The sequence below is a fragment of the Sander vitreus genome, chromosome 22, assembly GCF_031162955.1.
Source record: "Sander vitreus isolate 19-12246 chromosome 22, sanVit1, whole genome shotgun sequence".
In the NCBI taxonomy this organism is placed as follows: Eukaryota; Metazoa; Chordata; class Actinopteri; order Perciformes; family Percidae; genus Sander; species Sander vitreus.
This window is the reverse complement of record NC_135876.1, coordinates 6,093,627-6,222,464: the sequence shown is the minus strand read 5'-3', so window position 1 is coordinate 6,222,464 and position 128,838 is coordinate 6,093,627. Positions and strand designations below refer to the sequence as shown.

Here is a 128,838-nt window from a genome sequence, read left to right as displayed (position 1 = left end):
AACCTTTTCTGTCCGTGCTCACAGCTGCGGAGGACTGTAGCTCCAGCGAGGTCTGCTGAAACTAGAGAAAAAGGATACTGTAGCGTGGAATCCAAACAATGTTGCACTGATAAATATATTTAAGAGGTTTATGTGTTTATAGCGTTCATTTGCAAAAGAACAACAGAAGGTCAAAAACACAAAAAACACGTGTCAATTTTTATATATATATACACACACATACATATATACACACACACACACACACACACACACATATATATATAGTTTCAGATTATGTGATATAATTCTGAAATGTAAAAATATTGAGATGTTTTCATTATTGAAAAAGGCATAAAAGATTTTTCCAACAGTAATGTCCCTCTCCCCTCCATTTACATGGCTTATTAACGCTTCGTTTTGTACTGTCATTCGAATTTTGTGCAGATTTTGTTTTGTTTTTTACAAAAACAAGAAAAGGAGACTTTTATTTTCAATACTGCTTCTGTAATTTGCTGTTGTAGGAAAAAAAAAAAAATGAATAAACAGCAAGGCCTTAAAAAGAACAAGGAATACTTGTGTTGTGATCTGTCGGATGTACAGCACATCACAGCCGTGCCGTAAAGGACTAACCAGCAGCCTCACAAGCAGCTCTTTGAAGCAACATCTGTTTTTTGCATCAAAGTAATGTGAAAGCACTATTACATCAAGACAGTGATGCAAAGAAGTCATGTCTAGTCTTTGTCTCACAGCCGCCGATTTCCAAAGATACAAAATAAAAAGGCATCTTCACGGGAAGGATGTTGATTATTTATTTGCTTATTTATCAATTACAGTGCAATTATGCAGTGAAAATGCAACCGATTATCTAATTTACTCCGACACCAAGTAATAAATGGTGAATATTTATCCCCAGATCCCCGAGCAGATGGAAAAAGCTCAAATGAAGTGTCTAATGTGAAGACATCATGGCATAAAGCGAAGGGCGGGTACTGACCACTAATGAGAAGCTGATGTAAGCTACACTCAGTCGCTCATCTGCTTTTCTTGTTAGTCTATCATTAGCAGAAATTAGGCTAAGTCTGATATGTTTTTCATCTAAGGAGGTAAGGCCACATCCTAAAGTCCCCTAAAATATTGGTGTGTTATTTTGGCAGAACATTAACAGGAAATGACTTCGCATATAGGAGAATATGAATGGGAATTAGTTTTATAGTGTTTAGTTAGTTTTATAGCGTTTCATATTATAGTTTAAGTGCTCATATTATGCTTTTTAGCTTTTTCCCTTTCCTTTATTATGTTATATATCTTTTTTTGTGCACGTTATAGGTTTACAAAGTGAAAAAGCCCAAAGTCCACCCCAAAGGGACTTACCATCTCCAACAGAAAACACTGTTCACAAACTGCTCCAAACAGCTCTGTTGTAGTCCAGCCTTTACTTCAGAGACAAACGTGGTCACTTTGTAACACGTTATAATGCTCGCCTAGCTGCTAGCATGGCTCTCCCTCATACTCTGCTTCTGACTGGCTAGTAGTCCTTACCTAGATACTGCACATGTGCGACTCCCAACAAAGCTGGTACAGAAGTGCGATGCCTCACTCTGTAGCTAAAACAGAGAGCTCAACACACAGGGTGAAAAGAGGAGCTGCAGCAATGTGCAGTACAACAAAAATATGATGTTTTTTGAAAATAAACCATGTAAACCTATTCTGATACAACCTCTAAATACAATTATGAACCTGAAAATGAGCATAATATGAGCACTTTAAATTCTAGTTCAGAATGCGGGACAAAAGTGTGAATATGTAATATGTAATTATTTGTGATGTTAATGTCTTTAAACATTAGCACATCTTAGATAAATAGCCGTAACTAAGTCACCATTATGATAAACAAGCAAATTAGACTCTATCAGTAACATCATTTGGCTGCATATTCTTCACACCCAATTAACTGTAAGAGATTTGTAACCCAGAAACTCCATTAGGTCCTTTTTATCGCCTCTAAAACTGCTTGACCTAATCTTTCAAAGAAATACTTCGTATCAATTAATTAATTAATTAGTCAAGCAAGCAAGAGGCAAAGCATTATCAATCATTCATTTGTGTCGCACACTTAATGGAAATGTTGAGCTTAAAGTGCTCCACAGAACAATCAAAGAATTTAAAAACATAAAATGATACATTTTTACAAAGTACAGTTTTAATAAACTGCTTAGTTATTATCAGCAGCGGTGGGAGAAGTATTCAGGTCCTTTACTTAAAGTGGACATATTATGCTTTTCCGTAATTTCTGTCATATCTACAATGTTATTATGTCGGCCAGTGTGCGAAATACCCATCAATATTCGGGGGGTACCAATCTAGATGTTCTCAATATGCAGTAGGCTATAACGTTACAATATTTCATGGATGCAAGCCAAGACAATCAGTCTATAGCCTACATGACAACACACACACTTAACAATTTACTATAGTATATGCTATAGTATTTGTAAAGCAACACTGACATAAGAGGTTGCATTGGCTAAAGTTGTTTGGAGCACGTTGTTTTATTACAATGCAGACATGACAATAATTGGCACCAATGTGGCACACTTACAAGAGCAATGAACTGAATCAGTGCCAGGTATAGCCTAGTGGAGACTGGCACGCAATCAGTGCACTTGCAAATGAGTGTAACATTATTTAACCATCCATCTACAGCAAATATGATCAGACAGATACATCATTGAACACACACACAAAGCACATTCACCTAACCGTGTAAACAGGCCATCTCTCAAATTGAAAAAAGCACCACGGCGGATGCTGGCAAACAGCCTACAACAAGCAACCCCCCCCCCCCTCTCTCTCTCTCTCCCTCTCTCTCTCAACCAACCACAAGGCCTACATAACCATTCAGTATGCCGAAGACGGAAAGGACACACGCACGCAGTCGCACACACTCATCTCATGCACAACAATCAGTTCTATCATCACAATTCAGCCACTGCAAAGATTGAAAAAAAAATAGCCTCTGACCTTAAATTAGAATAGACCAAAGATACCTTGGCTCGACTTCTTGTAGTTGCCGTCCTGGTTTCCAGGAACTGGGTCACATTTGTCCAGAGAAGGTCCGTTGAGGTCCACAAACAGGAGTGGAGACAGGCTGTCTTCGCGCAACAGGTTGTCCGTCTGGTTGTCCGTGTTATTAACTGTGGATATTACCAACTTCGGCTCCATTAAGCTCCTGCATTGTCATGAGTGGGTTCCTTTGCCACGGTTTTCTTGAGTAAATCGGACTGTATATCAATGAAAGTGTTCGGGAGGACTATTTCCACTGACCTTGTGTGGGCCTGGCTGTCTCTGTGTTTGTGTATCTTCTCTCGTAGCCTCTTTACTTCAGAGCTAGTAACATCACCGTTGACCCATTCTTCTGTGAGGTGTAAACCCGGTCCCTTTTCTACACACTAAACACCCCAATTTCCCTGCCTTAATAGACCTTTTTCACGGCAGACATGTTGACATGACATAGTAGAAGCACAGGTGTATTCAAAACCATTAATGATGGCTGCATTCCACTTAGACTCTTGATGGAATTGAGCCATCGTTAAGGTTATCAATTTCAGCTGCTGAAAATATACTTAAAGTATGTGAGTGAAAGTACTCAATGCTGAAACATCCTCACATTTTAAAAACTGGAAATCGGCTAATCGGCTAATCATTTCAGCTGTAGGCTACCTGTAGGCATATTGTTAGGCTAATTTATAATAGTATTTTATAAACTACATGTGTTTTGTGTGCAATTAACTAAAGCTGGCAGATGAAGGTAGTGGAGTAAAAAGTATAATATTTCTCTCTGAAATGTAGCGGAGTAGGCTTGAAGTAAAAAAAAAATATAGCATGAAAAGAAAAGATACAGGTAAAGTACAAGTACATGAAATTTGTACTTAAGTACAGTACTTGAGTAAATGTATGTAGTTACATTCCACCACTGATTATAAGTGGTGTATGACTGGATTCTCATATAACATATTTTCATTTAGCGGTACCACTTTCTAATGTCATACTTCATAAAGGCTTTATACAGGAACGTTACCAATGGATTATCAATGGTTAATCATTAATATAAGGATGCTATACGCCTTTAATAGAAGATCTTTGGGGTTGCCAAGTTGTTAAAAATCCCTTTGGTTTTAACTTTCTATTCAGGAATAATGCAGTCATAAAGACTAATAATCCATCAGGTCTGCAGTTAATGTAATTAAGTTGTTAATAAATGGATGGTGATGTGGCCGGGTTGGTTCAGTGGGTAGAGCAGGTGCACATATACTGGGAGGTTTATGCCTCGACGCAAAGGTCCAGGGTTTGAATCCGACCTGTGATGATTTGCTGCATGTCTTCCCCCCCTCTTTCTCCCCTTTCTCACCTAGCTGTCCTGTCAAATTAAAGGCGGAAAAGCCCCAAAAAATAATCTTTAAAATAAATGGATGGTGGTGCCAATGCCATGCAGCTCTTTTCCACAAGCTCAGAGGTCAAAAAAGCCATCCGAGCGGTCTGCATGAAGAACTAAGGAGCTTAAAAAAAAAGTGTCACATATTGATCTTTCACAGCCCGGCAACCCAAACGTTGTTCTTATCAGTGGCTGATCCATACAGCATTAATATACAATTTTTCAGATAGAACAATATAGTCAAAGTGGTCTTTTTACTGCAAAATTTGTACTTTACTTTACATTTTGCTGATAACGCTTTTTGATGTACCATTTTATTGGAGTATTTTTACATTGTTGACTTGATACTTTTACTTAAGTAAAAGATGCGGATACTTCTTCCACCACTGAATAACATCATCCAACAGCAGTACCAACAGCCCCTGACTGCAGTGTAAACCATATCTGTAGTTTTCCATTTTACCACTGGATGGCTCAGTGGAGTAAGATTAGTAGAAAGTACAAATGTGTCATGAATGGGTAGTTGAATTGGATTGATATGTGGTTCTACATAGCAAACTTTGCATCATATTTCCCGCATACAAGGTATATAGTTTGTATAATTAGTTTGACAGCATTTTAGCCATAGTGTAGTCTACCAGTGTGTGTGTGTGTGTGTGTGTGTGTGTGTGTGTGAAAGGTTAGTTCCATTCTTCTCCATCTTAAATCCTCTGTAAAAGTGATAGCATGTGTTTTGGGAGCATATATTAGGCGATAAATAATTACCAAAGGAAATGAATAAAGTATAGTCATTCGTACACAGTATACAAAACACAGTACATATCTGCATAGGCCTTTTTACAGAAAAACACAGTTGTAAATAATAGAATTAATGATGGTGGCTGAACTCCATTTCCATTTTAGGGTCCTGGTTCTGTGCAATCCTGCTCACTGTCACACTGTCATGATTTAATTCAATTCAATTCACTTTTATTTATAGTATCTCAAGACACTTTACAGATAGAGTACTTTACTGGGACACTTGAACACAACAGAGCCATCGGTAACGTCATTAGTAAAACATTAGTGCTTTTTCCTACTGACAAGTCTGCTTTAAAAAAAAAAGAGCCTATTATTATGTTTTCATGACAGTGACAGGTGTTTGTTCTGAATGTGATGTTAATGAGGGATTTTGGATGCTATGAAAGGAAAAGCAAGAAAATGTAAAAACAAACTATTATTGCATTTATTACACGTGTCCCTGTTTTCCTGCACTGACCAAAACAGACCACAGGGAGGCTCCAGTAGTCATAGAAGGGGCTAACATGTTCAGTAGTTCTCTGTGATGAACAAAGGCAACTGGACCCCTCATTTACAAAGTGGTGTCCCACAATAACCTGGACTTAAACACTTAAACACCACAAAAACTAAGGAGGTCATTGTGTCCTCTACATTCACAGGGAGAGAGGTAGAGGCAGAGCTGAACAATTTCAAATTTAGCTGTTGTCATGATTGTGATTTTCTGTTTTCTGTTCTGATGTTCTGTTTCCTGTTTTATTTTGTAGTCTTCTGTGTCTTGTCCTTGTCCACTTTACTTCCTGTCATGAGTTTCCCACCCTTGTGATTGTCTTATTTGTTTCACCTGTTGTATCACCTGTCCCTTGTTAGTCCTCGTTACCTCTTGTATTTAGTCTCTGTGTCTCCCTTGTCTTTTGTTGGATCATTTTATTCTCTTGCTGTGTTCTGTTTGTTTGTGTCTGGAGTCCACCCTTTGTCTCTGAGTTCCAGTTTTTGAGATCCTGTTCTGGAATTAGTTTTTGCCTGTTATTTTCTGGATTTTTTGGTATGTACTCTTTTTGTTAATAAATTACCTCTTAACTGCATTTGGGTCCAAGCCTTTCCTGACAAACCATGACAGCTGTACAACTAATTGTCTCAGAAATAATTGCGATAACAACAATTGTCTCTTTTGGTCAAATTTTAAAAATAATTATTTGTCTTTTAAATAAATTCAAACGAATCCCAGGATATGTCTTTTGGTTTTATAGCTGTCATGTGACCCATATAATGTAGTAACAAAAGTACAGTCTATGAAGTAAACCACGCCTCTTTATTAAACGTTTTCTTAACTATCATCTTTGTTGCTAGGAACGTGTATGGGGTCAAGTGCCAACAATTTAAATAATAATCCAAGTATTTAGTCTGACCAATAATCACTCATAATTACAATTTTGCATATCTAAACAAAATCCACAATTACCAGTCATACCCCTTAAGACCTTAATGTTAGCAATTTATTGCGGTTAAATAAGACGGTGATATGTAAAGAAAAGTGACCATTATTATTACAATTATGTCATAACTGTTACAGGCCGAGGGAGTGGAGAGTGTCAAGTTCTTCGGTGTGCACCTCTCAGCTGACCTCACCTGGACAACACACATCTCCCATCAGGTGGGGGAGGCCCAACGGAGGCTTTACTTCCTCAGAAAGCTGAGGCACGCTCACCTGCCTCCTGCCCTACTGCTGCACGGTGTGGTTCTCCAAAGAGGAGCTGCAGCAATGTGTAGTACAATAAAAAATTATATCTATCTATCATGGACATTGCTTGCTCTTGAGGGAATTATTGGAATTGTTGTCTTTGTAAATTATAGACTGTGGTCAAAACTATTATGATTTTGATACTATAAAGCTAATTGAATTGCTATTCTCAAGTGTGTCCCTTGCCCTTCAGATGCACGTTTTGTCATGGTTGTGGTTTTCCTGTTTTTAATTTGTCAGTTCATTCCTTGTGTGTTACTGTTTCCCTGTTATTTGTTTATGGTTATGTTTTACCCGTGTTCGTTTTGTGATTTGTTTTCCTAGTTCCATCCTTGTTATCATGCTTCGGTTTCCTGTTTTACTTTGTAGTGTTTCTCCTGTGTCATGTCTCGTTTTACTTCCTGCCTTGTATTTTCCCGCCTTGTCTCCCCTGCCCTGGTGTGTCTCACCTGTTCATCAGCCCTCATGTCACCTGTCCCCCCTCACTAGTCCATTACCTTGTGTATTTAGTTTCTGTGCTTCCTTTGTCTGTTGTCAGATCATTGATTGTTGTCCCCTAGGTCGTGCCCTTCCTTGGTGGTTTTTGGATTCCCTGGTCTTCAGTTCTGTGTTTTTGGAACTCGTTTTTCCTGCCTGCCTCAGGACTCCCTTTGTTGAAAGCCGTATATTTAATACCTCCTTGTCTCTGCAATTTTAGGTCCAAGCCTGCATCCCTACACGCAACAGGTTTACTGCGGAGTCCTGACCTGAGGGGCTGGCTCTTCTGTTAATTGTCATTTGTTTTTGTTTTTAAACCAAATGAGAACAAATTCTCATTTGCAACAATGACCTGGCACATTCATACCTGGAAGCTGCCCAGTGTGATCTGCTGGCCAGTGAGCAGCTCCACTGGAGCGTCTTCTGGGTTGAGGCACTTGCTCAAGGGCATCTCAGTGGTGGTGATAATGAGGGAGAGACAAGTGCTGCTCTTTCACTTCCCCACTCAGATTTATCCTGTCAGTCTGGGGTTTGAACTGACGACCTCCCGGCCACAAGCTCGCTTCTCTAACCTGTTGGGCCTTGCGATTGTGGCGCGATTGTTCTGTTTCCCCAATGTACAGGTCTGTGCATTCCTCACTGCATTGAACGGCGTACACTACATTGCTCTGTTTGTCTGGGTGTTTAAGTTTACCGACTCTCATATTTAGGAGATACAATGGTGGTATGTTGCAGGTGTATAAGCTTGTACAGGGAATATATGATGTAACAGTTGAGCCTATCTTTCAGTTTTGGAGCAATAGTTATGAGACATGAGGGAATTCTTTAAAACTTTACCCTAGAACATGCCTGACTGAAGAGAATCTTTTCACACTCCGTGTGGTAAAATATGGAACGAGCTTCCAGAAGTTGTGCGTTCTCCAATTATTTTAAGAACAAGTTGGATGTGTTTTGCCTGTTAAAAGGTGTAATTTTTAACTATGAAGCTTGTCAGTAATTTAAATCATGAAATGACTGTTTTATGAAAACATGTTAGAATGTGAATATACTGTATCTATTTGTTTTGTGTTGATTGAATCTGGAATAGAGGATTTTACATCCTGTACCAGAAATGTTTTCAATACATTTCAATAAATGTCCTTTGGGTGAACCAGCTTCTGCCTCAGGGTGTTACGAGACTAGAGTGAGGTTTGATGATTTTATTAGGCTCCCAATACTCTTCCTGGAGTCCACAAAACATGACAACACAGACGTTTTCAGACAAAACAACCACATGATATAAGAATAGTATAACATTCTTTCTTGCAAACATAGCTGTACATTTTCCTCTTCATATATGCTCATATATATATATTACACTAAATCCATAAGCACTGAATATACAAAAGTGAACTCTTACAGCATATAAATACTCCTATACATAAAAAGTATGTAAGAATGTATTACAAAATATGGTTGTTTATTAAAGATCCCACTTTTGCTGATATCCCTGCAGACTTCTGAAGGAGGAGGGGGATGCAGTGGATGTCTCCCCTTCAATATTTAGAAGAGGTAGATTCCCCCCCCTCAAAAATTATGAAAGACAACCCCAAAAGACTTAAAAAAACTGTTCAATACAACAGTGAACAATACAGGAGAATAATTAATATGAAGGATTACCTTTACATAAATGAATACATTTTCAGCATAAATTGATGCAGAAAGGTTACAAACTGTTACATAACAGTTTACCACAGCAGGAAATTGTTTGCTGCTCAACATTTTCTTGGGGGGGAGGACCACCAGACCCCACAGTTCAGATTCAGGTTACTTTATTGGTACCCGTAGGTAAACTAGGTTTACAGTCTAAGAGGCAGGACATCCTTAAAAATGTGTAGACCACCACATAACATGCAACACACAAAACATTAAAACATATAAAACAAACAGAACATGGATAAAAAACAGTACATGACCACATTGACTTGTGCAGAAATTCTACAGCTAATACATGACCAAAGCGATTGTGCGTTGGGTGCTAGTAATTCTACAGTTTGTTTAACAGAGCGATTGTGATAATGTGACCCCGCCCAATGTTTAAAACCTACACCCTTGACAACATGTACAGTACATCAACACTACGAATGACCCATTCATTGTTATGACATGTTATACACTTAATGGTTAAAAGGTTTAATATCTTAAAATCCTTACAACACAAGAAGAACAATGGATACATTAGGACTGTTTTCATCTGTCATAATCCGTTTTTACATTTGACCAACTTGAGCATTTCTTGTTAGAGGAGATGACATGGTGAAGCCAGAAGAGAGACATTTACTCACAGATGAAGTTCATTTCCACAAAGTCTACTATACATCTGGGTCACATTATGCTATGCTCCATACCTCTTCTAACTGAACTGCCTGTTGGACATGCTTCATCTTCATCACCTCCACTTTCTGTTACCGAGTCGCAACAAATCTCTTTTCCTTTGTGAACACTTTTGCTCACTCTGTGATGTGAATTGTGCACTTGCAACAATGTCATTGCTCTTTAATTATTGAGTAAAATGTACATCAGTGAAATCGCTTCATCTGGGTCTCATGAGTCATATGTTACAATTTATTCCAAACTGTTGTTCTTATATAAATAATAATAATAATACAAAACAAAAAACTATATGGGGAAGAGAATGAAAGAAATGGTAGAGTTTCTGTCCAGTCCAGCAGATTGAATGTACAGTATCCCCTGATTTAAGGGGCAGGGAGAGAGCTAAAGAGCTGCATTCCCTTGTAAACACTCCCTGGAGACTAAACAGAATCCAAGGGTCTTCCGGACATGATAGTTTGTTTTCTCTCACATTTTTGCACTAATTCCCCGTTGCCGAGACAGAAATAACTTCCCACTAAGTTTAAAACAAATATAACCAGCTGGGTTGATTATTTTCACTGAAACTGATCCAAAAAATGTGCAGTCTCTGTCAGATACCTTCTTTCTTTCTTTGTAATTAGACTATAGACAACCAAAACTATACCTCAGGAGACGTGTGAATGACGAGGAGAAGAAATTACTTTAAGAGACAGATACTATTAAAAGATTTGAAATACAAGGTTTTCATTCCACACTAATCACTTGTCACAAAGAAATGACAGTCCAGTTTGGGACAACATTTTCCACTGTTCCAAAAACCCAAATCACCAGCAGATCCACTTCAACATATGCCATAGGACATACTGGACTCCCCAGAAGAGTCATTCCAACTCCCTATTGCACGTTCTGTCAACTTGAACAAACTGGAACTTTTCTGCATATGGTCTGGGAGTGTGAACAGGTGCATGAGTTCTGGAATAAAACAACATCAATAACATCTGATGTGATAGGATGTCCAATCCCTACTGACCTGATTGTTTTGTTACTTAATGATGACTCTAATGGCGCTTTTCCATTACGTGGTACCTGCTCGACTCGCCTCGACTCTACTCGCCTTTATTGGTTTTCCATTACGAAATAAAGTACCTGGTACCTGCCAACAGGTACTTTTTTTAGTACCACCTCAGTCGAGGTTCCAAGCGAGCTGAGCCGATACCAAAAGGTGACGTGAAAGCGACAGGGGAGGTGTCCTGAACAAACCCGCCATTTTGAAATAGCTTAGCCAGCTGTGATTTATTTTTTGCTGCTTCCAGCTTCATTTGAAACTAAATGTGTCTTCTGACAACAACACACCTTCCACGTTCTGTGTGTGTCGTGTTAGGTCACGGCAGTTTACTGCGGCGTCGCTATGACGACCAGCCACGCTGAGGCGGTACTAAAATCTGCAATGGAAAACGGACGCACAAGTGAGGCGAGTAGAGTCGAGGCGAGTCGAGCAGCTACCATGTAATGGAAAAACGCAATAAATTACACCGGCTTGGGAGACAGAGGAAGATTTGGCTAGCCGGCTCAACTGCAACCAAGAAAATGATAGCTCAGCGCTGGCTCCCCTCCCCCACTCACTTTGTGAAGAAAAAAAAAATCAGTGGTTGGTGTATTTTCTGGACATAGTTATGCTTGAGCTCTCTACAGCAAGGATTAACAAAGCTAAATCATCAACTATCAACCTATGGAAAAGTGCAGCAGCACAAATATCAGACCTAATGACCTCAGCGCCACGAGAATTAGAGGAGAGTGACTAGGCAAGGTGTGTTTTCTGTTTTCTGAAAAAAAAAAAAAAGAAGAAACGACCTAAATTATTTGAAACGTTTCCATCTGTAGCAATTATGAGCAATGTCACTTTAAATGCAAGAAGGCTGTACTTAATTCATTCATTAAATTCCAGGTATGAGACCAACTTTACTAATGCAAGTAACAATTAGGTTGGTGATTAAACTTGTGGTTTAAATAACTACAGTCTGCACTAAAGTGTTTTACACAGACTGTTATTCTGAGGGTTGGGCTGGATTTTCTTCATGTTTTTGTGGTAAATACTAATGACACATCAAAGCATCATGGGGGCAAACAGAAAACAGTCAGAGGTGCTTAAACAATCTAACTTTAATATAACTTGTTTGTTTTATTGTTAAAGCTTTAGTGCGTAACCTTTTGATATTAATGAAGGACCGTTCCTTTCAATCCATTGCCAAATGAGTTAATCACACAACTCTCTCTGTATTTCTCAGTATCGCTATGTTCAGAAGACTGTGGCGTCCGGTGACTTTCCCGTGCAGAAGCTCAATTGAAGATAATTACCTCCTCTGAAGAGTCCTTCATGTTTTTTTAATCCTCCGTGTCCTCCTTGGCTACTAGCAACTGTGTGGAGGAGGGGTGGGGGCGGTGTGCGATCACGGAGGGCTTGTATCATGTGGATGCGCAGACAGTGTTGTTGTCATTACTTAGAATTCCTCATGGGGGAGACAGAAACTATGCACTGTAGCTTTAAGTTAGATGTCAGCACAGAAATGTGCATAAATGCTTACATTACAACACGACAGTCTTGTTCTTGCATTACCGTTGTTTCTGTATATATGTAATAAAATAATAAATAAAATAAAAGCAGTACTTGGATGATGAGGCCAATGACAGATATCCATTTTGATGGAGTTACAGATTGATCTAACATTGAATAGACATATTGCCAGCATAGATCTATATAAATAGGCAATTATGTGAGTGGGGGTGTCCTCTAGCAATGACGTAAGCAAGAGTCCAGACTTGAGCTGCATTAAGTCAGCAACATTAAGCCAAAATGAAACAGGAAAAGAATAGCTGACTTCAAAGTAAAAGTACTTGAAATGTCATCCATTTCTAAACATTTGACAGTAGCTAAATAATGAATATACAGTGTGTGTGTCTGTCTGCATAAATTATCAGAAGGTTCCAGTTATTTCTTTCTACGTTTAAGGTTGAAGGTTTTAAGCCTTTATTGTGTGTGCATTCTCTTATCTGTATACCCTCTCTGATGTGATTGTTTACCAAGCATCCTATACAGTATAATTTCAGTCTAAAGTGCTCAGCATGCACCCATGCTAAAGTTGACCAAAAAGCACACATCATCACATACCCTTCACCATACCTAGAGATTGGCATGGGGTACTTTCCATAAAATCATCTCTCAATGCAAATCAAACCAGCTATTAGGCTAACTGAAATAAAACCATGTCAATCTCTAGGTATGGTGAAGGGGATGTGATGATGTGGGGCTATTTTAATTCCAAAGGCCAAGGGAACTTTATCAGGATGCATAGTATGCTGGATCCATGAAATAACTGGCCTTTCAAAATAAAAATCTGCCTGTCTCTATGGGAATTTAATATAGGGGTGTCTATACTTATGTCCTCTGTATTTTAAGGAAGAACATTTATTTATTTATTTACGATACATTATTCATTCACAAAGAAAATTGGTGTCCTTAAAGGTTGGATTTTTTCTCATTTTTTTAATTAAGGCATTAAGATCAATTTCGAAAAGATGATTTTTTATTCCTCTTTTTAGTCAACTTTGGCATGGGTGTATTCACTTATGCTGAGCACTGTGTATATTTATTTTTAAAGTGCATATGTGTAACAGTAGCTGTATCATTGGAACATATTTTAGGGTGTTTGCTATGTAGAATTAAGGCTTATACGTCTGGGCACATATAAACCTCACATATTTATGGTTAAAAATTAATTCTAGTCAGATATTTAAAAAGTACGGTAGGCTTTCAAACACGACATCCAATGTTCTGTTTTATTTTGAAGGTTGTAACCGGAAACGGTCTCTGTTACACTGTGTAGTTTGGGCGTTATTTTTATACATCCATGGTTTGGGCAAGAGGAGCGGAGCTCTGCGGTTCTGCCTCTCCGCTTTCCCCTCATTAGACTGGGGAAGAGAGGTCCACTCAGACGCTGCTGGGATTTTGTTTCATTCTCCAGCTACCAAACTGTTCCCGCATTTGGTTTTAATATAAAATGTATACGTTTTCTCTGTAGAGGGAAGTTGAGGCTGGAATGAGTAGCAGGGGAAATCTACGGTGACTTTTTCGGAGGAGAAAGTGGCCCCCGGTGCCAACAGGACAGAGAGTTGCTGCCGCTGTCTGTGTAGCGGATCATCATCACTGGGTGCTGGGGAAGAGAAGCTAGCTTACTTCTTCTGTATGTTGTCGTGGAAATTCACCACAGCGCCAAGGTAAATAAATGTACTCATATTTGATTGTTTTTTTTGTTTTGGTTTTTTATCTCAGCCTAAAAAAAAATAGCACTTTATATAATAGGCCATCATATTTTTGTAGGGGTTTGTATTATGTTTGTAGTGCTCAATGGTAGCCCTACTTTGGGGCATTTTCTATCACTTTTTAATGTTGATAGTAATAATATGGCACTCAAAAATGGCTTTGAGTTTATGGGCTATGTTAGGTAGCCTATCACTATTAAAAGTTAAGGTGTGTGTGTGTGTGTGTGTGTGTGTGTGTGTGGTTTTTAGTGGAATCAATACACTTATCTGCTTTGGATATTGTGAACTAGGCTACACCCATTCATTTCTTCGGGATCAGATGCAACAGGCTTGCACATTTAATGTAGATGGTCAGATGAGAGGGCTTCAACAAGTGATCTCACATGATCCATTTGAATTAGGCAAGGATCACTTGACATGAAATACAGACAACTGTCAGCCCAGACGGAGAGAGACGATCAGGGATGGAGGGTGAAACTGTTGAGGCATGCCTCTCTGACGTCCAAAGAGACAGAATGAAGTAAATCCTAAAACCTTCTGTAGAAAACCAGAAGCAGAGGTATGAATGTGTTTAGTAGGACAAAGACATCAGAAACAGTAGCTTTCTGATAGACCATGAAAACCTTGATGCTTGTTATTGCCCATGCAGTGTGTGATTGATGGTCTAAACAGCATCCATTAATTGGATCAAGCAGAGGACCCCCTCATTTCATCTGAAAGAGAGCAGGAGGATGAGGGCCTCATGAATACAGCTATGACCGTGCTGACTCTACAGTAGCTGGAGAGCCTAGGCATCAGTTTTAATCAGGGAAATGGAGGCAGGAAGGGAGGGAAGGGCTGAGGGAAAGAGAGGATGTCTGAAGGCGATATGGAAGGCAAAGGGGGTGGAGGAAGAACAGTAAGGAGGGGGGGGGCTAATTGAGGAGGAGGGTAAATGTAGGACAGTGGGGGAGTTGGAAGACGGTATCGGAGCCAGTAGCTGAATGGATGTGACCTCAGGCCCCCGGGGAACAGCTGCTGCTGGCTCCCACCTGATTTACGAGGTCACTTAGTGCACCCAGAGAGCCACACCCAGGCCTTTCTCCTAGACATGTGACATTTCACGCGTGTGTTGTTGTTGTTTTTTGTCGGTGAGTGACGTGCACCTTATGGGCGAACTTGTCCCCTCCAGTCGTAAGTGATGAATATGCACTTTGTGATTTTCTGTGTGTGTGTGTGTGTGTGTGTGTGTGTGTGTGTGTGTGTGTTCCTATGGGACAGAAGTGATGAATGTGTATGATTCGCCTCCCCGCCACATGCTTTGTGCCAGAGGGGGAGATCTCAGGCTCCGAGGCGTAAGGTGGTACAAATAATCGCCTGTTACAGCCATTTACCTCCATCACATGAACACACATGCGCACACACTTATCCCTGCACGTCTGAAAGTAGGTCCACAACTGATGATCCCTGAAGAGCAGTAATCTGTGATTTGTTGGGCTCTGAACCGCATGCCCGACCAACAGCACAAACCTCTGCAGTCTTTCCTAGGTTTCTTAAACCATACGGTCATTTAAAGTCCAGGGGCTGTATTACAGAAACGTCCATCTTAAGTCTTAAGTTAAGAAAGGAAGAGTGTAAAATAGGATTATTAGAAGCAAATCCTAACTTAAGTTAGGATAGGAACATTGATTAATTGAGTAGGTAATTTAAAGGAACACGCCACCGTTTGTTGAAATATCAGTTCTTCCAGAAAAAGTTTTTTCGTGATTGTTGCGGGCAAAACTCCTTGATTATGCGTCACGTTTTCTTAAAAAATGCGATGGGATATGCGGGAACTTGCAAAAACTGCGGTTTCATCGTGGCTTCATCGCGGGGTCTGCAGCTTTTCGATGATGTTCACGTCGCGTAATTACGTCACTCCGTAACGTTCCCATGGCGACAGGGGAAAATGGCTGCTCTTGTGTGAAGCAAACGCAACATTTTTCAACTTTCTGCTAAGATATTTGTGACTTTTTTTGCAACGAAAATGCGGGGATTATGAAATCATGCAAGCCCCGCATATTTTGCGCGCAAGTCGGCAATTTATGCGGCGAAAGTGCGGCGTATTTGAAAAAACCGCGGCCCCCGCCCAAATATGCCGACTTCGGCTGATCATGCATTGAATTATGCGATCGCATAATCGTGTTTTCTGGAGGGACTGAAATAGGGTTATTCACCGTCTCCTCTATATTTATGTAGGTGGGAAAACGCATTTTTTGTCTCAGTGCATGCATTGTCTTAGTCCGGCAGCACCGCCGCTAGCTTAGTGTAGTGAATGGAATCCTATGTTGCCGGTTAGCATGTCGTGAGTAAAAGTGAGCCAACAACAACAAAAAAACAACCTAATTACTTCTTGTGACCTGCGTATTCACAACGAGTACAAATAGCAATGCAGATTAAGACTAGACGATTTCCTAGGCAGATATTGACTTGGGACTATATTGACTATTTTCTGTGCAACACAATCATGTCCTTTGCTGCTTTTGTTCTGTTATATTCTTCTGAAAATGTGTCTATTTTTGCAGCTAGATTGCGGGGTGGCCCTTGCTCTTGGTTTTGGTCTGTGACCTCCAGAGCTGCTTTTAGCCAACACTTTTGCCTTTGCTCTTCTCTATTCACTCTTTCTCTCCACACTGGGCTCAAATACACTTTTGGGCCTTTTGTGGGCGGCCTCTTGCTTCTAAAAACAGCCTGTGAGGAGTGGCATGGTTACAGCTGACCTCTGCTTGCCAAGGTCTGCTGAGAAAACGAGGCTAAACATGTTATGTTGGTAGTAAATAGTAGCAGGCAAGTTCTGCCATACTGTGTTCATTATTGTGACAGTGTGAAGGTGTAAATGTGAGGGCCTAACAGTCTGAAAAGAAACTTCTTTTATGTGCCTTTCATTCACAAAACAACTCACTTCAAGGATATAAAGAGTTTGTTTAGAGATGTGGCTTTATTCACTAACATGAACGCCGGCTTGTCTGACTTACGCCAACACTTCCAATAACATAGCTGTAATCAGATAATTGGTCATTATAATCCAATAGAAAATTGGGACTGGGTATCTAACCTTAATACTTTGTTGGTACAAATTAGACACAGTATGCACAGTATGGAATACGGGTTTTTTTTAATGCATTTTTTGACATTTCTGCCATTATTAGAAAGGAGACAGTAGAGAGTTGACAGTAAATGAAGAACGTGGGACAACATACAGCAAAAGTCCCCAGCTGGATTTATACCAGGATTAGACTACACAATTGTTTTGTCTTTCACGACAGTCACTATGTCACACTAGACGGACATAGTGCCATACATTCTTGCTGTGTCTTGGACGGAAGAGTGGCAACACTACAAGTATGACACCGACCAGCCTCCAGACCGATTATCGCGTGCAGTCGTCAAGATCACGCGCAAGTTCATAGGTCGCCGCTTTGGAGGAGCAGCAGCCTCTCAAAAACTCCCGAAAAAGTTTAAAACCGACCGTTTTCAGAAAAACATTTCGGTGAACTATTAATGGTAAAATAAGAAATCTTTTTTCCAAACGAGCCACCATAACGGTCTGGTTTTGAAATCTGGGCGTTCGTCCAATCAGGTGCAGCCATCTCGGTCGTAGGAGGGTGTGGACTGTTTTCTTTGCTTGTCAGTGGTCAGTGAAAAGAAACTGTCGACTGCTAGCGGCTAGCCCACTAGCGTGCAATGCTGGGAAGCGGGGCGTTAACAAAAAGAAGCCTATATACATCCATGATATGGGCAATGTGTGTATCTTTTCTCTGACTCATTGCTCCATCGGACAGCGCCAGCAGTAGCGTCTCTCCTTCTTTTCGCCATGTTTACATACGTGCGCCAGAGAGGGGGCAAGCACTCTCTCTTCCTATTGGTCAACGTCAAGGAACACGTCATAGCATATCTCACACTAGGCAGAAAAAGACAAAAGAATTCAGACATGCTAGACTTTCTGCGTCGTGCTCCCAGATGTAGATCGCTGATCTATGATTATGATTATATGACCCTAACCCATTTCAATTTCCCAGAGCCCAAGGTGACGTCTTCAAATGGCTTGTTATGTCTGTCCAACAGTTCAAAAACCCAAAGATATCAATTAATAGTTTTAGCTCTAATGTTTATATTACTCAAAATAAGTTACTATAGAAAGAATAATTGCGGTATTACTGAAACTCAAGTACCGTAACAGCAGTAGTATTGAAAGGAAAAAAAAAAAGAAACATTATCAACCCTAGTTTATTTAGTTTTTGATAAGTATAATGTATCATTTTAACATGTCATGTCAACATAAAACCTGAAATGTGAAGGACATCATTGACAGCATTGTTAGTCAGTTTATTTAGCTAATTCTTAAGTAGTATTACAGTATACAAATTGTACTATATCACATATATTACAGTATCTAAGCCTTATCTTGAAAATGTTCTTGTTTTAATATTTTGACATCACAATTTGTCTTTATATATCTTTATTTACTGAGCATATGATCAGTTCCCCATGTGCCGCCCCTCAGTGACCTATATGCATGAACACAAGGACCAATACAATGCAAACACTGTTCTCTGTCTCTGTGAACGTGGTCTGTTAGCCGCTGCCATCTCAGGGGTGTTAAGTGAGTCACCAGCAGTTCAGAGACAGAAACACATTATAGTACTGTGGCTTCATAGATGGGCTTCTTTAAAGCTACTCATTGCACTTGGAAATTCCTCTATTTATGTGCGATGCAGCTTGATAATGAGTTGATTGTTCTGACAGAACCAGGCCATTATTTAATTAAATTGAGGTGACATCATTCCCACCACAAACTGTTGAGCATGATACAGTAAGTTTGACTAGACACTCGTAGGTAAACCAAAATACAAACATCTTTTTAGTTTGATATAATACTTAAAAGGAACTAACTCTTCCCAACTGTTCCCAAGTGGGGATCGACCGATACAGTTTTTTTAAGGCCGATAGCGATACCAATTATTAGTAGTTAATGGAACCGATAACAGATATTTGGAACCGATATGCATATACAGTGAAAATGAAAATCTTTAAGTCAAAATTAAGATTTTGGAATGTTACAAAATCCAACACAAAACTTTGTTTCGATGAATTAAGCAATTATTTAATAAATGAGAAACTTTGAACGTAGTACCCAGTAACAGAGAGTCAGATAGTGTTGTGGGGGGGGGGCATTAAGTCAGTGGTGAGTGAAACCAAAGCAGAGGGACAGACACAGAGCTGTAGCCGAGCCAAAGTAGACCACTTTTTAATAATTAACTTTATCGGTTATTAGGCAAATATAACGCCGATACAGATAATCTGCAAAACACGACCCCTGACTGATACAAGGGACGTAGTTTAAGTTAGTTCTTACCCTTAATGGCTTTACATCACCTCCTGCTTTAAAATCTAAATCTAAGCTGCTTTACAATCTAAGTGAATTGGAGAGGAACTCCACAGAAACAAACACAAGTATCTGAAATTGAGGCAGACTGATGCGGCGTATCGCAAGCAGCATGTCAGGACCTCAATACCACATTTAAAACAAAATGTAGGAACAACGTGATCTCTAATTCACTCATTTCTATTCAACACCAGCTGTACAGGTCAGAGACATCAAGACTGACAGTTGTATAGCGGGGAACATTCACTAAAGTAAGTCTATTTAGTTTTCTTTATTACAGGATCCCCATTAGCTGTGCCCTTAAGCACAGCTAGTCTTCCTGGGGTCCACATTTATAAAAAAACAAACATACATTAACGATTAGAGTTCTGATTACGTGATACAGCAGAGCTCAAACACAGTTTAAGAACATGATGTTCAGTCAGTGGCCTCTAAGAAGGCCTTGAGAATTAAACATGACAGATATTCCTCTACTGTTCCCAAGAGGAAATGCATGCAACTGTGGAGTGCTTACTGTTTAAGCTCTGCAGTTTTCACTCTCCCATGGCAGCGGAAATGGAGGTCCTCTAGTTCAAGTGTTAGGTCTGAGGCCTAATGAAAGACATCTGAGTGTCATTAATGTGCCAGTTTTCGAGCATTAGGGCCTCCGCAGGAAGGCAGCAAAGGTGTCCACAGCTGGCCTACTGCTGGGTTCAAATCAAATTAAGACCAAACTTTGACATATCTGTCTGTGTAGCGAAAAACAGAACAGCCTAGGACTTAATGCAGCCGTTTCCACATAGTCTCTGTGACCTGTTAGCTTCTGTTGGACAGCTGGTATACTCTACAGTTTGCCCTTTGTGCTGCTGTTCTCACAAAAAAAATGACGTGGCTGGTTTTCGCCTGACGTTTCCACTCGCGTTACAATGAAGCTCACATTTGTGGTTTTGAGTGAAATGCCTCGACTGTTGGATGGGTTGTCATAGCATTTGGTAAACCCATTAATTTCCCCCTCAGGGTGAACTGTAATAACTTAGTGACGCCTTAACCTCTTATCTACAGGCATCATCAGGTGAAATACTTTGGTGTATGACCAAGTTACCTGCAGAACTAGCATGACATGATAATGCCATCAGCCTCAGCTGTACTTTGTGTGTAGTGCTAATTAGCCAATGTTAGCACGCTACCATGCAAAATTAAAATAGTGAGTAAAGTAAATGTTATACATGCTAAATATCAGCATGTTTAGCATTGTGCTTGTGAGCATGTTAGCATGCTGACATTAGCATTTAGTAGGGGTGGGAATCACCAGAGGCCTCACGATACGATATCATCACGATACTTATGTCACGATACGATACTATTGCGATTTTAAACATATTGCAATATTCTGCTATGTATTGCAATTTATGACCTTTTTTCCAACTTCAAATGTTTCCCAATTTCAGTTTATGTCCCCAAAAGGAAATTCTGTCAACATCTGTTTTATCTAAAAAGATAAATGTCTCTGTTTGTTCATCTCACTTCAATTTTATTTCTGCCTAATTAGATTGTCAAGCAGACAAACTGACCGACACATATATAATAATAGATTGATACTTGGCGTCTGTGTATTGATACAGTATCGCGATACTATGCTGTATCGATTTTATATATAGTCAATATATATATATTAGGGCTGTCAAACGATTACATTTTTTTAATCACGATTAATCGCTGAAGTTCTATAGTTAATCGCGATTAATCTCATATTTTATCACATGATTAAAATTCTATTATTTTGCATTTCAGAACAGTTTTTAAGTACATATTAACAGTGGAAAGCAATTCTTACCAGTGTATCTTGATTGGGAATCAAATGAATGCAAAGAAAGTGACTTTATGAACTTGACTTTAAGATTTGTAATTATTTATTTACTGTAAACAAAAGAAAAATGTGTGAATCTGTCATTATTGCACAATTCCTCCGAGTACCTAACTAAAAAACTAAAAATCCCTATCCTTACCAGAGTCAATCTAGTGTTCAGTAACTCCTGAATAATGTTGATTCCTCACTGACGTCCAGTGATCACCAGTTAATGAGACAGCGTTTGCAGCACCTTGCAGCAGTTCCAGTGTGGCTGCTTTCTCCGTGTCGTACAGGCTGTGTATCCGTGAAAACTGCTGTCCCCCTCGACGGCAACGAGACAGGTCAGAACATGCCAGCCGTAGTACGTCTTTAAGACCCGAGTCCTCTACGATGCTGACAGGTCTGCAGTTAGTTGCCACCCGTTTAGCCCGCTAGCGGGTAGCGTCACGTTAACTGTACTACTATGCTTAGCTCCGTAGGTGGTAGCTCAAGCTTGACGTGCTTCGGTGATATTTTAATTCGGCTTTACACAATGGAGTTTTGGAAAATAAAAAGCTCCATTCAGAGTTATTGCTGCTGTGTTTCTCCATCATGCCTGCAGCCTGCAGCAGCAGGATGTGTTAGGAGGAAGTGGCAGCTTGATGATAAGTAACGGTGCTGCAAAGGGTCAAAATAGTAGCCTGTTAGGCACGACGCAAAGCCGAGTGAAGTGTAAAATACATTAATAAATGCCGGCATGTGATTAAAAAAAAATTTAAAAAAAGAAAAAAAAAATCGCATCGCGTCGGGCCTTAATCGCATCGCGATTAACGCGTTAACGTTGACAGCCCTAAAATATATATATCTATATCTATATATATATATATATATATATCTATGGCATGCTCTGCAGACTGTCAAGGTGTGTTGAGACAGAAAGCTAAGGGAATTTTCTGGACTGTTTGGTTTTATTCACCATCAAACAGCCAATGTACTGTACTAACGGTACGTCTGGTAATTTATCTTTAGCAGATACAGGCTCTTGGGCCCATTAGCTCTGGTCTTTCTCCTTGTCTCCATCCCCACAGACTGTTGAATAATCACCTCACTGCTGTAAATATTTATCTGACACTGCACACTGCTGTCATGTATCTAAATTATTGCTTTCACTGTCTTAGCGATGCAGGTGCTGCGCTGATTTTTGTAGATCGGCCCAGAGAATGAACATCTGTGACAACAGCTGTTTATTGATATACAGGGAGGTCGTTTGGCTGTGCTACTAGCATTATGTTAAGCGGTTTTCAGGCTTGTTTAACTTTTCCCAGAGCTTAGATTACAGTGATGGCCCGACTGGTTTAGGTTTAGGAATCAGACACGCCTGATTCACAGAGACAATATGCTGCTGTTTTGGCAGCTCACAGCATTTTTGACTCTCTGTAACAAGGCAGTCTGGCCCTCTCTCTCCCTGTCTGTCGTTCTTTTCCTTTCTCAATTGAATGCCAACTATGTCATCTTTATGGCTTCAAGAGAAAAAATTGGCTGGTTTCCCAGGCACCACGATACAAGCTTCCTGTGTGATCCAGTTGAGCTTCCTTTGTTTCAGCAAAGGAAGGGCCGACTCAGCAAAAACAAGGAGGCTTACTGTACAGCAGATCCCAGCTTTGCAGACGGAGCCCTCGGCTCACAGTGTCACAGCCAGGCAACCCCACAAGATCCCTGAAAACCTACATAAATAGCCTACATATTAGCCTGGTGGTTGGTGGTAAAAATGCAATGTTCTCTGTCCATATCTAGGTCTGCTTTCAGAGGATCACCATAAACGGTCAAACAGATGGCTCCCCAAAAATGTCAGCTTTTACAGATGCCTGAGCAAAGCTGGTCTACTGTCAAGTTTACTTCTAAAATGCAACAGTATAACAGTATTGGAGCGATTTAATTGTGTGGAACACATTTCCAAGAATGGCACACTGAAATGTTGCCATTTATATTACCACAAGGTTAGTTGGAGGTTTTCCATGTCTCTATGGGGTTGAGGCAGATTTGTTTTTGTGTCTCCTGTGATTTAGTCCACCTTTTGGAGTGATTGCAGAGGCCAGGTGGGGAAGACGAGTCAGAAATAACTTGTTAGCACTGCACAGCTATTTTCAACACAGAGATGGAGCCCTGAATAGTGATATGGACTTGGCCCTCCCCCAAAGGTTGTGGTTTTTGCCTCAAATGTTTCTACTGAATTGCTGTGGGAGGACATGATGAGATGGGAACCCTATTCAATTGGAATGTATTGATACGATACGATAAGAAACCAGAACTGCTTAAATGTTATTGATTTTTCTGACTGGAAAAGTTAGAAAGTCCTTGCAAGGCAGTAGCCCCCCCTCCCCCCTTCCCCAGAGATATATCTTTAGCCTCCTTCATACAAGGGGAAAGTAGAGCATAATCTTCAAGAGCAGCAACAAGCTGTCTGTTAAGCTACTCATAAAGCTGGCATTTAGGCCATAGCTACTACCCCCATTATTCTGTTAAACTATTACAGAGTGAATGATTATGGGTCCCTAGCTGAACCATTTTGGTTTAAAATACCCGATTAACACTTTTCATACGGTATGTCCTGAATAAAAAAACAAAAAAAAACATTTAGACCACTTGTAACAACATTTCATTTCAGCTAAATATTTTAACACAATGACATTTCACCATTTTAAGCATTGAAGCAAGATAATGTAACTTTTAAAAGGAGATTACATAAGCAATAAACCACACTCTTGCTGAGTTCAGTACACCCGTGGGATTTGCCGCTGCAGGCTTAAAGGGAAATTGTGTTTTTTTTTTTCTTTATCTGGCATATTCCCATAATTTAATGTGGCTATTGTTGCTCCATAGCTTGGGCTTACTTTGCACTCGCTTTTGTAGAGATTCTGGGTAACAGGGACTCGTGCAAAACAACTTATATCTGGTGGCTAATGTTGGCAAACTTTAAACAGCTATTTCCTCTGTAACGGCATTACAGTTTGCTGCCTTAATTATCCCTCTACAGGGCTCAACACTAACTTTTTAAAGGTACCTTGGTTGCCGGCTTGGAAATTGACAATACGGTTGCCATGCCATTTAAACTGCCTATATTTGGAGCAACTCATTTCTTATGTAACTATACCACACATTTTAATTATGAAACAATGAGATAATAGCTTGCAATATATTTTCCCATCCCTCTCAAATAAGGGTGCAACGGATCACAAAACTCACGGTTCGCATCACGGAATTTTACAATAACTTTGAATGCACCACAAGGTTTACCAGTTTTAAATAAACGCAACATTTAGTCCCATCTGTGTTGTTTTTCTGACAACAGCAGTGACCATAGTGCTAGTTTGTGTCTATTAGCTCATAGCTTTAGCGGCAGACGGTTGTACCTTCCTACAGCAGGGATCTTCAACAGGGGGTCCGGGACCCCTAGGGGGTCCTCAGAGTTACTGCAGGTGGGCCGCCAAATTATCCTTAGTTTTTTAAGTTTAGAAAAAAGACTAAAATGTCATAACATGAATCTAACATATTATTAGCAAATACAAATCAGCCTATTTGTGGGAAAAATCCATTGATGATAGGCTTACTGGCCTACAGGTAAGATAATCACTAAGGTAGTCATCCACAGATGTATGTTTAACATTAAAACATGATTTATAAAATCATGGCAACAATTATTTGAATAGCTTAGTAATCTATGCATTGAAGAGGTATTTATAAAGGCTTTAGGTCGCCCTACACGTTATTGTAGGCCCAGTTTAATATTCTACTTCATTTTATACAATATATGTATAGGAGGTCCCTGCTCTGTCTCTCTTTCAGTTAAGGGGTCCTTGGCTTAACGAATGTTGAAAACCCCTGATCTACAGTGAAATACAGTCACACTTTAACCAGTTACTACTGTTGCTAATGGTAGGCTAACGTTACCTTATTAGTGTTTACTAGCGTGACACGCAGCGAGGTTTCTGTTGCCTCTAACGTCGGTTTCAGAGCATCAGAGAGCAGGGCAGACATTTAGGTGGCACCGAAATCTACGTTGCTATTCCGTCTGGTTGATACCGGGCACCGGTGCCATATTAGCACCGGATTTTAGCATGCGCCGTTAACGTGAACGCCTGTATGTTTTCACGGCAAGGCGGTCGCACGACAGCTGAAATGTTGTATTGCGCACGAACGTAGTGTTTAAACTTTATGGAGACAACCAAATAAAATATTGACTTCTTTTGAAATAAGATTTTCCACTTTTGTAAGTTTTGATTTGTTTTTATATTTAAAAAACAAAAAAAAAAACACATATTGAACAGGTGGTTGCCAAAGGGGGCAACCAGAGGCCACGAAATGGTTGCCAATTGACTCAATCTGGTTGCCAAGGGCAACCGGGCAACTGTTACTGTCGAGCCCTGCCTCTACTTGTGCTTCCGTAAAAATAAAAATTCCGTTTTTTTTAAACAGGTCACTGATAAACATTTAATGAATGAATTCCAAATCAAATGCGCTATTATCCTGTGATTGTTACTTCTGAACTTATTGGTTCAGCAAATGTTAAATATTGCTCATTGCAATGCCTCATCACACTCAGAGTGTTACTTTGCATGTCTTATCTGTGTTAGAAATTTTGTAAAATATGTTTAAGGTCCTCTCGGTGCTGACATTAGCACCTTCTATCTTGATAGCTATTTTTCACAACTGTGCAGAGTAGTTTTTATCATTCTAGTTCCCTAAATCTCGAAATGTGAAAACAGAAATAGAAGCCTAAGTCATTAACATCTGTGTATATTTCTTCAAGGCTAAAAATAAAGGATGGCCGACTGAATCAGACTTGATGGAAACTCTGTGGCATCGCTTCTCCTTGCTCGCAAGTTCCACTCCAACTCCTAGCTGTTCAATATCTATCACTTTTCCTTATATCTGACAACGGGTCTTCTATTGAAGAAACCGGAAAGCTCATGTAATGTGAAAACTATGATGACATTTTCTTCTCGGCATTTGTGTCTTCATTCCTTTCTCCTGGAGTATTTTTCTCTTCTTTTTTTTTTTTCTTTTTTTCTTTTGTGGAAAAATCACATTGGATTGTCGGCCCGTAGAAGAAGCACCAAACCATTAAAGACATCAACATTTGCCTCATTAGTATTACTTATCACACGGAGGCTCTTCTGGCAAAAAGGGAACGGTGAGTGGGAACATTTGAAGGATCAGAGCCTCTGTCATGGTCTCAGAGGGCAGTCTGATTCATTGCTTTTGTCTGCTATGAGAGGGTCCTCCGGATGGTGGGGGGGGGGGGGGGTTAGACAGAGACACAGACAGACACTGTTTGGCATTCTCCTGCGGTTCTGTCGGGCGGCTTGTACATCTCAGCTCAGACATGTTCCTCTCTGCGCTGTTTGAAGGTTATGCGAAGTCAAGGGGCCACTGGTTTGGCGTGGCTCACAGTGGAGGGAGTGAACTGAGCAATTGTGTGGGTGGTTTGACGGAGCAGGGAGACAGAGAAGGAGAGTGGGAGAGGAAACAAGGGGGAGAAAGAAGGAGGATGGGAGGAAAGGATGCCAGAGATACTTCACAGACAACAGTGGAGGGACTGAATGCCTCTTGGAATGATTTAATTAAATATGAACTGAACTCTAGATCCTTCAAAGTCTATAAGTCTAAAATAGTTTAGCCGTGCGGACCTGTTCATTTTCACTTAGTTGCCTTTACTAAATTAGCTCATTAATATTGTATTTACATTGAAAAGGCCTAAACAACCAGACTAATACTGTAGAAATGGGGGAGGCACGTTTAGGAATGACTAAATGGCTAACTCAGCAGAGGCGAGGAGAGTCTGTTAGTTCCAATCCCTTGGACTTCAAGCATACCCTTTCCCCTCCCGAGTTGTGCACCGCCCTTTCCTGTTTTTCCTTCTTTTCCATTCCTTCTTTTCACGGCCAGAGAATAACAGTCATTCTTAGCGAGGGAAGTCCAGACCTTCTCCTACAAAGAGCGCTGTGACTCTGAGCCGCCAGCTTCTTTACTGCTTTACTGTGTCTAGCTCCCTGACTCTGCCGGTCATTATTCATGGCAGTGCTTACTTAGTACTTGCAAAAAAGTATTGCAATGCAAACGCGGCTCAGTATAAGGGAAAGTATATCCCCTTCACATCTAAGGTTTGTTTCGCTCTATTAAAGCTTTAGTGCGTAACTTTTTGACATTAATGAACGTCCGTTACATTCAAGCCGTTAGCAATTATTATTTAGATGCTATTATAAAGTTGCAAGTAGGCTAATGCTTATAATAATTAGTTAATTAATACGTGGTGGTTAATTAATACATGGTTTTTTTGGTGATCCATAAAAGAGATGATTATTTAAATATTTGTACACTGACAATAGTCTAATCTAAATAAAGGAAGCTTTATTTGTACAGCACATTTCAGCAACAGGGCAATTCAAAGTGCTTTACATAAAACATTAAAGAGCAGTTAAAAACGATAAAAATAAATAAATTAAAAATAAATTTAAAAAAAACAACAAAAAACAACAAAAAAAAAACCAGGCAGGACCATATTTCTTTACCATCTCTTCCACCACGTCCCCCGCAGGAACATGTGGCTTTGTACTCCTGTTACCCATAACAATAGTGGAAGTACTTCTCTTTACCTACAATATAGCCGTCGCTATAAGGCTTAGTTTAATCAGGCAAACTTTGCAAAATCCTTTTTTCCTTTAGATTTTATCATAAAATCCTCTGTCACACCCATGTTGGAGAAATTCTCAGAAATATGTCGTATCTGTTCAAAAATACCACTAGATAAAAGACGAGAGTACAATTGACAGTGCAGTATAAGAAGTTAACAGTTCCTCTTTTGCTCCAAAAACAACCGTATCATTTTTTTCTTATTAAAATGGTAATAATACTAATAATCAGTTGCAACTTTATAATTCCCATCCAAATATTATAGAAATATTGTTTTCAACTGATTTCTTAAAGGTTTACAGATCATTTGGTAATCATCATCTATGGTTATAAGAGGTGAAGCCGTGGGCGTTCATGGAACATTGTGTGTGGGTTCTGTTCGGTTCAGTCTGTTTCTACCAGTTGGTAGCTAACACTAGCTAGCCAGCTGTCTGCAGATATCAGGCTGATGTCCAGAAACACAAACAGCAGGAGCAGACGAGTTAGTGTTAGGGACTTTTCAGCAAAACCAGCCATTAAAGTGGATGTCCGTGCTCTACTTAGTTGAAGCATCTAAACAAGAAGAAAATTAAGTCTTAAAGTGCTCATATTATGCTTTTTGGCTTTTCCCCTTTCCTTTATTATGTTATATATCTTTTTTTGTGCACATTATAGGTTTACAAAGTGAAAAAGCACAAAGTCCACCCGAGAGGGACTTACCATCTCCAACAGAAAACACTGTTCACAAACTGCTCCAAACAGCTCTGTTGTAGTCCAGCCTTTACTTCAGAGACAAACGTGGTCACTTTGTAACACGTTATAATGCTCGCCTAGCTGCTAGCATGGCTCTCCCTCATACTCTGCTTCTGACTGGCTAGTAGTCCTTACCTAGGTACTGCGCATGTGCGACTCCCAACAAAGATGGAACAGAAGTGTGATGTCTCACTCTGTAGCTGAAACAGAGAGCTCAACACACAGGGTGAAAAGAGGAGCTGCAGCAATGTGCAGCACAACAAAAATATGGAAACCTATTCTGGTACAACCTCTAAATACAATTATGAACATGAAAATGAGCATAATATGAGCACTTTAAATTTAGCAGGAAAACAAACTTACACAGTAAGGAAATGTATAAAGTTTTGATTCAGTTGACTAATCAGTTAAAAGAAACTGGGGAAAGGGGGTTGTGGGAATCAGCGTGTTACAAATACAGCATCGCTCAGGGGCGATTCTAGGATCAGAGCTTTAGGGGTGCCGGCACCCTTTTAACGTAACCTTCTTAAACATTATTCTACGGTATTAACTGCATTTTAACATCATTTTTGGACCATCATGGTAGGGCAAACACTGAATTGTGTAACTAGAAAGACACCAATAATCTGGAGAAAACTTACTTTAATGCTCAGTCACAGGGCTAGGCCTGCACGATTAATCGTTATAAAATCGCGATCTTGATTCACTCCCAATTTCTTTTTTTTTTTTTTTATGACTTTGATTGTCATTTAATTTTTACGAGCCGACTGCATCACAAACCTTCTGTGAGTTTTAAACATAGACTGTATAAAAAAGGTTTTCAAGCGCTGCAGTGCTCTCCCTTCTCTTCACTGAAGCCTCTGTGTTTACAGGCTCGTGGTGATGCGCAATGTGCTATAGGTGCCAAAAAAAAATCCATGTTTGGTACTGCCATTTTGTTTTGTTTTTGTCATGGTTCATGTGTGCAATAAACACTACACTTGGTATTCATATTTTTCCTACACAGGGCCATTGCTACAAAGGGGAGGTGGTATTACAAATGAAATTGGATATCTGTGGAAAAGCAGATATTTCCAGTATGCAGCATCAATAACTTCTGAAAATTAGAGATTAATGTGATTTTGACTAATGGCTGACAAGTACTATTTTCTGAAAATGGCTCAGAATTTCGGAATGATCTTAGGCATCTAGATTCTGGGTTTAGTTTCACGATGCTGTGGTATTCCTAAAGGCAGAACTCCTTAGCTCACAATAGATTAACACAGACCTTTTGTTTTTTTATAGCAGTTCTTTTTTAGGGGTGATGGGATCAAGTTAAGAGGTGCTCCAGCACCCCTTAAAAAAAGGGATAAAATTGCCCCCTGGCATCGCTTCACCATGGGTCACACAGCTCCCATTTCCCCAAAGAGCCGGTTGCAGGTTACTATCCTGGTCAGGCAGCGTTCAGTCCCTCAGGAATGCCTGAGTAGCTCAGCCTGTTTTAGTCACGCACCACAATGTCTGCCATGCATCACCTTCTCCTGCCAGTTGATAGAGCTTTGAAAAGCCCATAAAACATTGGGATGCCATTGGTCACAGCTCAGGTGTGTGTGACAAGTGGGCAGGCGTTGAGGAGTGAAATCTGTGTACACATGCTGGTGTCTGCCTGAGAGGCAGGGAGAGCGTGGGAGCTACGTAAACTGTAAGAGAATAACCAGGGCTGCTATGTCTTGCTGTAGTCAGGAAAAACTGTCTGGAATGTGTTTTTATTTTTATACTTAACCATGGACAAATACATCTGAGCATTGTTGTTGTTATGCAAACCTCTCTTAACAGTCCTCATCCCTCTCCTCTGCACATGAGCAATTCATATCTGTGCCACAACCAAACTATTCAAGCTGTTTATGAAAGTGTACTTTTCGCAGTGTGCACTTTTCACACCTCGTGATTCAGACTGTATCATTCATAGTGATGTCACTCAGTGCGTGTACGGTTTCTGAGCATCAGGCTCCTGAAACTCAGCTTTCCCACAGATTGTTGCAAATTGGGTTCTTTCCAACTAAGCTTGTACGAAAAACATACTTAATATAGCTAGGAAAGTCAGAATTAGTTTGAAGTGTAGTCAGGAATTCTTGTAGGTGCTATTGTTTCAGTGGTGTTTTACTGCATTGAGTTTTAAGCCCTTGTTGCACATGTTTGTTTTAGGCTATATCGACGAAGACTCATTTAGGGGATTGCTCCGGTGCCGCCGGAAGATCCTCCAGATGTCCCTCAGATGTCCCCCGCCCCCCGCCCCCCACACACACACTTCGGCTGCTGCTTCTCTCTAGGCTTAAACGTAGAAAAAGCCGAATAAATACCCGTTAAAAGAGCAGGAAGCTAACAGGATAGTCAGCCGTGTCTCTGCTTATCTACTAAAAAAAAAAAGCAGGTTGCAAACCATACTTTCTATGAAGTTGTGGCTATGCACAGCTGCTTCCTGTACAGATATAACAAAGAGACCCCATTTGCCAAAAAATGTCAGTTGTACCTGATAGAATGCATGTTTGACCCAAAAAAACTTTCTTTAAGCACTTTTAACCACACCTCACGGTCTTCATCATTAATGATAATGGCATAATGACATGGCAAATGGATAAATGTAATTTTCATGAAAGATTTGAGTTTTTCCATCTTTATTCTGCCTTTTTACGTCTTAAATAGATTTCTGAGGGCATCAGCAGAAGAAAAAAAAAATCCTCTTCAACTTGCTATACCCTCCACAATTTCTACTCGTGATACATTCATTTCATGTTAAAATGATGGACAGTGTGTGTCGGCCTCTAGCTCAGCTGGTAGAGCACATGACCCATGTTGCGGCCCGGGTTCAAATCTGACCCTAGGCCCTTTGCTGCATGTCGTCCCCCCCCAACCCCCCCCCCATTTCCTGTCTCTCTTCAGCTGTTCTAAATAAAAAGGAATAAGTCCTAAAAATATCTTTAAAACAACAAAGTGAAGAAAGAAATGTTGCCGCTCACAGACATTCAACATTGGAATCAACCAGACTAACGCATTCATAAAATGGTACACACAAACAATTTGTTATAGTGGCCATGTTAACCGAAAACCACCTTGAAATGCTGACAAATTGTATTTACGACGTCTTTGGATGTGCACTTTAAGGCAGCATAACCTCCCGCTCCTAGACCTTTCTTGGACTGCTCTCTGTCTACATTTTACTGTAGGTTTTTATTGAGCATTCCTGTGCAGCTGCTAAGCTTCACAGGATTGAAGACAACGTGGTTATTTTTCTTAACTTGACACCTGGCTGGCGTTTTTGTAGACGTTGTCTGCATTTGAATGATTCCTTGGAGCTGAAGTCGAAACCCCAGCGAGAGTGGAAAGAACATATCTAGTGTGTGGTTTTGTTGTGAGAGGAATGTGAACCTAAATTCCTTCATTTTAAGCTTGGTTTTTATTGAAATCACTTGTTCATTGTGCACGTACTTACCATACACCACAAACTGCACAAGGATCAAATACTGTGTGGCTCTTTTATTTGAGGTCATCACGTAAACATTTTGTGACACAGTTATCCTCTTGAAAGTCCACTAGCTGCAGTAGGGTTTGATGGTGTAACAGTGGAAGAAACACGTTAAATGTGGTATTTATCTCACATGGAAGCACAGCACGCACACACACACACACACACACACACACACACACACACACACACTGCCCATGTACAGCAGTGGAGATTCAAGCCAGTTGATCTAATCTGGGGGGGGCTGTAGACAGGCCGTCTGCCCTTCTGTGTCTATATAAACGGACACGTGCACACGCACACACACACACGCTCACACACACACACATACATACACACACACGCTCACACTCACACACGCTCACACTCAGGAATTCATCACTCAACACCGCACACACAGAACAGTCAGAGCTTCCTTTACCACAGTGTAAGGGAATGCAGTCTTTTAATGTAGCCTCTCTAAATAGCCGGCCACTGGTCTGAAAAACGAAAAAGAAAAGTTTTTGTCGCTTTATCACTGTCTGTCTAGCTGTAATTTGAACCTCATGCTTTAATACCCAGCGTGGTAGACATTAGCTACTGTGGAGATTCTCTTAGAAATGGCTCCCATGAGTTTGTGATTTATGGTCAAGCGGGATATTGTTTTTACATTCCACATGTTAATTAGATTCGGCCCGGGCCAGTGCACCATAATACAACATCAGACCATAGAATATCGTTGTTTCTCTGTAGGAGCCCTCTCAGCTGTCGCTTATTAGAACTGCCAATGAGAGCTGATGAGAATTCCAAAAGCATGTCAATGCTAACTAAGACTTTTGAGACAGCAGCAGTAATGTGGAATTTATAATGATAGTTAGGGGTCACTGAAAATTTGTTGTCCTTTACTTACAGTGCAGACTGTAAATATAACCTCAGCTCTGTTCTCATGATTATTTATAGTCAATAAAACTGTACCTTCAAACTCAAGGAAATCTTCTCAGGCAATTTGTAGCCATGCTAGCAGTCGGTCGGTTGGTCTTTGTTTGGACTGAAATATCTCCGTAACTATTGGATGGATTTTAATGAAATTATGTAAATGGTCCCCAGAGGGTCTATTATAATTAGGGGTCCAAGCCCGAGGGGGCTGGGAAACGCGGTTCACAGATCCAGCAGAGCTGTGGAACCTTATTGTTTTCCTAAGGATTATTCTTATTATTCCAACCTTCTTCCGCCACTGAAACAGTTTCTACAGCCTAAACCGTGCATTGTGGGGCGGTGCCATTCTTGAACTTCTCCAACTTCAGCAAAACTTGGTATTCCTATTGGCCTTGCCACCCTGAGGCTCTGTACAAAATATGGTGAAGATTGGCCATTAGGGGCGCTATAATCAACGTAGACGCGTTTTGGCCTATAACTCAATCAATGTAAATGTGAAACTTGTAATGGCAAACGTGTTTGGCCCTATAACTTTCAAACCGTACATTACACATTAAAAATACTTATATCCACGCGTTCCCTCAATTCAGATGAATCTCCTGATATAGACCGCCTAGACCTTTTATGCGCGAAAAATCACGATTTGTTGTAAAGCTACTTTTTCGAACTTGACCGTGCTACCGATCCGCACGAAACTTGGTACGTAGCATCTCCAGACCGACCTGACTAAAAGTTATCAAAAGAATTTTGCTAAGTTAAACTATGCGCACTTACCGACCAAACTAAATTTCGTAGCTAGCCACAAAATAGAAACTTTAGTAATATTGTTCGACGTCCTAGTCCGAGGCTCTGTACTAAATTTGGCGAAGATCGGCCATAAGGGGGCGCTATAATCAACGTAGACGTGTTTAGGCCTATAACTCAATCAGTGTAAATGGAAAATTTGCAAAGGCAATGTACTACAGACGTTGAAGCTCACACCTCACAATATTTCCTGACGTTTGCCTCCCCACCGTCGCGCCTTGGGTATCGCTTATGCGTGCTGGGCGGGTCGTCGGGGGAGACTCGCGTCTTGGGCTTTGTGAAACACTGATCGACATTTTCCACCATTTTGACTAATCGATGAATCTTTGGTGATCCCCTGACTTTTTCTGTAGCGCCACCATGAGTGGTTTTAACATGAATGTCCTGCAACATTATGACATTCCCGTCAGCCTCAGTTGCTATTTGTTTTTAGTGCTAATTAGCAACTGTTAGCATAACTAAGATGGTGAACATGGCAAATATCAGACCTGCTAAACCTCAGCATGTTATCAATGTCATTGTGAGCATGCTGGCAAGCTTTAGCTCAAAGCACCACTATGCTTAAGTACAATCTCACAGAGGCGCCCTGCCAACCCCCCCCATCATGGTTGTAGACTGCTCACAAATCAGCCGATTAGTGCAGAGAAATGTCCTTCAGCTTACTTATCCTAAGTAAATCAGAATCTCTGCACTAAGAGTAGGACAAGATGCATCAATATGGCTGACCAAATGGCCTGCTCACAGACAAGGGATCAATATACATACACAATAAGAGAGGGGTTGACTCTAGGGAACTGATGCTATTTAGAGTAAAAGGGATTATGGGAAAAAGGAGGCTGCAGTCCAACCCATGTGATAGTACCTGTACGTAAATGTGTGCATACACGCTTTGTTGTGAAAATGGTCTGAATTGAATTAGCTGCCTGTTACCCTTAGACCGACTAAGAATAGCCAGACCCCTGCCACTGGATAATTTATTATCTCCAGTTATTTCCAAGCCATTTACACATTCAATGTGTCATCTCTCTGAGACGCTCTCGCTCTTCTCGACCCTTTTGTTCAGGAAATGAGTGATTCAAGCATTCAGGCTACCAGGCACACCCGCTATTACTGTTTAACAAAGAGATAATCACAAATGGCATGTTGCTTTCCAAACAGTAGCTCTTTGATGAGACAACAACCCATTTAAAAGATGTTTTTTCTTGTGTGTGTTTTCAGATGGACCTGAAGCTGCTCTTGATATCCACATTGTTAGGAGTCTTTTGTTACAGTAATGCTCAGAAAGGTAAGATTGGCCTACATACTGTATTGCCGTAACATAATTTGTCGTTGATGTCAGCATGCATAGTAAACGTACGAGTCATAATGAAACCCCCAGAGAGGGACTCCCGGCTACTTTCTCTTAAAGATGTCATTGACCAGATATCCACCTCAGCATCACAGAGCGTAGAGGATAATGGAAAAGACAGAATATTCCGTCTCTGTCTCCAATTACCATCAAGCCACACAGTGTTCCAGATGAACTGATGTATAAACACGGGGGGCTTAACGGGCTGCTTACTTTGCAGGGCCTGTGCTGTGCCACTGCTCCCTCTGACTCTGCCTCCTCCTCTCTTCTCTCTTTGTTTTCCATACAGAGGGGAACGAGTGCATCAATGCCAATGCCAAATACTGCGGGGAGTGCATCCAAGCGGGAGCCAAATGTGGCTGGTGTAAAGACCCGGTATGTGAATTGAAGCTGTCAGCCATAATTGCTGCTGAGAAATGCAGTTTGATGCCATTGCGGTGCCTTTAGGCATAGCCCAAAGTGATTGTGAGCATGTAGTCTTGGATCGTACTTAATGTATGGCTGCAGCCAATGATTGTCTGTGATCATTTTTTTTAAGTAATCCATTACTTGTTTAGCCTGTGAAATATCAGAAAATAATGAAAAACACCCATCACAATTTCCCAGAGCCCAAGGTGATGTCTTTAAATTCCTAGTATTGTCACAACTTAAAGATTTTCAGTTTACTACAATAGAGCCGAAAAGGATATTTTTGTAGATTGAATATCTTTTGATTTTAGATTTTTCAGTTGGTCAGACAATACAAGCAATTAAAAGACATCACATATAGTATAGTGACGAGGGGCATTGAAGTATTTTCTGATGTGTTGTAAAAATGATCAGTTCATTCGTCAATAAAATAAAAAGTAGAAAATCGATAAGTTGTAGTCCTTATCCTCACGTTTGAGAAGTATTTTTGCACAAAAAATAACTAAAATGATTATCAAAATTGTTTTTGATTAATCTTTTCATAGCTAGACTAGTTTTTTGTATTACACTTTGATAAAGTTACAGGACTTGCGAAAGAATCAGAGCAGTAGAGACCAAAATGTCCTTACTTTTTGTCTTTAGCATAGTTTAAAGCTCCACTGGACAAACACTACATACTCCATAATGCAACTCTTTTGTTAGACCCTGTCTGCCTGGTAAATGCCCATGTCTCGCCTACAATGCCCCCAGTTTGTAACATAGGCTTTCTGTTTTAAACTTGCAGTCTCCAAGCCTCAGCCAAGATAAATCTAAAAAAATAAAAAATAAACTGATTAAAGCTCCTCCAGAGCCACAAAAGACATTATGCAACAGCTTTCACAGACTGAGTAGTGCGTCTCATGACAAACCGATTTCCTTTTGTGTAAAGAATGGATTGTCCCTTTAATTCTCCCTTCTGCTGCTGTTGCTTCTTGTAGGACTTCCTGAAACAGGGTGAGACTGTGTCGACCCGTTGTGACGAGCTGCAGTCTTTGATAAAAAGGGGCTGTAGTGATGCCATGATCGAGAACCCACACGGGGAGCAGAAGACCCTCAAGAACAAAACGGTGACGCATCGCAGAAAGGGGGTAGAGAAACTGAGGCATGAGGACATCACGCAGATCCAGCCCCAGAAACTCAGCCTCACCCTCCGATCTGGTGAGAATACATTTGAGCGAAGCTTTTTCTGAAGCTGTTCTTGCCTTCTTTCGGATTTGATTAGTCCACTTTGGCAGTTTGTTTTAACAACGGTAACTTTATGTAGGTGAGCCTCAAACTTTCAACTTAAAGTTCAAACGAGCGGAAGATTATCCCATCGACCTGTACTACTTGATGGATCTGTCCTACTCCATGAAGGACGATCTGGAGAACGTCAAGAACCTGGGAACAAGTCTAATGCTGGAGATGTCAAAGATCACCTCTGACTTCAGGATAGGTGAGGATTTTCATTATGGGGTGTGTGATCACATTTGACACTTTGTTTCTTTTTGGGGCAAAGAAATGAAAAGCTTGCACTGCCCCACTTTGGTTTTGGTTATTTAACCAAAAATGACTGTTGTTGGAATGACTACAAGAATACACATTTAGTAGCCAAAAAAACATACTCTTGAAACCATTTTGGTCATTTCCAGTCACCAGTTTAAGTTTTTTGTAGATCAGAGGTTTTCAAACGGTAATATTTGCAGCAGCTGTATTGCCTGTAACAGCTGATAGAATTATGTTTTCAATGTTGTCAGTTTAATCAGAACACACAGACACGATACATGTTTAGAATCAGTGTGACTTACACTCTTTTAAAGGATATCATCGACAATAAACTTCCATAAATCTGCTTAGAAATCACAGGCTCCTCCTAACTCCAGAACTTGCCTTGTAATCATCGTGGTTTCTGAGTTTTCTTCAGTATCAAAGTAATCCAGTGATAGTTGTCTGTACATCCATGGGTACATTGGTAACAGGAACTGCTAATAGGTATTAATGATGCCAATTTGCCAAAATGTAAACAAATATTGGCAAAATTCAAATTGTAGCCAGCAGCCAGCACAACTGGCTGTTTACACCCTCCAAAGCTCCCAAATTATGGGAACCGTTATTCCAAAACCTAAAGATCTCCCCCAAATAGAAGTAAGACAAATGAGAATATTAATTTGATAATAATACATTGACCTGTAGTATTCAGGGAAAAACACTTCAATTATGGCAGCAGTGTGGGGTGTACAGGGGATGTCTTGATTTAGTCTGAGGGGGTCTACAATATCAGACTTTGAAAGCCCCTGAACTAGATTGACTGTCCTTGTTTTTTCTGGTGTCCTGTTATCTTGTATTTAGTGACACCCAAGTTTGAATGCTCTTTTCGTGACCTGCCCAAACAAACCAAAGAATCCCCAGAGAGCTCATCAACATCCTCTGAATTCATTTGGTGTCAACTTACCCTTAAGCTTGATTTATGCTTCTGCGGATGCTCCACGCAGAGCTTTCGCCGTAGCCCACGTAAGTGGCCTGAAGTTAATACTTGTGCGTTGGTGTCTGCGTCGTTCTCTTTAAGAGAATAGCAGGGCCAGCGTGTGTGTGTGTGTGTGTGTGTGTGGTAGAGCGAGTGAGAGAGCGACGGTGGTTATCTTCGGAGCGAGTAGCGACTCTAGAGGCATAGTGGGAGAAACAAAGTGTCTCCCCTGCGCTTTCTGACCACGGTGGGAAACCTGTAGCAGGAAACGTTAACCCTCCCCTTGATTTCATGTTGTTTCTGGAGAAGGAGAACCCGGAAATGAGTCGGGGGGGGGAATGCAGCGCTACAAAGCCACGGCCGAGAGACGTGCGTTGCCGTGAAGTTATATTTTTCGATAGGTGCACGTCCGGCTACGGCATACGGTCAGTTTCTCCACGTCTTTATCAGTTATGGACTGGGAACAAAAAAACGGCCCTGGCATTTGCAAAACACCGGCCCTATTTTTGTCAATAACCTAGCTTGTAAATTAGGAGTGAATCTTTCCACGCACCTCGCCGCAGTACAATCTTGAATATTTGTGGCTGCATGCATAAAATAACTTATCAAAATCAACCAAAGACAAATTATCAGTAGTGGCCCATAGGGGGGGCGGCCCTTCTGGCATTTGTCCAAATTCCAGATGGCCAGTCCGTCACTGGTCTCTACCTATGTACGTAGCCACGGCGTCAATTCAACGTAGAATCCTAAATCACGCTTTAGATTAAAGCACCCAGTCCCAAACCAAGCACCTTGTTAAGACTTTACCCATAGCACTTGTTGACTTTGTTTTTGCTCAAGTTGTTTAAAATGATATTCTGAATCCAATTGTCTTTTCACAGGTTTTGGTTCCTTTGTGGAAAAGACAGTCATGCCATACATCAGCACCACCCCGGCCAAGCTGCTAAACCCATGCACAGGCGACCAGAACTGCACCAGCCCGTTCAGCTACAAGAACGTGCTGAAGCTGACCAGCGATGGCAAGAAGTTCAACAACCTGGTGGGCCAGCAGCACATCTCCGGAAACCTGGACTCTCCTGAAGGGGGGTTTGATGCCATCATGCAAGTGGCTGTGTGCGGGGTAAGCAACAACGACAACAACAACAACAAAAAAAGCAGAAAAAAAGCTGTTTCCCTTCAGTGATCCTGTGGGAAATAATCATTCTCAGGTTTCTCAATTCAAGGTAAATTTCCCACAATTACCACACTTGCTTGGAGGGATACAGCGCCCAATAAATGCGTTTATGGGGTGACGTGTGAAAAGGTTTGTTATTTTATAGGTCCTTGGTGTTTACAAGGAGAGTTTTGGATGCAGTAATAGTCAGAAGTTCATGTGTCAGATTATAAGCTGCTCATATTCTCCCTTAGCTTTTCTAGAGAGGATATATCGCTGTTGGCAGACAATTATTACTTGCAGTTTGAGTGCTTTGCTTCTCATTTCTCAGAATCATATTGGTTGGAGGAATGTGACTCGTCTGCTTGTGTTCTCCACTGACGCTGGCTTCCACTTTGCCGGCGATGGCAAACTGGGTGGCATCGTTCTGCCCAATGACGGAAAATGTCACTTGGAGAACAATGTGTATACCATGAGCCACTACTATGTAAGTTGCTCAGTATTGTTTGGCCTGTTCTACAGTGCTACTCGTGTTAACTGTGTGTTACAATGACTACGTTTACATGCACATAATATTGTTTTTTTTGCCCTTATTCCAAAAAAGACAATATTCCGACTAAGCTGTTTACATGGCTAATGAAAGTGAATATTCCAGTAATATTCCAGTTTACATGCAGCCGTGCAAAATAGGATTTTTTTTCTTTTTTTTTCTCTTTCATTCCTTCAACCGGCTTCTTGAAAAGGTCGGCGTAGCGATGTGCGCGCATATCCAAAAACCTATTGGTATCCAAGTCTTTGATAATGTTTAAAAGTAGCCGTGTTTCTCCTTCTTATCGGGTCTGCAGCCTTGCAAACTGTTGGCTGGTTGGTTTTGTGTACGGCAACCATAGCAACGCACAGAGCTGACCATAAGCCTGCGGTACAAACCCCGATTGAGAAGTATATTCTGAATGCGCTGTATACGTGTCCAAAGAATGCTTCTAAAATCCAAACAATACAGGAATATCCCACGTCTTAATCGGAAAACGCAATATTCGGGAAAAGGCCTCATTCGGAAAATATCCAACCGGAATATGCTGTTTACATGACCTGAAATTGTGAAAATGATCAAATTATATTCAAATCAGAATATTAGTGGATATTTGTTTGCATGTAAACGTACTCAGTGTAAATTTGACTTTTCTCCTCCATCCTGTTTTGAAGGACTATCCCTCCATTGCCCACCTGGTTCAGAAGCTGAGCGACAACAACATTCAGACTATCTTTGCAGTCACAGAGGAGTTCCAGCCCGTTTACCAAGTGAGTTCTCTCTCCGACTCTTTGGTTCTCTACGTGACACAATTTGACTTCACTTTCATCCCGTTCTTTTTGAGCATACTTCCTGCATTCCTCATTCCTTCTGCGTGTGTGATTGGAAGTAACCCAGTGCGTACCTCTGCTGCGAATTATGGTAGCATCCCCATTAAAGCTCTAATTATTTCCTTGTCATGCCGGTGCTTTTCAGGCCAGTTCAACCCAGTTCCACCTGTGTTTAATAAAAGTTCTTTCTTTTACGTAGCCTCACAGTAGCTTCAGTAGGCTCCAAAGCAATATAACAAGTCCATGATTTCAAGATTAAAATCAATGTTGTATTAATCTAAATCTGCAATTAAAGGTGCTCCAAGCGATGTTGGGTGACGGCACTTCTTGTTGACGTTTGAAGTATTGTCAAACAAAACGGAGGCTAGCTCGCCCCTCCCTCCTCCTCATCCCGTCTCCTCCCCCTCCCTTCCGCGCACTAACCCCCCCGACCCCCACCCCCAAGTCCTTCTTGTCGGTTATTGGCTGGAACACTGTTTGTTATGTTTGGTGGTGCAGGTTGGCGCAGTTTGTTTTTGTTGCCGTTTGTGGAGCCTGGGCGGTCTACAGAGACCGCGTTTTTTTTTTTTTTTTTTTACAGTGTGTCCAGGGGACAGGCAGCTAGCGGATAGCGAGGAGATGTTTGCTGTATGTGACAAAAATAGTTGTAGCCTAAAAAACGTGCGACATCGCTTAGAGCACCTTTTAAATGGCTAAACCAGTATACATGTAATTTCAGGCTGTAATGAAACAGTCTTTAAAAGTTAATAGAAAAATATTCTTGATCCTGTGTTGTTGCTAATAGAGATTCACGATATCTCAAGGTTAACCGAGCTTGGATTTAGCCTCATTCTAAACTTTTTTTTCTTCTCTTCTCAGGAGCTGAAAAATCTGATACCAAAGTCTGCAGTGGGCACTCTGTCTGCCAACTCCAGCAATGTAATCAACCTTATTATAGACGCTTACAATGTAAGTACACTGGCGAGAATGTTGATTTTTAAGCACCCTTGTAAAAAGAAAACTGTATCACTCACATGAACCACAAGTGAGTTGGACCAGTCAAAGGTTCTTCCGTTTTCCATTTAATACTCAGCTAATCCTTTGTGTATCGTACGCTGTCAAAATATAGCTACCAGATGACATTCCAACGTTCGTGTTGTTATTGCTTGTTTTTTGGCAGTCTCTCTCGTCCGAGGTGATTTTGGAGAACAGCAAGCTTCCAGAGGGAGTGACCCTAACTTACACGTCCCGCTGTAAGAACGGAGTGGTTAGTGAGGGCGAAAGTGGACGCAAGTGCTCCAACATCTCCATCGGAGATGAGGTGAGGATTAGAAAATTGCTATTTTTTTTTTGTTGGTTATTGTATTTCACCAGTAGATGATTAACCCTGTCAGTTGTCATTGAGACACTGAGAATGTCAAATGAAATGTAGTTAATGAAAAAGGTTTACATGCAATGACAATGAATGGTTTCTCAGTAACACACAGCGGAGATCATAGATCAACTTTACCCATATGCTTCACCCTTCCACCAGGTTTCATGACATCTGGCCAGTAGTCTTTCTGCAATCCTGATCCTCCAAATGTACTGCACATGTTACCCAGTGGTGGAATGTAATGTACAAATGTAATGTACTTTACGTAATGTAAAGTACAAATACTTCGTTACTGTACTTAAGTACATTTTTCACGTATCTGTACTTTACTTAAGTACAATCAATAGTGCATACTTTTGACTTTTACCTTGTTACATTTTGCAGCAATTATCTGTACTTTCTACTCCACTACATTTCTACAACGTTCCGTTACATTTTCGTTACATTTTCTGATCAGTTTTTTCCCCCCTGCCAAAACGTCTTCCTGACCGCCACACGTTTGCAGTCCGCAGGGAAGCCTTCAGCAGCGGCCGTCCAGCTCCCGGTGCCGCTCGCGATATTACGAATCCCACTATGGCCACGCCAAGACCCGCCCTTCAGTAGCATTTATTGGCCAGGCGCGTACCGCTCCCGGTACAACCGCTGCTCCTGTTACTGCTGCTGCTCCCGATACTCTGTTTGGTCATATGTGAAGCATCCGTTCACATACGGGTTAATATACAACCCGTATATCTATCTTAAAAACACTCCCGGTCCTCCTCAGCTGTGAAGTCACGTACTTGTTGTCCAAGCCCGTGTGTTCTCGCTAAATAAATGTGTGCAGCATTCACTGTCCCGTGGGGAATATATAATGCAAAGTCGAGCTTCATGCAGATCACCCTGATAGATGACCAGAATTGTATATCAGAATGTAAACTGGGCCACAGATGGTAAGCACAATTAAATGAACCTACAACTAACTTAATTAAAATGCCACAGCCCATACTATTGTTTTTAATGATTAGAATATAGACATTAAGAGAATAAATCGTTAATGATATTGACGATGATGATTTAATACTTAAAGTACATTCACTTTTACTTAAGTAGGGTTTTCATTGTTGTACTTTTACTTTTACTAAAGTAAATATATCTCTGGTTATTTGTACTTTTACTTAAGTACTGAGATTCAGTACTTCCTCCACCACTGATGTTACCATACATTTCTTGTGCTAAGTGAATAGGTTATCTACTTTATTTCTAAAAGAGATCATTTCAAAACAATAGCCAAGAAAGACATTTATTTCAGCTTTTATTAGCGCTACTAGCATACTAGCAACATGATGCATTTTCCTCCAAAGCCATCAGTCTCGCATTTCTATCAGACCTAAATTAGGGTCACCAAGCCAGTTTAAATCCATGGGACCACATCAAACTGATTAGGAAAGCATTGATCGTAGACCCTGACAAACTTTTGCACTCAATAAACCAGCGACAAACACACAGTAACAGAGTGAGTTGTCTTACCTTAAACCAGATATTTAGTTCTCTAGGTTCTAGGCAAAACCATCCATAACTTTACAGAAATCCAGAGCTCTGACCAGATCACCACAAGCTAATAGCTAATAATGAGCTCTGATCTGAAAGGGAGCTTTCTTTTTTTTGGGCTATTGAATATTTTTCTCCCATCACTTTTGTAATTCACACACTGTATTGCACAAAAAAAAAACTCCACCTTGTGTTGATCTACTGTACCTGTAGGCTCTCAGTCACTATGATTTGCTTTCTGCCCTGGGCCAATGTTAATTCATTGACACAAACTATTTTGTTTTGAGATTTTCACAGATGTGCGACAAACTCAGTATTTTGCTTTCCCCTTTTTTCCCCCCCCTTCATTCCTAGGTGATGTTTAGCATCAGTGTGACATCTAAGGGCTGTCCGAAACAAGGCAAGCCTGAGATCATCAAGATAAAGCCCCTGGGATTTACGGAGGAGGTGGAGATCACCCTCAACTTCATTTGTGAGTGTGAATGCAACAAGGACGGTATCAAGAACAGTCAACTCTGCCACTTTGGTAACGGGACCTATGAATGCGGAGCCTGCAAGTGAGTCTATGACCATTTCCACAATCTTTATTTTACCATACATCGATCTTACACGGATAAAATATCCAGAACCTTTAAGTCTCATATTCAAGCTTACTTGGATTTCTGTTTGAATGTGAAGAAGTGCTTCAGAATCACACCCTTTCCCCTTGTCTCAGGTGTAATGAAGGACGCGTGGGCAGACAGTGTGAATGCAGCAGCAACGATGTGGCCACCGAGGACATGGACCGGACCTGCCGCAAAGACAACGGCACCGACATCTGCAGCAACAACGGAGACTGTGTGTGCGGCACATGTGAGTGCAAGAAGAGGGACAACCCTGAGGAGAGGTACAGCGGCCAGTACTGCGAGTGTGACAACTTCAACTGTGACCGCTCTGGAAACAAACTGTGTGGAGGTGAGTGGGACAGCTCCACAGAGAAGAATTTAAGTAATAAAGTCATCTCAGCACGTAGGCTCCATAGCGCCTTCCATTTGTACTCGGAAGTTGGAATTTCCGAGTTCAAAGTCGGGAACTCGCCTCCCCACGAAGAGTTGGGAAAAGTCGGACAACCTCACAGTCCCCCCAAGCTGCTCCGTGCATCAACAGTAGTGAAAGCTGTAGTCGTATACAGTTTATCAGCACTTCAGTCTTATTTGTGTCTCACTAAATCAGTTGTACACACAGTCCTGTCCAATTTCTATCTGCAGACATGTTGTGACGCTGTTTGAAGGGGTGGGGGAAAAAATCAATACAGCATAGTATCGCGATATTTTCTGGGGCAATACTGTATCGATACACAGGCGCCAAGTATCAATCTGTTATTATATATGTGTAGGGTTGGGCATCGTTTTGATTCCAATTCCAATTCCTCCTTTCGATTCCGATTCTTTGAGGGGTGGAGTTGAAACGGGTCACATGCTTATTTTCACAAATAAGAGGAAAAGTTTTATTTTGAGTCAATGGAGGTTTGCAGTTTTACCGGGCTTTTTCAACGTAAAATAAAGCTCCAGTAGAGAGCTGCTTACTGTGCTCCAAGGCTTCAACACAACAAGCGTCTGGCCGCCTCGGAAACCAAAACTTGCACATGTTAAATTGGGAAGTGATGATAGGATTTGAAACCAAATCCTCTAAACGATTCCTAACGATTCCAATAAAGAAACGATTCCAAGTAGGAGTCGGTTCTCGATGCCCAGTCCTACAAAATGGGATCGTCAAGCAGACAGACTGACCGACACGGTCAGTCTGTCTGCTTGACGATCCCATTTTGCAGCAAAAAATTAAAGTGAGATGAACAAATGGAGACATTTATCTTTTCAGATAAAACAGATGTTGACAACGTTTCCTTTTGGGGACATAAATTGAAAATTGGGACAGATGTGAAGTTGGAAAATTGCAATATATCGCAGAATGTTTTTTTAAATCGCAATAATATGGTATCGTGACATAAGTATCGTGATGATATCGTATCGTGAGGCCTCTGGTGATTCCCAGCCCTAGCTGTTTGTATGCACAAAAAACTGGTTATCAACTGCTAATGCTAACAACGGCTAACCTGGCTAGGGCAAACCCCACTGTGCATTCCGACTTGTTAAATAGAACGTAGTCAACTCGGGTGTGGCGTCATTCCCAGCTTCGGCTTTCTTTTCAGACTGTTAAATGGACCTAAGATGATGTTTAGAAGGGGGAAACAAAAAAGACTCATTCAAGTTTTCATCCATTTTTTTGTATTCCCTGTCTACTTAGGGCATGGCCGCTGTGAGTGCAGAGTGTGTATCTGTGACCCCATGTGGACCGGAAGTGCCTGCGATTGCTCTCTGGACAACAGCACATGTATGGCCAGCAACAAGCAGATCTGTAACGGCCGAGGAACGTGTGAATGTGGCACTTGCAAGTGCACTGACCCCAAATTCCAGGGTCCCACCTGCGAAACTTGCCCTACCTGTCCAGGAGTCTGTACTGAACACAAGTAAGTCTGAAATCGAGATGTGTCAATATACGCATATCCCGCATATCTTATAGTACACTGCAGTCACTCTACAAAGGTGTTTGCTTATTGATAATGGAGAGGAGGAGTGGTTACAGCGATCCATAACTCTTTTAATACGCATGAGGCATTATAGTGCATTGACAAAAATCCCAAACTAACCTTTCACACCTTAAAGGTATAATATGTAACATTTATGTATTAAACTGTCTAAAAACGCATAGACCTATGTTATATATATATTTTGTTGAGTTGTGTACTTTTACACATTATCCCACGTGTTTCCAACAACGTACAAACCCAGAGAAATCTGGTCCGTTACATTTGGTTGCCTATCAGTGGCGTCATATAACCTTTACTCCCTCTAGTTGCTCTAACGTCTGGGGAAAACGCCAGATGATCCCAAACAGACTAATTGTAAATTATATACAATGTCAACAGAATGATACAGTAATACAGCATTTATGGAATGATACACATATTTTAAGATCTCCCTCCATCATGAATAAACGTCCCACTAACCTCTCTTTTCCGTCAGGCGCGTCTGCGCTGCGTTCCGGGCGCGTGGCGAGCAATCGCAGCCATTCAAGTCAGTGTAGTAGTCAAGTAGATAATTAACCAAAATGGAAACAAATAGGGTTAAAAAAATAAAAGCCAGCTAATGTAGCCCACAGCCCTCAATTTGTCTGAGGGGAGCACCACATACTTTGAAAATCCCTGGTCTAGAGTAACAATGACAATTTCTGGAAAGAGATGTTAATGTTGAATGTACAGTAAATCCATTTACCTGCATTGTTCTGGAGTGCAGGAAAAATGTAAGAGACGTATATCTCAAAACCTGTATAAGTAAAAACTAAAAACATTATTTACGCACAACAAGACATATGTGTGACCCTTTTTAATGGCAGCGCAAATCTCACTGCTCATTACTAACAACAACACCCCGTTGCCTCCAGAGAGTGCGTCCAGTGCCGGGCGTTTGGCACCGGTGAGAAGAAGGACACATGTGAGAGAGACTGCAGCTACTTCAACCTGATTAAAGTGAAGGACAGGGACAAGCTGCCCCAGCCCAACGACGCCTCTTACCCCGTGATGCACTGCAAGGAGAGGGACGCCAACGACTGCTGGTTCTACTACACCTACGCTGTCAACAACAACACGGAGAAGGAGGTCCATGTGGTGGACACGCTGGGTAAGCAGAAAGCTGGGCTAACATGAAGCCAGGGTGTGGAAGGTTTCTATTACAGAGAAAGCTAATTACAGGCCCTATGGTGGCTGGGGTTGCAAAAATAGGGCATTTGTTTATTCACGTACAGCCGAGTGATGGCGTGTTACTCCCATGGTCTTGTTATTTTTTTGCACTCTTATTTCAAGCTGCCTAAACACCGCTGCGCCCCGCTGTGTTTCAGACTGCCCCGCCGGTCCTGACATCATCCCCATTGTGGCAGGCGTGGTCGCCGGCATCGTCCTGATTGGCTTAGCCCTGCTGCTCATCTGGAAGCTGCTGATGATCATCCATGACAGAAGAGAATTCGCCAAGTTTGAGAAGGAGAAGATGAACGCCAAATGGGATACGGTGAGTGTTTGGAACCTTAAACGGCTCTTTGGAAGATGAGCAGGGTAAATAATATTTTTGTCAGAAGTTTGGTTGAGTCATTTAAACAGCGGAAAACACGTGTTGTTTGAACAACACTGCAAAGCCAGCCGCTGTCAGGGTATCGACTTGTGAAGATCATTTGTTGTTCTCAGCAGCAGATGAGATTTGCAGACTTCTTGATGTCATTACAAAGTGTCTCGCTCGCATTCTCTCCAGTCTCACAGCTGCAGAAATAGATTGAATGTGTTGCTTTTGAGTGCCGCTCAAAATAAAAAGGAAAAATGTCGGTGCCTGTGTGGACTTTTTTGGGAATGTTATGCACTCTGAGCATAGCTGGACTTTTTCCAGGGAGTGGCCACAGCTCTTCCCCTCCCTGCTTCCTCCCAGCTGTGGCATCATCAGCCAACATCAATATGACAGAACAATGGATTTCAGCACAAATTCACGTGCAGTAATATGCCTCCACCTAGTGGTGACATTGTGTTACACCCACAGAGTATATGTGTGATGATACAGATGTTCCTGCTCTGTATGTCTTACTTATTACCATGGGGCAGGGCAACCAATCACTTCACATTGCTTTCATTTTGGGAAATGAGAGACTGTTTGTGAAACTCTGACTAGCCTGGGTTTTCTAACAAGATAACAAGGCAAAGCAACCATAAGGAATGTCAAAGATACTGCACGAGCTCCTTCCTATGCTCTCTTATGGTTGCAACCACACCATTCTGATCCGTAGCCTCAACAGGGTACTTGGTTTTAGTCATTTGAAATAGATGTAATAATAGATTAAAAGAAGATGGATTGTAGTGGCACCTGGATCATGGCTGATAGATGGCTGCGGTTGCTGCTGTGTTCCTGCTCGTCGCCCACTGTTACTACCACTATCATTGTTATCAGTCGTCATAGTTCTACTATCGTAGAGTCTTTTACCAACTCCTACATTAGGCCAATGAGATGGGACCAGGGAAGAACTTGCTTGGACGCGTGTTCTGCCAATAATCAACGTCCACAATCTGTCTGCATTTCGGTGCTGTGACCCATTTCTTTTCTTTTGCACACTAATCTAACAATGACACAAACCTGACACGGTGAAAAGCTGCCCGCTTTAACCCCTAGCCACACACCTGTGTATCCCTGGCTGTTAATTACCTATATGCCTTCCCAAAGGCAATGATCCACCTAGTGCTCAAACATTAAACTGCAGATTAATTAGCATAACCAACGTGGCATATAAACAAAACAAAACAAAGTTGTGTAATGGCTCCAACAACTATCTTTATGGTTACTATCATTTTCAGTGTTCATCATGCCATTCCATTATACTATACTATACTATACTATAATTATTATGAGTCATATTTCTATATTTATTCATTTTTCACCCAAACCAGTCGAGGCAGGTGGCCACCCACCTAGAGCCAGGTTCTGTCCGAGGTTTCTGCCTGCCTTTTTTGCCGCTAACAAATTATAGAGTGTGGTCTAGATTGACTCTGTCTGTAAAGAGTCTGTATCTGAAAGGGAGAGTTCATCCAAGTGGGTAAGCCAGCCTCCACAAAGCGTAGCTCCTATGGAGCCATTTTGATGCCTTAAGCCATCACCCCCCCCCGTTAGCATCCCATTGACTGCCATTCATTTTGACGTCATTTTGACAGCGAATAACTTTACATCTGAAGCGTTTAAAGACTCTATTTGTCCGTTGTTTATTTCTAAAGAAACACGACAATGTATAAAAGGCTCCATTACCTTGTATCTCACGTTATGGCTCCATAGCAGATGTTTTTGTAAAAATAGGCTAACGATTGTGTCATAACCACGCGACTTAGTGTCACATAGTAGAGGAATTACCGTATAGTACAGGAGAAGCTCGCAGGCAGTTTCTACTTACATTAGCTGTTTAAGTTTAATTACTAATGTTAACTAGCATTTTAGTTAGCAGTAATTAGCCTGTGATCATGTTATCTCCTTACATATACCTACGCTCTCCATCTCTGCAAGATTGGGAATGATTGAGATTTCTCTTGGCACAGCTACCAGAAGACTTCCAACTTTCAGACAGGTTTGAATCCAACCTGCGGCCCTTTGCTGCGTGTCATCCCCTCTCTTTCTCTCCCCCTTTCCTGTCTATCCACTGTCACTATCAAATAAAGGGAAAAGCCCCCAGAAAATAGGCTGAACATCTCTTACAGTACCTTCTATTTCTCGCATTGTCCTCCTTTCATCACTCTCACTGGACTTTATTCCTACTTTTCTCCCTTTAACTGCCTTTTTTTATTATTCTTTTTCTGTGTTGTTGGTCTATTTGTTTCCTGCTGAACTCTATTCTGTCCTCATTCTCTATCTGTAGCAAGAAAACCCTATATACAAGAGTCCTATCAATCAGTTCCAGAATCCAAGCTATGGACGTAAAGCTGCTGTCCTTTAAGTTTGTATTTATTTTCCATTTCATTTCCATTTTCCTGCATGGGCTGTTTGTTTGTCTTGATTTCACTCAGTGTCTACTTTTTTTTTCTAATTCACCTGTCTTTTAAAGCTATGAAGTAAACATATAGACAAGTGGAACCTTTAGGAAGAGAAATATTACCTTCAGAGTTTGTAAAAATGAGTGCATGAGTGTGCTGCGACAATCAATAGAGCTGAAAAGAAGTGTTTGAGGATATTAAGTGTCTTCAGGGCACAAATACCAAAACCTTGTCCGGTGAGTGTGAAATGGGTTTAAATGTGAAATGCCTGATTTGTACATCCTGATATTTGGTGTGTTGTCACAAAAGCATGGCCGTGTGCTAAGTGTGATTTAAAGAAATGACATGTACAGGAAATGATGATGCTCTATTATTATGCCTAATGAGAACCCAGCTTTTTGTCTTTGTGATGTGGTGAATGTGTCAGAAAATCTAACACAAATGTTGCATATTGCTTGACTCAGTAATACCATGATTGTAACTGCAATTGTCTTGCTTTCCAGGGTGAAAATCCCATCTACAAAAGTGCTGTCACGACTGTGGTCAATCCCAAATATGAAGGAAAATGATGGCGTCATAGTTTATCAATGAACTCTACTATCAAGTATCTGACAACTGCAGTATTTACCACGGGTTTGGGGTCTGGGGGGGGGGGGACCTGTGGTGGAATTTACATCATTTCTTTTTGCTACTTTACCAGTATAATGTACCACGCCACCACTGCATCTGTATTTTTTACTAACACTTACGATTTATATGCATTTGTTGTATTTTGGATGTACAGTATACAGTATGTGTATATACTTTTAAGTTGCATATTTGCAAAAATGATGACATGAAGGTGTTTTTTTTTCCTACCACAGGACTGGTATGGGCAGAGGATGTAGCTTTTTTTTGTGGCTACTATGCATATACAATATATGTTACAATACATGAATTCCTCAGCTTCTGTCTCTTTCTCAGACACTTCTCTGTCTTGTCGTCTCTCTGTGCACTGACTTCCTGTGTGTCTCTGTGTGTTCCAGACAGGACCTGAGTTTAATATGTAAATTGTCAGCCATAGCAGCACATTATGTCAATGTGTCAATGTGTGTGTGTGTGTGTGTGTGTGTGTATATATATATATAGAAAACAAATGCAGTATGAAGTATTGAATAGTATTTCACAGTCAACTTAGATTGGATAGTTATGTTGAATCACAGTAGATCATGGCAGTGGTTGTAAATGTAGTTTTTAACTGCAGCTCAGAAACACATTGTATTGCACTCGTATTGAGTACTGTTCTACTATTCTAAAGATCTAAATACACAAGATGAAAAATAAATATCAACTATCATTATTTGAATTGTTGATATACTATCACAAAGGGACTGTATACCACTTGTTAAAATTATGAAATTGCGGCAATGTTGAACAATCGAAGCATTGTATAGTTAGGACACAAGTTGCAATGAACTAATGAAATATTGCTGTACTTGCCAACTGCATTAACTTTATTACTCATTCTCAGGTCCTCTCCTGTGTTCTTGTCAAGTACGCCAAAAATATGTTTTATGGGTAACGCTTTACTTGAAGGTATCTACATAAGAGTGACATGACACTGTCATAACACAGTCATGACACATGAACCCTAACCCTAACTCAAACCATAACGTGTCATGACAAAAACCGAATGACACTTAATGACAGAAGCGTTATGTCATAAACGTTTATGACTTGTTTATAATGTTTATGACACGTTCATGGCGGCGTCATGTCACTCTTATGTAGATACCTTCAAGTAAAGTGTAACCGTGTTATGTTAGCTTGTTCCATGAAGCAGTGAACTTATTTGTGAGTCAATTGTTAGATCTTTTGATTATAAGACTGAAATGAGTATTTTTTTCAGACGTCACATGAATCACCTCTGAAATGCTTTCACACCCAAATGCCTCTAATGTAACACACACAAGCCTTTTACAGTATTGTTTTAAAAGTGCCTTTTATTTCAATACCATGTTCTCTCTCAATGCTGTTTGAGTTATTTATTAAATAAAGTTCCAAAACAGTTTCTTTCTTTCTGTATGGCTCATCACTAAAAAAAAAAAAAACCCTTGCGTTAAAAAAATAAAAATAAAAGCATTTTTTCTTATTATTTTCAGGTGTGTATCTTTTTCGTTTCAATAGTGTACCAGAAACAGCAGTAATGACACATAACGCTGAAGGCTAGAGGAATTCTCCAATGATTTAAACATAATGTCTAAAGAAACTGAGGAGCAGTAAGATCAAATAACAATAATTTCATATATAATTAAAGTTCAAGATAACATCCGTTACATATGCTGCCATGGCTTGGCTCATGGATGGTGTTTTTCTTACTAAAAGTATGTATGTAGTATGTATTCATAGGGTTCGGTTATACAGAGGAGGACTGAGAATTGAATTGAAGACAAAATCCTGTTCAAAGAAATAGTCAAACCAGTGACAAAGCTGTAGACAAGCTGGATATACATCAGCCCATTATATTTTGGTTGACTTCATAAAGTAGAAATCAAACATACAATGTTGTATTTTACTGTGAGAGCCTGCATGCCAAGCACTGGTTATTTTAAATAAGTATTTCATGTATTTTGTTTTTTAAATATGATAAATAAAATGGTGCCGATGACCTTAACATGACATAATAATCAGTCATATTTCTGTTGTACTGTAGCAATAATTCAAAAACCATGAACCTTATGCACAGTATTTATGTAACAGTTTATAACAGCAATAACTAAAATGTATTGTAATGTGTGAAAACAATAATAAAATGCATATTTAAAGAAGCAATGACAATAAATAGACCTATTTCACTGAAGTTATGTAACACTGGTAGAAACCATAGACTGGTAGAAACATGATGGATTCCAATGTTGTTCCATTACATAATAAAATAACACATTTTATTTACTTGTATACTATGCTATATAAACCACTTTGCAGCAATCGTTTATTATCGATTTATTAATCGTTCCTGGAGGTACTGCTATGTTATGTAATCATAAAAATAACCTCATCATCGTGTACCAAGCGGAAGTGCCAAAAAGTCTTACCGGATATTGTTGGAGTGAGCCTTCTTACTGTCAAACTATCTTTTGCAAGCTGTAAACAAGAACGCAAGTTAGTTGGGAACGTCGTTTTAATCAGGCTGCTGTAGCTGTTTATTGAGAGTAACACGTCTCATTGTACAAGGGAAATGGAAGACGATACCCTAACGACGCTGAAAATATTGATAATAGGAGAAAGTGGTGTTGGGAAGTCCAGGTAAGTTGTAGTTATCTCCAAGAAAATTGATGTCGTGGCTCACAGCTAACGTTACATAGCTAGCGTTAGCTTAGCAGCCAACCAAATAGTGTGAGGTTCAAATATAATGCGGAATTTTAATATTACGTAGCTATACGACTTGGCTGCGGTTGCCCTCTTTAATAGTCACACTGTCAAGCTATTTAAAGCTAAAATAAGGTTAGTGGTGTGCTGGCTGCCCAGCTAACCTTAGGTAGCTGACAGTTAGCTGTAGTGACATCATCGTTGTTCACATCTGACACAGTTGGTTAAAGATGTTGCAATCGAGAGCATCGATGTCTTTGAAGGTTCTCAGTGACCCAGGTCTTAGTATCTAAGGCAGGTTTAATTCTTGAATTCCAGAACCTTAACCAAGTCCAGTTGCCTTTTGAATTTAACAGTCGAGACCACCTTCCATTCGTGTCTTTGTGGCTATAACGTTAACGTTACTGCCATAAGGGCGGACAGTTATTTACAGTCAATTACATGGATTTGCCTCCTTTTATATATTGCTGATCTCCTTACCCTACATCACTCCTCCTCCAGGAACCTAAGATCGTCTAATCAGTTCCTTTTAGCTATTCCACAGTCTGGGATGAAAACAAAGGGTGATCGTGCCTTCTCCGCTGTGCCCCCCCCCCCCCCACCACTCTGGAACAAACTTCCCATTCATATTAGGTCCTCCTCTACAGCCCAGATCTTTAAGTCTCGTCTTAAAACACATTTTTATTCTTTGGCGTATGATTTAGTTTAGGGACATTTGTATAGAAGTGTGTTGTTTGTATGATGTTCATTGTGTCTATGTTTTTATTGTCTTCCTTTTGTTTTTATAACATAATATAACTTTGTACAGCACTTTGTTCAGCCTAGGTTGGTTTTAAATGTGCTCTATAAATAAATTGACTTGACAACAGCACACAGGCTAACTACGTAGAGTAGCTCAATTTAACAGGTCGTGTTTGAGTAATCTTGGCCTCTCTAGACAGACTAAAAGGCTGTATAGCTTTTACCACCCAGTTGCTTTTGCCATTATGTGGTACTCTGAGGTCCTTGTTAGCAACCACAAATCAGCCTAATATTCAAAGCAGAGTATAATGTTTTTACCAACATTAGTCTGGCAATTTATGTTGTGTACGATGCCAACAGAGAACTGGTGTCCAAGAATGTGGTCCAGACTGCATGAAAGAATCCTGATAGACAGCCTGAGCCATCAACCATCACATTACAAACGATGGTATCGAGTACAGCATGCTTTCCGTAGTCATAGCACGGTGCATAGGTAATGAGCTGCCCAAAGCTTTATTGTAAGCCTTTTGACAAGTGGACTGTCTGGCCAAAAAAAAAAAAAAAAAATCATCTTTCACTGCAGACTGATGACCAAGCCTCAGGTTCTGATAATAACAGAGCATAACATGAACCGCAAAAGGGTGTAGGGATTTTGTATGTAGTAATCACAAGACTGGGATGATCAAAAGGGGATTGAATGTTAAAAGGGATTTGTGAATACCCTTAAATTTAGATCAGCCAAGTGTTAGCCCAGAAGGGTGTAAATAATCTCAAATGTGTGTACTAATTCATGCACTTTTCATCCTAGAATGTCCGCAGTAATAATGTCCACCGCGTTGGCAGCAATTGCCAGCTCTTTTTTGTTGGCATTATTCTTTTTAGATAATCGTTTGATTCTAACACACAACTGTAATTTTAATATTGGGTCTGTGCCTGTTTTAGTTGTACAGTCGAAACGTATTTTTTAACCTTTTTTTTTTGGAAGCGGTGTTGGTATATTGCGTATTGCGATGGCAGCTCTGTATTGACCGAGCACAGAAGATGGACTGAGTTAATGCCAACACCATAACCTACACCTAGTTTTGCTTATATTTCCAAGAAACAGAAGAGTTTCTGGCCAGCTATACTGTACGCTGACTGCTAGTGCATCACTGAGGCCAAGGGCTTCCAGAATGCAATTTTGTATTATTATTAACTGGGCTGTTGCTTAATACAATAAACAAATTCAGACTATGATTAGTTTCAAATGTCATGATTTGGACTATCCTGAGCCAATTGTGCTATTGTCAAGTCGGTACACTGACTGGACTGATTTTTAAATAGCATACAGATATTTCATTTGTTTCCCTGCAATCTGTAGAAGCCCTTAAATCACCAGGGAGATGTTTGCCTGGCAGGGAATACACAAGTTTCATTTAACCTGAACAAATGACCTACACAGAACACATTTCTAACTTGGCTATCTCCAAGTATAGCTCATCGGCTGTACGGACCTCAAACAATAAACACTCATTGCTCCAGCATCTCTCCTGATGGCCCATGAGGAAAAATAAGAGAATTATGCTTGGGTCAAGGGAAAGGAGTGAGCTTTATTCCCATCATCAGTGCTGTGATTAAGGCCTTTGCACTTGATTAGTCATAGTTAAGAAATGAACCCTGTCCTCCTGACTGCAATCTAACGGTGATAGCATCTGGAGCGTGTACGCATGATGCAAGTGAAGGATTAAGTAATCAATAGAAAGAGATAGAGATACAGAATTCGATAAGTCTGGTGCCGCAGGACAGGTTATGTGAACAAAGCCAACGGAAACCCGATCCCAGACCAAAAGCCCGCTCGACCTATGTGGAATAGAATAAAGCCATTCTGCCGTGTGTTTTTTTTCAGTGGTTCATGATGAGTCCTAATCTAATGATTTCCTCCTTCCTGTCAACAGCCTGCTCTTGAGATTCACAGATGACACATTTGACCCAGAGCAGGCAGCAACAATAGGTGAGTAACGCATGAGCTCGGTTAGTGGAATAGTGAAATAAAAGTACGGTTTTGTTCTGCGGTAACTGCAAGACCATCATTAGTAGAGTCAATATGAGCCACACACTTAATTGCACACGCAGACTAAAGGCCTGGACGCACAGAGCCGATAATCGTCCGTCGGACAGTCTGGCGAGGTCAGTGACTCGAGTCTGTTCGGTGCGTTCCATGCCGTCGTCCATCCGAGGGGCCGTCGGCCTTCATTTTGGCCAATTTGACATGTATAATCGGGAGGGCGGGCACTGCCGGTAGTCAGGCTCAAATGACCCATCTGATTGGTAGAGTGCTAACCCGGAAACAGGGAGCGGAATGAGCGTCTGACGAAAATCTTTTAAACCGACCTTTGTCGATCTGAAATGAAGACAGATTCAGCAACTGCACGGCCTATTTCTCTCTCTTCTGTTTTCAGAAACACGTTTCGGTGAACTATTTTAGTACAACATGAGATCGTATTCTGAACAAGCCGCCATGACAGTCTATCTTTGAATTTCCGGAAAAACCAGACCCACGTGACGTGTTTGTCCAATCAGCTGCCGGTTTTCATTTTTGGGCGACAATACAGATTAGCGCCGTCTGCTGTTATGGAGACGTATTACGTCTCGTCTCTTCGGTGTGTTCTGAGGCATTTTTTTTGACCAACTCGGGGAGACTGATCGGTCCAACTGCCTTTTCTGCCGAGGGTCGGCCGTCTGCTCGGTGTGTCTGCAGCTTTAGACCCAAGGCAGTTAAGTACAAACAATGATATTAAAAATAAATGATTACGGGGGGCTATTGTAAATGCATATAAATGAAATGCATATAAGCATACACCGCGTAGCCACCTTTTTAGGCACACCTGTAAGTTCTAATGCAACAGCCCAGCCATAGTTTATTATTGAGGTTATAGCTGGCAGTCGTGTTGGACTGGACTGAATGATATTGCGGTGTTTGTAACGTTTTGCCCAGCCCATTTACAAACGAGGGGGCGAAGATCACTAGAAAGACATTTCAATATAACACCATCACCACTCAGTAATAACACGTTATTAATCAACACCTCTCTGAAACAAAAACTGGTGATTAAGAAAAAGAATGAGGCTAGGAGAATCCGTAAAGATCCAAACCACCTGGATAACAGCCTGTTCAAAGCAAAGGGCTGCTGGTTGGAATCGTAACCAGGCCACTGTTCCCAAACCTAACCTAAGTAGTTTCGTTGCCTAAACAGGTTCGCTAATGTTGCTGGACATTCGTAGGATAGCGCACATAAAAGTGTGCATAACGTTTTGTAAGATATACGAACCATTGTATGAGGATGCATAGGTATGTCAGCTGGATTGTATAGGTGCACCTAATCAAGTGACATGGGAGTGTACGTTAATAAAACAATATATTTACTATATTATTGTCTAAATATTGTAGACAATGAGAGGCTTAGAATATCCCTGGAGCTCTGTTAATATTACCCTGGTCAGACAGCACACCAAATGCTAGTGCCATTAATTGGCAGAGAAGGCTCTTTAGGTCTGTCGGAATATCTGTGCTGTCCAGCGTTTTTTTTAGAACTATAAACGACTAGAGTAGACAATAATGGCTACCACATTCAGTAAAATAGACATACTGCTCTACATTCTGCCTCTTAAGTCTGTAGGCTGAGGCTGCTGGCAGATCCTGTACATTGTACTGAACAACAGTCCACTAATGACAGAACCCCGGTAATCTGCTCCAGGACAAGAGTTGGCCCAATCACCACCCTTGCTTCTTGTGTCAATAAAACACCCATTATATGTATTTCAAATAATTTAAATCAAAGATTTTCTTCTTCTTTTTTTCTTTTTTTTAATACTGGAATCAAAGTCAAGGTGAGGTCACCGTACAGATGTTTGGCCTGTTAGGAGATCTGCTATAAGAAGGTATCTGGAAGTAAAAGTTAGCACCATACCACACACTCTCACTGCCACAACGCTATTTGATTTATTTCAAACTTAATGAGGAGTTTGGGGAAAAGAATCCTGCAGCAGACCAGGCTATCCATCTCATCCGGTTATATTGTGCACTTAGTGGTACAAGTGTCGGTTTTTTTTCCCTCCAAATTCTGGTTGATCTGCAAATGATATCGGCTTCTTTTAACGGGATCAATCATCCGATGCACCAAGGACACGCCTGCTATACTTTGAGGTGGCCTTCAGGCTGTAACTACCTTAATGGGTTTATGTTCATTAAAGCATTCAACGCAAGATTTATAATCTGATTGATGAGTTTGGATGTAGGATTTATTTTCCACCCTGACTGATGTGATCTTTGTGAGGATCGCGTATAGCTCACAATGCTGTCTTTGTTGAAACGACCGAAAGCACATATTCCAGTAGAGGTTGAAACATTTAAAACACTTATTTTTTTTTATTTTTTTTTTTGAAGGCCAAGGCATGGCTCTCTGCAGTTTTACTTGGCCAGCTGGGAGTCTTTGCCAAACAGATGTCTTTATTGGAGTTAAGCCTCCCTCAAGTTTCCTCATTCAGACAGAAATCCCATTGAATCCAGCATCACTTGATCTCAATTAATGCATTTGCATCCTTGCCACCTAAAACTGTTCAACTGAGGAGTATCTCTCCATGTGACAATAGCTTTCTCAGTACATCGTCAAATTAGCATGCAGCGCGTTGACCTAAAGTTATTCAATAGGCAAGAATGAATCACTGCGACACCCAGTCACCTATCGGTCTTCACCGTCGTCATTCCGGGTCAAAATTGAAAAAAATTTTTTTAAACATTTTTGTCCCTCTTTTCAATGCTTTTTTTTTTCTTTTTTTTTTTTTTTTTTTTAATTCATGGTCAATAAACCTAATGAAATGACATTATAACTAATTTTTGAGTTTGAAAAAAAGCAGATATGAATTATTTTGACTTAGAATAGTTAAGATCAGAGGACGTTGAGTGAATCACAGACTGGTTCATGTCAAAGTTTGGTCAGGATGCTATTTTGAAACCATTGAAAAGAAAAACAGTTAAAATGGCATGAAATTAAATAAAACGACCAGATTTCAGTGGAAGTAATCATTACTCTTACCTGCGAAGAACATAGATGTATATGTTGTATGGGTTCCATACAACGTACATGCATGCATCCATGTTATTTTGGGGCAATTTGGTTGTTAAGAAAACCAATATTTCTGATATATAAAAAAACGTTGAAAACTGGGCCAAAGGACAACACAAAGAGTTAATGAGGTCACAGATGATGGGCAGACAGGTGAGCAGGCCTGCTGTCATGTGCTGTCCCACTCATTGATAAAAGTATCGCCTAGTTACTTCATGGTACAGTCATTACAAAAGGTAAAAAAAAACAAACAGACTGTACAGGGTAACGTTGACTCGCCACGTCGCCTGCTGACAGCAGGAGGGTGGCTGGCGTCTCCCTTAGAGATAGGGCGAGAAGCTCAGTCATCCGTGAGGAGCTCGGAGTAGAGCCGCTGCTCCTTCGCAATGTTTATTGCGCCAGTTAATATTGCGATGACGATGAGTTCCACTGCGGTGATGAGCCCAGCCTCGACTGCCTGCAGCAGTGGCATCTCGTTGTGTTGTGATATCACAAACTCTAGGGCCGGGACCACGTGCTTTTGTCCCGATTGGATTCTATCACAATACGTAGGGTGCCAATTCCATTATGTATTGCGATTTTTTATTTTTATTTTTTTCATTCATTGCAATTCTAGAAGCATTGCGCTTCGATAGTATTGAGTATTGCGATTTTTCTTTTCCTTCTTTACCAAAAACAAAAGGAATATTATACTTCTAAAGGCAATATATCACGAGACATTTTTTTTTCTTCGAAAAAAAAAACAAATGCATGTCAGTCTGACATTTACTTCATTTGTAAAGAAGTACATAGCATGTATTTTCTGCTGTCGGTCTGTTTTGCTGGAAACGAATGTAACGTAGTCGCCGTCGGCGGTACAGTATAAACAGAAAATATTTAGGTCAATCATCGGTTAAACAAATAAAATATAAATATCGATTCTAGGGGAAAGAATCGATTAAAAAAAACAACAAAAAAAACTTTGCGATACATATGTGAATCGAGTTTTTTTGATTCCCCACCCCTAACAAACGCGTACCGCGTTACTGCGTGTTCTCTGCTAGGCCTTTCTGAATTTGCACTGCATGAAAGCCAGAGAGACTGGTCCAGGTTCAGGGAAATGTTTACTGTCAACTCCTCTCCACATGCGTCTGGCCTCAGTATCTGAGCAACCCTGCTGGACTTGAGGAGGAGCTTGTTGTTGTGATTAAGTGCGGACAGACTGTAGTATTTGTATGTAAATCTGCGCGTGTTACACATACTCTATGTCTTATATCCTCGGCTTGTCTTCGTGTCTTTTTTTTTTCTTTCTCCTCCTCTGTTTTGGCTCCGAACTGAGCTCCCTTCCCTAGCCCCAGATGTAACAACAAGCCCAACACAAGTGTACATTTCCCTGGTAAATCTGTCAGTGGATGCTAAAACTCAGGCAGATATGTCATCCAGACAGTGCAGGCTCTGCGCGCTGAGACCCCGCACAAAGGCAATAGAGAAGATTTACTTGTTGAGGGGAAGGGGGGACAACATGTTATTTTCATGTAAATGTCTGTTCCTTTGGGACCTGGCAGGATTTTTAGGGGTGAATCATGGTTCTCTGAGCCATTTCACAGGTGGTGGACTTCTTTATTTTTATTTTTTTAATACAGACCTGTATAGGTTTCAGTTTAGGCCATTAAACCACACACCGTCCCTTTGTGGTGGATATGAATACACAGTCGCACCATAATTTACATACAAGACATGGGATGGGCGTAAAAAAGCTGGGGTTAGCAGAAGTTTAGAGACGTGTGGTATACGTATAATTTGACAATTCATCATCGATAATTATAGTCTGTCACAGTGGTGTCATATTCTTGGCAGTAATTGGCCAAACCTGTAAGAGTCACTATATTGGGTCTGAAACAGGATGAGGTAATCATGACAGCATGAGTGATTGACTGACTGGCTTTTCGTTGTCTAGGTGTGGACTTCAAAGTGAAGACCATTACTGTGGACGGTAACAAGGCAAAGCTGGCAATATGGGTAAGTGACAAACTCAGTTCGCTCCTCGTCAGCTCTGCTCCCCAAACCAAAACGTGTCTCTTGTCTGTCAGTCAAGAGCAGAGAGATTAACTACCCGAGTCCTCCATGACTCCAGTCGGTCTATTCTCTCAAGTTCCCAGAAGATGGCGCTTACGTAACACCATTTCTGCCTACATGCTCTGAGGGACACAGAAGAGTCAGTCTTGTTGTTTATGTCCATCTGCCCTGGTTTTCTGTGTGTGTGTGTGTGTGTGTGTGTGTGTGTGTCTGTGTGTGTGTGTGTCTGTGTGTGTGTGTGTGTGTGTGTGTGTGTGTGTGTGTGTGTGTGTGTGTGTGTCCGTCCTGCAGTGCTGAACTGGTTTTGTGTTGCAGGACACTGCAGGACAGGAGCGCTTCCGAACCCTGACGCCTAGCTACTACCGCGGCGCCCAGGGAGTCATCCTGGGTAAGCTACGCTGTTGACGCCATCACTCAAGCACCTGTGCGCGTGCGTGTCCTCTTCACTTCAGAGTCAGGCCCCTGGTTGTAAAGAAAGTGATGGCTTTTCATCCTGTGACCCACACACACGCACACACTCCTGCCTCTCTCTGGTAGTTAGTTTATGCCCTTAAGTCAGGCTGCTCATATGGACATGCATGTACAGCATGTACTGTATATGAACACACACACACACACACACACACACACACACACATACAGGAACTAAGATAAACCTCTTAAACAGACTTCCTCTGCAGCCTATGGTTTTTGACCACTCTAATGATATATAGAAAGACAAGGCGCCTTGCTATAGCACTGGGATTGTAAGAGCTCCCTATGTGATACTTTTAGAAGTTTTCATTCCCTTTGCTTTTAGTTGATAGCATTTTGTTTTGGTTATTTATTTTATCTGAATTTGTTGCACTACTACGGGTCGATTGCTTGGTTCCCAGTGTTATTATTTTTTGCACTGCGGAAGTGATTTTACGACGACGACGTCATCTGACAAAATCCCCAAACGCATAAGTTAAAGACAACGGCTGTGCCTGTGAGTTCAGCTGTGTGTACTTGTAAAATGATCAAGCAGAGAGAAAGTTAGAAGCGATAGAATGTCTTTCGTACTTTTCCTCCTGCACAGCGCACAGATCAACTCTGCAGTACAACACCACACGCCCACTACACGACGCGCCCCGTAGGCTCGCTGCTGCTCCTCAGTCAGAAGTGACAGAGAGAGGTTGACTACGGCGGCGCAAGACAGAAAGACCTTGCGCGTGCCTGGTCGGAACAGGCCGATCGCTCGGTTGTCAGTGTTGCCGTCTGCAGCGTTGTAGGGTGGCGTGACCGCTCGGAGCTCGAGAACCGGACAAAGCGCTTTTACAATTTGCGCCGTCGTTCACCCACTGACATACATCGAAGGGGGCGGAGCTGCCATGCAAGGCGCTGGCCTGCTCATCAGGAGCAACTTGGGGTTCAGCGGCGTGCTCAACCTCTACCGCTCTGCCTCCTGAGCCACGGCCGCAGTGACTTCTCACTCAACACTGCACTCACCTGCCGGGTGCTAAGTCGATTGGATGGAGCAACTCCATGCTGCGTGTGACGTGTTTTGCACATGAGGGATCGTTTGAAAGACACACACACATACACACAGTCCTCAATTTATAGTTAGATTATTCACTCCTTTTTTTCAAAATCTGTAATAACTCAGGATTAGGAATGTATCCTCTGCATTTAACTCATCCTAACCAGTTATGAGCAGTGGGCGCCCATAGTCCGCTGCCCGGGGACCAACTCCACTTTATGTTAGTACCTACGCCAAAAGGCGATGGCAGGAGTTACCCAGCATGCATGTCTTTATGGTGGGAGGAATCCGGGTCACCCGGAGGAAACCCAATGCGGACACGGGAAGAACACGTAAACTACTGCACCTAAATCACTCCTGAAAACATTCTTTAAAGTTAATAGCATACAGTCTTTCTATTAGGTCTTGTATGCAAATGTATTCAAACGTATTATTACTAATTATGAATGCAAGCCAGTACCATGATTATGTTGATGTGATTATTCCCATGCTGCCAAATTGTCCTGGTCTGCGAGGAGAAAAATCCAGAAACGATGCCTGGACCTAAAGTATAGTCATCTTATCTAGGAAATGTGCAGCGTGTGTTTGCGTTTGCCTTCATTCTGAGCATGTCTTCATTGGGTTTGGCACAGTGTATGATGTCACACGACGGGAAACCTTTGCCAAGCTTGACAACTGGCTCAACGAGCTGGAGACGTACTGTACAAGGAACGACCTCGTGAAAATGCTCGTGGGGAATAAAATCGATAAGGTGAGTGTGTCTGTTATGTCAGGGAATTATGTTATGTGTTATGTTAAGGAAATCCATCATTTTGAATGGACTTAATATTTTTGACCAATGTTCAAATAGTTTTTCTGTATCTACGTAGAGACGCAACAAAACAAAAAAAAACTGGACTAAACGATAACTTCATATACAAATGTGTATATATACCACATTTTAGGAAAGTAAAACTGCCAAAATAAGTATCTTTATGAAACAAAACAAAAAGTCATCTTACAGCCACTTGACAAATGACAGAACTAAATGACCGGGGCAGACCCACTTTCATATATTTGGCAGCTGGTCCTTTACCAGGATAGCAGAATCAGTCAGTGGGGATAAAAATGCCCACTAAGTAGAGCATTATGAAAGTATTGTGTCCTGTTCTTTGTCTGTGAAAATCACTTTTCCTCTCTGCCCTGTGACGACCACAGTAGCTGACAGCTCCGCCCGGCAGACCTCAAATAAGCCATTACCTCTCTTTTGTTTTAGGAAAACCACGAGCTAGACAGGGCCGAAGGGCTGAAGTTTGCACGAAAACATTCCATGCTTTTTATAGGTAAGTCAGGAGGGTTCCCTACTCTACAGTACAAAGACCTGCTGGGCATGAGTTACAGCAGACTATTACACAGGGGAAACAACTTTTTGAAATAACTATCATACTTGCTGAGGAATGCTTGCATAGTTCTATTAATAACACAGGCTTCATATACAGTATCATCTTCAATGGGCTCTTGTTTTCCCTGTACTCCCTGTCATTTTTAGTCCGGTTTGTCAGTAAAGGACTACTTGAAAAAAGTTTTTTTTATCTTTATCTGGTACTAAAAGATGTGATTTCAAAAACATTTGTTGAAATGAAAAGATTTCTGATATTTCCAAGTTCCCCAGTACATAGCCTAATATATTAATTCTGACTCGGCTTTTTAAATAAGATTGATTTCTTTATCCTTTGCTTGTTGTTATTGTAACGTTTCTGGATATCGTCATGTTGTGTAGCGGGTGCTGACGATACCCCCTAATAACCTCCTATGGTTCACTACTAGTGTCTAGGGTTGACAGTTATTGTTTAGACATTTTCCACCCCCCCCCCCACCCCCCGCCCCTCCGCTCTGGGAGCCCAGCAGATGATGACATCAAGGTGCAGACATTAACAGCTGTTGCATCTGTATCCCATCTTCTGTTCCTCCTCCTCTGTTTGTCCACTTCTTTTCATTTTTCTCTATTTCTTGGTTTTCCTCACTCCTTCTTGCCTCTCTCTCTCTCTCTCTCTCTCTCTCTCTCTCCTCTCCTCTGTATCTGCCCACCCCTTCACTCCCCATTTCTTTCTTCCTTTTATTTTTCCCTTCTACACTCTGTTCTTTCCAGAGGCGAGTGCGAAGACCAGAGACGGTGTTCAGTGTGCATTTGAGGAGTTGGTGGAGAAGATAATCCAGACGCCCGGCTTATGGCAGAGTGAGAGCCACGGCCGAGGAGTCCAGCTCAGCGACGAGGACGCCGGCGGTGGAGGCTGCGGGGGCTACTGCTCCCTGGTCTAGACAACACACAAACCCACACGCACAAAGGCATGTGTTCAAACATACGCGTGAATACCACACACAGTGCCACACAAGCATACACACAAACACACTTGAAAGAACAGCCCCCCCCCCTCCCCTTTTCATTCCCCCCACCCACTGGGGGTCCTGAGTTCTGCTGTGCTGAGCTTCCTCATCAGACATGAAGGCAGTGGAGGTCTGCCTGTCTCCCCCCCCCCCCCCGCTCAGCTGTAAGGCCGTCCGTCCACACAGACACTAATTTTTTGCACACTTTCTAATACCAACGCTGTGCTAAAATGCAAATGCAACTCAGCCTTCCTCTTAATGGAATGTGAGTGAGTTTTTCTCTCCTCTGTTTTGTTATGAGTTACAGTATTTTTTTATTTTTTTTGCAGTTCCGGGTCCTTGGTCAAAATATGAACCATTCTCACTTCGTACATATGATTTTAAATATAGCAGTGAAATGAGCCCAAAAGTACAAACCAAAATGTCTGAGATATCTGAATGTCTGAAATATGAGAGTGAGAATTGTGAGGAAAGTGTTTTGACCAAGGGTTCTCTTCTGTCTCCGGCATGCTTATTGTCCTCAGAGCACCTTGCCTCAGTAAGCACATCTGTATCAATGCAGGGCCCACTTTTCTCCAGTGTGTCTCTTTCCTCTGCTCTGTCCTCTGCTTGGTCCTGATCCTGCCCCCGGACTCTGTGGACATTACGCTGCTTATGGAGAAGCTTATCAAGCCAAGTCATCTTGTATTCCATCTCACCACTCCCATTCAAAGGCTTGGATCATGTGTCTCTGTTTACCACAAAACTGCCTCTTTTCTTCAAAATATAATAGAGTTACCAACTGTCTGGAATGACGTTTTACTACTTTTATTGACTTGGACTTCAAACTTTTGGTGTGTTTTGAAGAGTGCATAAATCAAAGAGATTGGCACCAGCAAGCTTTCCACTGGGTGCCGAAGAAGAGGGAACCTCTTAAAATTGCACGCCTTTGTTGTAACGAGTTGCTTTAATGGAGTGCGACCTACTGGCACTCCCTCACTCAGACAGATAATATCAGTAATAACACTAGCACTACCATGGGTTTTCATATAGATCCCTTTGACTGGACAGAGACAAAGGGAAAGTGTTCAATATTAGACAGGGCAGTGAGTCATAAGGGTGTTTCCACTGAATTTGGAAAATCAAAGTAAAAGCTGTGTGCTCCACAATGCTGATGGATTTAACAGTAGTCCTATCTCTGTATTTGTATCCGAGAAGCAGTTAAAAATGTACTGCACCCCTGACCTCTGACCATGTTTGTAGTGTTCAAGTGCAAGTGTGTGTTCTAAGAGATTCTGGGAAATGTAGTTCTGAGAGTTTGATCTCGTAAAAGGGATGGTGAAAACGACATGGATTCTTTTTTTTCTTTTTTTTTTTAATCTCTTTTTAATTGCATGGGAAACTCTGCGTGCCATTTATTTGTTTGTTTGTCCAGTGAATGGCCTTCAGAGGCTATTTACTATAAACACTAATTCATATTTAGCTGGAAAAAAACAAACATTGCATACCATTTGAATATAATGGTATAATTAAACAAAAAGGAAGTAGGCTTCGACTTCTTTAACTGGTAGAGCTGTCTTTTTCTGTCTTCAGAAATATGTTGAAACATGTATACCTTGTAAATTGTGCATTTTAGGAATTTGGTGGGAGAATTCCTGAATGAATTGTAAAGCTGAATGTATACATATTTCACAAACCGCCCTATGTATTAAACTAAATAAAACTCCTTTTTTTTTTAAGTGAAGTGAAGTCATGTTGATGTTTTATGCTATTCCAAGCTCTAACTCAAAGAGCCAGAATGTATAATGATGAAGATGAAGCCATCCAAGTCTTCAGCAGAGATGACCAATAGCTTTGCTGTCACGGTTGCCGTGTTGGAAATGTCACTGTTAGGTGATGGGTTTTTCACTTTGCGCCCTTCACATTCCTCTGTCCTCAGAATAAAGACTTGTGTTTAAACAGTGTCCGAAGAACCCTCAGAGCCCAGACGTGTGATCTATCTAAATCATCTTTTTGGCAGACTTCTCAGGAAACACCACCACAGCCATAACTCACTCTACCAGTGCTTTAACTGGGATGTGCATAATTCCTGGGTGATTATGAAAGGGTCGGGGCTGGCAACAAGAGAGAGTACTCTTCCCTTGTAGCATATCCTTCGTGCCCTGCCGCAGTCCAGGCAGCCGTCTGGAAATATGTCTCAGTCAAACAACAACGGAGGCATACAGCGTAATAATGCCTTCATGTGGTCCAACCATGTGCTGAGCTGTAGCGCTGCTGTTTCCCCATGACTACACTGGAAAAAAAACAGCTACTCAACGGGCTGATGGATTCTATGTTTTCTGAGAATAATCTACAAAGTTGGTCGATTCACATTTCTTTTACAGCCACGTCATGTGAAGTAGGGCAGCGTGTGGTAGAGCCTCCTAAAAGCCTCCACTGAACAATGCTTCTTTTTTGGTGCACTGGAAATGTCAAAAGTGTAATTTGTTGCAGAATTGACTCTTCAATTATAGGCTGCAACTAGGTCATTTTTTGTCTAAAAAAAAAAGTAGCAAAAAAGCCTCTTCAAATTGTTTGATTTCTGACAGTCCCAAACTTTTAATTTACAATCGAATAAAACATAAAGGAAGGAAATCATCACATTTGAGAAGCTGGGAATTTTTCCTCGATCAATTAAAATGATTTACCACTGTTGAAGATGCTGTACACTAAAGCTTTAAAGTGTTCATATTATGCTCATTTTCAGGTTCATAATTGTATTTAGAGAATAGGTTAACATGGTTTAATTTTCAAAAAACACCATATTTTTGCTGCAGCTCCTCTTTTCACCCTGTGTTCAGGTCTCTGTTTTAGCTACAGAGTGAGACATCCCTAATCTACAAAATAAATTGTATAGAACTACTTACATGTCCCTGTTCTGCAGGTATTCCACACAAAGTTGGAAGTGTGCCCTCGTTTAAAAGAAGTCTCCCGGCTAATCCTGCCTTGTACTGACCGAAGTTGGAGAAACAGCTAGCTGATGTGGTATTAGTTGAAGTGGTTAGCACACACCAAATGTTTCGGGCCGATGACGTAGATAGCCCTGCCGATTTGGAACAGCTCACCCGGAGACTGAAGGCAGGACACATTCAGAAACCGTATCTCACTCAAAACAGCATGCATGTTTTTTTTTCCAAGTTTGTATGCGTGTGGAAGCACCAGAGACACAAAATAACACCCCAAATCCCAGAAAAAGGGATTTTTTCATAATATGGGCACATAACGTTCTTTGTCTAAATGGGTGGGGGGTATTTTCTTGGCACACTTTGGACCCCTAAGTACCTATTGAGCATCGTTAAAATGCCACAGCCTACCTAAGTATTGTTGCTGACCCTGCCCATTCCTTTATGACCACCGTCTACCCATCTTTTAATTGCTACTTCTAGTATTACGACGCGCCATTTCACAAAGCTCAAATCATCTCAAACTGGTTTCTAAACTAACTAAACACTCTTTTGCACATCCAGACTTACATGTCAAACTCGTCCTGCCCCACCTCAGAAGCCTCTGAGCAGCTTTGCAGGGGCAGCGTGATGGACTGCGTTCTGTCTTGCTGTCTGTGTCTGAGCATTCAGCCAGGCGCTAAGCTAACAGAGCAGATCTGGCTCTCATTAACAGAGTCTTGTCTGCCTGCTCCTCCTCTGCCTGTCGCAGCGGTGGGCCGTATGGATTAACGCTCTGACGAGCCCCTCAGGAGAGCAGTCATGCTGTCATGTGTAAAAATGTTACGAGACGTCGGGCATCGTTTCATAAGGTGTTGGGTTCCCAGACGTCACTCACTTTGCTATGCACGTAGCCGGTTTGCTATCAGGTAATTGTTTTGCCATGCTGGCTTAGAAGGAGCAAATAAGAGAGTAAGAGAATGATTGGAAAGATCATCCTCTGCCACAACCACCTGAATTGTATATTGTCGTGAGGAACTGATATGTTCCCCATAAGGTCAGCTCTGTGATAATGAGAATGTGATAGTTGTGGGTGACACTGAGGTACAGCAGGCCTTCTCAGAGTTCACTTTAACAGAGTTCTTGGGCCCTCAGCTTATACGGTTGAACCTTTACAAACATCATCAAACCTCTCTTTCCTTTCTCTCCGGACGACCTTCCTTGTTCTGGGCAAAAGGACCGAGGCATCTGTAGGTCTGCAGCCTTTTACTGTTTACGTTCTGAGGTGAGGTAGAGGAAAAAGCCCCCTTTGCTCCTGCTCTTTCCTTCCTCTAAAGTCAGCCAAAGCCAACCTCTGGCCTCTCTTAGGTTACCCTCTGAGCACCACAAGACTGTGAAGTAATGACCCGCATGGCCAGAACTGATGGCTCTGTCGCTACAGGTGGAAACACTGATTATGTGAACCTTGTGTTTACAACTGTTGCACCCATTTACATTTTAGACCCTTTGACATTTCATCAGGCAACAGGAGGACTCTGATCTGTTTTGAGCTGTGTGACCTGCGGTAGCCCTTTGGGTTACAGAGAAGTCAGTCAACAAGCCTTCTCTTGACTCGCAATGACAATCCTTGAACCTTCTTGTGTGGGCCTGGCTGATAAAAATATTTTTATATTAAAAAATAGTTCAGCGAAGGAGACTACCTGAATGGTCATAGTGTTAAATGTACAGAGTAAAAACATCTTAGGGAGGAAGTCCTATCAGGAATTCCAATGGATTCTGTCAACACATGGGCTTACATATATCCTCAGAAGCAGCGGGCCTGTATGTGTACCCATCAATCACACCAGACCCCCATAACTTAATAAGAACAGGCCCCGGGTAAGCAGGAAATCTCTATCCTTGTTTGGTGTGAACCTCTGGCCTCCGATCCATGTAAGTCAATTCAGCTGGTAATAGAGCTGAAATTGAGTTTCCTCATATTTGATACTCTGTCAATCTAATTTGAACCTAAATGATTGCATTGTAACCCACTCTTGTTATTTTCCAAAACACAGTGCCCTGTGTACAGGCCCTAAAGAAAGCAGGAGACAGGGACTCCTCACCCTAGAAGAGAAAACGGCTCTCACTGTGGGGGTTGCTTTCATCTTGGCCTCACGCTACTGTGGCAATAAGCACAAGGGCCGCAAACAGCACTGCTGCCCTGTAGAAAGAAAATAGAAGGACGAGTAACTTCACTCATCATCCCACCACCCATAACTCCCCTTGTTCACTGTGCTCCCATCCCGTGTGGCATGTCTCTGGCCACACGCCGCCTCTCCTTCTCCGATTCCGCGACCCTCTCGTCATTCACTGTGTCAGGACGCCCGGCCGGATCTCACTCATGCTACAGCTACAACATGGAAGCAAATACCCATGTACTCAGGCCATCGGCTTCTATAATAAACTAATCACTTTGTATCAACATGGAATGGGTGTAAGCTTTCCACATGCCTCAAACACTTCCATGGACTAGACACATGCTTCTACTGCAGTGCTGTGCTCACAGTGAAAGAAAATCCATATTAATAAACTCCTTTTTGGGTGAGATGATTGGCATGTATAGAAACAAATTCATTATTTTGTATAAATAAGCTAGTCCCAGTGTTGTAATTGCACTGCTTATTTTTCTTTGCCACGCTGATCTCAATTTTGGGGTTGGACCAGAGCATGTGTTGTAAACCATACAAGTCTAAAGACCCCAATTTCACTGACTTTGAAGACACAAGGAGGTCTGGAAGGCCCTGGAAGATCTGTTTTTTCTTCATAGAAGCTGTTTTTTTTTGTTCACCAAGCCAGACCTCAGCCTTTAGTTTAGGGATAGAGTTCAGAGGATGAACTTGTTGGCACTTTCTTTAGGTCTTGCAGGGTCTTGTAGCTTGAGGCCTTAACCTTATTACACGTCCACATCACTGTGTTTTTTTTCCTGACCATTTGCAGTCCTCAGATGTAACCCGAGTTTAGGTTTATTACTGCAAACCACAGGAAACTCTGGCTCTTTGACTGTATAGTGGACAATTGAATTTGAAAACACAAAGCCAACCTCTACCTCTCCCACTCTCCCAACAGCAAGCTAAAGTCAAATAAATCTCTCTCCAAGGAAATCATACCAAGGACACACAAACACAAGACACTTCACACATGCGTGGATTTCATTTAATTCAGACTGTGTATCCACTATCCATTTTGTTGCAGGATTCCCTTTCAATCAGATTATGTGGAATAACAGAGACGTGACAAGTGTTTTGTAATGCAAGAGTCATTTAGTGGGGTTCAAGCACAGGTACTTCTGTCTGTCTAATGGCCTAAAGAGGACAGGATCTCTGGTTACTCAAAGCTACTTAAAGATCAAGAAATGAGGAAGCAGGACTTTAGGTGGAGATTTGTCGTCCTTGTCAGCATAGCCAAAAGTGCACAGCAGTTCAGCTTTGTTGCCATGTGCTGAAGAGATGAAAAATGGCAAAATCACAAAGAAACTACAAATCTGGGCTGACTGATGAATGAATAATAAAGATTAAAATGGAAATATTGAGAAAAAACTAAGAGCTTTTACAAAGGGAATGTGTATGAGGATAAAGGAGGGTCTGGCTAGTCCACACAGCATTCCAGGATGGGAGAAAAAACGTGCTCTGGTTTATTGGCGTTTCTTTAAACCAATCACAATCGTCTTGGGCGGCGCTAAGCACCGGACGGAGCAACGGTGCCGCTGGAAAATGGCCTCGGGAAGGAACTTGTTTTGGTGGAACGTGTACGTTCAAAAGTTGTTTTAGTCGTACTAAAAACTCACAGAAAACTCCGATTGGACAGATAGTCTAGCTAGCTGTCTGGATTTACCCTGCAGAGATCTGAGGAGCAGTTAACCATAGTCCTCAGAAATCCACCAGAGTTTAGAACGCCAACACAAAGAAAGAGGAAGGGGACGGACATCCGGCTGAAAAGAGTGAAATCCAGCGGAATTTCCATCGGTAACGGAGCAATCCCAGAAGTGGAATGTTGTGGATATAGACCACCTCCATCATGATAGTGTTAGCTACTGCCTCATTTATGTGGCATACCCCAAAAATCTATTTTGATTATCTGACATCAGTAAATCTACTGATGTCAGATAATCAAAATAGATTTTTATTAATCACAGGATTAATCACAGGTAGGAAAAGGTAGGTAGGTATATTTAGCTGTAGTTAAGGCTATCTGAGGTCATCTCACCAGCTAGCTTAACAGTTCTTGGACAAGGGTTCAGGACCCTCAGGGCTTGGTGTTGAACAAGTTCTCTTGTTTTAGTTGTCTGGTGAGTTTTTTACTACACATTTCTGGCATAATCATTTGTATATGGTAAAACAAATACCAAAAGATTCTGGTTGTAACTCACTTTGGACCTAATACGCAAATGTATTTATGGAGCGCTTCTCACAGTTAAAAATCACAAAGTGCTTTACATGAAACATACAATATTATACATATTAAAACACAGTATTCAAATTAAAGAGTAATACATACAAAATGAAGTGCAGACAGGTCAACCAAATGCCTGTTTAAAAAGATGGGTCTTTAACTGATTTTATAGGGGCAATGCTGTTCTTGGAATTTAGGTAAGAACTGTTTTTGATTGTTTGTTTCAGAGGTAGATGTCGGAGGAAACTGACACCTTCATGCCTCAGACTTGCTAACCAGATGTGCATGCATGTGGGCATTCCTTTATGCCCGCCTGCATGCGATGTCTTTGTGACGGTGTCTGTGTGTGTGTGAAAGTAGTGGGGTGTAATGGTATCTACAGTAAATGGGGCAGCTATTTTGTCTACACCTCACCCCCTCTAGTTGCAGCATGGCTCATGTTATTACCCTGCTGCGCTCCAGATTGTCTTAACGCCGAGCAGCACAGACTATAGAGCTTTCTCTTGCTTTACATCAGCTTTCACAAACACTGTGCCCAGAGTGGGCTTGTAATAAAAGACCAACCCCCACCTCCACCCTACTGCTGCCTTGTGCCCTCCTGGGGCTGTGGACAGATATTGTAACAGTGGTGTGTGGGTGTAGCATGATTCTGCTTCCCCCACATTTCCAACCTTGGCTTCTCTCGCTCGCAGGGCCCGGAGCGGTTCCCAAATTCACTTATGGTGCTGGAAGCCAGGATTCGGCCTCACAGCAGGCAGCAGTGCTGCGCTCAAATATTTACATCCATCCAATCAAGCAGCAGACAGTAGCACATATATATTTCAGTGAGGTCATGAGCTGCCATCAATTACCACCTCCACTGTGTGGAGATCAAGGACTAGCTCCTGTCTCCAGAATGGACCTGATTTAAAGGTGAAGACTAGTGCTGTCAAACGATTAAAATATTTAATCGTGATTAATCGCATTCATGTCATAGTTAACTCGCAATTAATCACAATTAATCGCACATTTTTATCTATTCTAAATGTCATGTGTGGTGTTGTAGTTTTTCTAACATTACTAGTTGTTGCAACACTAGTGAAGACTGTTGTGTTGTTCCTCTGCTGTTGCTTTTCCTTTCTGGTCCGACGTTAACACCGCTAGAGTTCCTGCTGTGCTCTAAAATGGAGAACTACACTTGTTCACTTTCTCGCAGAGTTTCTGTAGAATATATACAGTATGAAGCTACAACCAGCTACTAGTTAGCTTAGCTTAGCATAAAGATTGGGAAAATGGGGAAACAGCTAGCTTGGCTTTTGTCTAAAGGTTACACAATTCGCCTGCCAGCACCTCTAAAGCTCACTAATTATCATGTTATATCTTTTTTTGTAATCCGTGCAAAAACAACAGCCTGTGGTTTTAAGGGGGTTTTGTGTCAGACTTGCTGTGTCTTCATTTCAATCTTTACGCTAAGCTAACTGGCTGCTGGTTTTAGCCTTATGTTTTTTTGAGCATATACGACAGCGTTGTAACGTAACAAAGTATTTGTACTTACTAGCAAGTAGAATTTTCACGTATCTGTACTTTACTTTGTTATTTATATTTCTGGAAACCTTTACTGTTACTCCACTACATTTCCCCTAAGCATCTCCGTTACTCGTTACTTGCAGGAAATGTTTTCGTACGTTGGAGTGAAAGATTCTTTCTCACAACAAAATCTAAATTCAGTTTCTGTTTTTCTCTTTGTTGATGTCAGACTTTGAATATTATGTTTAAGAAGGTGTAAAACCCTGAATATTATGCTTCACTACAAGGAAGCAACATTTTTTTTTTACATTTAATATCATAACCTTACTTTTGATACTTCAGTACAGTAAATATCACATACTTTAAGACTTTTTCTCAAGTAATATTCTAAAAAGTAACTTTAACTTAGTCAAGTCATTTTCTGGTCAGATTCTTGTTCTTTTCCTCAAGTATTGCTTTCAAGTACTTTATACAAGACTGCATATATGACCGTGTGGCATCAATCTTCTTATCTAACTGTCAGCAAAAAAGCAAATAAGCTCCCCAAAAGTTGGTACTAATCCTTTAAATCAGATATCTGATGCAATAGCTGATAATAATTTGACCTGAATCAGAAAGTCACACTTACACAGAATGGTAATATAAGAAAACGGCACATGTATTATTATTCCTGTGCTTGGTGTACTCCCTCTCATGTACTGTTGTTTCAGTACATGAGTTCTGACTGAACTGATTTGTCTCCTTAACTACAAACCAAATGGGCCATTAGGCTTTCTTTCAGTTGCTATGTTTGGTCTCCATACTAACTCTGGCTCAGCCAAGCTGCCGCGGGTGCAAAAATTATGACAGTTGTCTCAGGTGAATAGTGCAATATTTTCTTTCTGTCATGGCAACACTGACAAGTTCTAAGTTGCATGTACTGTGATCTGCTACCACTGGAACAAAACACAACTCACATGTGAGGGAGAAATCAGACTTATGGACACTTTCGGCTGTAGTATGAATACAACCTAACTTGCCATCTCTGCGTGTCCCTTGTTAGTAATGCTGATTCACAGAATAGCTTCTAACAGCCCTGAAAAGAAGCCCACAATGGTCACAGCCAGGCGACTCTGAATAAAAAGGATACTGTATGTGACCATATATGTCCTCATGAGGTGTTCCCACAGTCATCTGCACCCAAAAATGGTATAAAGTGGTATAAATGTGATGATTGAACTTAGAGGAAGAATTCAGAATGTTGCACAGTGTGTGCTCTGTAGTCAGTGAGAGGAGCATATTTTCCAAAGGCCTCGGGAGGTCTTGTGCGGTCCTTGCCAAATGGTGCTAAAGTCACGCAGTGGGCTATAAAGCGCTACTGTACACATCGCCGAGGGTCTCCTCCGCGGCAGATGAACCACGGCTGAAGATGAGGCTGCTGTGTCTCAAACAAGAGGAAGCAATGCAGAAGGTCCACTCTAAAAAAAAATGGACTTTGAAGTGTGTGGTTTGGCCAGTGAATGTCAGATACGTCCAGGATTTGAGAGGAACTGATTAAATTGTCTATATAAGGTTGCTACCAAAACATCCAATATAAAAGCAACTCCAGAAATCCAGAAACCTCAACAGGCTAAAGTCTGTGTAATGTCATTGTGAATGGTTTCTTCTGCTTGGTTCTCCATCCAATTAAAACCTAAACAATGTTCGTTATGATAAAAACTATAAAAGTATTAGTTCAGTTTATTATAGGATCCCCATTAGCTGTGCCCTTAAGCACAGCTACTCTTCCTGGGGTCCACATTTAAAATATATATATTAAACATTACAGTCCACATAACTCCATACATGTATGAACATACATGAAACATTACTCAACATCTAAAACATACATGTAACATTACAGTCAACATCCCTCAACACATTTAAATACATTAGTCTATATGAAAAGATAAACAAAGATTCCCGAAATGCCTGGCAGTCTACAAATATGATGCTCCAAGATTATTTTTTATTTAATCTTTACATATTCATCTCTTTGATAATTTAGTCAATAACAATGGTAAAGAATTCCATATATTTATCGATTTGCCCTGGGGAGTAAAAAACGGCCTTCTGTTGCCTGTTTAGTGGCCGGTTAGAAATTTAGCCATTAGCCTATGCCTCTTATTTTTCATGTACCTTTGCAGTCAGTTTTTTAACAGTCATTTCCTACATTGTTCATTTATTAAAGACTTTATAATGGTCTTATATTTAGTTTCAGGTAGCATTAAAGAGGGGGCTTAAGAGGGTGAGAGCCAAAATTTCAATTCCAGATATTGTTGTCAAGGGAGAAAGATTAATTTACTGAACAGCTTTGGAGTCATTGGAATGGTTATATGACTTTTTTTGAGTTGAATGGTGGTCGTCTCGCTTCCCCCTAGCGCCTGTGAGCGGAAAAAACAACCTTGCAACTTTTCAGCCGGCGAGCCGGACTCCACACATACCTGCTGCTACACGCCCCCATCCAGGAACCGCCCGGCTAGCTATAAGAACAAGGTAGCGATGTCATGGCTGAGCCGGCAAAAAAGAAGCAGAAAGCTAGGAAAGCATTGTCGGAGGAACAGAGAAAGAGGAAACGACAGACTGACCGAGCGAGGAGTCAGACACAAGTAAACATAGGAGCTGCCAAATATCTATTCCGAAGCTGTAGGGGGAGCTCTGTATAGAAACCTGCGAGCAAAACGCGAGAAAACAGCGAAGAAATGGCCAAAACTGCATAGCGCCCCTTTAAAAAGTGTTCATGAAACCTGCAGAGTCCACTACTAATAATAGCATAGATAAACAGCATACTGGTAGAGGCTGCTCAGAACATGAATATTGCAGCAAACAAATATTTGCCGTAGAAAGATACAGTGGAGTAATGGTGTCATGAGCGGAGAATGAGGTCACACTCCCTCCCTATGTGTGTGTGTGTGTGTTAAAATTTGAGTTTCTCTGTTCTTCATTTTGATAGCCGCATGCACGTTAGTTCACGTGGCCATGAAAAAATTTAGGTATTTCACCTATTGGAGAAGGTTCTGTGAGAGCCTTCTGTTTTTTTCAGTATTTTAATTACAGCCCCTTTAAGTTGAAGTAGCAAGACAGTAGCAGTGTGACAATACTAAATATTAAAATTCCTCCATTCAACATTTACTTAAGTAAAAGTATATAGTTTTTATCAGCAAAGTGTGCCAAGTAGTATTAAAAGTATTCAATATGGAAATTGGCCACTTTTAGAATTTTGTATTATATCATGGCATTACTGTTACTTATGCATAGACTTGCAATAACATAACTGTTTCTGTGTGCAATAAGAAAATAATGTGAACAATCCTAGGTGCAATCATTTATATACATATTCTCAAGTCTTTATACAAGGTATGTTTCCAGTGCAATATTGTTGTGCAATATGTTTTCTGTGTGCATCTTAGGACCAATAATATCAATAATATATATATTCACAAGTAGTTTTTATACAGTGTATGTACAATTTTAACTTTCTTTATCTTTCAGCTGTTTTGTCTTTATATTGTTCTTCTACTTTAAATGCTGTATATATATTTACATAGCTTTATATTTTCATTGTATTTTTCTATTGTATTTCATCTTATATTTTTTGTTGTAAAACTGACTCTAAGAGCAACGCACCAAAATTCCAAAGCACCTGTACAGCCCTGTACCTGTGCAAATGGCAATAACTATCTGTTCTATTCTGGTCCAACTAGAGCTAACGTTACTTACTTTATGTACTGTTGACTAGTTTATCCCACACCAGTGCATTATATTTTATTTATTGATCATATGTTTAGTGTGTAAAATCCTAATTCGCAAAGTAGCTAGTAACTGCGACTGTCAGATAAGTGTGGTGGTGTAAAAAGTGCAATATTCCCCTCTCAAATGTATTGGTAGAAGTAAAGTGACATAACAAAATACCTCAACATTGTTCACAAGTAGAATACTGGAGTAAATGTAGCCTACCGGAAATATGCTATACTAATAAAGCTGCCTTGCCATGACTTGAATACGTTTTTTTAAGAGAATGCTTTAATCCGGAGAGAGGGAGTTTGGTGTACATACAATAAAACATGCATCACAAATATGCTTTCTGTTACTTCCCCTTGTATATTTATCACCAAATCAGAAATGTCACAAAAAGGGTTTGACAGTAAACACACCGTCAGTATTAAACACTAACAGCTGACTCAGCTGGTGATCGATACCAGCTGCTTTACACACTGTGAAAACACAACACTATTCTGATTACAGATGGCTTAAAAATGTGACCAATAGTTCACTCCAACAGAAATTAAAAGTGTGGAAATTTGGTAATTTTTCAAATTATATCCAGTTCATATAGATAAATACGTTATATGGAGGCAGCATAAATAAAGATGAGACAGTCCGATCATATTTCTATAGTGTGGTATTTCAGTAGAGGCATAAATTGAGACAAATAATCACTCCTCCCAACATGAGCTGTTAGCTGTAATGTATGTGAAGAAAGATGAGGTGTTTGATGCAGCAGGGAGTCGAACCAACCCTCCTGAGTTATCTTTACCCAGCAGCCTTATACCCTCACTCTCTGGACAGGATTAGATAGCTGATAAATGTCCGTCCACTAAAGCAAAATGGTTGCAGTGAGTAAAGTCGTAACCTGACTTCATCAAACTGCGAATTACCCATGACGAGATCGTGAATCCAGACAGCACCACTCCATGATTTTACGCGTAACATGTGTATCTGATGGGGGAGAGGGAAAAAAAAATAAAAAATGAAGAGTTCCATAACTAACATCTGGAGGAATGGGCTCCTGCGTTGGCCGAGTGTGCCCATTCGATTCCAGATTTATGGTAACATTACAGTTTTGGCTCCGGTTGTATGCTTGAGCAATGTGAGGCCTATTTATTTGCTGGCCTTCAAAACTGGCTGCCACACTCATGCCATGCTGCCTGCCAGGTCTACAGCCACTCACTCTGTCTCTATGTTTCTCTGCCTCCCCGTATGTTTAAATATCACAATATGCTCTTATAAAATGTTTAAAGTGTGTGCGTGCATCTGTATTTAATACCTTTTTAATACCACTCTGACTGTTCTGTAATGCCATCCTTTTAAAATATGTCCTGGGAGTTTCACTAGGTTTGGACACCTGGAAGCTGCTTTGTGTGGGATTTTTCCATATGTCTATGAAGGAGAATAGACCCACCACCCTGTCCTTTTCACACACATACAGTATATACACACACACACACACACACACACACACACATGACACAGGCAGACATGCGATTGAATCCCGCTCAGTCCGTCACAATGTATCTTTGTGTTTCCAAACACAAAGTGTTAACGTGAGAGGACCTTCCAGTCTCTCTCCAGGCCTCGCTCGCTGCCAAACCGCATTCCTCCGGCAGCTGCCATTTCTTACATCTGCTGCATTGACGTGGTTTCACTTGACTGCAGTGAGGAATTTATTTAGCTTTTCTGTGATGAAATATTACACAGAGACACCAGGCCCTGCTCTCCTCTATGTCTTATTTGTGATCCCCCGGCTGTCATTATGTTATGAGTGCTTGTGGCTTCTGTTTAACTCTGCTGTCTGCCCACTGCTGCTGCTGCTGCTGCTGCTGCTGCTACAACTCATGATGGCTGGTGGAAATACTCTCTGCCCTCATAAGACTTCCAACAGCGTCCTGGTGTGGACATTGGCTCCAAAGTACTGTGTAAAAGCAGATTGATCAGAGAGATCCCAAAAATTTAAACAGCCCACTTTAACCTCCAATATAAGCATTTATAGGTGGTTAAGTTAAGTAAGATTTATTCATACTGCAGTTTTAAATAAAATATTAGGATACATATTGATTTAAAACTACGATAATTAGACACAAAACTAAACAAGCAGGATAGTTACAGGCGTAAGAACAACAAAACCAACAGATTGAACATAAGTTAAAGCTGCACTTATTTATATTTAAATACAAAAGGACTACATGCATTGTGAAAGTAGTTGTTTGATGACAGGACTGGAGTGAGGTAAAAAAATCAGCCCTGGACTTTTGAGACCCAGACCAGCCCACCACAATCAGCTGGACACCACCTGTCCCTGCACTCCCCTTCAAAACATGTACAATACATACCGGCCCTTAGTCTTGCTTTGCCAGAGTCTGGCTAGTCCACACAGCATTCCAGGATGGGAGAAAAACATGCTCTGGTTTATTGACATTTCTTTAAACCAATCACAATCGTCTTGGGCGGCGCTAAGCTCTGCACGGAGCCGCGGCCTTTCTAGCTTTTGGGCGGGCCCTATGCAAGATGCTGTTTGGGGGCCCCTATTTTGTCAAACTACGACGGGGGGATTCAAACCTTTAAGATGATCCGTGGAGATGCATCAATCTGTTACACTTGAGGAGGAAAACAAGCTAGATTCGTAAAAACCTCCTCTCAAATTCAAATTCAAGTTGACCCAAACAATTTAAACCTACAGAAAATGATAATAAAAAAGTTAACAATGAGGCTCCGCTACGTCAATAAATGCAACAGATGCAGGATTTTCCTCAAACAGGTTTATTTTAAAATGTTTAGAACAAAGAAGGCTACTTGCTGGTGGCTACAAATAAAATGAGGCTGAATGGGCTGAACTTGCAAGACAAGTAATCACTTGCAAGAAACAGCTCTGTACGGAGTCACCATGCCGCAGCAAAATAGCCTCGGGAAGGAACTTGTTTTGGTGGAACGTGTGTACGTTCAAAAGTTGTTTTAGTCGTGCAACAGAGAACTTGGATTGGACAGATAGTCTAGCTAGCTGTCTGGATTTACCATGCAGAGAAAGAATGTGAATGGCCGATGTGAATGGCCGATGTGAATGGCCTGTGTTCACATGAAAGGGCCAACATATCGTCTCTTTATGGGCCGATCAAAAAATGCAGCACATGCAGCCCACACAAATCGACTGGTTTGATAAGCACACTTGCCCAACTCTGCAGTTGCCCTCAGCCCTAAGGAGTGCATTAGCTTCTTTAAGCTCATTGTTTTGGTTTTGTGGCCCACAACTTATAATTTACTTAATATTTTGGTTCAGTCTCACCACTCTCATCAGTGTCATTTGCAGTCACAGCAGGCAGCTGTTCTCAGTGAAAATTCCCTGATAAACCTACTGTACAGTACCTGCCCAGCATCACACTGAGGACAAAGTTAACAAATAGATAGTGATATTTTTCTCAGGAGTTGGTAGAGACCAAAACAAAGCTAACATTAAACTAAATACTGGATTTACATCATCAAGTGGCTAGGAACACAACTCCAAATGAATCCTTATGTTGCTCCGTGTCTGCTGGGTGTGTAAATAGCCAGCCATTTGCTAACACGTTAGCCATATAAACTGATATATTTATTTGTTGCGTTTAGAGTTAGTTGCGCTGCCCCTAATTGACCAAGGAAAATGCAGGTTTTAGTCAAACATTAATTACTATTGAATTAGATGATAACATAAGGTAAAAAATAGAACAGAGACAGCCCCTTGTGCTATCCATTCATTCATTATCTTTAACCGCTTATCCTTTACAGCAGTGATACTCAACCTACAGAGTGCCATTTTCTAAATCACAAAAATACGGTGCCAGAGTGCATACAAAAGCATTAAAATAGAGCTTATCAAATAAAAGTGCCCAGAAAAGATCCCCCCCGGACAGCTGTACTATTTTTACTTGATTATTCACTTTGACAAAGCAATAAAGCATGTATTACCGGTACTAGTTTACACCACTTACATGTGCTTAAGGGGTTTTAATAGTTTAAAAATGTATGAAAAAACAATGAAGAATGTGCTTGTATGTGTGTACAAGTAGGTACATGATACTGATATGATCATGATACATAAGATGCAGTTGAAAGCTGAAAAAAAAGCTCCTAAGTGGACCTTGAGTTGAGATTATTTTGTCACGCACACTAAATGATCTTCCATGCTCAAGTACTATGTAGGTAATGGTATAAAGCAACGATTGCCTGTTATTGCCACTTATAAATACTCCATGGGAAGGTTAAAGTAAGACTCATTTCTTATGTAGAAATACAAGAATTTCTTCAACTTCAACTGGCCCTGAGGGATGACACCAGCCACCTCAATGAGGCACTGTCTGCACAAATTGCACTCTTTTCAAGATTCCACTTTCCTTAACAGCCCATCGGATCATAGCATCAGGCTAAAACCAACATTTCAGTGCCTGGTTGAGGGCAAACCCATCACGGAATGGGCAGTTCTATCTACTTTGGAGGATGAACTTTGGAGGGCAAAGTGGCTCTGCTGGTGACACCACAGAATGCGAAAACAACAATCATGCAATCATGGCATATGGTGCTGCCATGAGGGTTATTTTGGACTTATGCTGCCTCAACTGCTGGCAACACCCAAAGTTCATTCACAGGAACTGAAATAAGACTGCAATGAGAGGTTTCCTCTAATGAATGTGAAACAGCAATGTGAAAGTACTCATGACAAAAACTAATTAATCGCACACACAAAAACCGTCCCAGGTGTGTAAAGTCCTTTAGTAGAATTTGTAGAATTTATGTTTGTGGACTTTTTAAAAGGACTGTAAAAAGAAAAAGAAAAAAGAAAAACAGAGAGAAAGAAAGAAATTCACATTATTTTGTCATCATTTTTGCTCTTTATTGAAGAAGTAAATATAATGAATGACGTGCAACCATGTGTCTTAACCACTCAGCTACCTGTACGCCCCAAATAAACATCTCTTTGATTAAATATTCTTAACTCAAGGTCCACTTACTTAGCATTTTCAGAGCTTTCGACCGTTTTCATTTTGTCTTTAATTAATATTTTGTCGTAACCATCTCAGCTGTTGTCACATAACCAAAGTTCTCAAAGTGCTTCCACTGAGCAAACCATGAGATGTGGTCGAACCCTAAGTGCTCCTTGAGTTGTAATTATTTCATTTTTTGGCAATATTTTGTCATACTGTCATACTCAAAACATATCTTTGTAACATAGTAGTTTTATTTTTTATCCTTTTAATCATCTTGTGACCTCTCAGATTTGACCCCCAAGTTGAAAAATCACAACCTGGCTTAGACCAACAGCAATGTGTCAGGGTGTGGCAAATTGAATACTTTGGCCAACCATGGCAGGCTAGAGGCAGAACATCATTTGATTGCCTACCAGTTGGAAGGTTGGCGGTTCGATCCCTGGCCCTGCAGTCCCATGTCGAAGTGTCCTTGGACCCCGAATTGCTCTCGATGCTGCGCCATCGGTGTGTGAATGTTTATCTGATGAGCAGGTGGAACCTTGTACGGCAGCCTCGGCCATCAGTGCCTGAGAGTGTGTGTGTGTGAATGGTTCCTGTACTGTGTAAAAGCGCTTTGAGTAGTCGTTAAGAAAAGCGTTACATTTACATTTAGTGCTGTAATTGGCAAATGTGACAAATTGGGGGGGGGGGAGCCAAGCATGCTCAGATCTGAGGTAGCATTTCAAATCTTAAGCATTGAATTTCCTTGGCCCACCTTGTGACCTAACATGAGATAAATGCTTTGGTGGGGGTTGCATCCCTTAATCCTTTTATCTTTTTATTTTTTTATTTTTATTTTTTACCTCTTACCACCAGTCCTAGGACAGTGGATTTAAAAAAGCCTCCAGGCTGGCACATTTTACTTTTATTATTAGTGTGCATTCTCCCTGATAAAGCCAGCAATGAGTTCCAAACAATGAGTGAATGTGAATGAGCTTATGTCTAACTGAGGAGTTAAAAACTTTCTCAGGGTAATTGTGAGCACTGAAATACCGACTATCATTGGGAGATTTCATGTGTATATGAAAATAGATATGTCATCTTAACTTTTGTTTGCACCAACAGAAGAGAAAGTACCAGTTCCCACCCCACAGCTTGCATATCATTCTGCTGTCCACAGGTTCTTCTGCTTCGTCTTGATCCTATGTTGGCAGCGTAAACTGGCTAGGGCCCATGGCTCCCCTGGAAGGGGTCTCATTGTTTGCAGCAGCTGTTTAGTCGGTCTTTCTCAAGAGCTCAGAGAACGGCCAATTACCAGGATTTAGGCTGTTAGGGAACAGCTGAGGTGTAGGCAGCTAAACCGCCTGCTTGTCCAGCTCTTTTACCCTGTGTGCGAGTGACTCTCGGATGGACAAGGGATCCAGGGAGGAAATTCACAGGCATTATCCTCCAATAAACAAACAGGGAGATCTGCTGCATGTGGCTGTGCATGGTGGGCCTGTTTGGATGTTGGAGGCAAATGGAAAAGGATCGGACTAACCTCTGAACAATACACTGAACCTGAAACCTGTCGTGTTGCAGGGCTCTGCGGTGAGCCTGTGACTGGGATTATGTCAGTTTACAGCAAGGAGGAAGAAATGTTTTGCGTGGTTGGAGTTTGTGTAAGCGCTGTCTCGCCGACAACATGGCGTGGCACGTGTACTAGCAACTGTGGCCGATGAAATCATGAAAACTTGACACCAGGTATCAACGTAGCGATTTCCTGCATTCCCTCACCCCCAAAGACCCATTCCTGTTCCATTTCATTAAAAGTGTGTCTCCCTTTCTGTGAGAGCAGTTTACTGTGGCAACTGAGTTTCAACTCAGTATTTCTTAACCATATACGTCTATCCATTTCCCAATGTGCACAGGTCAGAACAATGTGCATGCCTCCACAGTCTGTTCTTACAAGAGCAATTGACCCTTTTTTGTTTAAAACTGGCATGTGTCACATTTTTCCACCCGTTTCAGACCCAGACTCTCACAAAACAAAATAGAGATGATGTCCACCTGAAATAACACCCGGCATGTCCCCATTTGGCCAAATGCAGCGTTTACTTGCGGTTCCGTGTAAGCACAGCTCTCTCCCTCTTCTTCCTGGTGGTTTCTGAAGAAGTTTATTATGAGAAATGAAGACAGGAAATATTTTTCAACTGCCATAGGTCAGCGCAACACAGAAGAGACTCAGAAAATGCCTCGCAACAGTGCTGGAAAACTATCTCCAGCAGTTGAAAAATGTTTAAAATACAAAAATGGAATCAAGAAGACCAATACGGAACATAGTGCTCATTTTAAAATAAATGATTTGATTTGAGGAAATGATAAATCAAGGAATAGACTATAAGTCATGTCTGACACAAAAATTGTAATCTAGAAGAAAAGCGTGGGGATCTAATTTTTACTTGATCAACAGGTTTTCTCCATTCTGAACATATGTATGAGAAAATATTTAAAAGAATATTAAATGTTTGCAGGAAATCCAGAAATCAGAACTAACACTGAAATAACACATTGTTTCCAGCGCATACCTCCTTCATTAAAGTAATTCATTTAGTCAGTAATCGGTGTAAGCACCGTGCACTGTAATTCCACTTCAGAGTTAGCTAATGTTTCTTTGAATCATCCATTGCAAGTTCACAGTTATCATGCAAACTCAAACAATCTACAGATGCGCCCTTTGGGAAAATATGCTAATTTCAGGGGTGTAATTTGTCTGCAAAGTAATAATGCTTTTCTGACCCTTTGTCTCCTGTGTGATTAGCTCTGGTTCACACAGTGTCCATAATCTGAGCAGTGGCCTGCATGCAGCACCTCCTCAAACATCCATGACGTTACAGCTGATCCAAAACAGCCCCGGTCCCAAAATGATTGCAAGGCTGGACCAAGTTTTTAATCAGTCAATTCTTTCAGGAATCTAACAATTAGGCCCGGCAATTTTTCTCATATTTGTGTCCAAGGGCAGTAACTGGATGTAATGAACAAAAGCTCCTTGGAGCATCCTTCACAGCAAGGTAACTAATTACTTCAGCATGCCACAGGAGTCATATTTCCTCATCAAATGGGAAATGATTTTCAGGACGTCTGCGTTCTTAGATTTCATTCCGTGTGGTTTTTGCCCGCTGTCGGTGAAGTTGAGTTTCTGGCGGACTAAATGGCCAAGGTGAAGTCTGGAGTCTGTCAAGTCATGGGCCGCGCCAAGCGAGAATCTCCACTTGTCCGTCTCCTACGCCGAGATAACCGTGCAGTTCCACGACTCCTTTCAAATCTGTCAGCAGCACAAAGAGGAGGCATGGATGAAAAAAATGAAGGGAGAAGCTATAGGCAGCATGGAATATCACTTAGTTTTTTCAATGGAAAATGTGTCTCAGTGAAGGTGGGGTTTGGCTGGTTCAGTGCAGTCAGGGAGGAGAGGTCAACAAATCTGATAGGATTATTTCAGGAAGTGTCCGGGTGAGCCTTCTCACAGAGCCACACCGAGGTCCAGAGGCAGCCCATCCACAGGAAAACCAGCGGGGCATCTCCACAGGCTGCATCCTGATTGGTTCTGACTGACAATGGAATAGTACAGTGGCACTCATATGTTTATGAAGCCATGTTAAAGTTGACTAAAAAGAGGAATAAAAAAAATCATCTTTTGGATATTGATCTTGATGTCTTAAAATCCAAGCTTTAAGGACACCAATTTTCTTTGTGAATGAATAATGTATCGTAAATAAATGAATGTTTTTCCTTAAAATACAGGGGGCATAAGTAAGTACACCCCTATGTTAAATTCCCATAAAGACAGGCAGATGTTTAATGTTTAAAGGCCAGTTATTTCATGGATCCAGGATACTATGCATCCTGATAAAGAGATGATAGAGAGATGATTTTATGGAAAGTACCCCATGCCAATCTCTAGGTATGGTGAAGGGTATGTGATGATGAGTGGCTATTTTAATTCCAAAGGCCAAGGGAACTTTATCAGGATGCATAGTATCCTGGATCCATGAAATAACTGGCCTTTAAACATAAACATCTGCCTGTCTCTATGGGAATTTAACATAGGGGTGTACTGACTTATGCCCCCTGTATTTTATCCCTTGTGTGGTGTTCATATTTTTGTTACACAGCCAATGTTCCCAGGTCTGGTGGTAGGCATTTAAATCAATATAGTCATAACAATTTATGTAAAAATACTTAACAGATATTTACTTCAGCTCAATTACCAAAGATATATACATCTTTTATGGTTCATATTTGCCATTTACCCCTCTAAGATCACATTTATGATCATATGATCATTTTCTTTTTTGTGAGAAAACAAGGAAATTCAATTATACTGTAAAAAAGGTAAAAAAAAAAAAAATAGAAACAAGATAGTTGATCATTATTGGTGCTTATTTCTTAGAACCTAATCAGAACAGGTGAAAGTGCTTGAAATGTAACAATTTTGTAACTTTGTGTGGGAATAGCAGGTGCAGGAAGACAACATAGTTTCCTAGCACCTACAATTAAATACACTCTGGTCCAGTAGACCCGAACACCTCATATGTAATAGTTATGTTAGGTAGTTAGGTGTACCGTGTGCAGTCATTGAAAATAAGTTATTTTTTATGTTCTTCACAGAAAATGAGCCAAGGCCAATGAGTTTGAGTTAGAAGAAATAATAAATAGCATAATTTATCTTTTAGGAAACATTGAAAACGGGTGCCACAGACCCGAACAACACAAAAGGAAGAACATTTATTTATTTACGATACATTATTCATTCACAAAGAAAATTGGTGTCCTAAAGGTTGGATTTTTCCTCATTTTTTCAATTAAGGCATTAAGATAAATTTCCTAAAGATGATTTTTTTATTCCTCTTTTTAGTCAACTTTAGCATGGCTTCATAAACGTATGAGTGCCACTGTATGTCGAAAAAGAGTTTAAAAAAAAGGCACAGTATAGTATGTCAAAAAATCATAAAAAAGTCATAGTATAGTATGTCGAAAAAATCATAAAAAGTCATAGTATAGTATGTCAAAAAAATCATAAAAAGTCATAGTATAGTATGTCGAAAAAATCATATTAGGTCATAGTATAGTATGTCAAAAAAATTCATAGTAAATCATGTCAAAAAAGTCATTAAAAGTCATATTATAATAGGGTGTTGAAAAAATTCATAAAAAGTCATAGTATAGTATTTCGGAAAAAAGTGATATTATTGTATGTCAAATTAAACATAAAAGGTCATAGTATAGTATGTCAAACAAGTCACAGTATAGTATGTTGAAAAAAGTCATAGTATAGTATGTCGAAAAAAATCATAAAAGGTCATAATATAGCAAAAAAGTCATAGTATGATGTCGATAAAAGTAAAAAAAGTCATACTATAGTATGTCAAAATAGTCATAAAAAAGTAATTGTATAGTATGTCAAAAAAATCATTCATAAAAAGTCATAGAATAGTATGTCGATAACAGTCATGGTATAGTATGTCGACAAAATCATAAAAGGTCATTGTATTGTATGTTGAATTAAACATAAAAGGTCATAGTATAGTATTAGTGTGTTGAAAAAAGTCACAGTATAGTATGTTGAAAAAAGTCATAGCATGTCGAAAAACTCATAGTATAGCATGTTGAAAAAATCATAAAAAAGTCACAGTATAGTATGTTGAACAAAGTGAAAAAGTCATATTATACTATGTTGAAAAAACTCATAGCGTAGTATGTCGAAGAAAATCATAAAAAGGTCATAGTATGGTATGTCGTAAAAAAGTCATAAAAAGTCATAATATAGTAAAAAAGTCATAGTATAATGTCGATAAAAGTAAAAAAAAGTCATAGTATACTATGTCAACAAAAAAGTCATACTATAGTATGTCAAAATAGTCATAAAAATGTCTTTGTATAGTAAGTCGAAAAAAAAGTAATTCTATTGTATGTAGAAATAATAAAAAAGTAATTAAATAGCATGCCGAAAAAAGTTATATTATAGGATGTTAAAAAAAACTCAAAAAGTCATAGTACAGCATGTCAAAAAAGTCATAGTAAAGTATTTTGAAAAAATTCATAGTATAGTGTGGCTGAGTTTGCTCAGTGGGTAGAGAAGGCGCAGATGTACTTTTATGCCTCGACGCAGAGGTCCCGGGTTTGAGTTCAACCTGTGACGATTTCCTGCATGTCTTCCCCCTCCCCCTCTCTCTCTCTCCTTTCTCACCTAGCTGTACTGTCAAATAAAGGCGGAAAAGCCCAAAAAATAATCTTTAAAAAATAAATAAAATAGTATAGCATGTCAAAAAAGTCATAGTATAGTATTTCGGAAAAAAGTGATATTATTGTATGTTGAATTAAACATAAAAGGTCATAGTATAGTATGTCAAACAAGTCACAGTATAGTATGTTGAAAAAAGTCATAGTATAGTATGTTGAAAAAAAGTCATAGTATAGTATGTCGAAATTTTTTTAAAAAGTCATAGTATAGTATATCGAAAAAAAATCATAAAAAGTCATAGTATAGTATGTCGAAAAAAGTAAAAAAAAAGTCATATTATACTATGTTGAAAAAACTCATAGTGTAGTGTGTCGAAGAAAATCATAAAAAGGTCATTGTATTGTATGTTGAATTAAATATAAAAGGTCATAGTATAATATTAGTGTGTTGAAAAAAGTCACAATATAGTATGTTGAAAAAAGTCATAGCATGTCGAAAAACTCATAGTATAGCATGTCGAAAAAATCATAAAAAAGTCACAGTATAGTATGTCGAACAAAGTGAAAAAGTCATATTATACTATGTTGAAAAAACTCATAGCGTAGTATGTCGAAGAAAATCATAAAAAGGTCATAGTATGGTATGTCGTAAAAAAGTCATAAAAAGTCATAATATAGTAAAAAAGTCATAGTATAGTATGTCGAAAAAAGTCATAGTGTAGTATGTCGAATTAAACATAAAAGGTCATAGTATAGTATGTCAAACAAGTCACAGTATAGTATGTTGAAAAAAGTCATAAAAAAGTCATAGTATAGTATGTCGAACAAAGTGAAAAAAGTCATAGTAAAGTATGTCGAAAAAGTGATATTATTATATGTCGCATTAAACATACTATACTATGACTTTTTTCGACATACTATACTATGACTTTTGTTTTACTTTTTCAACATAATATACTATGACTTTTTATGAATTTTTTCAACATCCTATTATAATATGACTTTTAATGACTTTTCTTTACATGATTTACTGTGAATCTTTTCGACTTACTATACTATGACCTAATATGATTTTTTCGACATTCTTTACTATGACTTTTTTTTACTTTTTTTGACATACTATATTATGACTTTTTTGGACACGCTATATTATGACCCTGTTAAGACTTTTTTACGACATACCTAATATGATTTTTTTTCAACATACTTTACTATGAGTTTTTATTGACTTTTTTGAACATGTTATATTTGACCTTTTTATGACTATTTTACGACATACTATACTATGATTTAGTTTTTACTTTTTTCGACACCCTATTATAATATGAGTTTTTATGCCTTTTTTGACATGAGTTACTAGGTTTCTTTCGACATACTACATTATGACTTTTTTCGACATACTATACTATGACTTTTTCGACATGCTATACTATGACTTTTTGAGTTTTTTTAACATCCTATAATATGACTTTTTTCAGCATGCTATTCAATGACTTTTTTATGATTATTTCTACATACTATAGAATGACTTTTTTTGTTGACATAACTTTTTTTACTTTTATCGATGTTATACTATGACTTTTTTGGACATGCTATATTATGATCTTTTTATGATTTTTTTAACGTACTACACTATGACTTTTTTCAACATAGTATAATATGACTTTTTTTTACTTTTTTCAATATACTATACTATAACTTTTTTCAACATACTATACTATGACTTTTTTTGACATACTATACTATGCCTTTTTTACTTTTTTCAACATACTATACTATGACTTTTTTGTCATGCTATACTATGACTATTTGAGTTTTTTTAACATCCTATAATATGACTGTTTTCGGCTATTCAATTACTTTTTCATGATTATTGCTACATACTATTGTATGACCTTTTTTTTCGACTTATTATACAATGACTTTTTTATGACTATGTTGACATACTATACTATGACTTTTTTGGACATGCTATATTATGACCTTTTTACAATTCTTTTGACATACAATACTATGACTTTTTTCAACATAGTATAATATGATTTTTTTACTTTTTTGACATACTATACTATGACTTTTTAATGACATAGTATACTATGACCTTTTTATGATTTATTTGACATACTATGACTTCTTTGTGATTTTTTCGACATGCCATACTATGACTTACTGTGACTTTTTCAACAGTCAATAAAAAGTCAATATGATACAATAGCATAGTATGTCGAAAAAAGTTTTAAAAAAATCATAAAAGGTCATAGTATAGTATGTCGAAAAAAGTCACAGTATAGTATGTTATAAAAAGTAATAGTATAGTATGTCGATAAAATCATAAAAAAGTCACAGTATAGTATGTCGAATAAAAAGGTATATGCATGGCGGACCAACACTGGGCTGCATTTACAGTTTGTGGAATTGGCTGCTACCAGCTTGAGAACAGCTGCTCTCAGCATCTTTATTCCTGTCTCTCAAATCACTTCTTGCAATCTTGTTTTCTCCTTCACTGTCGTTCCTCTTTCCCAACGTAAGATGGGTCAGCTCTGTGGCAGAGCTCAGGCTCAGGACGAGCGGTGGCATGGTAGAGCCATTAATATACAGGAAAGAGAAGGGAGACTGAGCCCTGAGAAAAGGGACACACCTAGGAAGTATGAGACATAAATTCAGCCTTCCCCTGGCCTCCCGAGATGCCTTCAGACTCAGACACTGCACAAAGGCTCAGTTGTCTTTTGACGCTATCATACTTGATCTAAAATACCACAAGAGTTCAAATCATATGTACAGACTTCCCTAGGTATCCACATCACATCAGCGGATATAGAAAAGCCAAACTTTATTTTATTTTATTTTATTTAAAGCCATTTATATCTTGCTGCTGCCCTCTTGAACTCCTGGGAGACAGATTTTGATCTGATCCCGGGTCAAACAAATAAAGTGAAATGCCCAACATCCTTCTACAGTAAAGGTAGCAAAAATACACAGGAGATAGCGAACGCTGGGGCTCAAACCACTAATGTGTGTTGTGTGGTTGACGCAGATCACTGCTGTATACATTCAGCTCTTCCAATGGTTTGTCATGATTAGTTTGTTTAGCTCTTAAAAACCACCCCGCCTTGTGTGTCATAAACAAACATCTCCTATATTGTGATCAGTGTCGAGCGGTGGCCCATGGTTAGAATTAAGCCTTTAGCCTGGTGACATCAACAAAAGAAAACTAAAACTGCCTCAACGGGCCAGAATTCACATTTGTCTTTTGCGATTTATTTCTTTCCCTCTTTTCGAATGTTAAACACACTCAACACCCTACATATAATCTGAGGCTTTTTAGAGAAGATTAAGATTAAGATTTAAGATTAAGTCAAATTTGTATCACTGCACCATTTGATATTTTTTATGTTAAAAATAAATCAAATAACTAAATGTATTGTGAAAGAGGTTGCCTTATAGTAATGGACCCAAAGATAATGATCTCCTGAAGCTGCAGTTCTCAGCTCTACAGTGTTTTAACATCCTACGCTAATTGTTTTGATGTACCGTATGAAAATGTACTGTTTTGGGGTTCAGTCTCACAACTCAGTGGCAGTAGTTTAGTCCGTAGGGAGTTGGGACCGTACGGACCGAAGTACGGAGTGTGGACTGGTAGCTGGAGATGTGCCAGTTCACCTCCTGGGCACTGCCAAGGTGTTCTTGAGTAAGGTACCGAACACTGCTCGGGGCGCCTGTCAAGCAGTCGCAGCCCCCTCACTCTCCCTCACATCTCTCCATTTGTGCATGTATAGGTACTGAGCATGTGTGTGTATTTCAGGCCTGTGTGTAGTGTGTTCTAACAACAGAGTGAAAAATTGTAATTTCCCCACTGGGGATCAATAAAAAGTATTCATTAAATGAATTAAATTATTCCAGCAGGCAGCAGTTTCCAGTGTACACTACCTTTTCCAGGACCAAACTGCAGACAAAGTTAGCAACTACCAAGTTAACATAGTGGAGCATTAAGCAGTTAAAGAGCCAGATATCTTTCTAAGTAGTTGATGGAGATGAAAACAGAGCAGAAGTGGGGTCAAGTGGACACAAACATGACTCCAAATAAATGCTAATATTGCTCCATATCTAACAGGCTAGCCATTTATAAGGTTATGATATGTCAATGTTGTTTACAGCTTCCTTCACTGCCTCTGTGCAGCCCATGCAATAAATAAATGAAGCAGGAAAATCTTGTGAAAATGAACATCAACAAATGAACAAACACGAGATGTTTTTCATTTCATTCAGAGGTTTATTCATTCATTATTTGCTTTGACCAACTGTTGTTATAAAAGAAATTTTACATGAGAGCAACTCGAACAATACATGGAGATATGCATTTGGTCATTGGATTGAAAATCCAGTCTCTATCAAAACAAACAAAACAAAAATCTCAATTTATATAACTTAACAATAAAAAACAAACTATGGTCACCACTTTGTTTTTACAAAGTCTGCAATAATAATTTATAGGCTTTAATACATACCACTGCTTTCCATTTGTCAGCATGGTTGTGGAAGTAGGGCTTGTGCTGGAAAAAAAGGCATGTACAGTACCAAAGTCTTGGCCGTGGAAACCCCTTTTGTTAGAACTGGCGTCGTCGTTGTGGAGTGACTGTAGGTAAAGGGACAACAAAGGCTGCTCTGTTGTCTCTGAAGCCTCCTACCCTTGCTCTTTCTCTTCCCAGCGAGCGGGTATCATGTGAGGTGTGAGGGTTGTGGTCCAGAGGTTCAGAGGTGCGATTAGAAACACAAGGAGTGGGCCCAGCACTGCCCTGCAGCTACCCTGCCTGGATCAGGTGTATAAAAAACACATGTGGGAGCCCACAACCCCCACTGCATAAGCAAATAGTGCCTGGGGATTGGCTAGTGCGATAGATTTCATTATACCTCCATAGGAACGCTAACAGGAATAACATAGGCTTGTACTTCATTTCTTTTACTGCTCGTCACCTTTATGTAAATACACCATCAATGGAGGCTGTGTGTTTTCTGACTGAAAACCAATAACTGTAAGTGCAACTTTCTTTCTTTTTACAGTTTGCACATTCAAGACATAAAAAAAGGTCAAAAAGTCACTTTGTGCAACTTCACTCCCTCTCAAAGTCCTTGACCATAAACGCAGTATGTGTTTGTCAAAGAAATAAAAAACTGCACAATGTATGAAGGAGTGTACATTTTGGCACACATAAACAGTACCTTAAAGGTATACATCAAATCAAAAAGTCAGCATAGAGAGACAACTTGAGTTTCTCCCGTAAGTCTAACTCGATTTCCCCCAGTTTGTGAACTTGGCATCGTTTGCCGCAAACGTTTATAACATATGCACCGTACATAAGTCCTTTCTAGAAAAGAGATTCTTTCCATTGGATGACAAAAGAAGCTCTTAATGCGGTACGGTTTAGTGAAACCAAGTACAAAGTTCTGATCAAAAACAAAACGGCCACACATATAGAGACAGACAATAAGAAATACTTTGAACACTTGCTTGGCCGACAAATAGATAATACTGAAAGTATTTTTGAAGTAAAAAAGAAAGCGAGGGTGGAAAGTCAATTTTTGAGTCCATCCTCAGCTTCTTGTAAACAGCAATTTGAATGTAATGCTAAACAGCTGAGAGGGCTGAGGATCAAAAGAGTGGGGGAGCTGGTGGTGGCTTCGTTCACTCCAGACCATCTTGTTCTGAGCACAAACATGTAAAAAAAAAAAGGTAACACTGTGCGCATAAAACACTGATAATGCAAAGCAAAAACATCCCTTTTAGGACATGGCATACTTCTCCTTAAAGCATGCCTGTAGATCTACGTACTTCTGTCACTGCACGGGTGAACGTGACTTCATTTGGGTCCAGCTGAGCGTTTGGGCACGTTTCAGCAACTAATAGCCCCGATAAGAAAGGAATCCTTCGCTGGGTAATGAAATCCAAGGCCGACATGTGGACAAGGCGGAGACTGCTTGTAGATCTGCTGCTCACGTTAGGGCAGCTTATCTACTGTACATATCCAACAGTTATTGTTGAGCTGCCGGCAACGAGAGGCTGACTGAGACAAAACAGCCTTCGGTTTACAGTCAAAATGAAGACTCCAGCCAAAATAAGCACAATACCTTCAGGGAATTACTGCTGGGTGTTTTCTAAGAGAGTGTGTATATGTGTGTGTGTGTGTGTGTGTGTGTGTGTATGTGTGTGTGTGTGTGTGTGTGTGTGTGTGTGTGTGTGTGCTATTTGAGTTCATCAGTGCCTCAGATGATGAGCTCATTCAGTCCTTAAGGCACAGGCTGTTATGGTTTTCATTCACAAAACAAATGAGGAGGAGTGAGAGGCACCTCAGTATCCGTACTTTGCATTGACCAAAGTCGGGGAGTTATTTGTCTAAATAACAAAGGCACTTTTGGCAAATTTTCGTAGCATAAAAAAAGGAAATAAAAAAATCTGACTCATCCAAAAATAAGTTAACGTTACAAAAGTGTCTTGTTTTAGGAAATACTGCAGTGAAACTCATCAACATTTGTCTGTCAACCCAGCAAAGAAAATGATGGTCATGGCCTCGTTCACACTTTTTAAGACACCAATAACAAACAAACCTCCCCCCCCACCCCCCCACCTCCCACACCCCCACCCTCCCTAAACAACAGTTCTCTTTTCACTGCTGCCAGAGTTTATTTGGACTCTGGCGAGTTTGCTGAAACAGGAATGTTTGCTGGTTTGCATAAAAAGATGGGAGGACGATGTCAGGGCTAATATTTCTGCATTAGAGGCACTTTAACAGTCTTGATCTCTGCTATGTGGGAGGACTTCTGGATGATGCAGCTCGTGGTCCCGGAGGTGCTGTCCTTCCCTTGCGCCAAGTTGGTCAAGGCCATAGCGGCGTTGATCTCTCTCCAGTACGTCTCGTCTTTGCCCTTCACCCTCTCCTTTTGCGCAGTTCCAACGCCACCGCTGCCACTGATGTTCAGAGGAAAACGCAAACATGCACAGGAAAGAACAAAACAGAGAGCGGGGAGTTAGAGGTCAAGTTCAGCTTGTAATGAATGAAAATAGAGGATTTGATCTTGGCTGCAAGGAAAAAGAAAGTCCACTCACTTGTCACATTTACTGGAGCCATGGTCTGTGGTTTCTGAAAGTAGAAGAAGAAAATAAAAAGGTTAGCTTTGCAGAGTTCTGAGGGGTCAATGAGGATTTATTGAAATCTAGCTGAACGGACAGGCGCAGGAGGTGAGTGTGTGTGCGCGCGCATGGTTCTGTGTGAGGTCTGCACTGTAAGTGTACACCGTGTCCTGTGCAAACATGTGTTGCTCTGTTTTCTCTCTTTACTCAGATGCTGGACAAAAAGGACATTTTGCAAGAAGCCGTCAAGAAACAAGGTGACTAATAGGATCGAGTTGAAAGATGTTTCTTATGACTCATAAACTCCATTCCCTAATATTTTGTTCGAAAACAAATGGGCCCCGGCCAACGTAATTGAGTTGTCTGAGGAAATCTGATCGAAAATGACTGAGCGTAAAAGATTTGAGTGGGAATGAAAAGGCAGCAAGTGAGTCAGTGAGAGAAAGATGGATGTCTGCTCTCTCTTTTTCTCTTCAAATGGGAGCAATCTCTATCTCATATGTAAAACATTAGCGGGGAATAGTAGAGTCATTAAACAATGAAACCAAACTTTTCTTCAGGGCAACCAGTGTGTTTACCTCAGCATGCTACAGAGAGAAAGACCATGTGCACGCGTGTGTGTGTGTGTGTGTGTGTGTGTGTGTGTGTGTGTGTGTGGGGGGGGGTTAATTTGCAAGTGTGTTTGCGCTGAACCTGTCTTCTGTCTTGGGTCTAGCTCTAGTTACGTTTTGCCCAGCAGTGAATATGATGATACAGGCTTGGCGTTTCATGAGGCATTAAAAGAGAGCAGAGCATCTGGATTTCCTAACCGTGCAGCCTCCAGGCGCTCTCTTTAAGCAAACTAAAGAAACAGCTAAGGCCCTGTGAGCTTTTAAGAAGCTAAATCGTGACCAGGTATAGATGACTGGTCGACTTAAGAACATTTAAAAGAAGGCAAATTCACCTAAAATGTCCATGTAGCCCAAAGGTACCAACGAGTTTGTCTTAACTAGGTCCTTCTTCACCCTCCCAGATGTCCCAGCAGGGACAATCAGTCTCTTGCACCCTCCATGCCACATTTCCCAGTAAAGCAAATGTCTAAACCTGAGCTACCACTTTTACGAGCCCTTCCTTGCGCCACGAAGTCGAAGGGCGTTCCAGAGCGTTTTCTACTGCTAATGAAAATCTGCACCCTTCATTTTCGCTGGTATTTCATTCCCATGATTGTTATACTGGAAAAGGTTGCGCAGGGACACTGTGTTTGAGGTTTAGCATCGTCGCAGACAGCCACAGAGCCGGAGTGCCAAAACTCCAAACTCCTCCGGCGTCGGAGAAAACACACAAGATTTCACCGTTTTGCTTTGTCACCTCTAACCTCGCCAAAGCCCTTTATAGACTTTCCAAAGATCTGGATCCAGTGTTCAGGCTTTTGCAAGCTGTCATAAGCGCCTAATTATTCCCAACGCCATTACTCTGTTCCTCCCTTGTTTTCCTGAAGTTTTCCCATGTAGCGTGACCCACACTGACAGTACTGGGTTTGCAGGGCCCCGGGCTAATATGGGCCTGATTATGAAATTTCCTGTAGTTTTCCCGTTCGCTCTGTAATAGGTGTGTTCCACAGAGAGAGACGGACTTCACTCTCAGCAATTTCCTTCTGTTGATGATTCTTAGACAGAAGAAGAGAGAAATGTGTGTGCATGTGTGAGAGGGAGATGAGGACATGATGACCCAGAAGTACAAACCAGAAAATGAGATTTTAGGTTTTAGTGCGCCACAACTCCCTGCTGACCTTTCCCTCATTCTTTATCTTACTTTATCAGCGAGTCCCTTTTCCTCCATTGATATTCCTCAGGTCCCTCCTTCTCTGTCCTCCACTCATTCAGCCCTTCCTGCAGCGATTTGCTGTAATACCCCCTGATACAGGTACTCGGGGACTGACCATTCTCATGCAGCCCAGCCAAAACAAATGCAGTGTTTCCCGTCTATGTTTATATAAGGGGTGACTCTGTGCTATGTCAAGAATAAGCACTTCTTCCATATTTCCAAAAGCTGTTTTTGAAAGCTGTTAATGTTATCCATCTCTTCTTTATCTCCTATTGTTTTCATACTCTCAATTTTGTGTGTTTTAGCCTAAATTGTGGATATCAGATAGGACTGATCAGGACTTGAAGACTGTGAACTCAACTCTATTTACTGTATATAACCCCTTGCCTGAAAGCATACAGCCCAATGTGCTTCACAGAACAAAATTTCCTAAGCTTCCCTAGTCAGAGTCCCGAAGCAGTCCGAGGATTTGAGGGCCGGGGGTGACATCACTTGGAGACAGCTCTTCTTGCGGTTTTTCTAACCACCACTTCGGGCCAAGCGGCCTGTGAGTTCGGGGTCAAGCATGGTCTTGATCGCGCCTATCGTTTTAGTCTGAACGGAGGCAGTGTCAATGAAACTGGACAAGAGAACATCCTTCTGTTATAGGTCATCTGATAGTCTTTGATTGTTGCCAGTGCTCAGAAGCAGATTGGTCCTGAGTAATAATATGTACCATTCTCCATAATCACAGCTCTGCAATTACAGACCAATTACACTGTTTTCATGTGTTGATGATGTTCCCCCAAAATATATTAGCTTGGTGTTTACTGCTCCGGGGCTCACCATAATGATTGGTTTGTGACAGCAGCAAAAAGATCAATAGCAGCGACACCTAAGACAAACAACATGCAGAAGACAGTGTCGTTTTGTGTGTTTTGAAGTCACTGTGGGCTGTGAAGTACAGTGTGCGTGAGTCTTTCCACCCACAGCTTTAAGTGTTTCCAGTGCGTGTGAGGCAGCCACCGTCCAGATGCTCCTTTCAGAACATACAAAACAATGTTTTCTGCGGCCACCCTGACCCCCAGGACCTCCCCTTAGACTAGGCTCCAGTCCCTGCCCATGGAAGCCCCCGACCCCAGGATCTGGAAATGCACCACTGCATACAAAAACTCTATTTCCAAAGCTCTGTGCCTAAAACATTTAAAACTCAGATTTTTTAAAACAAGAGCAATGCCAAAGACTCAATAAATCGGCAATAAATCATGGAGGACTTTTTATTACTTTATTCTTTTTTTCTTCTTGTTTTTTTTTCAATCTTTTTTTTATTTTTTTTTTGCTTTACTACTTTGCTACCGAACACTCAGTCCACATGCTGTTGCCTTTGGGCTCCACTGACAGTGGGGTTTCATGGACCGCCAAAGGGGAAAGCTAAGAAGTTTGATGGTTTCTGGCGTCATGCTGGAAGTCCAAAAATACTAGCTCACTTAACATCACCGCGGGGTAATGGAGGGAGAGCAAAAAGAGGGCAAACAAGAAAAAAAATTGACTAGTTTTAACACAACTTGGTGAAAATGAGACAAAACAAGACCAGAAAGTGAATGAGGTGACACCTGTTAAGAAGATGAACTGAGGAAAGTGGTTGACTATCATCATTACCATCTGGTGCTGTTGTTAGCAACATACAACAATAAACAAGGCAGCCCCTGCTGCACCAACCAAGGGCTGGGCTGAATTAGGCAGACAAATAAACACACACACACACACACACACACACACACACACACACACACACACACACACACATTTTATATGACATTGACGTTTTAGGCTTTTAGTTGGTGGTCTTATCCAAAGAGACTTAGAATAAGCGTCAAGTCTTAGGTTGCCAAAAATAAGTCTGCAATGGCTTTACAATGTTCCCATGACCATAAAACAAAAGAGTAATGTGTTTAAAAAACCAGAGCAGATAAGAGGAAGGACAGGATTTTGAAGGAATAGTCTGACAGTTAAATGAGAAGATTGTTATCACTGTCATATGAGACTGGCATCTAACTGTCAGCAAGAAAGCAAATAAGCGTATATTCCAAAATGTGAATGTGGAAGTTGTTTTGATAGTAGTTTTTGTGATTCACGTGTGCCATTTTTGTTGTTGTACCCACATGGTTCAATGCACTTATCGGAAGTTGTTTTGGATAAAAGCGTCAGCTAAATACGTGTAATGTAAATGTAATGTGTGACAAGATTATCTCAACTCAAGGTGCACTTACTAGCTTTTTTCTGGAGCTCTGCGACCGTACGAGCAACTACAGCCCCGAGGAGACCAAAGTTCCAAACTCAGACTCAATGTGCTGATGAAGACCATGACATCTAGTAAGAGGGCCTTGAGTTAAGATTATTTTGTCAAATCTTTAAAGAGGAATTTAAAATGTAAAGAAGAAAAGTTGGTACCAGTTTCTCATAAGGTACCCTTCATGAAGAGTTTGTAACTTATGGCTATACTGTATTAATGGTTAATAACTCATTTATTGTGCCTTATGGATCAAATGTAATCTATTCATATATATATATATATATATATATATATATACATTCATATGTAACTTCTGGGTTGCCTGGGTTGCTGGGTTGTAAAAAAATCAGTTTTGCTGGTGAGTAAAGTTTGCAGTTAAAAATGTTAATGTCATTAATAATAAACCATTAAGTCTGCATTTACTCATGTTAGTAAATTTAAAAAGCATAATGAGTTTCTCACTTTCTAAAGAGTCATCGGAAAAAAACGTCATCAGCTAGATCAGCTAAAAAGACGAAAGCAAATATCCTGCTGAGGAGCAAGAGACTCAAAAGTTGTTCTCAAAAATAACTTAAATAACTGATCTAGAAGGTATCAGTAAAATATGTACTGACAATAGGGGTGTAAGAAAAAATCGATACACTTGAGTATCGCGATATTTTATTTTGCAATACTGTATTGATTTTCAAAAACGCAATATCGTTTGTTTGTTTTTAGTTTACGTGCAAAAATATTCATGTAAGACAATGGTTCACATTTATGTTGTGTTTAAACCCCCTACCGCTAGATGGCTATGCTGAGACACACCACTAGTGTCCTCGCCTAGCAGTGCCTAGCAGTGCCTGACTTTTTGCTAGAAGCTAACAGTGTAGCTATGGCTGAACTTTGGCCTACTTTAGCATTTAGCTCATTTTTTATGCACATCATGTCTTTTTTTTAAATATTAGTCTTTCTAAAATGATACTTAAAAGAATCCCAATATATCGCCTTAAGCACAGTATCGAAATATATTGCAATATATTGAATCGTGACCCATGTATCGTGATACGTATCGTATCGCCAGATTCTTGCCAATACACAGCCCTAATTGACAATTAATAAAGCTATTATTTTAACTAATAACCCTTTAGAAAGGATGACTGATTAGAAAGTGGAATCAAAAAGGTTTATGTTGCTGGGCAGAAAGTAAAATGTGTTTGCTTTGACCGGAATGAGAAGATTATTCCACCGCAGGAGAAAGACAGATAGTTGGAAACACACACACACACACATCCAAACTCAATTGTTGAAGTAAGGAAATGAGCTAAGCCGATTTCCTCTACAGCACCTGATGAGAACCAGAGTGGCGTTGTAGACTGGACAATCTGCTGGCCACTGACCTGAACAACCACAGGACAGGTCGTTACGCGGCTCCTTTGATTTTTCAGGCAGCCAGTCGAGGTCTGATGAGTCATAGCTCTTCACTGGACAGAATATGTTTCACCCTGCAGGCACACTTTACCTCCAGCGACGCCTATGTCATGACGCTTACCGGATATAAAGTTACACTCAAATTACTGAATGTGCAGACATGTGACTGCATGGACCGCTTACTTTTAGCCAAGTGTTTTTGGTTCTGACCAAAATGGAAATGCCGAACGCTTCAGGCAACGTCTGTTGATGCTATCTTTGATTTGACACCAACCCAAGCCACAGAGTCACCGAGCAATCACTTACTGCTTTTGGGCTTCCAGATCTATTTTTTTATATATATTTCTTTAATGATCTGTGCTTTTTATAATATCAAGAGGAGTCTGTAAATGAAGTTAGAGATGCCTTGGCACTCCACTGCCATGCGCTCTGCCAATGCTACTTTCATATTACCTCTCCTAGTAGTTTCTCTCTGTCTCCTTCGGTCTCTGTGGGTGGTGAAGAAGTCTGAGTCTGAGGCTCCAAAAAACCAAACTGTCAATTCCACTCAGTTAGCCAAAAACATCATACACGGCGTGAATTTAATGCCTTCTCCTTTTGCCCTGACAACACTTTCATCACTTAAAAATATTGAATAATTAGCTCTTACACTATTAAATAGAACATACACACAGTGACAGAGCCAGACAGATACTGAACCGCTGCCAACAAATTACTCTCCCATCCGCTGCCTTTCTTTTTCTGTGTTGCTTTTTTTTCCCCATGTCTGCCCGGCAAATGACACACTGATGTGTGTGTGTGTGTGTGTGTGTGTGTGTGTGTGTGTGTGTGTGTGTGTGTGTGTGTGTGGCTGCGGTCGGGGCAGATAACCAAGATCCTGCAATGAGGATTACGCTTTGTGTCTTCTTGCTAGATGGAGAAATAATAACAGTGTTTCAGATGTTTAAGCACTGCCAGGTTGTCATTGTGTTTACGAGTGCCAGTAAACAGAGTGTAATCAGGGCCCCCATAAATCAGCCAAAATAAGAAGAGCGTCTCGACGAAGAAGTAAATACGTTGCCATGGCGAATGTGTGTGTGTGTGTGTGTGCTTGTGCGCGCACGTGGACTGCCAGGGTGTCATGGACAAACGGAACCAACTGGCTCATCACGAGCAGAGAGCCAGAATTAGGATTTGGCGTGACAACAGATGATCGCTTGAAAATGATCATCACAAAAGATTGAAAAAGAGACAGTGATAGCATCTGAGGATCAGTGGGCTCATACTTCAAATGCTGACTTCATGACAACAGGGACACATCTCTGGAGTGAAGACGCCGCTGATGATGAACAGATGAGCCTGTCCTCACTGCTTTGACACAACAGGTATAAAAGAGACAAAACGGGGCTGACTCTTCCCCGTCGAGCCATTCCATCACAGGTTTCCCCAGTAACATCCTCTGGGAAGAACAGTTGTTGTTTACGGCGCACAAAACACACACATTAGGGAAAACCACAAGTAAACATTATTCGGATTTGTAAGTGTTTTCATGTGCCCAAAAATATCCTTTTTTTGGGAGCTGGAGGCCAAATGATATGTTTGCGCTGCACTCACTGCATCATTATGTTCACAGTGGTAGGTTGAATTGCCCTCTCACACTCTTGGGGGATTTCTGTGAGTGAGTGTGTCCCATCTCCTCACTACGTCACACCTCTGCTCTCTTATAAAACCTCTCTCTGCTCTCCTCTATCCCGTGGTAACACAATGGCAGCCTATTGTTCTAGACGCGGCTCGGGTTTGAAAATGGAAACAATTTGTGTTTTATACAGACCGGCACGGTTTCCCTGACCAGGCAGGCAGCTGTGTTTTCTGAATATGATGACCCGATTGTGTGACTGTCTGTGCGTGTGCCTAAAAGCCTTGATGATTTAAAAACGATCAGGTTGAGAGGCCTCATTATTTCGCACTCTTCCAGTTCTATGTTAGGGAGTTGCGTATAAACAGTGTCTGTTCCGATGTTTGTCTGTTACCACTTCTCCGCAGGATGACGGCTAGAATGAACACTGTCTCAGTCTGGTGCTGTCTTCTTTTTGTTTGCCTCGCACCCAGCCTCTGTTTAGTGGTCGGAGGCCAATATCCCATCTTCCAGTGACAGAGGATTACCATTTGGTTTTTTTTCTTCCCCTCTCTCTCTCTCTCTCTCTCTCTCTCTCTCTCTCTCTCTCTCTCTCTGTGTTTTTATCCACCTTTCCATTTGCATGAAGCTGCACCACAGCTTAATGCCAGGATTATACCTCACCTCTGCCAACTCCCAGTCTTTCCCACCGTTGGACCAGCCACACCCTGCTGGACACTTTACAGCCTTGATATACATCACTGAGGACTCCACATTGTGAAGACAAAGTGCAAAATGAATTAAGAGTATATTATGTGATATAACGCTCTTATTTTGACACATAAGCATGCATTGACCAGGGTGGTAACATCTGTGCACATATGTATCGGGGTATGCGTAATATGTTTCTAATGCTACACTTGTTAGGGGGGGGTTTAACTTATTGTATAATCCTTACCTTTTGTGCATTATCTGCAATATACGTTATCTGCAATATAAGTCGTCATTCTAAACTGGCTTTAAAGGGTCAGTTAACACAAATTTCACAACAACACATTTTTCAACATACACCTAGTGATATGTTGCCACTCAGCTAGTTTAGATTACCGGCCTCTCACATTTCCTTCTCCACCCTGATATCCCAACACCCTTATAGGTAAGTCGAAGTTTATTCATGGTGCTACTAAAGGCGTTGACACACAGAGCTGATTATCGGCCGTCGGACAGTCTGGCAAGGTTGGTGATTCGAGTCTGTTCGTTTTGTTCCGTGCCGTCGTCCATCCGAGGAGCCGTTGGCCTTCATTTTGGCCGACCTGACATGCTCAGTCGGAGACAGGGCAGTCGGGGCTCACCCGGAAATGGCAAGCGGGATGAGCCGCTCAAAATCTGACGAAAATCTTTTAAACTGACCTTTGTCGATCTGAAATGAAGACAGATTCAGCAACTGCACGGCCTATTTCTCGCTTAAAATGTTTTCAGAAACACGTTTCGTTGAACTATTTTAGTACAATATGAGATCGTATTCTGAACAAGCCGCCATGCCAGTCTGGCAGTGAATTTCTGGAGAAAAAAGACCCACGTGACGCCTTCGTCCTATCAGCTGCTGGTTTTCATTCATTCATTCATTTCATTCGTTTTTTTCTGGGAAACAATAGAGAGAAGCGCCGCCTGCTGCTATGGAGACGTATTACATTTCGCGAACGCTCAGAGCGTACGCGCAAGTCGGCGTCGCCTCAGTGTGTTTTGAGGCATTTTTTTGGACCTCGGGGACCCGACTGATCAGTCCGACTGTCTTTACTGCCGACGGTCGGCCGTTTGATTGGTGTGTAACAGCTCTTACACAAAAAGAAACATACTTGTCTTTTTGGAAACAATGTCCCTTAATCCCTTAGTCCCTTAATGTTACAAAGGTTGCCACAGGATTGTTTTACAGTACATTTGAATAACGTTTCACTACATTTTTATGACATTTTCAATGTAAAGTAACAAGCAGCAAACAAATATGATAAATATGCCGAAATGTGTGCCTTTTTTGTCCTTGAACAACAAAATTCTAGCCAATTTACTGTGAACAAAATGGAAGAAATACATTTAACCATTTACCATACCTTTTTTTCATTCGTGGTTTATTTAAGTTCAAAATGAATCTGCAAATCTGCACATAAAACTACTGACTTTGATTTTTCAATATAATTGAGAATAATCCATTTGAATTTAAGATTTAAGAAGTTGGCAGACAGGTCTCTGGGTAATCCATCGTAACAGGGACACTGTTTTTGGAAAGACACCCTACTGTTATTACAAATTAACATTTAAAAATACTCAAATCATCTCAATTGCAGTGACAGAAGTTTCAGAGGTGGATATTCAAACAAAAATGATTTACATGGTCAGGAACCACTGGGGGTAAGTGCAAAAATAAGTGAAATGTGAAAAATATGAACGTGAACTTTACCCTCGCCTCAGCCTGAGGCCTAGTCAACTGTCCTCACTATGACAGATTTTCCTCTTCTCCCTATCTTTATGCACATGCACACTCTCATTTCTTCCGACCACCATCTCTGTGTCTCTTAGCCACCGCCACCATGCTGTCTTTATTCTCCTAACAGGCCACTGCTGGATAAACTCAACTCTAGATCTGGATGGAACAAGTGCCTCCCTCTCCCTCCTCTCATCCCTTTCACAATCATTCCTAAAGCCCAACCTGAACCCAGTAAGTCTTGGCAAAAGCTGCTGCCTTGGAACAACATTCCCAAGCCCCTCCTCTCTCTGTCTTCCCTTTCGCTTTTCCTATGAAACTGTGGAAAGAGCAAATCGTAGCCAGTCTATCCACATCTCTGGATTCCTAAGATGAGGAGTCCTCATCCATCACTGTCCGGGAGTGGCTCATTGTCACCAAGCGGCCTCGCGTTAAGCATTGTCTTTGTGGCCTATAGTAAATCACACCGTCGTTCATCAGTCAGTGAACGTGCCATTTGAGTCCTCAATCAGACACAACAGCCACCATCCCTCAACAACGCTGCTGTATAAATAATCACAGTTGGGTTTTCTTGGGAGAGGAAACAAGAGAGACATTAATGGTAAAGTAAATCCAGTTAAGTGTCTTGTTATGTGTTATGTAATATGAAACAGCCATGATAGAAATCTCTTTTTATCGTGAACAACCATCACATCTTTCTACCTGTCTATCTCAAGACAAGAAATCTAAACCTTTTTCCACATTACGATTACTTTTCTTCCATCAACCTGGATGACTCCAGAGCTCCTTAAGTGCCAATGAACTCTCCAGGATTCAATAACTGTCTGGCACTCACTACGACCTAATTCTAAAAAGGCCCTTAGGATCTCAACTGCTGCCGTCAAACACTGCTGTTTTCATTGAATGTATTTCTAAGGAAACTGTGTGTTGAACAGCACATGACTTAGAAATAAGTCACTATAATGCTATAAAATAAAGGTGACTCCGACTTAGATGTTGGTCGATGCAAAATGCAAAACACAGTAACAGACCAAAATAAATAAAAGGCCATTTTGGAAGTTTGAACAAATTATATATTTAGCCATTGCAGATATTCATGTTCCCTTTGGATTTATTTCCGTAACTTCGGAAATCCCTTAATTTCTCATCTAGTGCCATCATCAGGTCAAATTAAAAAGTTTTTTACTTTAACACCAAATACCTGCAAAACTAAGGACTTAGCTGTACTTTGTGTTTGGTGCCAATTACAGTATCACATATCAAAATGCTAACATGCTAAAGATGAGGTGGACAAGGACATAGTAAAAAGTATACACCTGCTGTACCTGCTTAACATTAGCTTTTTGGCATTGACATTCAGAGCACATTAGCATGCATTAGCTAGTACTGCTGTAGTCTCACAGCATGGCTGTAGACTCTTGTTAAATGATTGTGTAGCATGCAAACAATGGAGAGTAAACAGAAAAACAAAAAAGTGGCCTTCTAAAACTACTTTTTAGCCATGCTAGCGGCATGGTAACCTGACGCGCCACATGGTTTGTTACACAGAACCATATGAGAAGCAGTCATTGAAAACTGTTTGGAAAAAATACCTGGCAGGTGATTGGATGAACCATCTGTCTATCACGTCCGCCATTGTTGTTTTGATCGAACAGTCACGGCTGTCACACACACACCTAAACCTCGTCCGTAGCTGCCAGTAGCACCTAACAGGACGCTGATTGATCCAGTGAGCTGGTAGTTCAGACACAAATGCATTACTTGAAGATAGATTTGTATGTGATATGTGGTGTGAAGATTCTCGTGTGATCTAGTAATATCGTGAGAATCCAGCTACCTTCCAAGGTAAGCGGCATGGCACCACCATTATAACTTTGGTGATCCAGTGACTTTTTGTCTAGCGCCACCGAGAGGTTGACATTTGTGGTTTTGAGTGAAATGTCTCTACAACTATTAGATGGATTGCCATGAAATTTGGTGCACTAACATCATGAAACACATTTACTTTAAATATCTGATATTTGCTTGTTCAGCACGTCTTCTCCTCTTCATAACATTGTGGCAAATAAGCTATGTCGCATGATTTAAGAACTAAAACAAAACTTCCACCACACTGTATACTCAGAAAAAATGCTCCTTATCTTAATCTAATAGATGCTCTTTTGAAAGAGGCACTGAAAAATCTAATTATTGGAAACTTCCTGGTGGCCCCTGACTTGCTTTCAACTATCACTACTTTTCCACATCAATAGAAGAATTGGCAAGCATTCTACACTCACCATCAGACTAATGTAACCAGAGTCCATAAAGGAAAGAACCTGAGAAAATGTACCAGTGTCAACCTCGTGTAAAATGTCTGACGGAGATCTCTCAGCCTCCGTCCGCAAAAACGTTGGAAGTTATTTGGCGTATAATGATCTATATGATGTCGGACGGGGCGAAATCTGGTACGGAGCAAGAAGAAAAACATTGAGCCAGATTCCTGCCATTTAATATCCCATTAAAGGGTAATTTGGCATGAAACCCCTGGCATGTGTGATGGAATTCTACTGCTCCTTGTGTTCAATGAAATTCCCCACAGGCTTTAGACTGTAGGTGTGTGTGCATGTGGCTGTTTGTACTGGATCTGTGTGTATGTGCTTGTATGAGGACTGTGAATGGCACATGACTCTGTGTGTGTGTGTGTGTGTGTGTGTGTGTGTGTGTGTGTGTGTGTGTGTGTGTGTGTGTGTGTGTGTGTGTGTGTGTGTGCGTGCGTGAGAGTCCTTTCAAGCCAGCAGAAGTGTAGTTTTCCACTGGGGTAAATCTACACTCTCCATCTCCTGCCACGTCTGACTGCCCTCTGTAGTCACAGATAACACTGTGGGCTCAGGCTGCGGCCACAACAGCCAACTGACCCATTACTGGACTTTTAGCCAATGGAATGATGGTTTGCTTTGACCAATCCCGATCATTTTACAGGCATGGATTCGTCAAAAGAATGTGCAAAGAGACACCGTTTGTGCTCTTTCTTTTAAGTTCAAATCCTTTTCCTCTGTACTGACTAAAAATGTCAGACGAGTCATTGATCTGATTTTTTTCTCTGTTTTACTGATATAAGTACAGATTTATGTGAACTTTGCTACTAAGGGAAACATTTCTCTCTTATTAAAATACAATGAAGCTATTTGTAAAAGAGGAATGCGTTCACTACAAAAAATATCTGGAATGTGCAGCCACATGAGAAAAAAATCCACAGAGGAAATGATGCAAACCCGAGCTTAAAATGATTTCTCTCTGCCTCCCTCTTTCATTTGCTCGGTCTGTGTCGGCGAGATCAGATGTGGAATTACAATGTAATTTTCTCGACTTTTCTTTCGTTTCGTTTGTTCAACTGGGCGATTGGATCGGAGGGCCCCTGCAGGTGTTCGATCCCATGAGTCAACACTGCCTCGGAGAACTTTCCATGTGTGGATTCAAAAGCTTCTCTTGCATGTAACAAAGTAACGCTTCTGTAAAAGTGCCAGAGCATGAGAAATCCAAGAGGGACACATCAGCGCCAAGAAATGATATTAACCATAGAGATAAAATAGTTACTCTCTATTAAAAACAGCAGGCCAGCCAGGTGAATTAATCCTTTTTTGGGGGGATTTCTCTTATTAAAATCTGGTAGAGGGAGTTATAAGTCTCACTTGGTCTATCCATCTCTTTCTTTCTTTCTCCATCTGTGAGTCCCAGCAGGTGTTTCGATGTGAAAAAGCCCGATGTTCACTCAGGTCACAGGGTTTCAAGTTCTTCGATCAGGAGGATTGCCGTTGATGCATTTCATACCACCGCCCACCCCCCTTTCACGCTCAGATAATATGAAACACATTTGTCCATAAGAGGAGCTTTAAATGAAACACAATAAAATCTGCTCTTCCCCGCACAACCCCCCCCCCCCCGTCCTCCGTCACTCCATCACCTACACCTTCAAATCTGCCCCCTCGCGGTCCTGCCCACACTCAACAGAAAGTGAAAACATCACTATTGGTTGTGAAGTGCGCCTGAACAAAGCCCCAGTGCTCTCAACTGAAGAAGAACTTGGACAGATCTGACCTTGATCGTTACCAGCTCAGACGAGTTGCGAGCTGAAGCGTTCACAGTAAGGGGAAGATCGGTGACATTACATCACTGTAAAACATTTTTTCGCTGGTTCGACTTAAAGACACAAGTTTCCCTGCTGCCTTGAAAATGTGAATTAACTGAACTCATCTTGAATAACTGTCTCAATGTCAGCTCACGAGTTACTGAAAAGTCAAACAAAGACGAAATATGAACCTGCTCCGAGTAACTGTGTTCACAAACATATATATCAAGTTTCCATCCTGTATTCTCTTCAAAAGAAAAAAGGGTCTTTTGAGTGAACACTACTCATAATTTAAAGTAACACAAGTTCAACTGAGGTTTACAAGTTCTGAAATTGTCTGAAAATAAAAATTCTAAGTTGAATAGTAAAACATATTTGCATTAAATTAATCATAAACGATTAGTTGATTCCACTTAAGTCTTTTTTTTTTTTTTTTTTGAATATTTTTTGGGCTTTTTCTGCCTTTATTTGACAGGACAGCTAGGTGAGAAAGGGGAGAGAGGGGGGAAGACATGCAGGATATTCGCACAGGTCGGATTCGGACCCTGGACCTCTGCGTTGAGGCGTAAACCTCCAAGTATACGTGCGCCTGCTCTACCCGCTGCCCAACCCGGCCACAATTCCACTTAATTCGTATATGATTTACAGTGATTACATTTAATGTATTCCTGTCCACATCTACTCTACATTTCCTACAACATTTTGCAATTTGTACCACATCTTTTTTTTTGTCATAGATTTTGAAGTTCACAATGTTGAGTCCAGCTTGAAATTAACTGCTTTACAACAAAGAGTCCCAAAATAAAAGTGCAATAAATAAAGACCGTAAGGCCACATATTTTAAAGGATTATTTCACTACAGTAGGTGTCAAAACCCAGAATCAGAACGTGATATTGTGCAAAAACACACATCCAGGCAAAAGCTATAACTTTGACAAAACCAAAGAAACACTTTATCTGGCTTCATCTCACTCTGGAATGTGTTTTTCATTCGGCATAAACATTAATAACAGAAAACTACTTTTTCTGACGAGAGCAATGTGAGGCCGAAGACAAGAACATCGACAGCAATAATCTAAACGACAAGTGACCTATATCAAGAGATTCCACTTTGTTTTGCCTGGGCTAATTATTATTTTTGTTATTACTTTTCTTTAAAGGTGATTTTCACTTTGTCTAAAAAAAAAAGTATGCTTTTACGGATCACACACAAACCGTCTTCCGACACACAAAAACACACGGCCCATTTGCCTTGCCCCTTCTCTCTCAGCAGGACCTCATGGCAGGATCAAAGGCATGCCAAACAGTAGTCTGAAAGTGAGCATGTTCCACATGGCCTTCTTGTGTCTGGCCTGCTAAAGCCTGGTCAGAGGAGCAGGCTGGGGGGAATTCCTTCTCTGCTCGACTGGAGTGGGCGAGAGGCAGCCAGTGTTCTTGTGTGAGAGTGTGAAAAGACAGTACATGGGTTTCTCTGCTGTGGATATATGAACGTGTGAGTGTTTTGGACACACCGGGCCTCGCTTAAATCTAACAGCATTTTTTTTTAAAGGCAGTAGTCATAGGAATCACATTCGGCAACACCAAACACAATATCAAATGTAGAAAGGTAGAAGAAAACAGTGTGAGCAGGCAGTGTAATATAGAGCGAGACAGACAGTTGGAAATAATGGACCAGCTGCAGGAATTAAAACAAAATGTGCAGATGGAGGGGACAAAAAAAAGAGCAAAAGTGCAGGATGTCGTGTGTGCAAGGGAGACTCTTGAAGGGAAAGAATGCAAGAAATGTGGCTCCTTACCAGCCCGATAAACAAAGTTCGCCTCAGCCTCAGAGGAGGACGGCGAGAGCAGCTCGTCATCGTACTCGTTGGAGCTGAAGGAGCCGGAGTGGTTCCTCTTGCGAGCGTCCATGACGGCGTTGGCCACCATGACGTGGCGCAGTGAGTCGTTCAGGTAGCGGTGCAGCAGGCTGCTCTTGTACTTGGGTGGAGACACATAGTCCTCGGCAAGTGAGGCGGCCGAGCTCAGTCCCGCTCCCATACCCATGGCCATGCCCATGCCCATGCCCATGCCCATGCCCATGCCCACCATGGAGGAGCCCTCCTTCTTGATCACGCTCTGGTACATGGGCTTGTTGAGCTCCTCGGGGCCGCTCTGTGTCCTCTGAGGGTTGTCCCCGTCTACGCCATCAAGTGGGAAAATCACAAGAAAATAATTAAGATGCAAGGCAGAAATACATGTCGAAAGCAAAGGGCATCTTTTGATTTGTAAATATATGTCAAATCATGTGTAATTCTTTGTAGATGGGTGGATGCTTTTTCCTATTGATAACTGTTAATAAAACTAATGTCTTATTGACTATATACATCCATTGTAGTTATATCTCAGCACCTGCATACAGTAAAAACTCCATTCCAGTTTTAAAATGTTGATTATAGCATGCTGATTAACTGTACATGAGCTCACAATGATGACATGTACAGTTTATTAGTTATGTAATGCTTTAAAGCCAATGGAGGCCCATTCAGTGCCATTGTATTGCAATATATATTTTTTATATATTATTATATATTATTTAATGTATTGCAAACTGTCAATACATTAAGGTTAATCAGTTTTCAAATGTATATAACATCATACAAAAAAACATGAATATCAGCATCTGCAATCACACGCATTATCTTCAGAAAATACTCTAGTTTAAATCTAACCGACTTCAGCAGGTTCATCCCCACTGACTCACAGTCTAGTTATTTTGAGCTAATCTTGAATCTAAATACCAGGGCAGGGAGATTTCAACCTGGCGCTCCTGCCCTACTGTTGGCATCGCCTCAAGAGCAGAAAGCCCAGCCGAGATTTAGGACGCATTACCAAAGCGTAACGGATGGTAGCCTATTTCCTCTCCATCAAGACCACATTGCCCCCTCTATTTCCCTGCAGAAATAAATAATTTCCAGGCCGCAGGGCCATAGAGATTGAATTAAAGCAAAGGTCTCTACCTGATGAAAGAAATGGGGGAGGGGGTGGTGGGGGGGGTGAGAGATAAAACACCATACTGAAAAACCAGATATCCTCTGGCAGGAGGGAAGTCAGGGAGAAGTTCACTCAAGATACTGTCCCTGCCAAGAATGTAATTTTGTAATTTGGGCTGGTTGGACTTTTGATTCAGTCTAAAATTATAGCTCCCACATATCAGAAACACATGGAGGTAGCATACTTGCTCTCATTCCCCTATGCAGTCTGAGGTAAGTACAGCAAGTGCCTCAGCATCTCCTCTGAAACCACACAAGCGATACTAAATCTAATCATTATAATCCCATAATAGTGTCCTTTAAACTCTAGGTCTGCCACCTTTTCCAATAAAACTTCCTTTTAAAATGCCTCCATGACAGTGTGTCCTCTCCAGATCCAAAACAAGCTGGACCATTTCAGGACAGTGAGAGGAATGTTTGCCGAGTCAGAGGGGTCAGGTCTGGCCCCATAAATAGCCTCTGGAACAAAAGCATAAGCTTAAAAACATAATGGATGGCTTTTTAGCGCATGGGTCAGAAGTGAGAGCAGGCTGCGGGTAGCTTCATAACCATAATGTCACAGGGAGAAGAGTCAGGGAGATATACAAAGCCTCCGGTGGTACAGTGGCCTGTGGCGGACACAATGCAAACACCATGCACGCATTCCTCTTTTAGCCGCACGTTTGGCCTCTCCTTCTCAAAAAAATGTAATTAGAGATTACTGACACCACAGCGCTCTTCCTTTCTCTTCATTCTCTCACTGCGTGAGTATGTATGTTTTATATTTTTATTTTGTTTCCTGACCATGTTTTCAGTGCTTGTCAGTGAGTAGAAGAAGGTAGTTGCTGTAAATACACGGCTGACAGAGATTGCAGGCTGGGAGACAGAGGTTGGCTCAGCGGGGTGTCCTAATGACAGCGTGTCGCAGCCCGCCGGCCTCAGTGTCTCTCGGCTGGGTCACACACTCTCCATTTATATACACCCAGAACATGGCTCTGCATAGCATCAGCCTACTTTAAGTTGTGCAGAGAGGGAGATGGCCTGGCCTTTGGCTTCTTTTCATGTGATAATGCTAGATTTGAATTTCGGGGGCATGACAAGTATGATGTAAGGAGTATATCTTGGTCACTCTGTACAAAGAGCTTATAATAGTATTATATAGTGCTTATAAAAGGAATAGCTATATTAAATCCTGCTAATCAAACTAATTAAATGATTCATATTCAGATGTAAACTGAAGGACATTAATGTAGCTTCGGCTTTCATCTAGAGCAAGTTTTGATAGAAGAGAACCTTAGAAGCCCAAACTTCCCCGGCCCTCATTAGGCAACCATAACTAAACAGGGTCAAGGAGAAAAATCGGATAACTAACACTGCTGTTGTGCCTAAAAGAAGATAATAGATAATGATAATATGTATTAATAATGAATAATAGTGAATAAATAATTATTTTTTAGTAGCCTCTTTTAACTTGGAATAGAACTTGGAAGAGATAAGGAGTTGCTGCTAAGGTGCAGTCGAGCCGTACCGTCTGAGCAGCTGTCCTCGCTGCTGACGCTCAGCCTCTCCGCGTTGCCCTGGACATATTTGTTGTAGAGCTTGATCCTGAGCGCCCAGCTCAGGTCTGGCTGCCTCACCGTGTTCTTCAGTCGCCTCCTGGCATTAGCAAACCAGTTGGAGACCTGAGAGAAAGAGAAATAGAAAGGGAAGACACAGCTAATTGAAACATATGTTATTCTAAACACCTCCACATTCATAGCAAAACAAAGACTTGACTATGAAAATGTCTGCTCTCTGCCTGCCATCAGTCTCATTGACAAAAACCAAGAGAGGCCAAGGCAAAAGACAGAACCAGAGTCAGGTTGCAGAGCAGCTCTGAAACAGCTTTGAGAAACGTCCCAGACGCTCCAGAGAGACACCCCAGCATGCATCTTTTCTGTATCAACGCCATATAGAAACATTTAACACCCTCCAAATGCCGAACAGCCACGGAACGCAACGTTTCATTAACTAATGTTCCGACCGAGATGTACGTCCCCCGTGCTTATTCTGGACTAGTACAGCCTCCCTCCAATAATACATTTTTTCCAACACTGTCTTCAAGATGCAATAAAAAAGACACTTGAGCCGGCGCTCTTCCTTTCACTGGGAGGGGAGACCATTAGATGTTATACTAGAATAACTTTTCATGCTCAATAGACTTCAAGCAGCTTATGAAGGGGCTGGGACAGGGGCCTTATGCTAGAGTACTTATTTTTTTGATCCCCTCTTCCAGTATCGTGTTTCCTGTTAACTAAGACCATCCCACATCCCTTTGTCTCGAGCCCAGCGCTGTGGCACTCCAGGGGGAAGGCGGCATCTAGTACATGTGGCTTGGCTGGAGGGGAAGCGAGGTGAGACGAAGCAAGGCGTGGGACGGCTCGCTAATGAGGACTGGAGGCAAGATGGCTGTCAATGGGGTGAGAGAAGAGAGAAAGGATGGCACGCCTGCTCAGATGACACCCAGAGAGATAAAAAAAAAAGGGGGGGGGGGGACGCGGCAGCCAAACTTTCTCTCTTTCACCCATGGCCTGTCTGTACTTTATGTACTGTAGAGGAGACAGCATGCAGGCACGCCAAGGGATTCCAACGGTGATGGAGAGATGGCACCGACGTATTAGCACAAACTTTAAAAAAAAAAATAATAATTTACAACGTCTAGATGGGGGGAAAAAAAGGAGCTGTTTTGCTAAAACATGACAGATTTAGTTGCTTTAAACACCTGGTTCCAGGGGGAAAAAGCACAGAAAGTGATGAGTTCTACATTACTGGCAGCGCTGGTTTGTTTGGAATAAACAATGGAAGAACCGGGTAGTTCTTGGGCTCCATGAATGGATAGGCAAAGAAAGAATGCCACCTTGGGCTGCAACTGACAATTTTTTTCATATGTAATCATGTGTTGATTATTTTGTCCAATAATCTATTATTGTTTAGTCTATAAAATGTCACAAAGTTGTGAAAAACATCCAGCACGTTGCCAGAACTCAAGGTAATGTCTTGAAATGTCTGATCATTAGTCCATAACCAAAAGATATTCCATTTTTATGTGATTTACATTTGCTTATTCTAATACTCTTAGTACATTTGAGAAACTAGAAGCAGAACGTTAGACATTTTACTGGGTAAAATCACTGAAGTGATCAATCAATTTTCTGTCGCTCAAGTCCTAAACTGTGGAACGATATGACAGGCCTCTTCACGGTCTGTTTTTAAATCTCTTCTTAAAACCCATCTCTTCTCCTTGGCCTTTGAGTCCTGACGTTGACATATTGATTTTATTGTTTTTTTGTATGGCGGTCTTCTCATGTTTTATGTCTTTTAATTAGTTTTTTGTATTTTACGCCTGTGTGAGTTATGTACTTTGTCTTCTATTTATTCTTCTGTACAGCACTTTGGTCGTGCTCTATAAATAAAGTTTTGATTGATCAATTTACTGATATTCAATTAGTCGACTTTTCGTCCCAGCAAAACAAACTGTATCAAAAGAGGCTAAAAGTAAAAACTCACATGTACTGACAGAAGAAGATGAATCTCCTTCATGTTGGAAAATTTGATGAAAAAAAAAGAAAAGTACCTGGCTGTCATCATCCTCATCCACTGACCTTTGACGCTGCTGCTGCTGGTATTTGGGTGTCAGCTTAAACGTATGCGTGTGTGAGGGTTTGGAGTGTGTGTGTTCGCAGCACAGCATCCTGGTGTCCAATAAAAAGCATTCCTCTGCACTCTGCTCGCCCTCACCAAAACAAACAGCTCCATCAGGCTCCCAAAATGAGAACCAGATTAAGCATCGTGGCCGGCGGCCCGAAAAAGCCGCCGCAGACTTTCTGAGGCCGTATCAGTGACCTTGTCAGCCAGATGATACTGTACACACACAGCCGCAAGTGCCAGACTCAAAACACACTCATATTCACCACTGGGTTTTCCTCTCGGCGGTCAGTTTGTCAGCCACTACAGTCAAGTTGTCCACTGTAGTCTTGTATTATCAGTAGAGGGTGCAATACTATGAAGTATAAGAAACCTGTATTTATAACTACTTTTACTGCATTTATATACACCTATAGTGGATTAGTGATACCCAACCTGCGGGTCGGGGCCATCAAGGGGTCTTAAGATAAATATGAGGATTTAAGAGATAAACCGAAGGAGAAGAAAGAAGAAAATACGTTTCTGCTGCATAAAATTAGGTTTATTTTTTTTAAGATTTTTTTTTTTTATTTTCTTCTCAAATTCTGAATTGTTTTACATGTTCGTACCTCTAAAAAATACAATATAAGAAAATCACTTGTTGGCCATATGACAAGAAGGATCAAACAGAGGGGTCATGAGTCAAACTCCAAAAAATGTTTATTCACCTTTGAGTGAAATAAAAAACAATGAACAGAATTGCCAGAGTACCACAACTGCACGAGAGCTGTAAAATAATCAGCTCAAGATGCAAAAACACTTTCTATTCACAGTCTTCTTATTACAAATGCAAGTCAAAAACTACTTTAAGACCTGATTAGACAGAAACTCAACCACAAAAATCTAATATTTACTTTTTTCCTCACTGATCACACTCATGGCCACATGAATATTCAGAAATACCTCACTTTTCTCTTTCTTTATCGCCTGACCAGCAAGTGATGAAGACCAGAGAGTAGACTCACCTGGACCAAGGTCATTTGCGAGCCGAGGGCCAGCAGGATCTTCTCCGTCTTGGTGGGGTAGGGGTTGTCTCGGTGCTTGTAGAGCCACTGCTTGAGCGGTCGCGCCATGTCCTGCAGGGCCTGGCGCTTGTGCCGCACTTTACCGCCGCTGGGCCGACCCCTGCGGAGAAGCAGGTAGAATAATGTCAGCCAGATCCCACACTGTACATAGAAGTCAAACCTATTACAAGGTATTATATGACCTATAGTCCATGTCAGGGCGGAACGATTTGGGGGAAAAAATCAAATTGCAATTGTTCTGCCAGATATTGCAATTACACTTCAATATGTGATTTAAAAAAAAAAAAAAGTTTATCTAAAGTTCCAATATTCACTGAGTAACAGATAAAACATCATCAGTCATGGACCATTACAACATGAGACACTAAAATGGCTCTATATTCTTATGCAAGGATGAGAACATAGATGTGAATTGCCAGCCAATAGGTGTTTTCATTTAATAAGCATGGAACATTGAACAGCCAAACACAGAGCATTTATCACAAAAGCTATAGTTATAGTGATTAAAAAAAAAAACAATTCCAATAAAAATGTCTACTAATATCTTCTTCCCTGTAAACTGAAATGTCTGATATGCCTCAGTTCAATAGCAGCATCTACACATAGCACCTTCTGGGATTATGTTCTGGGATTATGTTCTGGGATAAATAAAGTAATAAAAAACAAATGAAAAACCCACTGAAAATAGTTACACCAAACATTCAACTAAATATTCACATTGGATTCATCGCAGTCCTCACAATCAGATAATCGCATTCTTTCAAATCTCGACTCGATTTGAAAACGATTAATCGTTCAGCCCTAGTCCATGTGAATTATAGGATTTTGGGGATTCTTTTATCTAAACCTGGCCTGTTTGTACATTTGTGTCTAGCACATGTATTCTTTTCACAAATTATTATTTTTTTTTAATATAATCTACCAACAAATAAACATGCAGGATTAAGCCTTTCTTCATAGGTGTAAGATGATTTGACATTGCATTGCATTCATCATTAACATCATGTGGTCATTATATCAGGATAAAATGTCGGTAAACAGTCTAGATTTCAATTTTTCATTTCACGAATTAAAGTTAAAATCTGGTTTAAAGCCCTAAAAGAGAAACACAATTATGTTGTTTATTGAAGTGAACCAAACAATGTTGTGCAGCTGCAAGAGGAGTCCTGGGTGGACCGGCATGTTGTCTGAATTCGTTTGTCATGGCACATAAAGTGAACACTCTATACAGTATGCAATTTTCTCACCCAAAGCACTGCAATTAAGATAAGAGAGGTTGGATTAAAAGAGAGAGAGACAAAGCAAGATAGAGAGAGAGAGAGAAAGAGAGAGAGAGAGAGAGAGAGAGAGAGAGAGAGAGAATGAAGCAGACAGATGCAGAGAGAGAGAAATACACGGCCACTTGCAGTTTATTTTTCATTGCGTGTCCCACAAACCACGTTGCAATGAAACAAACAAAAACATTGTGCTCCGTCAACAGCCGGCTGTTGGTTTTCTGGTCTGTGAAGGATTCAGCCTCACCTTGGTTTCCAGGTTTTATGAACCTGTAGATGTCAGTATGGTGCTGTGCGCCGCTTCCCTCTTTATCTCACCAAAAAGCTCCAATGACTGCAGATGTAACATTTTTTAGTCCAACCTCAAGTCTGCCTGAGGTTGATGTTCTACAAATATTTTCCTTGTAATCTAGATCAGTATGAACATCCAAAAGGACATTTTACTCTGTGTTCTGAACTTTGGTTTAAACACTCAAACACAAGCACACACCTCTGTTTAATAATGTAATGTTCTTCCCTAGCACCGATGTTATCCTTGAGGTGACACCGTACAGTCACACAAGTTCATTGACTCCTATTATTTTTTATTATTGAAAGCTACTCCTTGAGGAGGCATCTGAAGGTCCCTGCTATCCCTCTGTTCTCTCTCTCTCTCTCTCTCTCTCTCTCTCTCTCTCTCTCTCTCTCTCTCTCTCTAAGCATACCAATAATACATAACAATAATAATAGAATGACATGATGTTTTCTTACACCTGCTCCCAGATAGGTAAAATGTAAATATATATATATATATATATATATATATATATATATATATATATATATATATATATATATATATGTTGGGGGAAAAAAACACTTGGCCCCTATATGATTGACTAGACCACACAGAGAGTTGAATGGTGAATTTAATAATTGGAAACAGATGGAGACCTCTACAAGAAAGCTACCAAACGACTGACCTAAATTATTCATTTTAAGATTAGCTGTGAACACCTAAATGAGGACCAGATTGGGAAACGGTAAATATTAATTACCTGATCCATCAGATGCTGTTGCATTAAGGCCACATATAAAGTCAGACTGGATGATCACGTCTGTGTTTTAGTCTTGATATGTAAAGCTTAAGTAGTTTTTGACCTTCCTTGTGGCTATTTAATCCGCGCGTAAATATCAGATTTGTGTACATATACATGCGCAATTCAAGCACATCGGCAGAAACGACTTTATCAATCCGAAATTGCATTAAAAGTTATCTATTATAACTCAAAGAGGCTCATGCATATACATAGATCACCAATGTAATTATATAGGAATTTGACGCCCGATCTGAGCTTGATATTTCATATCCTGTCTTAATTTTGCGCACAAGTTGGAGAGATAACCACAGAGCTCTGATAACAAAACCATTGTTGTTCACTCTCTCGGTGTGCTAATTTATGATGAGTGAAATGACCGTGTAAATAGAGGTATTCCTCATCAGTAATCCCGGACTCCAGTTAATCCACATGTTAATAAAAGAAACACATGCTGACCAGCGGCGTTAACATACCCGCTCCGCCGGTGTCTGATGGCCTGGTTGTCTCTGATGGTCTGGTTGCTGGAGAGGAGGTCAGCATGTTGCCCGTCGATGACTTCTAGATAATTTCTGCTGCTCATTTCCACCTCTTTCGCCTTCTCCTCAAACAGGACCTGGCTGCTCAGCTTGTTAAACACAATGGTGTTCATCTTTGGCCAGATATTCCCCCGATTTCTCTGATGCGCAAAAATGAAAAAGGAAAAAAAAAAAAAAAAAAACTCCTCGGATTTGTCACAGTGTGCCCGTGTCTCTCCTGTGGAACAAGTTTGGATATTTTACAAAAAAAGAGTCTTTACTATACTTAACAAACTGGGATGTGGTCGTGAACTAAATAATGACATTTGGTCGGGGGAACAAATCCTTCAAAATCAGCAACACGTATCTCCAAATAAGCACTTAATATTTGCCCTGGAAACACGCATTTCTCGGATAAATTACAATTTGACATCTTCACTGTGGTGTGTGTGATGTGATTAGCTTACCCTCCACTATTGCCTGCTCATATACACTGAATGAACCATGTAGACGGTCTTGAGCTGAGGCGGACCGTGCGTAAATGCGCTGTTGTGATGCGTCATTTTTAAGGTCGCTCTTTGTAAACATGCGCATGCTGCAATTCCAATTCATAGCAAGTGATTTCTGTAAAGCCTGAAGAATCCAAATAACTGCAATCCAGTCAGGTGTGCACTTCATGCTACAGATAGGCTATTTCTGGAAACGAGCAAAGAAAACAAGTGGAAAGTGCTTATAATGATTACCAGTGCAGACTGCAGGTCCATTACAGCCTAACTACTATGGATCATTTTATTTTAATAATGCCGCACAGCAATAAACTACTTTTAACAAGAATGTCTTTTCTCCTACTCAGCTTCAACCCTGATTTTTCAAGTTTTACAAGTGAGAAAATTCCACTCAGTTCTATTTAATACAGTTTGCACTTTTTTAAACAAACAACTGAGGATAACATATAATTTACAACAGTAAATCTACAGAACGGACTCGGTGGTTTAGGTTGTAAAAAACGTGATTTTTGTTTGTTTAAAAAGGTGTTTTAGAATTTCAGTTTAAGCATCTTGAATATTTCTGCACGGTTGTTCCATGTCGCTATAAACCCTGAATGGTTTATTTAGGTTGGTGCTCTCCCTTTTTAATAGCCTTTAATAGGTTCCATGCTCCAGAAATGTGACATTTAGTTTTTACCATCAGTTTCAATTTGGATTTTAGTTCTGTGCAGGTTGAATATTGAATGTGTCATGGGGGGGTGGATGAGACGCACCGTGATGTGATGCCATCAGCACCCTGCTGCCAAATGTGTAGCCTCCAGGACCATGCAGTGATGAAATAAACAAAAACATCATGCAGGAGGTGGATTTAGAATCCATATCTATATTAGATGTAGGCATTTATAAGACCTAAAGTCGTGAGAATAATGTCAGAATAAAGAGCAGTAATGTCCATTCAAAGTTGGGTAAACTGGCTTTAGGTGTGTTTATACTAACGTTACATCCCTGGTTCAATAACCTGAGTACCATTTCAAAGCTGAGCCTATCGGCCCATATAGGCTACCTAAAACAGCCACCAGTGTGTCAGTGCGTCTCGGTCAGTTAGCCTACCTGTCCCGGGCCCCTCCTGCGTGTCTCTGCTGTGTAGAACAATAATCCTGTTTCCAGTCGCCCATTCCCTGCTCACATGTTCCCGTCCTGAGATCCTGAGCTCAATCCACACGGACCGCCGTCTCCTCCTCCGCTTTATCCAGCGGCCTGCTCCGCGCCGCCCGGGACTCTGAATATCTCACCCTGCTCATGTTTCCTAGTACACAGCCCGAGCCTGCGAACATACTGTTGATGGTCTACGCCGGTTCTGGGGCCGAGGCCAGCAGAGGGAAAGAGAGGGAGGGAGGCATCACGCTGCAAAAAGTAGCCTGTTTAAAATCATTGAATCCATGGTGGAGTCTGAAAATGTTACTTTTCTTGAAACAAACGTATCCACCTTACATGGGAAAGTATCTGTGCTAGCTGGCTGCAAGTATTTTCTTAAAACAAGTTAAAAGTTCTTAGTAATTTACCATGTTTTTTAGTTTTTTAGTTTTTTAGTTCAAGTCTTGAAACCACTTTCAAATAGAGCACCCTCAGTTTAATAATTTTAAGTTCTTAGGAACTAATTGTTTATTACCTAAAACTCTTGTTTTATAGATCACATTAAAGAAACAGTTCAACATTTTGGAAAATGAACTCATTTGCTTTCTGGCAGAGGATCAGATGAGAAGATTGATTACACTCTTTTATCTAAACACTGAATATGACACTACTGCCAGCAGCCAGCTAGCTTAGCTTAGCACGCAGACGAAACAAGGGGCAACCGCTAGCCTGGCTTATCTCCAAATTATATTAAAATCCACCTACCATCAGCTCACTAATTAACATGGTATGGTTTGTTTGTATAAAAACCAAAGTGTTTCTCCAGAGTTGCAGACTCCACCTTTAAACGTGCTGTAAGTAGGATTAGGATCAACAACTTCTCAGTCCCTCCCCCCTTTCTGCTAAAGCCCAAAACATTCTCCTAAGCCCCTGCCCCCACAAGGGAGAATGAATGTGTGTGCCTGAGCAGTGATTGACACGCAGTTAGACACCCCCCCTGGCCCTGATTGGTCCATCTGAACAGGGAGCGGTGGATTTTTGCAAATCACACTACAGGCTGTAGGTGGTGCCAGAGGAGCTGGATTTATTAAAAAAAAAAAAAAAAGTATTACCTGCTTCATGTAGTTCTACTGGAACATAGGGTCAGTTTCAGCAATTATGACAGAAAGTTAGTTTTATAAGTCTTACCTACTGCACCTTTAAAGATCCCACAGCATGAAAATGTGACTTTATGCGTTTTTTTTAACATGAATGTGAGTTCCCCCAGCCTGCCTATGGTCCCCCAGTGGCTAGAAAAGGCGATAGGTGTAAACCGAGCCCTGGGTATCCTGCTCTGCCTTTGAGAAAATGAAAGCTCAGATGAGCCGATCTGGAATCTCCTCCTTATGACGTCATAAGGAGGAAGGTTACCTCCCCTTTTCTGCTTTGCCCGCCCAGAGAATTTGGCCCACCCATGAGAAAGAGAGTGATATCATGGCTTGCAAACGAGCAAAGTGGCAGTTGGTCAAGGCCACACCCCCACTGTCAGTACCCGATCCGTACGACCTGTAAAATCCGTTCTGCGCATGCGCATAATTCAGACCGTGCTCAGAAACTCAACGTGTTTTACGACACTGCCTGATCAGTTCTACGCTTGCGCGAACACCGGCAAACTTCACAGCTCTATGCACGCATTGGCGTAAGGATGTTTGGACATTTCTGGTTACCAGAAGAAAACATTAGACAGTGACAGTAGACCGTTATGATGGCAGAGATGAAGTTTACAAGGTGTTTGCTGGAGTTGCCTAAAGTATCTGTTAATGATATACGGAGGGTCGTCCGGCCATCCAACACCATGTAGCAAATTAAATAAAGGCTTCAAATGTTACGTTTCATCATTTCTTTGCAACTTTAAAGGTAATTTGCTAACGCTAGCTAGCCTGAGCTAGAAGCCTTGCTTTGGTGTTTTAAGTCATGATTTCGTCCTGCTTCAGGTTAATCATGCTTTAAATAAAGTTTAAGCATGTGTATACCTCTCACTTCATGTGTTTGTACTTCGATAAAAGTATCAGGTAAAAACAGGGCTACAAATGAGATCTCTGTGAGAGACCAGCAAACTCCTAGCAAACTATTACGTAGCTCAATGCTGTACATTGTATTTTTTTAGTATTTGGTTTAGAAGCCTTTATTGGTGATTTTTGACGGTACAAAGTCCTGCTACATACGTACATATATAGCTAGCTATATATGCTCCGCTATGTCGCGTTAGCATGCAGCTATAATAGTTAGCTATGAGTATGCTAACGTTAGATTGTAGTGGAACGAAGCAGCACTTTCTAACGTCAAAAATCGCAGATAAAGGCTTCTGAACCAAACACTACACAATTGGACATGTTTCAGCAGGAATGTGACCCAGAATTGGGGAGAATTTAACAACATTGCCAGCTAAGATGACATGTTTACTGCCATTAGCATGTAGCTACTATAGTGGTATACAGCAGTGGTGGCTGGAAGAGCTGTCATCCCGTTTACACTTCATCGCATTAATAATAGACAGTCTATGGTTATTAGTCAAGACGAAGTATTAAAAGTAAAAACATTAACATAAACAACACAACAACAACGTCGCTACACGGTTTTGGATCAATGACAAGTCTCGATTGTTTGTAGCTATGACTATTGTATAATAAAGATTTAATAAAAAAGTTGTGATGTTTAGTCGTAAAGTGTTACAAATCGCACAGGGACATTGTTAGTTTTCTACTACGTAATAATGCGCATGCGCAGAACGGATCGTACAGGCGGTACAGATCGGGTACTGACACCCACCCTCCACCTTGCCCCCCCCTCCTCAATAGCATTTAAAGCTACAGACACAGAAATGGCACCTACTAAGGCTCATTGTGGGACTGGCTCTAGTGGCTGGAATTCTGCACCAAGGCTGAATTTCGGGAAAGAGACTTCAGATACAGTATTAGGGGACCACTAAGGCCTATATAAAAGAGACTTCAGATACAGTATTAGGGGACCACTGAGGCCTATATAAAAGAGACTTCAGATACAGTATTAGGGGACCACTGAGGCCTATATAAAAGAGACTTCAGATACAGTATTAGGGGACCACTAAGGCCTATATAAAAGAGACTTCAGATACAGTATTAGGGGACCACTGAGGCCTATATAAAAGAGACTTCAGATACAGTATTAGGGGACCACTGAGGCCTATATAAAAGCATCCAAAAAGCAGCATGTCATAGGACCTTTAACTTGTGTTAGTTTGTAATAATGCAGAACCTGCTTTAGTTGTAATAGTGCTTTAGTGGTGCAAATTCCCAAACACATTAACAATTAATCAAAAACCTATTCACATACAGTAAACTTAACTTTTGGGGTTGTTCGGGGTCTGGGGCCCCAAAGCCCTTCACCATAGGTAATCCAGCTGCCCAAGTATTCAATCATTTGTCAAAAAAATGTGACAAAAGTGAAACAATATTGGAACCAATTAGAATCTTCTCACCACATTTGCAGAATGTGTGACTTTGCATACAGAGAAAAGTATGTAAATACTGAAACAAAGTCACTTGGTGGATGTGACATTTTTTGCAGCCACTGCACTGTGCAGGGAGACTGAGTTAAACCTATTACCAACTGTCTGCTGGCGTACTTTACAGCGCAGTAAACCTGTTTTTGATGCTTGTAAAGACTGTATCACGTTCCTTCACTGCAAGATCCTAAATGGACCTGTGTCAAATGTTTTAGTATTATTCTTACCACGGAAGTTTTAGAACACATTACCAGTAACTATTTTTGTATTAATAATTATATCTGAATAAAGCTGCCCTTTTTTTTTTAATAAAGCATATTCTTCAAGCATTCTTAAACTGAAGTCAATATCAGTGCTTTTGCTGCTATGATAATTATTTCATCAGATTCACACCAAACACAATTTAAGATGCTTTTAGTAACATTCAGAAAAGAAGGGAGATCTTACTACATATAGCCATGCCACTGCTGATTACTCCTGATGCACCCTCTCATTGACTTCCATTAAAAAAGCTGTCACATTATGGGCTCATGAGTCATAGCTTCTGAGGTCCTCAGCTGTGTGTTCCCTTAGGGTTTATCCAAGGTAGTGATTCGAAGACTGTGACTAAGCAGCAAGAGCCATATGAAGGGTTAGGGATCTGTGTAATTATTGTTTATTTGTGCTTATTTTCATTTAACGGGGGAAGTTCACTTTTACTTTCAGTGTGTGCAAACATGCTATGAATGACCCAGTCATGCACTCACTTTAATTAAGGTTGGGGTTTATTTGCGCAGGTTATACACAATATGTAGGTTTTCCTTCTCGCCTGAAGTGAACTTCTGTTACCTCCTGTGACCTTGTCACTGTTATCTAAACCTGTGGGTCAGAACAACTGTCTCTATGGGAAAATATGGATTTGTCACGCCTCCTTAATCTTAATCCACCTCCCCCAAAGCCTACACAACGCTGTACAAAACGATTCAACAGGTACGAGCACGGCATTCATCGTGATGTCCTGCTTGGTAGGGGTTGGTGGCAGGTACTCTGCAGACATTCCCTGTACACACAGCTCTGTTTCCTTTCAGACTGTAGTTCATGAATTACACTGGCAACTGCTTTCTTTGTCCTCTAATCTTTGTCACTCTTCTGGTCAATTGGGTTTGACCAATAATGGTTTTTAAAGCCTGGCACCATTACCAATTTACCTATATTTTTAGTCTGAAGTTGCAGACAGCTGAGACGTTCAGAAATCCATTCTTGTAATGGTTCAAAAATAGACTTTCATGGGACACCTGACTCTCTCTTACAGCCTACCTGTTAAATGGTATAGGGAACTCTGGGATTCGTCACCGCTTTTAAACAAGAAGTTAAATCTATAAATATACAAATGAATAAATGCTGAGCCTCCGTTATATCAATACACAAATAATTGATTTGATCTGATTTCTGGTTAAGGGTGCTCCCCACAAATGTAGAGTAGCTACAATTCAGCATGTGAAAACAGTTATGTAATGTTGTCTGCGGCTCTGGAGGAGCTTTGTCAAGTCAACCCTGATGACGTCTTAGTGATGTCATCAGGGTTATCTTATCTTGGGCTTGAAGCATAGACATCACCCAAAACAAGTTAGACATCACCCAAAACAAGTTCAGTGCTATTTTATGAACACAGGGCCATGGATATGATTTGCTAAGCCTCTGTCATGACTGACAGGTCAGCATGAAGCCACGCCCTAAAGCACACCCTGCTTTATCTTTATGTTTACTGAGGTAGTCAAGTGAGGAGTACGGTCATTTTCTCATAGACTTCTACGTAATCAGACTTCTTTTTGCAACCAGTGGAGTCGCCCCCTGTGGAAATGAGTTTGAATGCAGGTTTAAGACACTGAACAGGAATCAAAAGCCAGGTTACAAACTGGGGGTGTGGAGTTTGAAAGATGTGGTGTTTACCAGGCAGGGAGGGTCCAATGAAAGACGCTATCAAAACGCATCATGGTAAGTGAAGAATGCAGTGGTGTTTTTTTTTAAAGTTCTTTTTATTGGTATTTAATAGACAACAAGTACACAACAAAAAAAAACAGATCCTCACCCAAACCACTACCAACCCTCCCTAACATCCTCTTGTGGTTACAAAAAAAAAGGAAAAAATATTTGGAAACCATTAAACAAATAGACAAACATTATACAGTACATCTAATATAAAAAGAGCAGTGACCTGTTGCTCATGTTGGAAGTTTAAGGCTGACTCAGATTGCTGGCTCAGACGTGTAGTTTGGTCCTTTACATAATCCGATACGCGTTCATGTGTGCCTTGTCCTGAAGCTAGGTAGCTTTTTCCACTGTGAAAATCCTCACCCTTATGTTCTGCTGCTGCCTCCAATATTTCTGCCTGGGCAATAGTAGCTGCAGCCTCCTTTTCAAGATGCTGAGCTGCCAAATTAGCATCTAGTCTAGCTTTGTCAACTATAATAGCAATCTCCCTATCTGCAAATTCATCACGTGCTCGTGCAGCCTCTGCCTTTGCTCTTGCAGCTGCAACACCCACTGATGATCGTGATGATCGCGATGAACAAGAACGCTGGGAACTATGACTGATGCTCCATCTTGTGAGCCCCAAGTTTCCTTAGGGTCTTGGAAATACTTGTCATCCATGATAGTTATGTTTTGTTTACTCACTGCGATCTACTGCTGTAGAGCTGCGTATCCGTCTTTTCACTATGCTGCTCTCCTTGTGTGTGTACGTGTACACAATTCAGCAGTAAGTCAAACTCCATTCAAATGAATACAGGAGTCAGGATATAGCGTCCAAGCTCCTGGCGATTTATTTGGCGTCACCGTCATATACAGTATCAGTGTTTCCTCTAAATGTAGTCACTGTTGCCTTTTAAATTTTCCTGCCGTTGTTGTTCGGACAGACCTGCCCCCACTGCTAAAAAAAAGGAAACACTGAGTATGAATAGGAGTGAAACTGTAGAACATAAACAAAAATATATAATAAGTAAGATGCACAATCAAAGTATATACTGTAGTATAAACTCCACATAAGTACTATGCATCAGTTGTATAGTGATTTAAGTATACAGTATAGATGGCATGAAGTTAAGCTGATAACGTACATGTGGTTTAGCTTATGATTTACTAATTTACAGAAATTAGGCTTAGTAAAACATTCATCCCAAAAATAATGTCCAGATATTGTTCTATGGTCTATGCTAAACTAGTACTTACAGATGATGCTTTCGAAGGCATAAATAAAAGAAGG

The 128,838-nt window shown here is 40.7% G+C and overlaps 3 protein-coding genes across 4 annotated transcripts; 2 read left to right on the top strand and 1 right to left on the bottom strand.

Moving 5' to 3' along the window:
* Positions 1–13,675: 13,675 nt before the first annotated feature.
* Positions 13,676–51,245, top strand: itgb1a (integrin, beta 1a). Its single transcript, XM_078281284.1, has 16 exons — positions 13,676–14,033; positions 35,151–35,217; positions 35,570–35,655; positions 36,666–36,885; positions 36,992–37,162; positions 39,052–39,290; positions 39,655–39,810; positions 40,527–40,622; positions 41,541–41,630; positions 41,842–41,982; positions 43,918–44,120; positions 44,279–44,517; positions 45,847–46,069; positions 47,044–47,279; positions 47,497–47,663; positions 50,650–51,245. The coding sequence occupies exons 2-16, from the start codon at positions 35,151–35,153 to the stop codon at positions 50,713–50,715; spliced, it is 2,400 nt and encodes a 799-aa protein (XP_078137410.1). The 5' UTR covers positions 13,676–14,033; the 3' UTR covers positions 50,716–51,245.
* Positions 51,246–53,236: 1,991 nt separating this feature from the next.
* LOC144537521 (ras-related protein Rab-18) lies at positions 53,237–66,980 on the top strand. Its single transcript, XM_078281285.1, has 7 exons — positions 53,237–53,431; positions 56,170–56,225; positions 61,274–61,335; positions 61,708–61,780; positions 63,526–63,644; positions 64,149–64,215; positions 65,022–66,980. The coding sequence occupies exons 1-7, from the start codon at positions 53,364–53,366 to the stop codon at positions 65,189–65,191; spliced, it is 615 nt and encodes a 204-aa protein (XP_078137411.1). The 5' UTR covers positions 53,237–53,363; the 3' UTR covers positions 65,192–66,980.
* A 28,703-nt stretch (positions 66,981–95,683) lies between these two features.
* mkxa (mohawk homeobox a) lies at positions 95,684–122,206 on the bottom strand. Of its 2 annotated transcripts, XM_078280529.1 has the most exons (7): positions 122,051–122,206; positions 120,411–120,690; positions 117,525–117,684; positions 114,365–114,518; positions 111,625–112,005; positions 96,139–96,172; positions 95,684–96,000 (listed from the first exon to the last, which is right to left on the bottom strand). In XM_078280529.1, the coding sequence occupies exons 2-7, from the start codon at positions 120,584–120,586 to the stop codon at positions 95,793–95,795; spliced, it is 1,113 nt and encodes a 370-aa protein (XP_078136655.1). In that variant the 5' UTR covers positions 120,587–120,690; positions 122,051–122,206; the 3' UTR covers positions 95,684–95,792. The 2 variants fall into 2 exon arrangements, with proteins under 2 accessions (XP_078136655.1, XP_078136656.1); XM_078280530.1 differs by lacking the exon at positions 122,051–122,206 and having other exon boundaries at positions 120,411–120,613.
* Between the last annotated feature and the right edge of the window lie 6,632 nt (positions 122,207–128,838).

Coding starts and splice junctions, on each gene's coding strand:
- itgb1a (XM_078281284.1), top strand. CDS start 35,151: ATGGACCTGAAGCTGCTCTTGATATCCACATTGTTAGGAGTCTTTTGT. Junction 41,631..41,841: donor TTATTATAGACGCTTACAAT/GTAAGTACACTG, acceptor GTTTTTTGGCAG/TCTCTCTCGTCCGAGGTGAT. Junction 44,121..44,278: donor TATGAATGCGGAGCCTGCAA/GTGAGTCTATGA, acceptor CCCTTGTCTCAG/GTGTAATGAAGGACGCGTGG.
- LOC144537521 (XM_078281285.1), top strand. CDS start 53,364: ATGGAAGACGATACCCTAACGACGCTGAAAATATTGATAATAGGAGAA. Junction 56,226..61,273: donor AGAGCAGGCAGCAACAATAG/GTGAGTAACGCA, acceptor TTCGTTGTCTAG/GTGTGGACTTCAAAGTGAAG. Junction 63,645..64,148: donor TGGGGAATAAAATCGATAAG/GTGAGTGTGTCT, acceptor CTTTTGTTTTAG/GAAAACCACGAGCTAGACAG.
- mkxa (XM_078280529.1), bottom strand. CDS start 120,586: ATGAACACCATTGTGTTTAACAAGCTGAGCAGCCAGGTCCTGTTTGAG. Junction 117,685..120,410: donor ATCAGACACCGGCGGAGCGG/GTATGTTAACGC, acceptor GCTTCTCCGCAG/GGGTCGGCCCAGCGGCGGTA. Junction 96,001..96,138: donor GGCTCCAGTAAATGTGACAA/GTGAGTGGACTT, acceptor TCTGAACATCAG/TGGCAGCGGTGGCGTTGGAA.